Here is a 135,505-nt window from a genome sequence, read left to right as displayed (position 1 = left end):
TTCCATCCCCCTGCACTAACATTCCTCACCCTGATGAGCACAAGCAATCAAACTATAAAAAAGTTTCAAAAATATACCAGAAGTACCATAGTGTGTTCAAGAGATCCATATGACACTTTCTCATTGCAGCAACTGCCCAATAAACTGGGCTTCAACTGTTTGGTGACCTGGCAGATTTGATATGTAATTTTCTGTAATAACATTGAGCAATATTCTAGAACATTCTTCACATGAGATTCAAAATAAAATTTATTCACAAGAAGTCAAATGTAAGACCCAATGAGAAAGTACTGTACAAGTCTTTGCTGGCTAAAGTTGACAGTTCTTTTCAAATAACTAACAGCTATGTAGTCCTTTTTTTAAGAAAGTAATCTTTAAGACAACAGGAAGTGAAAGACCACGAAGATCCTCTCTGCATCCTCGCTGTGTTGAAATCAAGATTCATCGCACCATCTCCTACTGCTATTTATTCTTTCCCAGGATCTCAAAACTGTGGAACTCTTCATCTTCCTTTCATCCTACAATCTACAAGCTTTTGTAACCCAAGCTTGGTGTCACCTAACCACTATTTCTTGACTTATCTTGCCTTCTCGTCTACTCTTTTCAAACTAGGCGGTGTCCTGCACTGTGGGCCTTGGCCCTTCAACTAGGTTTCTCAATAATATAAAAAAATTGCACATTATCTACAAGATTCAATAAATCTACACTGGGACAGTAATGGAAGACAACATTTTGCTATAGCCTCATGATGGTGGAAAAGCATGGAATGCAGTGGTGTCTTTATATTTTCCCCTTAGCACTGGAAAATCACCTTATTAATCAAAAGATAAAGTTGATCCTTTGGCTTGTAACTAAGACCAGTCACAATTTGTAGTTTCACTGTGTCCCAGATTATAGTGGTGGCCTTTGAGATCCAGGCATTGGTTGTCATGACCATTGGTTCATGTTTGCATGAAGCCATTTTGGAGCTGGAGGTAGCCATCACTTCGCCATTCCAACCAAGAAATTGTTAGTTAATAGTCCATCTACAGCTGGTACCTTTCTATCAGATGGGTTGCCAGCTTTTGTCGATGGACTGAATATGTTCCTTGGCTTTCATCCTTAAGGAGGCAATGCTGGAACTTCTCTGGTCTACATCTTCCAAAGGATATTTGTCCACAAACGTTGTTTCACATTGGTAGTGTGGAGGTCCCATGGACTGCATTGTCTGGGCCATCGGTGGTGGAGAATTTAAGAATGTGTGACCCGAGTAGCTGGTCTGTAAGCCTTGAGGTGCCCCCATGAAGCCGGGTATACTGTGAACAGATGTTGCACTAGAGATGGGAGATGTTAGCCAAGGGTCCAATGGCAGGGAATTACTCATGGGTCCAATACTGGAGGGCATTGGCGGTCTGTTGAAGGACAGCATGGGAGAATCATGCAACTTCATTGTGCTGGCTTCTATCTTCTCTTGTCTCCTCCACTTTGCCCTCCTGTTTTGAAACCATACCTGTGATTTTTAAAAGAAAGACATTTTGAAGGGATGAGTTTTGCAGAATATATAATGTACATACTAGCTAACACGACTTTCTAACCCCCACCCCACACAATTTTCTGCACTCCTCCCCTGAAAGAGCTGATTCATGTTGGAGCACAGTTCCATGGGCACTGGCTGCCCTCACAGGACCACACCCAATGGTCAATTTTCATAATGTGGGCATAACAGCTGAGCCTGATCCTGTCCTCCCCTGATACCCTAACACATCTCCTTTAGAAGTCAGAAGATGGTGATTTAGAGTGGAAACATACACTGGCTGATTTTTCAGATGCACTTAGTGGAAAGACACTGAAGGATGTGCATGAACCTTGGGGTTCAAATATATAATTCCCTAAAAGTGCAAGTGCAGGTAAGCAACCCATAAAAAAGGTCAACAGAACTTTGGATTTTATAAATAGGGGCACATGGTATCAGAGTAAAGAAGTAATGATGAATTTGTACAAAACATTAGTTAGGCCACAGTTGAAGGACTGTGTGCAGTTTTGGGTGCCCGATTATAGAAAGGACAATGAAGCCCATACAAAGCGTGCAACATAGACTCACCAGGATGATCCCAGGAATGGGAAACTATAGTTATGAGGGACTTGAGACACTGCAGCAGGGCAGGTTAAGAGGAGATTTAATAGGAGTTTTTAAAATTCTGAAGACTTTTGATGGATTGAATAGAGAAACACCTTTTCCTCTGGTTCAGGACTCAATTGTGCGAGGTCACCAATTTATATTGCCACTAAGAAAGTTGGTGAGAGGTTAGGAGAAATATCTTTATACAGAGGGTTGGAGCATGAAATACTATGCCACAGGAAGTGGATGAGACAGAGATCATTGCATCTTTTAAAGGAACATTGCACAAACAGAGGAAGATACAAGGCTATAGGGAGAGCGTGGACAGTGGGATTAGTTTTGGATTGCTTTATCAAGGAGCTGGCATAAATATGATGAGCAGAATGGCCTCTTTCTGTGATGTAAACTTCTGTGGCTCAGGAGTGCTGAGGCTAATTATCACTCCTCCATTGCTATCCCAGCTGAGATCAGCTAATTCAGCACATACCAGAACTCAAATATGGCAGCCTCTAGTCTGTATGATTTAACAGCACACCATGGGTTACCTCACCCACTGTGCCACTGGGGAAACATACACTGTAGTACAAGACAAACTGTCCAATATGGATTTAATTACCGGGAGCGCACACTTCAGTAGAATGAATATTTTATGGTTTTAGCACCACCCAGCAGCTGGCCTCATATAGGACATGTTCACTGTGACATGACAGGGATTTGTGTTAATGAGTTTGATTCTAATTTCAAATAATATAAACAAAAATTGATGTGTTATTTGAAAATATGGGTGGCCTTCCTGCAACAGGATTGGGGCACATCTTTGAGAATGCAGTCTTGGCCATAGTGTGAGTGCCTGATGTTGACGACAAGTACCTAAAGCAGGAAGGTTGACCATTCTTAACCGTGATGAACAAAAATGATCACCACCCCCAATTGAACAATTTAACAGGGAAAGACGCCTCCTCTCATCTCCACCTGTCTTAGGCCATAGTGTTATTAGGCAGAAGGGCAACCAGATCAGGCTCTAAACAGAGACAAGAGTACTGAAGCCAAAATACTTGGACAACTTAAGTGTGATTAAAAGACGGCAAAAATTTGTTGAAAATAAACACAGGAAATTATTTTTAAAATGTAATTATAAATCCAAAGGGAATCAGAAAGATAATCCACTCCCAATTGAAGAAAGCCATTCATCCTAGCCACTGGTATTCATGAGTTAAGTGTTCCAGGATCACTAGTTCCCCTTCCCTCCTTCTCCTGAAGATGTAGACATTTGCTGGGGTTCAGTTCAATAGTTATCAGCAGCCCTCCAGTAAGTCACCCAAATTGTCATTCTTCAAATGTGAGCCCAGACAGCGGAGTGGGGACTATCTTCTGTGACCCAATCTGTGGTGTAAGTGTGGCGTCCAGGCTTAGTGCTTGGTCAATTGACCCACCACTGACCCCAGTGAACTTTTCGGGGACAGCTATGTGTAAACTTTTTCAGCGGGCTCCGGGCAGGATTTCTGCCGAAACTTGGGAGCTTGTGACTGCGGAATGGGAAATGGCAGCAAATGCAAGTCGGACTCCTTGCATTGGGGACTGGCAATCTGAGAGATTGACAAAAAGTGTCCGAGCTTCATTGGTAAAATCTGCCGATGAAAATCTGCCAATCAATTTTCCTTACATCCATTTGTCAACTGCCTTGGTCCTTTAAATGTTTCCTGCCATTCCACCTCCCTTAGCAACGGGAAAACTCCCCTGCTCTTCTTCAAATAATGCCATGGGATCTTTTACATCCACTTGAGAGGACAGATGAGGCCTCAGTTTAATGTCTCATCTGATGGACGGTACCTCCAACAGTGCAGCGTTCCCTCAGTACTCCACTGCAGTGTCAGCCTAGATTAGGTGCTCAAGTCCTGGAGTGGGGCTCCAACATCTGACTCATAGATGAGAGTGCTACCACTGAGCCAAGGCTGACACCAAAGGCAGAAAATGTGATGCATGATGTCATTTCATCCTTGCCACCCAATTGGAATATGACTGCCCATATTTTGCATCCGACAGAAGTAACAGCTCCCGCACAACTTTTCTCCTAACCTGCCCCATTATCGCCACTACTGTAACTGAAGCAGGACCCTGGCCAATTTTTCCCCTCCCTAAATCAGAGGCGCTGAGTGTAATTCTAGTGCACCTACTGCCACCCTGGCTGAGATCAGGCACTGTTTGCAAATGGAACCTTCCTGTATGACTCAGTGACACACCTGACATTCAGGAGCTGTATCCTCACCAGCCTAATTGTTGTCAAAATGTCTCTAATTTAGTTACATTACACACCTGACATTCAGGAGCTGTATCCTCACCAGCCTAATTGTTGTCAAAATGTCTCTAATTTAGTTACATTGAATTTTAAAGGATAAATATTTTCCAAATTTTAGTATTGTCACATCATGCGGGTGAAGCCACTGATGCTTCTCAGCAGCAATTTATATTCACGATAAGAAATTTCTTATGCTTAATAGGGTTTAGAACTGCTTAACAGTTGGTTATTGTAAGAGTCTATCAGTGCTCAAGGGATGTTTAAACCATGTCCTGTGTATCAATACATGGTGCAGCTAGATTTGAAAACATCAAGTCATTTCAAATGTAGATTGAATCGCAGGACTCAACTATTCCTTAATGTCTCATCAGCTTCTCTCTGTTCCTTTCCATGGAGATTCAGTCTCACCAACTGCATTTTGCCACACCTTTGCACCTCTGCCATTCTTCCTCTCTGTTTCTTTGTTTTCTTCCTGTCCTGATTTTTTCTCTCTGTTTCCTTTTTTTGTTTTCCTCTCTCTTGCATTTTTCTCTCTGTTTTTTCTCCTGGTATTAATTTTTACCCTGAGTTGGTTTTTCTCACTTTTTATCTCTACTTTCTTACCGTTTATCTCTATTTTCTCTCTCTCTGATTTTCTCTCTCTATCCCTGTTTCTCTCGTTTGTTTTTTTCTTTCTGTTTCTCTCCCTAGAAACACAGGGATGGACAAGACTGTAAAATACCATTTCCGTCCTTCTAGCTGGTTCCAGAGTTCAAAAACAAAATACACAATTCACTACCTATATCCCTCAATTGCTTTTCCTGCCAATGCATGACTAACTCCCTCCTAAAATTACTGAGATTATTAGCCTTAAGCACCTCTCTGGGTAGTCCATTCAAACATTGACCACCCTCTGTGTGAAATGGTTATATTTGATCTGTCTATTCGCCATCCCTCTGTTGCCTCTGTTTTTGTTCCCTATGCAATGTTTTATTTTCTGTTTTCTCTCTGTTCTTGCTTTCTCCATCCCTATGATTTGTCTCTTTGGCTCTGTTCTTTCTCTCTGTTTTCTCTCATTCTGTTTTCTATCTCCCTTTCTGACTGTTTTCTATTTCTTTCTCTCTCTCCTGTTTTCCTCCCTTCCTCTGGCTCTGTTTTCTCCATGTTTTCTTTTTCTGTCTATGTTTTCTATCTATTTATGTGTTTTGTTCACTCCGTTTTTTTCTCTTTCTCTCTATATTTGAATTTTTTCTCCTTTCTCTCACAATTTCTCTCTCTCGTTGTTCTCATTTCTGTTTCTCTATAATCTCTCTTGGCTTTCCTCCTTCCGTCTCTATATATTTTGCCTGCCTATACATCTTCTCTCAACCTGTTTTCACTTATTTTCTCACTGGTTTCTCTCCTCTCTCTGTTTTCTCATTCTTTATTACTTATTTCTCTTTTTTCTATCTCTGTTCTATCTTTTCTCTCCCCATTTTTCTCCACCATTTAAAATCACTTTTCTCTTTCATCTCTCCACCTATTTGCTCTTTGACTGCTCCCTATCTCACTGCCTGTCTGTATCTCTCTCACTGCCTGTCTGTATCTCTCTCACTGCCTGTCTGTCTGTCTCTCTCTCACTGCCTGTCTGTCTGTCTCTCTCTCTCTCACTGCCTGTCTGTCTCTGTCTCTCTCTCTCTCTCACTGCCTGTCTGTCTGTCTCTCTCTCTCTCCCTCACTGTCTGTCTGTATCTCACTGTCTATCTCTCACTGTCTATCTCTCTCTCTCTGTCTGTATCTCACTGTCTATCTGTCTGTCTGTCTCTCTCTGTCTGTATCTCACTGTCTATCTGTCTGTCTCTCACTGCTTATCTGCCTCTATCTTCTTGTCTCTGTTTCTCTGCTTCACTCTCCGCCTCTCTGTGTCCTCTCTCTCACCTGTACCCGGACCTCGGGTAGGTTGACCTTCATGGCGAGCTCCTCTCTGCTGTACACATCCGGGTAGTGGGATTTCTCGAAGGCTCTCTCCAGCTCATGGAGCTGGTAGGTGGTGAAGGTAGTTCGGTTTCTTCTGTGTTTCTTCTTGGGCGGCTCCTCGTCCATTTTCTGACCTGGTTTCTCCTCACTCTCTGTACTGCTGGTGAACTCACTGAGGTCCTCAGCACATTTGTTCAAAAACACCCTGGAATCTGAAGAGGAAAAACAAAACATTAAAATAACAGAAAACATCTCCTCCCCAAGTTTAGAGGTAAAACCTTCCTCGGTGAGAAGCTGGGATTTCATTGACTGGGATTGGAGAAAGATTTCTCTCTCAGTTCTGCTGCAAAGGTACAAATTAATAAACAATTATCGGTATTAAAATCTTACTCGTTAACATAAAGCTGCTCCTTAAATTTCCTGTCAGTTTACCAGAAGTTTAAATACTGAACTTTTCTCGGATCTCGCTGTTCGATTTCTGTTCGTTCGGTTTGATTTTAAATTCATCGTTCTGTCGGTTTGTTGGGAATATCCTCACTCTGAGGAATTTTTTTGAATAACATATCTACGCATTGAAGCTGGTTTACATCGAATTGGAATTGTTTGAAAGTAGTTTTAACACAAACTTTGAACTTTCACGTGGGGTTTATTCCCTACACCCATCCCAGTTAATCCGCATTGAATGTTTAGTGATTCAAGTATTTGAGCTGGACTTTGTTGAAGGGGTATTTATGAGTCACAAAGCGGGGGAACTACCGGGTCCCCGAGGTCCCGGCCGCCCTGATACTAAAAAGGGTAGAAAGACCCCGGGCTCCCTATCCCTCCTTCCTTTCTGTTTCTGAATCTGGTTCTTGCATTTCTTCGCCTCTGTATCAGTCGCTTCACGTGGAAGTAACTCAGTGTCCGTGAAGCTGCAGCTTTGGGATGTTTCTGAGAGACGGGTTAAACAAAACGCTGGAGAAGATCGGATTCATCCGATGGAGCAAAACATTAACAAAAAATAAAACCGAGACAACAAAAGAAACAAAAATAAGAAAACAGTTCAGAACAAAAAAAAGAACAAAATATTCCAAAGTGTTTGTTTATAGAATTTGCTGAGATGGTCAGAAAAGGTTAATGCAATTTACTGCATTTGAACTGGAATTAGTTACAGCAAAACTCAAAATAAAAGACAAAGTTTTGATTTGTGCATTTAAGTGGTTGGAGCTCTCTAACTGGCATGTGAGGAGAGTTTTGCATCAATTCACCGATTATTACATTTGTATTATGACCTGTATAAATCAGGACTAGTGTAGCAGGCTCCGGATATAAGGTTCAATTAGATCTCTTTATACTTCCTTCCAAATGTGATCTCCGAGTTAAAAATCCGGATTAACAGTGCGCGCACCAACAAGTGTAAAACAAGCAGGTAATTCACTCAGTTTAAACAGAGCAGAGAAATTAGAAGCCGTTTTAGTAATCGAGCACTGGAGGAGCTACATTCTGGAGAATTAGTCCGCATCCTATTCTGTGCTTATCACGGTATCAGAGTATCACATTTCTGTATTTGTAGCCTTAGGCTGAGTAATTCGGAATGAATTGTCCTGAGCACCGATATCAGAGAATTAGTAACAACGGTATAAACAGGAACGGTATGAGATCAGCAGATTCTCTATCTACATAAACTTCTTCGCTATTTCCAAAGTGGAGAGTCTGATTGGACATTCCAAATAAAATCCAGTCTTATTCCCAGGACAAATGTTTATGCAGCAGGTACCCAGCTGGCCTGTATCAATAGAAAATTAGCACTACATTTGGATTTATTTTAGATTTTATAATCGATATTTGAGATCCCTGAAATGATTGTGATTCAATTTAATGAATTATAATTCAAAGTATTAAGAAGGGACATACTTTCGGTTCAAAGTTCCGCCTGGTTTTATAAAGGTGAGGTGCTGACAGGAATCTGACAAAGTGCTTTTAAATCAATCTATGAAATACGGGGGCACTTTTCCCCTTTAGGAATTAATGTTCAACCCCGCCAGTTTCAAAGAAATGAAGACCAGGCGCCCAATTGACAGAATAATTTGTTTCATTTTGGCTCGAAAATATTACAACAAAATGTCAGATTTTAGTCGTATGCTTTTAAAATATTTTATATAATAACATTTTTAAGCTAAGAATTGAACGGATTAAGTTATGTTAAAATTAATTATAATAGTTATTATATTAAATTATATTCTATTATATTGTATTCTTCGGCCTTTAGTTAAAATAACGTTTATAAGACAAGATTTGATTGCAGGATCTCCCAGTCCATAGGCAGACATTCAATTATAATATGAAGTATGTAGTATCAGAATTAGATAGATACAGAAAGAGGAGAATGAATAAAACAAGATAACTTTCTGGAAATGTATCTGTATATAAATTATCTGTAGCAGTGCGCAATGGGTTACAAAGTTCAGGACTGGTAAAGTTTATTCATTTCTATTTACACCCCCTTGAGTTTTGGTTCTGTTTATTATTTTGCCGATTTATATTTCCCTTAACTTGCAAAGTGTTTTTGTATAACTGATTAAATTTGAATGGTGATAAAGCTTGATGTATTTTTTTGTTTGCGCCGCTTCCACACACAAAAAAAAATCAACTGCCTAAAGTTTAAGGGGAAAGTTTGAAAATTGAAGCTTTGAGAATGTAATCTTACCGTCGAAAGTGTGAGGCCGAGCAGTCACCTCGCGGAGCCCGAGGCCGGGGATGTGGTTGTAGCAGTCAGTCTGGTGGGGCTCCCCCGTCTCTTGAAGGGATTTGGAAGAGAGGGGTGAAGAGAGGGATTGATCCTTTGCAAATCCCAGGATCACGTCGATGCTGTGAACTCGCGAACAGGCGCCTGGGCTCTTAACCATTTCGTGGAAGTTGCTGGGGGACAGGCAGGTCTCGTCCACGCCGTTCATTTCAGGCTCGAACGACGCATCCGGGCTTCAAAAACACAAATCATGACAAACACCTCGCTTACAATTTCGTTACAAACAACTTTCAAAGAAAATCCAATCAGATATTTTTAAGTTGCAGATCGCGACCATCAAAACTTTTAAAGACTTTTTTTGCTTAAAAAATCAAAACTCCAACGAAATTAGAAAAACAAATCAACAGGAACTCTGAATTTAAAGCATTGAACATTCAAAATCGCACCAGTTTGCAGATTTGCAATTTAGCTGGCGTTCCATTTTTTTGATATGTAAAAATCGATAGCACACGGGGCGGGGTCAGACCAGAAACCATCTGTAAATAAAATCTCAAAAAATGGAAAAGAAACAAAAATAGTTACCTCCGATTAAATAAAAGCACGAAAATGGAGAACTCCACGATTCTGTAGAATCTTCATGAAAACGCCCCCTGCACTCAGTTTATTTCGTGATTCCTCCCAGTGGCTCCCCGCACCATTCCCAATAGCGCTCCCTCAATCTTTTAAGCTTTCCAGATGTCGGTATACGGGGGGGAAAAGGAATAAGTCCCCGGGGATTAGCGGAGCTGATTATTAGGAGAAACGTCCTCTTGACAGTGATTGACACGAAGGCTTTATTTCGCTGGAGTAATTGCTGCAAATACCCTTCACTTCAAGTTGCAATTCAGAGAAAGAGGAGGGGTTCTGTTAATAAACTGTCATCTCTGTAGGAAATATTCACTTTGTAAGCTGGTGCCTTGGGTGTGAATCAAATATTTAGACAACACTTTCTTGTTTGGATTTGGAGGCGGAACAGCCTTTCCCCTCTCGCACATCTCCATGTCAGTCTCAAGTTAGTTTCATAAACAGAATAATCTAGAAGTGGGACCCCTTCTAATTAAATTACTGCAATACAACTTAAGCAGGGGAAACCTGAATAAATGATTTTAAATATACATGGGAAACAGCGGCGTTCATTTCCTGTATTTACTTTTTGCTTATGGAAAGGAGTTTTTCAAAGGGGTAAACGGATAAACAAAGACTCTGGTGCTTTAAATCGGACATAAAACCAGAAAATGCTGGAGATACAGAGCAGATCAGTGAGAATCTGTAAAAAATAAAAGGCGGCTTAATCTCAGCTGGTTCAGAATGGAGTTCTAAATACTCCAGAACCCGTTTTCACACACTGTCGACCTACCTGACATAGTTGGACAATATTTCGGTCACTTAATAGTTTTAGAATAACCTTTAAAGTGGTTTTGTATATTTTAAGTAGAGTTTATATAAAATTCCCTGCATTTCCACAGTATACAAGACAGCAGCAGCAATCAGTTTAATAAAGTAACTCGATTCCAATAAACTGCAGGTATTAGCTGTTCCATAAATTGTTTCGTATTCTTTGATTGTGGAAAAATATTAACTTCCCTCTCAGCAACTGCGGATAGTTGGGAAAGTATTGAAACTTATTCCGATACTGCTGGTCTGTGGTCCGTGAACTTTTATTAGCTTTTAGTTTCAGGTACGATTTGATGTGAGGGTTTAGATGTTAAAACGGTGTGGCTTTCCCTTGTGCAGAAACGAATTTGAGAAACTCAGGTGAAGGGCTAAGTCTAATAGCACAGGACAACAGCAAGATCGAAAATAGGAGCGTGTGTTTAAAAACATGTCAATGGCGGCAGGAAGGGAAGACTGAGCAAGGCGAAGAGTTCCTTGTTTTTCACGTAATGAGAAAGAGCTGAATAGGAGGGATGTATGTAAGATACAGCCTCCGCGAAATATTTATTCCATTCTTCAGCTCCAGAAAATCGTGAAAACAAATCACAAATTTCTATCTATAATTCTATTATTTTTTTAAAAATTAATAAGTAAAAATCAGACAAACTAATTCTGCAATTATTCAAAAGCTCTTGCAGTGAAAACTTGGAAGTAGCGCCCAAGGGAAAAGGAACCCTCCTCCCCCGGGCACCGACACACCGGGTAAAATTAACACTCCTCCCCGGGCACCGACACACCGGCTAAAATTAACACTCCTCCCCGGGCACCGACACACCGGCTAAAATGAACCCTCCTCCCCTGTTCACCGACACACCGGGTAAAATTAACACTCCTCCCCGGGCACCGACACACCGGGTAAAATGAATCCTCGGTACCAAAACACAGGGTAAAACGAACCCTTCTCCCATTGGTACCAATACATCAGGTAAAACGAACCCCTCTCCCCCCCCCGGTGCCAACACACTGGATAAAATAAACCCTCTTCCCACCCCCCCACCCCGTGCCAATCCACTGAGTAAAACGAACCTTCCCCCCCAATGCCAACACACCTGGTAAAATGAACCCTTCTCCCCCCAGTGCCAATACACTGGGTAAAATGAACCCTTCTCCCCCCAGTGCCAACACACTGGGTAAAATGAACCCTTCTCCCCCCAGTGCCAATCCACTGGATAAAATAAACCCTTCTCCCCCCAGTGCCAACACACTGGGTAAAATGAACCCTTCTCCCCCCAGTGCCAACACACTGGGTAAAATGAACCCTTCTCCCCCCAGTGCCAACACACTGGGTAAAATGAACCCTCTTCCCCCCAGTGCCAATACACTGAGTAAAACGAACCCTTCTCCCCCCAGTGCCAATACACTGAGTAAAATGAACCCTTCTCCCCCCAGTGCCAATACACTGAGTAAAACGAACCACTCTCCCCCCGGTGCCAATACACTGGATAAAATAAACCCTCTTCCCACCCCCCCACCCCGTGCCAATCCACTGAGTAAAACGAACCTTCCCCCCCCAATGCCAACACACCTGGTAAAATGAACCCTTCTCCCCCCCGGTGCCAACACACTGAGTAAAATGAACCCTTCTCCCCCCAGTGCCAACACACTGAGTAAAACGAACCTTCCCTCCCAATGCCAACACACCTGGTAAAATGAACCCTTCTCCCCCCGGTGCCAATACACTGAGTAAAATGAACCCTTCTCCCCCCAGTGCCAACACACCGGGTAAAATGAACCCTTCTCCCCCCAGTGCCAACACACCGGGTAAAATGAACCCTTCTCCCCCCAGTGCCAACACACTGAGTAAAATGAACCCTTCTCCCCCCGGTGCCAATACACTGAGTAAAATGAACCCTTCTCCCCCCAGTGCCAACACACTGGGTAAAATGAACCCTTCTCCCCCCAGTGCCAATACACTGGCTAAAATGAACCCTCTTCCCTCCAGTGCCAACACACTGGGTAAAATGAACCCTCTTCCCCCCGGTGCCAACACACTGGGTAAAATGAACCCTTCTCCCCCCAGTGCCAATACACTGGGTAAAATGAACCCTCTTCCCCCCAGTGCCAACACACTGGGTAAAATGAACCCTCTTCCCCCCAGTGCCAACACACTGGGTAAAATGAACCCTCTTCCCCCCGGTGCCAACACACTGGGTAAAATGAACCCTTCTCCCCCCAGTGCCATCACACTGGGTAAAATGAACCCTTCTCCCCCCAGTGCCAATACACTGGGTAAAATGAACCCTCTTCCCCCCAGTGCCAACACACTGGGTAAAATGAACCCTTCTCCCCCAGTGCCAACACACCGGGTAAAATGAACCCCCCTCCCCCGGGTAAAATGAACGCTCATCCCCTGGGTGCCGACACACCGGGTAAAATGTGGGATTTTCATCCCAACTTCATTTCATCAAGTTTTCCCTGTGAAACACAAATGATACATTAACCGCTGATAAATTCCGGAAAAGCCATTACCGAGTAGGGTATGGGTTAAGCCGCGCAATAAGATATAAAATTAAAATTGATAATATTTCATACTAAAATGAATCCCCACGCACAGTGATAAGAACGCGCAGCTCTGTGTTATCTATTGCGGTCTGTCTGTCCTCAGCTTCAAACTTTGCAGGGTAAAGTGAATGGGCAAGTGACAAGTGGCGGGGATTACTAGTTAAACTCAGATCAGTGTTTGAAAATATTTTCCAAAAAGAGGTTCTTAAAGAGTTAAAAAGAAATCCAACAAATTAATAGCGCATGTTCTTTTTACAGAAATTAATTTGCTCCTTGCTGATCCAGATTGATATTCCGTATAAATTCCCTTTTCCTACTCTCACCCACATTACAACTCAATCGATCTTTGGACGCAGGTTTATTAAATCAAAGAATAAAAATAATAATTCAAAGTCATCAACCAGCTTAAATGATTTGCTCTGAATATATTATATTGTGTCCTGTTATTATATTATTTTGCTGTATTTAAAGCATCCCAGAAATAATAGTGACTTTATTGTGAGTACATAGTCGGTTTTGCAATTAACTTGAAGGAGAAATTAATAAGCGATTAAATATATAATAAAATATTTCGTTCCAACACGCCGCTCTCTGTTGTGATTGGCCCTTGTTACAGGGCTGGTAATATGTTCGAATTGTGACAATGTGTGGGAAAGTGAGGATCCGTAAAGGAAGTTAAGTGATTGTGAAGTTTTTGAAGGCTGGTAGAATATGATGGAAGGGAGAAAGAACTCTGTGTAAATGTATTGGGGTTTTTATATAAAATAGGTCAAACGGAGGGACGCGGTCTCTTTAAAACAATTGTACGCGGGACAATGGGAGCTGCCGGGGTCTGTGGAGACTTTCCTTCTAATCCCCTCATTACTGAGAACGGGTGGTAGGCGCGCATGCTGTGAATTTGTATCTTTGTTTTTGTTTCAGAGCGGGCTGCAGGCTCCGAACTTCAGTCTCTCTCCACTCTGTAAATTCACATGACAATAATCTCAGGTTTTAAAGGCCGAGACGAGAGGGTTTCCCAGTTAGACTAACTGAATCTTAAACAAAAATAAATCCACCAAACATCACATCTGAATAATGGACGGTATCTGTCTACGTGCAGATTAATGAATATTAATTCAATTTTATATATATATATATATATTTACACATCCTAAGGAAAGAGTAAGCGAACGGATTTGATGTGAATTTGTCTTCTGTGTAGAATTCGATTCATTATTTAAATACAATAGATTACTATCAAACAAACTTTCTGTCCGGTTTAATTGGTACAAACTCATCCCCATTCAACAAAAACTGAAACAATTGGATTCTCTCAATTACAGTTTTTTTTAGGAAAATAAAAATCACTTTTTAAGGGGTTTGCAATCTTTGATTTAGTTCATCTATCGTCTTCCTAGATGCGTTAAAATCGAATTGTATTTTCATGGCGTTTAATGTTTTGAACGAATGTATTATAGTGACCCGGCCAGTAGCAGGGCGAATGGGATTGCATTTCACCAGGAATTGTGTGTGTTTTAACCTGTTTTCACTGTGTTGGCAGATAAGAGGGGTTTGCAGTGTCGGAATGACAGGACAGGTCTGTGTGTCCGGCACTGAATCAGGCAGAAACTGCTGTCCAGTTCACGGAGTAACGGGCCGTGCCCCCTTACCAGGCGGCCGGCTGATTAAGCTCATCTTAACGTCTGAGAACGAGGTCATAAGAAGTCCTTACTGTCTTTAGAAGCCAAAGGAGATCTTTCTGACGCTGAGCCTCGCGTATTTCCCTATCTCAACTGATCTGTCCCTCCGCATTTATAAAAGGTTTCCGCACATACCAACTGTTCAGCTTCCCTGAGTTTAGGGGAGCTCAGAAAAAACGTCAAGATACCGGAGCAGCCAGAAGTTAAAGAGGGGCACAGCCGCACAGCAAAAGAAAAAAACTTGCATTTATATAGCGCCTTTCACGACCTCAGGACGTCCCATTTACAGCCAATGATGTACTTTTGAAGTGTAGTCACTGTTGTAATGTAGGAAACGCAGCAAATAATTTGCACACAGCAAGGTCCCACAAACAGCAGTGAGATAAACAAACAGATAATCTATTTTGGTAATGTTGGTGGAGGGGTAAATGTTGGAGAACTCCTCTGCTTTTCTTCACATAGTGCCATGGGATCTTCTACATTCACTTGAGGGAGCACTCAGGGCCTCTGCTTAACATTTCATCTGAAAGACAGCACCTCGGACAGTGCAGCACTCCCTTCGTACTGCACTGAATGTCAGCCTGGATTATGTGCTCAAGTCTCTGGAGGGGGACTTGAATCTACAACCTTCTAACTCAGAGGCAAGAGTGCTATCACTAAGCCATGGCTGACACACAATACACATACACCTGAGCTATTGAGTATCTGATGTCTGTACCTGCCATTCTAATCTTAAAACAGCTGTTCTACTGACCCACAAACAATGGATACAATCCTTTATGATTTGGATCAGGGTGCAACATGAAGGTTGTTCCATTTATCACTTCACAGTCTGAGCAACAGACCTCTGGTTGGACTAAATGATCACCCTCTGTTGGCAGTTTCTCACCTGCTATAGTCAGACTGAGTTACAGTGTGAAACTCCTGTAACCATACTGGCTCGGTTTCAAAGTGCTGTTAGGTGTAGTTAAACTGAGAAACCCAGGCGCAGGCAGGACTGACTGAGGTTGAAAAGAGCAGAAAAGAAGGTGAGGTAAATCAGGAGGTAGTGATTCGGTGACATGAACCTTGGGTTTTAAAGGCCTGTAGGTTGTATGAGGAAGGGGAGCCCGAGGGAGGGGAGGGGATTCCATGGTTTTGAGGACCAGGGAAAGAACAAGTTAGAATAGGAGGGGGTAAATTTTGACTTTGTGCGATAGAGTTAAATGGGTGATAGTTTTACATTTCTCCCGATTTTTACTTCTGTTGAAGTCAATGTAAATAAAAATGGAGAGAGATGTGAAATGGGCTGTCGATTCATTTTATACTATCGCACAAAGTCAAAGTGACCCTGGTGTGATGAGCCTTGATCTCAACAAAGTAAAGATATAGAAAGGAGGAAGAGTGTGTAGGATGGAGTGTTTGGAGCTTAGGAGGGACGAGGGAGGGAGGTTGTGAGGAGCACTGACCCTAGTAGTATTGATAAAATAAAGATTGTGACAGAGACAGAGGTCAAGGTCAGAGGTGAGTGGGTTCAACTAGCAGATGACACTCTATAATGAAGTTCAACTCAGTTTCCTAAGACTTTAACATGACAAGTAACGACATGTCAGGAAAGCTTAAAGGATTGTGTTTATTGAGAGAGCATAGCTCTGAAACAATAGTTACACAAAGCAAATCAAATCATCTTTTACAAATATAGTAGGCAGTGTTTAATAATTAAATTTAATTTTGTTTCCAATTTTCTCTTATTCATCCCATGGTGCTGACTGGTGCTGAGGTACAGGTTCCACAAATACTTCACCTAAGTGTCCCATTCTTCATGTATGAGCCTGGACAGTGTCAGCAGGCTATTTGACCATGGGGGTATCACAGCTGGGCCTGTTCCTTTCCCAGACTGATGTCTATCCTTACACATTTTCCAGTAGGACTCACTGGATTGAGAAGGGGTGAATTTCTGCAGGGGGGGAGGGGTGTCTTCCATTCGTCCAACGTAATTCAATGGATACTTCGGAAAAACGGCATAAACACTGGGATTCTGCAGCTCTCCCGCTGATGTTAAGGTGGACAAGTGGGAAAACCCCCACGGAAATACACCTCCCCAAGAGTGGGATCCTGGCTGGTTGGTCCTATTCCTAGCCCAGGGATGCTGAGGCCAATTGTAGTCCCCCTCCCCGCCACTGTCTGATTACTGCTGAGATCAGCCAACTCTGGGCAGAATGGAAATCGAATCTGGGACCTTTGTGGTCTGCGTGGTTTCGTGCTTCACAGTTATCTTTATCCAGTGAGCTATTGGTCGGGCAAATAATTTGCTATCATTGCGGTCTGCTCAGAAACTGGCGTTTTCACTGTCTCCAGGCATTTTTCTGCAAAATTGTGATATTCGGGCAGAAAATTGCAATGCACAGGGATCAGTGTAGACATTTGTGGGATGTTGTAAATCACATCCCTTAGCTTTCAGAGATGTTTAGAATCATAGAAACATACAACACAAAAGGAAGCCCTTTGGCCCATCGTGCCTGTACTGGCTCTTTGAAAGAGCTATCCAATTAGTCCCACTCCCCTGCTCTTTCACCCGCGCCCTGCAAATTTTTCCTTTTCAATTATTTATCCAATTCCCCTTTGAAAGTTATTATTGAATCTGCTTCCACCAACCTTTCAGGCAGTGCGATCATTTAATTTAATATTTTAATAATTTAAATATACCTCTGATAGAGGGAGGTAACTGAGAGACAACAGAACACTGACTGACCTCAGCGCCCCTGGGCTAAGGAGGGGAAATTTCAGCCAGTGTCCCCACTTCTTAACCCCATCCAGTAGCCCCTGTTGGAGTGTTGATATGTGTATGTGGATATTGGATGAGAACTGCGATGCCCCCCATGGTTGAATAGCCCGCCAGCACTCACTATCTAGGCTTACGCATGAAGAATAGGCTACTTGGGTGAGGCACTGGAGGGTGACCGGCACTCGTGGATCTGTACCCGAGCACAAATCAGCGCCCTCAGGAGAAAACTAGGAAGGGGAGGGAGGATTTGCCTTTCTGATTGAATCTGGTGTACAGTGAGGCCTGTGTCTTGTTACTGATAATCAGTGCTGGTAAACTGATGTTGTTTTAATAGAAACACTGCAGAAATGGTACCACACAGCCCATGAATGATGTCTAACCTCCTTAACTCAAGCATCCACTTAATAAATTAATATAATTGCATTTTAGTTTTCATCGGGGCGAGTGGTAAATTGATTTGTCCCTGCAGAGGGGATTTAATAGTTTCATCACTTTACTATATTAATACAATACCGCTTTGCTAGTTTCTTAATTACACTAATTGAAGGTAAATTGGTTAAGAAGGAGCAACGTACATGTCAATCCGCTTACTTTTATCAGATGACAACATAAGCTGCAGTGATCCTATTAACTGTAAAATCTGCTAACACTTAAAGGAGCTGCGTCAGCTCACTGTAGCCACGTGAGTGTCCCCTCAGGACTTAATGTTTTTTGGTTCACTTAAAGTCCGATTGAGAGAGGCAGGGCAAGAAATCAGGAATGAAAGAACTGCTGCGGTCCCAGTTATCTGCCCTCCTCTCCCGAGGGCACTGGGGGTACGGTTCTGTGGGTGTAAGCCAAACCAAAGAAGGTGATATTAGGTGTTTTTGGTCAAAGAGGTGCATTTTAAGGAGGGCCTTAAAGGAGGAAAGGGAGGTGGAGAGGCTTAGGGAGGGAACTCCAGAGGGTGAGATGAAGGTGGTTGAAATCAAGGCCACCAATGGGTGGGCAAAGGAAGGCGGCTTTGCACAAGTAACATTCTAATGTAGAGTTTGCAGGGGTGGGGCGGAGTGGTTGGAGGGCTGGAGGAGGTTACAGAGATGGGAGGGTGAGGCCAGGGAGGAATTTAAACACGAGAGTGAAAATTTTAAATTTGAGGCATTGGAGGACCGGGAGCCAATGTAGGTCAACGAGGAGAAGGGGCTTCAGGGTGGTTTTGAAAGCAGAAGGTAAGGTGACAAAAGATGTACATCCCCCGGGAAAGAGCAGCCACCAATATAATTAAAAAATAATGAATCATAATAAATTATAAAAAATTATTATTGTAAATAATAGAGTTCTTCCTGGTTGGTGAGACCACAACGGCAACACATCCAGATAAAAGATGGTTAAAGACCAGATCTCCGACATCACACACACTGCAGAGACACTGTCAGACACGCCACTGACATCACACACACTGCAGAGAGACAGTCAGACACGTCACTGACATCCCACACACTGCAGAGAGACAGTCAGACACGTCACTGACATCCCACACACTGCGGAGAGACAGTCAGACACATCACTGATATCCCACACACTGCAGAGAGACAGTCAGACACATCACTGACATCCTACACACTGCAGTGACACTGACAGACACGTCACTGACATCCCACACACTGCGGAGAGACAGTCAGACACATCACTGATATCCCACACACTGCAGAGAGACAGTCAGACATGTCACTGACATCCTACACGCTGCAGAGAGACAGTCAGACATGTCACTGAACTCCCACACACTGCGGAGAGACAGTCAGACATGTCACTGACCTCCCACACACTGCGGAGAGACAGTCAGACACGTCACTGACATCCCACACACTGCGGAGAGACAGTCAGACACATCTCTGAAATCCCACACACTGCAGAGAGACTGTTAATCACATCTCTGACATCCCCCAGACTGCGGAGAGTCAGTCAGACACATCTCTGACATCCCATACACTTTAGATAGATAGTGAGACATGTCTCTAACATTCCATATACTGCGGAGAGACAGTCAGACACATCTCTGACATCCCACGCACTGTGAATAGACAGTGAGACACATCTCTGACATCCCACACACTGCGGAGAGACAGTCAGATACTTCACTGATGTCCCACACATTGGGGAGAGACAGTGAGTCACATCTCTGACATCCCACACACTTCAGAGAGACAATCAGACACATCTCTGATATCCTGCTCACTGCAGACATTTTTTCCTCCCAGAAATGTGACATTTGGCTTCTTCCCCAAAGATTGGGTCCCAAAAAAAAATCAATCAACTTTTTTTTATAAGTGGATCAAGTTTGGTTAAACTGCTTATCCATCATAAAATGTAATATCTCAGGACACAAACGAAGCCCTAATAATCCTCCCACCAAACGTACCGTGTCAGCAAACTGCACCATTGTCGACTTGCAGTCTGATTATATTTTTTCTTGTATCTGGATTACTGGACGAGGAAAGAAATCCCAGGAAGGATTACAGGAATCAGGAATGAAAGAAGCCAAAAGATAATTTTTAAAGGGGAATTACGCCTTGTCCTGATTGTTCGGTACCACGCTTGGACCTTTTTATTCTCCATATACGGATCATCTTTAAAATTAGACAGTGCCTACTGAGATCTTTTTACTTTGATCAGCTGCGTGCCTGACCTGTGGAAATCCACCCCCATTTTTAAGGATCTCCAAACCAAACTACTGAGAAATAGATAGGTAGAGTTTCAGTTTGCTCACAGTGAGTGCACACTGGGCTAGAAATGAATCTGGGCCCAGACTCATGCTGAGCTACAGCGCGTGCCTGAACAGAGAAGCCTGGGCCGGCCCGAAATTGGGTTTGGGCCTCCATAGGCAACTCAGCCTTGTGCAAGATTGAATTCAGGGCCGCTTTTCTTGCTGGAAATGGCCCTCAGGTAAGTCCCGGGTTGGGGGAGGACAGCAGCCATCGGAAGTACTGCAGAGGCGGGAGGACCACTCCTGCTCCTCCCAGCTCCACATTAAAAGTAAAAATAAATTTTTATTCACCTCTTCATTGGCGGCCGCTGGCGAGGCCGTATCCACGTCCAGAAAACCTGAGCGTAGCAGGCTCAAGGCTGGGCAGTCCAATTACTGGACTGGGTCCTTCAACAGGCGTTAGGCCCCTCATTAACATATTCAAGGGGCCTTATGTCTGCTTTGGACAACCCCTCGGATATAAATACATGACTTAAACTTTGCTCTTGTGGTTTTTGACATCACCAGACCCCCAGCCTCAAATTAAATTCCAGCCCTGTAATCCTATCCAAGATCCCTAATATTCTTTGTGTAATCTTGTTATATTTTATTCGATTTCCCAGACTCTGTAGCATGTAGGAATATTTCTGATCCAAAATGTAAAATCTAACAGGATTACAAGAGAAATATTTTTACAGCTCAGTGCTTCTAATTCTGACTCTCAAAAGCCGGTTACGAAGTGACAGAAAATTCAAGTTTTAAATATTTGTTGGATGATAAATATAATTGTATATCTAATAAAATAACCAGATTAACCCTTAGACTGCTGGGCGGGCCCGGTTTGCTTATTTTCAGCTCACGCGCTGTGACACTGAAACAAACATTAATATTACAGTAATAAATCTCCTCCAGAAATAGATTTATTAACAACTCACTTTTAAAATAAACATAATTTTACTTAAAAATAAAAATGTAAACATGATATGTGTCCTCATTCTGTTATCCCCATTGCCCTCACTCCATCTGTCCTTTTTTTAACCTTATCCTTGTTTCTAGCAAAGTCATCATTTCTAACTCTTTCTTCACTAATCTTTTACTTCCCTTATTTCAATATTTGAGATCCTGGCTCCCAATGTCCATTTTGGAGGTAAGGGCAACTTAAATAGAATTGAGTTTTCATTGATTGAAATCCAGTCAATGGCAAGCCCAGAATGCAGAGATTGATGCGGTCAAGACATGTCTAACGTGGAAGGATTTTTTGCCGACAAGTAAACTTATCCACACTACTGTAAAAGTTAAATGGTTTTTATTTAATGTACTCACCTCTCATCAGAAGCTTCAGCTGCAAATCCCTCCAGACAGGCCGGGCTGCCTTACACAGTAAAGAGGACTATCATATCCATCAAAGTCCTGCAGGCAGCCTACAAAACGAGAGCCAGTGAGTGAGAACACCACCTCCTCAGGATGGCTGCAAACAAAATGGGGACAATGTGAGCTGGCATGCTTCATGGTTGAGAGTGGTGATGGGGAGTGGGTGGTGGGGGGGGTGGTGGTTAATGTTCTCAAAGATAATCAGTCAGTCTGATAGGAAGAGCTGTGAGTGGGTGAGAAACAGGGGCTCCTTTCCTACTATGTGGGTCATTAGGGTTTGAAGTGATTTTAATGGATGAACTTCTCAAGGAATGAATGGCAAACTTTGGATTTAATTTCTTAAAGCAGCAAAAGGTGGGCTTTTCCCTCCCACCCTGAATATCTCATCTTGTGTGAGTATGCGTCAGCATTGCCAGTAATCCCAATTTCAGCAATGATTTTCTACTATTCACAAAGATAAGCAGAGATGAGGGGGCTCATGGCCCATCTAGCTCACCCCCCTCCCCCACCGAGCAGCATTATCTGCCTCTTAATGACTCCAGAATTCTTGCTTCCCAACCTGACCCAGAAACCATCCGGCTTTTTGCAATAAGACATGCTTCCTGCCATCAATTCTACTGTTTTAAAGGCTGCAGTTCACAGGGATAGAAGGGAAAGAGAGGAACATTCTCTCCGGGTCAGTCAAACACAAGATCAGAAAATAGTTAAAGAAACAAGTGTTGGTAACCCTTGTGTGGGTAAGGAACAACTTGTACTGCCTCACTCACTGGGGCAGGTTGCTACTCATACAATCATTGTGTTACCAAGTGAAGAACAGTGAGTTTGATGGAAAATAAAAAGTGTATAAAATACAAATTGTAGTCACCATGGCTGCCTCCATTGAAAGGAAGGGCAGGGGGTTCAGTCAGTTAGATACCGACCTTCTATCTCTGGGACCTGTGTTCAAATCCTGGCCAGATTGGTCAGATCAAAGTCTCTTCTGTTTAGCGTCTATACAGGTCCTAAGTGAAAGGAGCTGGGGAATCTCAGCCCAATTCCTAGTGGGTACAAATGCACTGTATTATGATTCAATTTAATATAAATTGGGATGAAATTGGCAATCTCACTTAGATTAGGTCAGGGGACAGCAGATGTAGGAAATGAAAACCTGATGCACGAGGGGCACTCCTCTGGGGTTGAGGCTGAGAGGCATTGATGGGATAGTGTAGAGGGACCCTTACTCTGAATCTAACCCGTGTTGTACCTGTACTGGGAGTGTTTGATGGGACACTATAGAGGGAGCCCTTTCTCTGAATCTAACCCGTGTTGTACCTGTACTGGGAGTGTTTGATGGGATAGTGTAGAGGGAGCCCTCTCTCTGAATCTAACCCGTGTTGTACCTGTACTGGGAGGGTTTGATGGGACACTATAGAGGGAGCCCTTTCTCTGAATCTAACCCGTGTTGTACCTGTACTGGGAGGGTTTGATGGGACACTGTAGAGGGAGCCCTTTCTCTGAATCTAACCCGTGTTGTACCTGTACTGGGAGGGTTTGATGGGACACTGTAGAGGGAGCCCTTTCTCTGTATCTAACCCGTGCTGTACCTGTCCTGGGAGTGTTTGATGGGATAGTGTGGAGGGAGTTTTACTCTGTATCTAACCCGTACTACACCTGTCCTGGAAGTGTTTGATGGGACATTGTAGAGGGAACTTTACTCTGTACTTAAACTGTGCTATATGTATCCTGGGAGTGTTTGATGAGACCATACAGAGGGAGCTTTACTCTGTATTTAACCTGTACTGTACCTGCCCTGGGTGTGTTTGATGGGACAATGTAGAGTGAGCTTTACTCTGTATCTATCCCGTGCTGAACCTGACCTGGGAGTGTTAGAAGGGGCAGTGTGGAGAAACCATTGCTCCGTATCTAACCCGTGCTGTTGGAATGATTGATGGTGACAGTGATTGTATCAAATTGATGAGTATAAATAAAAATACAACAAAACAGAATAGTCAGAGCTGAATTAACATTGTCTATTTATTCTATATTCACAAAAGAAAGTAGCGAACAATTCAAAGTGAAACCAAAAATCAAATGTGCAAAATTGCTGAATGCAGGTAATCTGGTACAAAGCAATTTCTGTTATACCACAGGATACAGATCCTCAATTGTTTCCAGTGCAAACGTTTTTCAGAATCACACCTGAGTTCAGTGTGTGAAGTTTAACAGTGAAAACTCTGTTCATTAATCACTTTGCCAGAACCTTCACCAATATCTACACTTTATTTCCTCTTTTTGTGACCAAGGGAAGGGATGATGATGCTGGAGAATTTCACACACCAAGAGCTGGATATCCTTCCAGGCGGGTTTGCTACCAATTCAGGGTCAGGGAGGGATTTCAGACCACTGCCTCAAACCCCCTGCCCGAATCCCACTGCTCCGCTCCCATTGTCTCGACCCCACTGCTCCGCTCAGACTGTCCCAACCCCAACCCTGTATAACACAGTTTTGTGTTGTGATCCCGTGCTGTACTGAGGGAGCTCAAACTCATTCCAAATAGAACACACGCAGCAGACAGGAGACCTTCAATCTTTGGGTCTGGGCTGGAATTGAACCCAGATTGTAGACGTGGAAGAGCGGTGACCGTCCCACTAGACTCCCCCATACCCCTGTAAAGATTCCCCCTTTACTGAGAAAAGGAAGATCTCTGAATCCTATGACTCCAAAAGAGGATAGAACCACAGTGTTTAATTAATGGTTAAAAAAACAGTAAATTGGATTCATGCACTGAGGGCCTAATATTATAGTAAAGGGACATGAATAACAGAACACAAAATTTCATTTTCAAAACAAACCTGCTTCCTCATTTTTAATCCTTTTTAATGTGTATTGCTGTATTATTTTGGTGCGATGTAGAGAAGGACTTAAACTCAAAGCCCAGATGTGTGAGTTTTATTGAGAAACCCAGGTGAAGGGCCAAGACCTACAGTGCAGGACACGACCAAGGTTGAGATGGTGAGGTGAATCAGGCAGTAATGGTTAGGTGACACCAAGTTTGGGTTTTAAAAGCCCGTGAATTGTAAAAGGAAGGGAAGAGTGAGGGAAGTGTGGAGTTCCACAGTTTCGAGGTCCTTAGAAAGAATGAGTGCGAGTAGGAGACGGTGTGATGAGTCTCCATTTCAACACTGTGAGGATGCAAGGAGGAGATAATGTGATCAAAGCTATAGAACTGAACTGAACAGGTGAGAAGGTCCCAGGTTGCACTTTGTGTCTTTGTTGAGTTAGGAGCAGCAGCAATTAGCTGCACTACAATTATCCTCAGCACTCATGGGCTAGAGAGGGGTTAAAAATAATCAGCCAGGATACCCGCTCCTGATCATAATCCAGGAAAGTGTGTGAACACTGGCCGGGAACAGGATCAGGCTCGGCTTGTTGCCCCTCCCACCTCGTGGTCGACAATCACTGAATAGGCCGCTACAGGAAAATGGCCACGTGGGTGAGATACCGGAAAATGATCTTACATCCGGCCCTCCAGTAAAAACTGTGCTAACCTATCATCTTCAGTGTTGTCACTAGCATATCACTCGTGTGTAATGGTGCGTGTGTAAAATTTTCACACTGCATCCAGGGTTCTGTGAAAAACACCCAGCTGTACAATTCTAGATTCTGGCCTTCCAAATCTGAGCTGTGTATGGAGAGAGTGCTTCTAGTAACACTACTGGAAGTTACAGGTGCAGGTAGTTTGAGGGGATCAATGAAGGGTTTTATTTTGGTCAGGTGGGTGTGTGACACACACACACACACAGAAACCCATTACTATGGTTAAGGGTCTCCAAACCAAACTAATAAGCAATACACACAGGCAGCGTTTCTGCTTGCCTGATAACTCTCCAGGACCCACTCTACTTATCTAACTTCAGGGAGGTTAGATGCAGATTGGCTTAGAGACCCCCACCCAAACATATGGAGGGGATTTCTGGAGGATAAGCAACTAAAACCAGCAGAGTGTATCACACAATGTTAACGTGTTTCTCTATTGGTTCCAATACCTCAAATAGACCTTGTAACATCAATCGTAATAATGGGGAAATCTCATCCAGCTGAGCTTCAGTACGTTACAGATTTAACCAACGTTACATCACAGAACATTTCTCCTCAGCCGTCTGTTTAATGTCGGTGAATGTTTCCTGCGCCTTGGTCTTGATGGTGTCAAAGTCCATGTTTTGAATGGTCCCCAGAAATGAATTATTGGCTTCTTCCTCCTCTTCATCCTCTTGCACCATCTTCGCTAGGTCATCGGGCAGATCCACATCGCCCCCTGCCACCTGTATCTGACTCTCATCCTTCTCACTCTGAATAGCGCAGGAAGAAAAAGAAGACTCGTTAACCCATTATGTCCTTTCCTGCATTCCACCCCTCGACTCACTGAAGATCGGAAGATTAGTGGATGGAAAGTCATGTGCCTGTGAACTAAGCATATGCCCGTATTCCTGATATGTGCTCCCAACGTGAGGGGCTCTGTGCCAGACACACGAGGCAAAAACTTAAGCGCTGATTTTTTTTTCTGTGTTTTTTGTTTCCAATGATCTCTCCTCCTCTCCTGACTCTCACTGCAGTACATATTCCAGAGGCACTAGCCACCCTCTGATACCTTACCCAAGTGGTCATTCTTCACATTAGTCCAGACAATGAGTGTCCGCAGCCTGCTCAACTGTGGAGGGCGTCAGAGCTGAGCCCTATCCTGTGTTCCCCTAACACCCACAGCAGTACTCTTCAGCAGGGGTCACTGGATAGTGATCACAAGCAGGAACCTTGGTTGATTTTCCTGGCCCTAGCCAAGGGGCACCGAGGCCAATTGTAGCAGCCCTACTGCTGTCCTGCCTAACTCCGCATAGACTAGGTAACAAAGCTGGGACTTCCTGGCCCAGATATCCCTTTGCCATACAGGGCACTGCATTTACCTACTGAGCCATCAGAGGACCAAGAGTTTCTACAGTCAGTATGTTTCCTGTACTGTACCTGTTTCAATCGGTATCTTTTCTGTACTGTGCCTGTGACAGTTGATAGATTGCCTGTACTGCACCTATTACAGTTGATTCTTGCCTGTATTGTACCTGTTTCAGTTGGTATATTTCCTATATTGTACTAGTTAGTTGGCACATTGTGTGTACTATACCTGTGTACGTTTCCTGAATCATACCTGTTTCAGTCAATAAAGTTCCTGTACTATACTTGTGGCAGTCGATATATTGCCTGTACTGTACCTGTGACAGTTAGTACATTTCCTGTACTGTACCTGTGAAACGTCAGTACATTTCCTGTACTGTAGCTGTGGCAGTCGATATATTGCCTGTACTGTACCTGTGACAGTTAGTACATTTCCTGTACTGTACCTGTGAAACATCGGTACATTTCCTGTACTGTAGCTGTGGCAATCGATATATTGCCTGTACTGTACCTGTGACAGTTAGTACATTTTCTGTACTGTACCTGTGAAACGTCGGTACATTTCCTGTACTGTACCTGTGAAACGTCGGTACATTTCCTGTACTGTAGCTGTGACCATTGGTACATTTTTTGAAGAGGTGATTAAAGCAGTGGTCAGGGGAACGTCTATGGATGTTGTTCACAATTTACATTAATGATTTGGACTCTGGAATCGGAAGTACAATTTCAAAATTTGCAGATGACATCAAATTGGGGGGTGTAGTTAATACAAAGGAAGAATGCGTCAAAATGCAAGAAGACATTAATAAACTGGCAGAATGGGCGTGTAATTGGTAAAGAATTTCAATATAGTTAAGTGTAAGGTGGTGCATTTTGGTAGGAAGAATAAGGAGGCCACATACTGCTTGGATAATAAGAGTCTAAACGGGATAGAGGAGCAAAGTGACCTCAGGGTACAGATATACAAATCACTAAAAGTAGCAACACAGGTTAATAAAGCCATAAAAAAGGCAAACCAAGCACTGGGGTTCATTTCTAGAGGGATAGAATTGAAAAGCAGAGAAGTTATGTTAAACTTGTATAGAACCCTGCTTAGACCACACTGGAGTACTGTGCACAGTTCTGGTCTCCATATTATAAAAAGGATATAGAGGCATTAGAGAAGGTGCAAAAAAGATTCCCATGGATGATACCAGAACTGAAAGGATATACATATCAGGAAAGGCTAAACAGGCAGGAGCTCTTTTCTCTAGAAAGGAGAAGGCTGAGGGGTGACCAGACATAGATCTTTAAGATAATGAAAGGGTTTGATTGGGTAGATGTGGAGAAAATGTTTCCACTTGTCGGGAATCCAAAACTAGAGGTCATAAATATAAGATAGTCACTAATAAATCAAATAGAGTATTCAGGAGAAACTTCTTTACCCAAAGAGTGGTAAGTATGTGGAGTAGATAAGGTAAATAGCATAGATGCATTTACAGGGAAGCTAGATAAGCACTCGAGGGAGAAAGGAATAGAAGGGTATGCCGATAGGGTGAGATGAAGCAGGGAGGGAGGAGGTTCGTGTGGTGCAATGGTCTGTTTCTGTGCTGTAGACTTGATGTAACTCGATGATAGCTGTGTCACTGGATTTATTTCCAGGAATCACTGGGTTTACAGGTATCACTAGGTTTATTTCCTGTACCTTACCTGTGTCACTGGGTTTATTTCCTGTACCTTACCTGTGTCACTGGGTTTATTTCCTGTACCGTACCTGTTTATTTCCTGTACCTTACCTGTCGTAGCCGGTATTTCTCTCTCATGTGCACTCGCACAGTTGCCCTTTCCGCTTTCTTTTGGGTGAACATGTTGTCTCGTTCAATTCTAGGATGGGAAGGAAATGACATTTTAAATGCAGAATCTAAGGCTTGATTGGGTTCTACATTCCCTGCTCCGACTTTGGTTTGATTTGGTTTAATCTGCAATGAAAAAGATTCAGATAGGGTATGATTCTGCTTATTGTCAGAAATATTTGTCAGATTTGCCTGGGTGTTGCAGTGGGTTAGACATTGCACTTTCACCTTTGGAGCCAGAGTCCAAATCCAGCTTAGTTGGATCTTATAAGTTTACAGAATTGCTCCTAATTTGCCACTGATCTGGCAATTACACTCAGAGGTCTTAGATCACTGAGGTACAGATCAACCATGATCTAATTCAATGGCAGAACAGGCTCGAGGGGCTGACTGGCCTACTCTTGTTCCTATGAGTAGCAATTGGGATGCTACAATTGGCCACAATGTCCCTGAGAGGGGATAGTGTGCTGTGTGGTTCGGACGCACGTAGTCGAATGGCCTGCTGACACTTTGCTAGTGTGGCTCAGTTCACATCTGCAAAATGGCCACTTGGCTGAGGTACTAGAGGGTGGGGGTGCTCGTGGAACTGTACCCAGCAAGTGTCAATGACTAGCAAGGTGAGATTTTACTGTAGTCCTTTCTAAATGTGAATGGGAACGCTGGGTTTATTTCCTGTACCTTACCTGTGTCACTGGGTGATGAATAAAGAGTATCACGTATTATTATATTGAATATATAAGTCCTGCACTTCCCCTCCTGCTGTTAGTTGTAGAGTTCCCTGGGGATCAGTCCTGGGTCCCGCCCTGCTGAAGAACTCCCCTGAATCGTGCCATAGGTCCACTTAAGAGGGCAGACAGGGCCTGTTAAACAACTCATCTGAAAAATGGTATTGCCGAGAGCGCAATACATCTTCACTGACGTGTCAGCCTAGATTAGGTGCTCAAGTCTCTGCAGTATGAGGACCCCATGACCTCCTAACTCAGGTGAGAGTGCTATCATTGAGCCATGGCTGACACCGTAGGTGGGTAAATTGTAAATTAGAACGCCAAGATCTGTTAGTATCAGTAACTTGAGATATGTAAATTAGTGGCTTTAAAGTTTATACGTGACCCCAGTGGCTTCACGGGATGCACCTGTGCAGCCCACAACACCAATAATTTGCATTTATATAGCGCTCTGAACATAGTAAAACATCTCAAGGCACTTTAGAGGAGCGTAATCAAACAAAATTTGACACCGAGCCACATAAGGAGATATTAAGGCAGGTGACTTGGTCACAGAGGTAGGTTTTAAGGAGCATCTTAAAGGAGGAGGAGAGAGGTAGGGAGACGGTGAGGTTTAGGGAGGGAATTCCAGAGCTTAGGGCCTAGGCAGCTGAAGGCACGGTCATCAGTGGCGGAGCGATTAAAATCGGGGATGTGCAAGAGGCCAAAATTGGAGGATCGCAGGGATCTCGGAGGGCTGTAGGGCTGGAGGAGGTCACTGAGATAGGGAGGGGCTGAGGCCATGGAGGGATTTGAACACAAGGATGAGAAGTTTAAAATCCAAAGCAAAAGATTGGACACCCCTGCACCACAGCACTGCCTGTTGACACTGAAGTTAAAATAAAAATCGTTGTTCTTTGCAGGCGTAACCTGGGCAGCTCATTTGTGTGAGGTCCCTGCTTTATCTGTTGTCTCTCTCTCTCTGCTCGTGCAGAGGCTGGTTACTTGCTCCGTGTAAATCCTGCTAAAGCTCTTTCACCCTAAGCCGCTGCTGTCAAAGTTTAGCCTCAAATCCTGGATTGCACTAGTTACCTGGCTTCGTAAAATAGAAGGTTACTTAGCCCAGTTTGTTGGCACTATAAGTACCGTATTTCCTCAAATATAGATGTTTCAACAACAAAAAATTGACCGATGTGGGTGAATCCTTTACAGGAATTGGTAACCGTTTTTCTCGTTGGGTTGGCTTGAACTTTATGCAGGGGAATTATATTATGTTATATTAGCTAACACTTACAGTGTAACAGTAATGCCTGCTTTCATTACTTTTAAAGGCAACTGTACCTCCTGCTATTCAGTCCTCCCACCACTGTGGCATCATGTTGGGCTAGCACTGTAAGTTAATGGGATTTTCCCAAATAGTGCACCCAACTGAAAGGAACAGCTCACTCATTTACCTAATCATTTAGTGACAGCCCCAATATTCGAGCCTGGCCCTCCTCTCTCAAAGGCACTGACTCTTGAAGGAGTAATAGTTCCACAGGTGCCGGCTCCTTTCTGGTACCTCGTCCATTCCTCGCTGGCTGGACAGTGATTGTCGGCAGGCTGTTGGACCGCAGGGGGCATCGCAGCCAAGCTCAATTCTGTCTTCATCAGATGTTTACATACATGCAGCTGTAAGCAAGGGTCACTACGTCATGATCAGTAGTGGGAGCCCTGCTTGATTCTTCCCTTCCTTAGCCACTGAGCATAATTGTAATGACCATGTTGCTACTCTGCGCCCTGACTGAGAGCTAACATGGCAAATGATGGCGATCAAACTGGGCCCTTCCTGGTCTGTGTGGCTCAGTACCACACTGGGTGGTGCATTTTACCACTGAGACAATAAGGCCGTTACCTGAATAAGATTTAGGCTGCATATAGTGACACCACTAAATAGACCTTGTTTGTTGTAAAATAGACTGTTTGCTGTGAGTCCTGCCGTAAGTCCCGGCCTGCCTCCAACTCAATGGCTGACACAGTGGTGTCAATAGACAGTCTGTTGCCTCGGCCGTCTCTGGGCTGATTTCAGCCGTTCTTGATCCTGGCCACTAGGGGGAGCATCTCGGATCAGCAGTGTGCTCCATGTTATGAAGTGGACAGAAGTGTAGCTGATGTCGAACGGCACTGACTGTGTGAAAGGAAAAGCCCACTGCTCACACATACACACACACCAGGGTCCCAGGACATCAGACCAGGAAAGGCCCCACTGCCTCCAGGCAGTCCAGCAGTACTCAACATAGACCATGGTGATGTGAACTTGCCAAGAGAGGCTCTATCGATGTTTGAGCTGAGTACTTGCCGGCATGTGTGGACACTATCTGGGCAAGCCCCAGGCAGCATTAACCCAGCTTATATACCAGGACAATATTCCCATAATGCAGAGTGCATGCTTCACAGATGTGATCTGGACTGTTTTGATCTGTGGGGATGATTTACCAGTCGTATCTCCATCACAGTTACCTCACAGTCCAATAAAGGTGTTGGTACAGTGACCGGACAGGCCTCAGTGCTAGATATGCTCTTGGTCCCTACTCTACAATCCACAGAGTGTTGGGTTCAAAACAAATTTCTTGACTGCTTCCCTCTGGGAGAGCTCTGCCACCACCCTCCTGACTGACGGAGAACAAACTGGAGGCAGGATATTTAAGTAATAAAGCAAGAGGAAAAATGGCAAACTTTGAACAGATGAGCTCAGCACCCCCTGTTGTGGGCCTCACCCACACGGACCACCAAGGTCCCAGGTTTGATCTCTGCTCTGCGATGGTGGAGGAGGCAGTACAACCGGACTCATCACCCCAGACCAGTGAGGGTAAGGATTCAGCCAGGATTCCCACTCCTGATCGCTATAAAGAAAGAACTTGCATTTATATAGCGCCTTTCACGACTTCAGGATGTCCTAAAGTGCTTCACAGCCAATTAAGTACTTTTGAAGTGTAGTCACTGTTGTAATGTAGGAAACGCAGCAGCCAATTTGTGCATAGCAAGGCCTCACAAACAGCAATGTGATAATGCCTAGATAATTTTTTTAGTGATGTTGGTTGAGGGATAAATATTGGCCCGAACACCGGGGAGAACTCCCCTGCTCTTCTTTGAAATAATGTCATGGGGTCATTTACATCCACCTGAGAGGATAGACCAGGCCTTGGTTTAACGTCTCATCTGAAAGATGGCACCTCCAATGGTGCATTCCCTCACTACTGCACTGGAGTGTCAGCCTAGATTTTGTGTTCTGGTCTCTGGAGTGGGACTTGAATCCACAACTATCCAGTGACTCCTGCTTGTGATTTTAAAATAAAATTGTTGGACTATAACCTGGTGTTGTAAGATTCCTTACATTTGTCCTGCTAACAGGTGTCTCCTGTGAGCGGATGTTGATTGAAGACGAGGCTGTGGCATCACCCGTAAACAAATATTCTGCCCTGGGCAAAATTATCCCTTGAATGTAAACACACATCTCAGTTAACTGAAAATAAGGGAGAGCCAGCATGACCTGACATAAACTATGTCACAACTCAGACTGCATCAAATGCAGTGTATCCCCTCACAGCAGCCAGTCACTTCAGGTAATTCAAATGTACAAAGGCCTAGACACTGGGTAATTGTGCACCTGTTAAGGTGAACAGAGCTGTCAGGCACTTGGTTTTCAGCACAGCTTTTTATTGAACAACCCCAGGTGAAGGACCAAGGCAAGACACACCGAGGGTGCAAAGGGGAGGAGAGAAGGTGAGACTTAAAAGCTTGTAAACTATCGGAGGAAGGGAAGGGAATGTAAGACGGAGTTCTGCAGTTTTAAGGGAAATAATGAGTTAGAATAGGAGACACAGTGAAGAGGATGGAGGAGTGTGTAGGTGAGCTATTGGAGCTTAGGAGGAATAATAGAAGAAAGTTCAGAGGATCACTGACCATAGTAGTATCAATAAAATAGAGAGATAAGTGAAAGAGGGGGAAAAACAAAGAAGAAATAGTTTATCAGAATGTTTTCAATGTAAAGCTGAAATACAGAAAGAATTTCTAAGAAAAAGGGCCTAATTTAATATTTTACGTTTGATAGTATAATTACTAATAAGAAAATTAATATATCAAAAGTGAGTATTTTTAGCAAAAATTATGCAGAGTCAAAGATTTTTACAAATTAATTTACACTTACTGACACTAACACAGAGTTATTACCCTGAATGATTTCCCCCTCACTCTGCTCCAGTATTTTCTCCTCCCCCCCCCACCCCGAAAAGTGCGGACTCTTACTGACGTATGGGTTCCCAAGGTGCCAATTGCCCTCCAGTACCTCACCCAAGTGACCGTGTATGGTCCTAGACAGTGGGTGGCAGCAGGCTATTTGACTGTGGGAGGTATTGTGGCTGAGCCTGACCAAGTCTCACCTGACGTCCACGGAAGTAAATTTTCCAGCAGGGATTAATGGACAGCAATCAGAAGCAGGAACTCTGGCTGATTATTTCCCTTCCCTAGCCCAGGGGCACTGAGGCCAATTGTAGCATCAGCTGAGTACAGATTGGGGATCGAACCTGACACCATCCTGGTGTGTATGGTTTAGTGCATTTAACACTTTGTATTATTTCATTCCTTGAGATGGGTGCACTAATACATGAAAAGGTGAGTGTTTGACTGGTTTTCAAACAGCCAGGGCCAATCTGCACTCAGTAAGTACTGCTGTGTACATTGAGCTGGGGCTGTGTTACCTATAACTGACTGGACTATTTTTGTACAGATCATTATTGAAGCCACTGTTTGTAAATTCTAATCCAACTCTAAGCAAACGACGTTCTTTCCAGTTAACAATATCGATGGGAGTGATTCAGACAATGCTATGTGCTTATTTCCAAACTACATTTCTCTTGTTACGAATATTTAATGACAGTGTATGCTGACTGTACCTTAGAGTGAAAGGATGTTTGTGAATTAACGGAAAGTTTAGAATTTCACTAAAATATACACGGTGTTAAATTTTGAAACTGCATTGTTTTGTGTGCTCATATTTAATTTTAAAAAATTAATCCTAACTTGTGTTTATCTTTAAAACTGCCCTTTCGGTTCCCACAGTCTTACACTTTCCCTTTCAATCCCTTTACTCTCCGTTGTAGCACTCACTTTTCTTCCACCAGCTGCCGTTGGTATTCCTCAAACTCTTCCCTGGTCATTCCCGTGTTTTTTGGGGTCGGCTTTCCATCCCCTTCCTCCGTCTTCTCCTCTTCGCCTCCTCCTCCTCCTCCTCCTCCCAGATTTTTCATTTTTTCGCTGATCATGGTTTTGAGGAAGAATGCCATCTTGGCAGAAACTGGTCTAATTACAGGGAGGGAAGGCAGGCTGGTGTTGGCTGAAGCAGAGTGTGCCTGAAGGACAGATAAGCCTTGGGTGTAATTGGTAGACATCGAGCTAAACGGCTTAAATCATTATAAGATGTCACAGTAAACTATTGGGCTCCTTCTCCACTCAGATCTGATGGCCCATTATCCCCGGTTTAAGGCCTCCATCAATTGTGTTTGAAAAATGTATCACGCAAGTGGTGAGATTTTGCTTTTATGTGTGAAAGAGTTGTCCCATTAACATTTGTGACATTTAAACAAAGAAAATGCTGCTTCTTTGAAACAATCCCGCCTCCCCCAGCCCAGAAAACTTTTCTCCCTTCCTCTCCTGATGGTGCCAGCTCATTCTGGGTTTAGTTCCACAGGGAAGGGACACCCTTCTGTACTTCTCCCGAGTGGCCACTCTTCATGTGTGAGCTTAGAAGTGTGTGTTAGCAGGCTATTTGACCCTGGAAGCATCACTACCATGCCTGCTCCCTTTCTTCTCAGGATGTAGGTATTTATTGCCCACCCCTAGTTGCCCTGAGAAGGTGGTGGTGGGCAGCCTTCTTGAACCACAAGCAGTTTCATGCAACTGTGTGGTTTACTAGGCCACTTCAGAGGGCACTTTGGTTTGGGACTGGAGACACATATAGACCAGACCAGGTAAGGACAGGAGAACATTAATGAACTAGTTGGGTTTTAATGACATTCTGACACCTCCGTGGTCACTTTTCCTGTTACCAGCTTTTTATTTTCAGATTTAAGGAGAGATTGCTTCCACTGGCAGGAGGGTCGGTAACCAGAGGACACAGATTTAAGATAATTGGCAAAAGAACCCGAGGGGAGATGAGGAGAATATCTTTTTCCGCAGCGAGTTGTTACGATCTGGAATGCACTTCCTGAAAGAGTGATGGAAGCAGATTCAATAATAATTATCAAAAGGGAATTGGATATATACTTGAAAAATAAAAATTTGCAGGGCTATGGGGAAATAGCAGGGGAAAGGGACTAATTGGATAGCTCTTTCAAAGAGCTGACAGAGGCACGATGGACTGAATGGCCTCCTTCTGTGCTGTAAGATTCTATGATTCATGTCCTCAGGATGTCACAACCAAATTAATTGCTTTTTGAAGTGTAAGATTCGATGACTTTTTTTAACTGAATTCATAGCTGCATAAACTAGGCTTGTATTCCTTTGAGTATAGAGAAGTAAGGGGTGATCTAATTAATGTATTTAAAATGATTAAAGGATTTGATAGGGTAGATAGAGAGAAACGATTTCATCTGGTGGGAGAGTCCAGAACAAGGGGCATAACCTTAACATTAGAGCTAGGCCATTAGCGGTGATGTCAGGAAGCATTTCTTCACACAAAAGGTAGTGGAAATCTGGAACTCTCTCCCCCAAAAAACTGTTGAGGCTGGGGGTCAATTCAAAATGTCAAAACTGAGATTAATAGATTTTTGTTAGGCAAGGGTATTAAAGGTTACGGAACCAAGACGGGTAGATGGAGTTAAGATACAGATCAGCCATGATCTAATTGAATTGCGGAACAGGCTTGAGGGGCTGAATGGCCGACTCCTGTTCCTATGAAAAAGCAAAATACTGTGGATGCTGGAAATCTAAAATAAAAACAGAAAATGCTGGATACACTCAGAAGCATCTGTGGAGAGAGAAATAAAATTAACATTTCCGGTCGATGACCTTTCATCAGAACTGGAAGAAGTTAGAGATTTAATAGTTTATAAGTAAGTACAGAGCCAGAAAAAAAGGTGGGGGCGGAGGAAAGAAGATAGGGTGGAGGGCAAGAGTGAATCCATGAGAAAAGTGATGATTTTTTTTTTATTCGTTCATGGGATGTGGGTGTCGCTGGCAAGGCCAGCATTTATTGCCCATCCCTAATTCCCCTTGAGAAGGTGGTGGTGAGCCGCCTTCTTGAACCGCTGCAGTCCGTGTGGTGAAGGTTCTCCCACAGTGCTGTTAGGAAGGGAGTACCAGGATTTTGACCCAGCAACGATGAAGGAACTGCGATATATTTCCAAGTCGGGATGGTGTGTGACTTGGAGGGGAACGTGCAGGTGGTGTTGTTCCTATGTGACTGCTGCCCTTGTCCTTCTAGGTGGTAGAGGTCGCGGGTTTGAGAGGTGCTGTCGAAGAAGCCTTGGTGAGTTGCTGTAGTGCATCCTGTGGATGGTACACACTGCAGCCATAGTGCGCCGGTGGTGAAGGAAGTGAATGTTTAAGGTGGTGGATGGAGTGCCAAACAAGTGGGCTGCTTTGTCCTGGATGGTGTCGAGCTTCTTGAGTGTTGTTGGAGCTGCACTCATCCAGGCAAGTGGAGAGTATTCCATCACACTCCTGACTTGTGCCTTGTAGATGGTGGAAAGGCTTTGAGGAGTCAGGAGGTGAGTTACTCGCTGCAGAATACCCAGCCTCTGGCCTGCCCTTGTAGCCACTGTATTTATGTGGCTGGTCCAGTTAAGTTTCTGGTCAATGGCGACCCCCAGGATGTTGGTGGTGGGGGATTCGGTGATGGCAATGCCGTTGAATGTCAAGGGGAGGTGGTTAGACTCTCTCTTGTTGGAGATGGTCATTGCCTGGCACTTGTCTGGCGCGAATGTTACTTGCCACTTATCAGCCCAAGCCTGGATGTTGTCCAGGTCTTGCTGCATGTGGGCACGGACTGCTTCATTATCCGAGGGATTGTGAATGGAACTGAACACTGTGCAATCATCAGCGAACATCCCCATTTCTGACCTTATGATGGAGGGAAGGTCAGTGATGAAGCAGCTGAAGATGGTTGGGCCTTATCACTGCCCTGAGGAACTCCTGTAGCAATGTCCTGGGGCTGAGATGATTGGCCTCCAACAACCACTACCATCTTCCTTTGTGCTGGGTATGACTCCAGCCACTGGAGAGTTTTCCCCTGATTCCCATTGACTTCAATTTTACTAGGGCTCCTTGGTGCCACACTCGGTCAAATGCTGCCTTGATGTCAAGGTCAGTCACTCTCACCTCACCTCTTGAATTCAGCTCTTTTGTCCATGTTTGGACCAAGGCTGTAATGAGGTCTGGAGCGGAGTGGTCCTGGTGGAACCCAAACTGAGCATCGGTGAGCAGGTTATTGGTGAGTAAGTGCCGCTTGATAGCACTGTCGACGATACCTTCCTTCACTTTGCTGATGATTGAGAGTAGACTGATAGGGTGGTAATCGGCCGGATTGGATTTGTCCTGCTTTTTGTGGACAGGACATACCTGGGCAATTTTTCACATTGTTGGGTAGGTGCCAGTGTTGTAGCTGTACTGGAACAGTTTGGCTAGAGGCGCGGCTAGTTCTGCAGCACAAGTCTTCAACACTAAAGCCAGGATGTTGTTGGGGCCCATAGCCTTTGCTGTATCCAGTGCACTCAGCCGTTTCTTGATATCACGTGGAGTGAATCAAATTGGCTGAAGACTAGCTTCTGTGATGGAGGGGATATCCAGGCTTGGGCTGATAAGTGGCAAGTAACATTCGTGCCAGACAAGTGCCAGGCAATGACCATCTCCAACAAGAGAGAGTGTAACCACCTCCCCTTGACATTCAATGGCATTACCATCGCCGAATCCACCACCATTAACATCCTGGGGGTTACCATTGACCAGAAATATAACTGAGGAGGCCAAAATGGATTTTTTAATATATTCGTTCATGGGATGTGGGCGTCGCTGGCGAGGCCAACATTATTGCCCATCCCTAATTGCCCTTGAGAAGGTGGTGGTGAGCCGCCTTCTTGAACTGCTGCAGTCCGTTTGGTGAAGATTCTCCCACAGTGCTGTTAGGTAGGGAGTTCCAGGATTTTGACCCAGCGACGATGAAGGAATGGCGATATATTTCCAAGTCGGGATGGTGTGTGACCTGGAGGGGAACGTGCAGCTGGTGGTGTTCCCATGTGCCTGCTGCCCTTGTCCTTCTAGGTGGTAGAGGTCGCAGGTTTGGGAGGCGCTGTCGAAGAAGCCTTGGTGAGTTGCTGCAGTGCATCCTGTGGATGATGCACACTGCAGCCACGGCGCGCCGGTGGTGAATGGAGTGAATGTATAGGGTGGTGGATAGGGTGGTTTGTCCTGGATGATGTCGAGCTTCTTGAGCGTTGTTGGAGCTGCACTCATCCAGGCAAGTGGAGACTATTCTATCACACTCCTGACTTGTGCCTTGTAGATGGTGGAAAGGCTTTGGGGAGTCAGGAGATGAATCACTCGCTGCAGAATACCCAGCCTCTGACCTGCTATTGTAGCCACAGTATTTATGTGGCTGGTCCAGTTATATTTCTGGTCAATGGTAACCCCCAGGATGTTAATGGTGGTGGATTCGGCGATGGTAATGCCGTTGAATGTCAAGGGGAGGTGGTTACACTCTCTCTTGTTGGAGATGGTCATTGCCTGGCACTTGTCTGGCACGAATGTTACTTGCTACTTATCAGCCCAAGCCTGGATGTTGCTCAGGTCTTGCTGCATGTGGGCACGGACTGCTTCATTATCTGAGGGGTTGCGAATGGAACTGTACACTGTGCAATCATCGGCGAACGTCCCCATTTCTGACCTTATGATGGAGGGAAGGTCATTGATGAAGCAGCTGAAGATGGTTGGGCCTAGGCATTGCCCTGAGCAACTCCTGCAGCAATGTCCACTCGGCACTTCTGGCCGAAGATGGTTGCAATCGCTTCAGCCTTGTCTTTTGCACCCACGTGCTGGACTCCGCCATCATTGAGGATGGAGATATTTACAGAGCCTCCTCCTCCCGTTAGTTGTTTAATTGTCCACCACCATTCATGACTGGATGTGGCAGGACTGCAGAGCTTTGATCTGATCTGTTGGTTGTGGAATCGCTTAGCTCTGTCTATAGCATGTTGCTTCCACTGTTTAGCACACACGTAGTCCTGAGTTGTAGCTTCACCAGTTTGGCACCTCATTTTTAGGTACGCCTTATGCTGCTCCTGGCATGCTTTTCTATACTCCTCATTGAACCAGGGTTGATCCCCTGGCTTGTTGGTAAAGGTAGAGTGAGGAATATGCCGGGTCATGTGGCTGCAGATTGTGCTGGAATACAGTTCTGCTGCTGCTGATGGCCCACAGCGCCTCATGGATCCCCAGTTTTGAGCTGCTCGATCTGTTCTGAATCTATCCCATTTAGCACGGTGATAGTGCCACACAACACGTTGGATGGTGTCCTCAGTGCGAAGACGGGACTTCGTCTCCACGAGGACTGTGCGGTGGTCACTCCTACCAATACTGTCGTGGACAGATGGATCTGCGACAGGTAGATCGGTGAGGACGAAGTCAAGTAGGTTTTTCCCGCGTGTTGGTTTGCTCACCACCTGCCACCTGTCACAGGCCCAGTCTGGCAGCTATGTCCTTCAGGACTCGGCCAGCTCGGTCAGTCGTGGTGCCACCGAGCCACTCCTGGTGATGGACAAGTGATGATGCTGCAAGGCAAAAGGGGGGTGGTAATGGGACAGATATAGAAACAAAAGAGGGGTCCAGAGGAGATGTAAATGGTTACAGCAGAATAGCAGATGGAGAGGGAAAAATGGAAAATCTGGCAAAGCGGAGAGGGTTGCCTTGGCCTGGGAATGTGATGGGCGAAAGGCAGGTTGACCCAGGGGTGTGGACCACCCCTGCCTGTACCTGTTCTTTACATGGTTGTCCATTCTAACAGGGGCACTAAATGCCAATCAGGAGTGGCTGTTTTGTTCCCCCTTCCTACACACCAGCACCCCTTAACCTTCTCAGTTCCAGTGAAAAAAGCCCTAACATCGCAAGTCTCTCTTTATAATTGTAACCCCATATCCCCAGTAACATCCTAGTGAATCTATGCTGCATCTTTTCCATTACTTTTATATCTCCTCGACTATTCCAATCCTCTCCTGGCCGGTTTCCACCCTCCATAAACTTAAGTTCATCTAAAATTCTGCTGCCAGTATTGTAACCTGCACCAAGTCCAGCTCACCCATCGTCCCTGTGCTTGCTGACCTACGTTGGCTCCCGGTCCCTGAACGCCTCCATTTTAAAATTCTCATCATCAAATCCTTTCATGGCCTCACCCTTCCCTATCTCTGTAACCTCCTCCAGCCCTACAATCCTCTGAGATCTCTGCTTTCTTCCAATTCTGGCTTCTTGTACATCCCCCACTTCCTTCACCCCACCATTGGCGGATGTGCCTTCAGCTGTCTAGCCTCTCGGCTCTGGAGTTCCCTCCCTAAACCTCTCCATCTCTCTCTCCTCCTTTAAGACCCTCCTTGAAGCCTACCTCTTTGACCAAGCTTTTGGTCATCTGTCCTAATATCTCCTAATTTGGCTCAGTGTTAAATTTTGTTTGATAACGCTCCTGAGAAGCGTCTTGGGGCGTTTTATTACGTTAAAGGCGCTATATAAATGCAAGTTGTTGTTGTAATAAATTGGCACAACTAAGGGATCAAACTTGGGACCTCCCTGCTCTGTATGGTCCAGTAATTCAGTAAACAGTGCATCTTCTGACCAACTCATCTGAGGACCTCCCAGATATACCAGTTGAGGTAAGACATTCTGATGCCACGGATTTGCTGGCATGAATCCCGTGTGAGGGCTGAAAGAGCTACAGTGGGAAAGCAGCCATTGTCATGTGGAGCTTTGACTGGATATTGTGAAAAACCACAGCCAGGTTCAGGTCACGGAACTGCTGATCAGGGTAAGCAGTCAAGAATGCCTGTGATATTTATTAACACTTAACAGTGAAGGTGGGACGGCCTGCATTGTTGCAAAATTCAGCACTGTGCTGGTTGCTTCTGGCTGGGGCAGAGATCATCTCGTACAAGAGGTAGGTACCTGGTAACGTTTATCAGAGCCAGAGTGATCTTCTGGATTAGTTTCGATCGCCTGGGGTGAGGGGGGGGGGGGGTCGGAGACGAATTTTCAAGATTTTTTTCCCCCTAATTGACCTGGGTTTTTATCTGGTTTTTCGCCTCTACTAGGAGATTACACAGCTCTGGGTGTGGTGGGGTGCGAAGTGTATGTATTGTGAGGCATAAGGCCTCACAATTGTGTGGGACAGGCTGCATGGATCAAAGGTCTTTTCCTGTCCATTATTTTTCACACTGATATGTGTCACACCGCTAGATACTGCACTCCACAGTGTGGCACTGAGCCACGCAGACCAGGAAAGCCCCCGTTCGATCCCTGGCCTGTGCTGTGTTAGCTGATGTCAGCTGGCCTGGCGACTGGACACTGCGATTAGCCCCTGGTAGGCAGCAGAACAATCAGCAAGGGATCCTGTTCCAGATCACTATCCAGTAACTCCTGCTGGTAAGGGGCAGTGTACCTGTACACATGAAGCAATTTGGATACTGGGCGAGTACTCGGATGTTGTGCCTTCCATGGTTGAATTGCCTCCCACCGCTTACTATCCATGTCCCACTTCAGAGACTTGAGCACATAATCCAGGCTGGCACTCCAGTGCAGTACTGAGGGAATGCTGCACTACTGAAGGTGCCGTCTTTTGGATGAGACGTTAAACCGAGGCCCTGTCAGCCCTTTCAGATAAACGTAAAACATCCCATGACGCTATTTTGAAGAAGAGCAGGGAAGTTCTCCCTGATGGACTGGCCAATATTTATCTCTCAGCCAACATCACTAAAAACAGATGATTTGGTCATTATCACATTGCTGTTTGTGGGACCTTGCTGCCGCATTTCCTACAGTACAACAATGATTACACTTCAAAAGTCCTTCATTGGCTGTAAAGGGCTTTGGGACATCCTGAGGTCATGAAAGGCGCTATATAAATGCAAGTCTTTCTTTCTTTCTTGCTCGTGAATAAAAAATGGCCACTGTGGCGAGGTAATTGAATGGGGGAGTGCTCATCCCTTGTCTCATTTGTAAAGATAAGGGTCACAATTGCTACTTTCAATCCATGAGAATAATTCCTGATTACAAAGAGCTGTGATATGCACATTGCCTGGCCACAGATTGATGGCGACCAAGTCAGCTCAAGCCCTCATTGAGCTGCCACTGTCTGGCTGGGGTCACTGGATAGTGATTGGGAGCAGGCCAGGGTTGCTGAGGCCAATTGTAGCAACCAAGCGGCTTCCCTGACTGAAATCAGCTAACTCAGCATGAACTGAGGTTGACTCCTAGGACCTTTCTGATCTGTATAGCTGAGTACCACACCTGGTGGTGCATTTATGAGCTGAGTAATACCTGTGCAGTTGATTGGTTTTTGTCTTACTATTCTGAGCATAATCCTTTTACACACTGTGTTAATGGACTGTTGTGATTTAAAGGGATTTGAAGGTAATGTGCTCTGGGTTCTCTTCATATTGAGGTCAGTGGATTTTGAGCTGAACCTACATCTTATGACTGTAAAACGTGACGTAGTTTCATTCACTAACGCACTCTCATCAAATCCACAGATGCGTATCTTTGTATTAAAGATAGGTGTCAGCTGTGGTTCAGTGTTAGCATCACTCGTCTCTGAGTCAGTAGGTCACAGGTTCATGTCCCGCATCAGAGACTTGAGCACATAATCTAGGCTGACACTCCAGTGCAGTATTGAGGGAGTGCTGCGATGTCGGAGGTGCAATCTTTCGGATGAGACGTTAAACTGAGGCCCCATCTGCCCTCTCAGATGGAAGTAAAAAAATACCCTTGGCACCACTTTGAAGAAGAGCAGGGAAGTTCTCCCCGGTGTCCTGGCCAGTATTTATCCCTCAACTAACACAGATGATGTGGTCATTACCTTATTTGACCAGTTTGTGGGATCTAGCTGTGCGCAAATTGGCTGGCATATTTCCTATATTACAACAGTGACTACACTTCAAAAGTACTTCATTGGCTGTAAAGCACTTTGGGATGTTCTGAGGTCATGAAAGACGCTATATAAATGCAAGTTCTTTCTTCACATCTGCTAAATTGTAACTTATTACAGTGAACCTCATGGCGTCCCAAACAAGGAGGGAGGGCTCAACAACAAGATTGATGGCGCAGGTGAACAGTGTACCAGTAACAGGAAATCCCTGGACAGCGAGCACATGGTAGTAAATCAGAAATACGAGGATTGAAGCCGGAATGCAAAAATCTCTCCCCAATTCTCTGAGGTACAACAGCTGATGACAACAGGAACTTTGGGAAGCTTATTGAAAAAAATCAAGAACTGGAATGGAACCCCGGACTGGACCAAATAGACTTGGCCCACTTTAAAACTGCGGACTCCTGCAATAATTATCTCCAAGTTTTTTAAAAAAATCAATATTTTGTAATTGAAGGAAGTGGCTTCACAGGTTGTCAGCAAATGGGATTACACATCATTTGCTTTCTTTCCATTTTTGGTTTTGCCCCAGTTTTCTCCCCTACTTTCCTGAAAGTGTAGACCCTCTCTGAGGTACAGGCTCCAGATAGCTGCTGCCCTCTGCTACCTCAGCCATGTGGCTATCCAGCCTGTCCCACACAATTTGTGACACCTTGTGCATCACAATACATACATTCCCTACCCCACCCGAAACTATGTGATCTCCTGGGAGAGTGGGAAACCAGATAAAACACCCAGGCTATTTGGGAAAATAAATCTGGGAAATTTCTCTCCGACCCTCTTATGCGATCAAAACTTGTCTCGGAGATCACTCCGGTCCTGAATTCTATGCATTACATTACCTAACTTTTGTATGAGATGATCTCCACCCCAGCCAGAAACAGGTCCAGCTCTTGCTTGAAGGAATTCAGCAAATCAGCGTCCACCGCACGAGTCAGCAGCATGTTCCAGAGGTCCACTATTCTCTGGGAAAAGAACCACCTCCTGACATCTAACCCAGTTCTGGCCTCGTACAACTTAAAATTGTGACCCCTGGTCCTCCCTAACCTGGATCAAATTGTCAACTCGAACACAATCTATTCCCTTCATCATCTTATAAACCTTGATCAGATCACCCCTAAGTCTATGCTTCTCTAAAGTGTAGAGTCCCAGCTCTTTTGGCCCATCTTGATAACTAAATTGCTTCAAACTGGGAATTAATCTAGTGGCCCTCCTCCGTATCCTTTCCAAAGCTTCATGCGAGGAGACCAAAACTGGACACAATATTCTAACTGAGGTGTGAAAGGTCTTATACAAGGAAAAAATACAGTTCTTTGTCTTATAGTCAATTGTCCTAATAATGCATCCCGAGACCCTATTCGCTCTAGCTATAACTTCACAGCATTGCTCACGAAGCTTTAGAGATTTATGCATTAAAATGCCCAGTTTCCTTTCCTTTTCTGCCTGCTTTAATGCTTTTCCCTGAAGCGTGTATGTATGTTCAGCATTCACCCTGCCCACATGCATAAAACTGCACTTTTCCAAGTTAAACATCATTTGCCAGTAATGAGCCCAATCCCCCAACACATTAAAATTCGCCTGAAGCAGTCGAGCATCGTCTACAGTCCTGACACTCACACAAATCTTAGACTCCAGATCTATTCATGAAAACCTGGCTTTTCTGTAGTATCTGCAGACAGGATAAATAAAGGTTTTGATACCTCTAGGTGAATTCACAATCACTATACCTTATTGTGTAAATATTAATACTTTTTTTACTTCTTTTGTAATTTTTCCCTGTTCCCACTCTCCATGTCTGTGCTATCCTAATTGATTCCATGAAAAAATAAATATGAAATAAAATAAACATTGAGGCTGAACAATAATTCACTTTGGTTTTGAAAGCACAAGGTTATATTAACCCCTTGGTGCAGTGGGATTGCCAGTGTAGACACTGGCCAACAGGAGGGCTTCCAGCTTTGGATGCATTCTCATATAGTCAACCTTGTCCAATCACTTATGATCACAGCCATGTTAATCTACAGAAACCAGGCTTTTGGTTGGCTGGGATACTGGCATTGAAAACTGTTTTCAGCCAATGAAATAGTCCTTTTACAAACAACCTTGCTCCCAGTTCCAAAGTACAAGGTGGGGGTGGGAGGGGGGCAGAATTTTTTAATAAGTTGTATTTTAAATGTTTATTTTAATAGTTCGGGGTTAATATTCCAGTGATGAATCTATTCCTGGTATTTGAGTAGATTTATTACTGTAATATTAGTGTTTATTTCTTGTCACAGTGGGTGAGCTGAAAACTAACAAAGTCAGTTGTCTCAGGGAAACAGGAGATTCCCTGAACCTGGCTGCACTCTAAGGGTTAAATTTATGTTAAAACAAAGGAGTGGATTTCCTCTGTTTCTATTTGCAGAGACATTGTAACTGTGTTCTTTATATACTTTGTCTATCTCTCTACTAAATGCTCGATCCCTCGCTCCTGAATCCCCAGTGTCTGGTTCCCCTCTCTCCCCTAAATCCCCACCCGCTCACTCCGTCTCTCTCCTAAATTCTCTCTTATTCACTCCATTTCTCTCCTAAATCCTCTCTCGCTCAGTCCATCACTCTTCTAAACCCCAATGCTTGGTTTCCCCTCTCTCTCCTAAACCCCATCTGCTCAGTCCATCTCTCTCTTAAACCCTCAGTGCTTGGTTCCCCTCATTTCCATAAATCCTCTCTCGCTCAGTCCATCTCTTTCCTAAACCCCCAGGGCTTGGTTCCCTCTCTCCCCTAAACATCCTCCCGTTCACTCCATCTCTTTCCTAAATCCCCAGTGCCCGTTTCTTCCCTCTAAAACCCAGTTTCCTCTCTCTACCAATTCCTCTACTGCTCAGTCGGCCTCTCTCTCCTTTGTGAAGCATTTGCGACAGTTTATTACATTAAACATATTATATAAATTTATGTTCTTGAATAATTGGGACCAAATACATATTAGACTTTTCACTGACTTAATATATGCCTCAATCTGTACAAAAAGAACAAATGGAAGTTATGTTAATACAAGGGAATTGTACACCTGGATCAGACTGTGTGTTAGCTGAAGTCAAGCAGAATTACAGGAATTGTTGGGATTGGAGGCCTGGGTGGAAATAGTGTAAGAGGAGAGGAGTAATACAGGGATTAGACACAAACTCAATCATCATTCGAATGTCTGAGATGAATATGAGTGCTGATTGGAATCTAAGCTCTTGCTGCACTAATCCTTGTACATAAAGAATACAAGATTGTTTTCAATGAAAGGACAAGATGTGCTTATTTGACCAGCTATATTATTTTTACCATTGAACTAGATGGTAAGATAGGAGTAAGGAATTTCTGATATTGCTCCCATTATAGGGCTCTAATCCCAGTCATCTTTCAAGAAAATAAAACAGTATTTTTATTTAGTCGTTGGACCCACAGCTCCCCCTGGGGCAAGGGGAGAGGGATCGTTAGATCAGGATAATTGTGCAGAATGTCAAATGCCAACCCTTTAAAAGTGTGGCAATTTATGGCCCAGTTATGCTGCAGTTTCTGCATTGATTTCAGGTCGCTATGTGGCTGATTCTGCAGTGTAACTGTGCTCTCCAGTTATTGATTTGAGGGGACATTGAATTGTGGCTGACAGCATGCGAGCTCCTCGATGCTCCCGCCTCACACCCGTTCCTCTCAGTGCCAGCTGGAATATAACTCCTGGACCGGTTTTCTGCCCCTCCTCTTCTGAAGGCCCCTGACTCTCGCTGAGATACAGGATCCACAGCGCCCTCTGGTGCCTCCCCCAAGCACCCATTCTTCAGGTGAGTCGAGAAAGTCTGTGGACTTTATGACAATGTTGGCACCAAAGCCTCTAAACTTCAAACATAAAGTTTGCACTAGTATGGTAATTAACTCTGTCTGGTTTTTACCCTTGTGCGAAACAAGAGTTAATGCTTTGGTAGAGTAAACGAAAATCTGTTTGCAAAGCTTTCTGTAACATTAAAGTTTATAAATAATCTTCTTTGCCTGTTCAGCAGAAAAGCAAAGATTCTCTCGTCTGTATTAATCGATCTGGCAAGAGTTACATTTTGTTGCTAGATTTATCCTATTTGAGCTGGCCAATGGCCTAGTGAGTTTAATTGGTGAGTAGCTGAGCCACACAGAAGAGTAAAGTCCCAGGGCCGATACCTGGCCTAGGCTGAGTTTGTTGATGCTAGTTGCGGTGATAGGAGTTCTACAATTGGGCTGAGGTGAGGGGGCGGGGGGTGGTGTGGAGATCGGATAGGGTTCTACCTCCTGATTGGTCTCTGGCGACTCCTGCTGGAACTGAGAGTCCATTGATATCAAGTAAGGACTGGATTGGGCTCGGCTGTAATGCACTCTATAGTTGAATAGCCTTTGGATACTCATTGTCGAGGCTTATATGTGAAGAATGGCCATTTAGACAAGGAACTGGAGGGCGGCTGGTGGCTACACCCCAACTGGGAGTCAATGCCTTTGGGAGAGGTGAGGGTGGGAACATTGTGGTGAGGGGAAAAAGAAGTTTCTTATTTGAAGACTGAAGGTGGTGAGGTGTTCATCAGATGAGAGATCAGGGAAAGAATGAGAGTAGGAAATGGTGTAATGAATCTTAATTTCAAAGTAAGGATGCAGGGCGGAGGAAGTGTGTGTAGGATGGGAAAGCTGGAGTTTAGAAGGAACAAGAGAGAGAAGTTCAGAGGAGCATAAACCTCAGTAGTAATGATAAAATGGAGACAAGAAAGGTCATGATGGAGAGAAGTTGGAGGTTAAAGGTGAGAGCAGCTTTAACCTGGGTCCTGACCAGGAGTGGGAGAGAAGTGTTGGCAGATACAAGAGCAGCTTTCAACTCTCAGATGGACCTGGGCTTTAAAAAGAAAGACTTGCATTTATACAGTGCCTTTCATGACCTCAGAACATCCCAAAACACTTTACAGCCAATGAAAGACTTTTTGAAGTGTACTCATTGTTATAATGTAGGAAACGCAGCAGCCAATTTGCACACAGCAAGGTCCCACAAACTGCAATGTAATAATGACCAGATAATCTGTTTCACTGATGTTAGTTGAGGGATAAATATTTAGAGACAGTTAAGAGCTGCTGAGGAGAAAAGAAATTGAGCTACTTGGAGATAGTTTCAGCAACGGAGGAGATGAGGGAGTTCAACATGAGGTCAGAGGAGCGAGTAAGCTAATGAAGCAGGACTCAGGCGGAGGTACAGAAGCTAAGAACATAAGAAATAGGAGCAGGAGTAGGCCGTACAGCCCCTTGAGCCTGCTCCGCCATTCAATAAGATCATGGCTGATCTTTTACCTCAACTCCACTTTCCTGCCCCATCCCCATATCCCTTGATTCCTTTAATGTCCAAAAATCTATCGATCTGGAAGAGCACGTTTATTTGCAAACCCGACTGCGGTGGGAAAAGGGAGTGTCCCTGGTTTGCAGATGGCATCATAAATGGAGCATAAAACGTATAAGATTGTAAATGTGATCAAACGCACACCCCTGATCCAAATCTAAAATCTTCCCGCTAACATGTTTACTTCACATGTTCAATTTCTGGGGTCGTGGTGAATAAACTGTGGAGTCTTTTAAGGTCCTTTGTGTCTTTCATTCATTGTTGTCAAATCATTTTTATTTCTAGGTATTTTCATCTTTCTTCCTCCAGATTTGCTCTTGGTGCTTCTCTCCATTTCTGTTTCTGCTTCTATCTGTCTTTCTCTCTCTCAGTTGCTATCTATTTGGGGAGCAGAGGCAGCGAGGCTAGGGGTCAGTGATAGTGGGGACAGCTAGGTTGGGGGTCCACGAGCATGGAGGCAACAAGGCTTGGGGTCAGAGAGTTTGAGGGTTGAGGGAGAGTCACATCTGCAATGTTGGGAGTCAGAGAGAGTGGGAATAGTGAGGCTGGGGTCAGGGACAGTGAGGCTGGGGTCAGGGAGAGCAGGGACAGTGAGGCTGGGGTCAGGGACAGTGAGGCTGGGGTCAGGGAGAGCAGGGACAGTGAGGCTGGGGTCAGGGACAGCAGGGACAGTGAGGCTGGGGTCAGGGAGAGCAGGGACAGTGAGGTTGGGGTCAGGGACAGTGAGGGCAATAAACCCCAGGGACCAAGGAGAGCTGCAAATTAATAACTAAGATTGTTTAAAAGAATTGATGTCACTTCCATGCACAAACAAATTGGTGAGCAGGGCTGGGAGTGTAAGCCAGTGTCACTGGCTCCACGAATCGCAGGGCTCTGCATTAAATCAGGTGGCGACGGGCTGGAGCATGCTCAGAAGGCATATATCAACCTTTTGGTAATAATGCTAGATTGCAAAAGGTCAATGAGAAACAGAGACCAATTTACATAACAGGTGCGATTACACAGCACAAGTAATTGAACTCTGTCCCATTCCATCCCTGTTCATCCTGGTCCTCTGCTTCTGAAAAATGGACCTAACTCCAAAAATGAAATTCCCAATGAATGGAAATGACCAGCCGTATCTAGGCAGGGACGAGATGTTTGCTAGACTCAGACTTCAGTCTTGTCCTCTGTTCATCCTGCCTGTGTTTAATATGATACGACAGTCCATTCACATATCCATTATTGCTTAATTAGATAAATGGCTAAATCGCAAACAATAATAGATCATATCAGATCAAATGAGTCTCTGAGTCAGATTTAAAGAGATAGGATTACCTTAGATGCAATTCATTATGATCAAATGGCTTATAGTGGTTACAGTGGTTAACAAAATTACATGGAAACTGAAATGGTTTAAATTTTAAACAATACAGCAACCCTGATCCACACTCTGGTGTTGTATGGAACCATTCAGAGCAGGACGGTCCCAGATTTGATCCCCACTCTGTGCTGAGTTAGCTGATCACAGCTAGGGTGATTATAGAAGCACTATGCTAGGAAGAGAACAAATTCAGCCAGGATTCCTGCTCTAAACCGATTTTCTGTGGTCCCTGCTGGGAACATCAGGTGAGAGAGGATTGGGTCCCCCATAATCAAATATCCTGTCCAGATGTGGGCATTTGGGTAAGGTATGAGAAAGTAGCGTCTGTGCCCCTCAAACTGTTACCCAAGGAGAGTCAGCACCCAGGGAACTGTACCCCAGTGAGAGTCAGTGCCCATGGAATTGTAGCCCAGCGCATGTCAGCACAGTAGAACTGTACCCCAGCGAGAGTCAGCGTCTGTAGAACTGTATCCCAGCGAGAGTCAGCGTCTGTAGAACTGTATCCCAGCGAGAGTCAGCGTCTGTAGAACTGTATCCCAGCGAGAGTCAGCGTCTGTAGAACTGTACCCCAGCGAGAGTCAGCGTCTGTAGAACTGTACCCCAGCGAGAGTCAGCGTCTGTAGAACTGTACCCCAGCGAGAGTCAGCGTCTGTAGAACTGTACCCCAGCGAGAGTCAGCATCTGTAGAACTGTACCCCAGTGAGAGTCAGCGTCTGTAGAACTGTACCCCAGTGAAAGTCAGCATCTGTACACTATACCCCAGTGAGAGTCAGCACCTAGAGTCAGCGTCTGTAGAACTGTACCCCAGCGAGAGTCAGCGTCTGTAGAACTGTACCCCAGCGAGAGTCAGCGTCTGTAGAACTGTACCCCAGTGAAAGTCAGCATCTGTAGAACTGTACCCCAGTGAGAGTCAGAGTCTGTAGAACTGTATCCCAGCGAGAGTCAGCATCTGTAGAACTGTATCCCAGCGAGAGTCAGCGTCTGTAGAACTGTATCCCAGCGAGAGTCAGCGTCTGTAGAACTGTACCCCAGCGAGAGTCAGAGTCTGTAGAACTGTACCCCAGTGAGAGTCAGAGTCTGTAGAACTGTATCCCAGCGAGAGTCAGCATCTGTAGAACTGTATCCCAGCGAGAGTCAGCGTCTGTAGAACTGTACCCCAGCAAGTCAGCATCTGTACACTATACCCCAGTGAGAGTCAGCACCTAGAGTCAGTGTCTGTAGAACTGTACCCCAGTGAGAGTCAGCACCAGGGAAACTGTATGCCAGTAAGAGTCAGCATCTGTAGAACTGTACCCAAGCGAGAGTCAGCATCTGTAGAACTGTACCCCAGTGAGAGTCAGCACCAGGGAAACTGTATGCCAGTAAGAGTCAGCATCTGTAGAACTGTACCCGAGCGAGAGTCAGCATCTGTAGAACTGTACCCCAGTGAGAGTCAGCACCAGGGAAACTACCCCAGTGAGAGTCAGCGTCTGTAGAACTGTACCCCAGTAAGAGTCAGCGTCTGTTGAACTGTACCCTAGTGAGAGTCAGCGTCTGTTGAACTGTACCCTAGTGAGAGTCAGCGTCTGTTGAACTGTACCCCAGTAAGAGTCAGCGTCTGTTGAACTGTACCCCAGTGAGAGTCTGCGTCTGTAGGACTGTACCCCAGTGAGAGTCTGCGTCTGTAGAACTGTACCCCAGCGAGAGTCAGCGTCTGTAGAACTGTATCCCAGTGAGAGTCAGCATCTGTAGGACTGTACCCCAGTGAGAGTCAGTATCCATGAATCGTACAATAGAGTCAGTGCATCTTGTGTTGGATTGATGCCAGGCTGACTTGAATTTTTAATGTGCCATCCCCTCCAGTACAGGGTCTGCCAGTCTTGGTGAAGGCTCTGAGCCGAAACATTTATCTGGATTTTCACTTTCAGATGCTGGCTGTCGTGCTGGATATTTCTAGCACTTCTGTTTTTAAGCAACCTCACAGTTATTGAAGCTTCACTATGCCCTCTGCTATCACATCTTTAAACTGTTGACATGTATTGTAGGGATTTAGTGCAGTGCGATGTACTCTTACAGATTTACATGGGGCTGTGAGGCAGAAGTAATGTAATCTCAAAAGATTTCCTCTTCATTTTTCAACTATCAGGGATTATACCTTGTGAGAATCTTTGAAAACAGGCCAACAGGAGGATTCTTATCGTGAGGCCACAAGACAGCAAAACCTTGTTTATCACCATTTGTTTTCTCTCTCCTTGCCTGAAGTTGCTGAATGGTGATGTGTTGCAATATTGCAGCCTTCAGCAGCCTTCAATACCTCGTCCAAGTGGCCATTTTTCATGAGTGAGCCTGAGCAGTAAGTGCTGATGGGCTATTCAACTGAGGAGGGCAGCACAGTCAGTATCATTCCACATACATGCATTTTCCAGCAGGGGGGGACCGAAGAGTGTTAAGAAGTGGGCACCTAGCTGAGTTCCCCCCCCCCCCCCCCCAGCTCCTGTCTAGCCCAGGAGGCTCTTTATAAAACCCATCTCACTGCCATGGTCAGTGTAGACTGATGATTGAATCTCGGACCCTGCCAGTTTGTATGGTTCAGTTTCACTCTGCGTGTTGCGTTTGGGTTTTTTTTGCAACAGTTTCAATTAGTGTCGGGTTGGCAGAGGCCGTCAGTGCAGAGGCACAAGCGCTTGTGGGATTGGTGTCACACCCATGGTGGGATTGGGAGTCACACCCAATGTGGGACTGGGGGTCACACCCAACGTGAGACTGGGGGGTCACACCCAACGTGGGACTGGGGGGGTCACACCCAACATGGGACTGGGGGGTCACACCCAACGTGGGACTAGGGGGGTCACACCCAACGTGGGATCGGGGTCACACCCACTGTGGGATTGGGGGTCACACCCAACGTGGGATCGGGGTCACACCCACGGTGGGATTGGGGGTCACACCCAACGTGGGATCGGGGTCACACCCACGGTGGGATTGGGGGTCACACCCAACGTGGGATTGGGGGTCACACCCAACGTGGGATTGGGGGTCACACCCACGGTGGGATTGGGGGTCACACCCAACGTGGGATCGGGGGTCACACCCACGGTGTGACACAAACAGGATTAGTGACAGTGACATCAGTACCGAAGGTTCAACAAGAAATCAGTTGCAGGATGTTCCCTGGATTTGCCGCTTCTGGTGTGCATTATATAATCTGTTAATGAATTTAAGAGCTGGTAATTACAAACAGATGTAGCTATCCTAAAGCAAGTCAACATGGATCAGCTCCAGGCAATGCATTTTCTACCTCTGTCGTTCAATCAATCTTGAGAAGATGTACCAGTTGGGGACAGCCCGGTTCTGCCCCATTTCAATTCCAGCACTGCCCCTGGAACCAGCAACGATATAGAAACAAACTGGCTTTCCAAAGGGCTGCCTGAAGTAAATAAAATGGCTGCCACCTCCGGCAATGCCGGTTGCTGCCATCCGCCATCTTTTCTGGCCTAAGGCGAGGTGAGGCCCCGCCCCTGAGACCCTTGTGGTTCTGACAGTGCCAGGCTGTACGAAGGTCCCCTATCAGAGAAAATGCCAGGCATTTAAGATCCCAGACGGAAAGTTTGGACAGATGCACCGACACAATCTTGCACTTGCTTCAAAGCTACTGTGCTGAATTGGCCTTGTGGAGAAAATCAGGCAGCGGCAACAATTGGCCAAATTGCCTAACCCCCGAGAGGGCAGGTGCAAGGCATCTGTGGCGGAGAGCTGACTGGCTACAACTCCATTTATCGTAATGACATTCCAAGAGGTCTCACATTCGGGACTCCTTTAAAAACACAAGTTAAATTTAAAACTCATTACAATTTCTCGTCCCCCCACCCCCACCCCCACCCCTCTTCTTCTGCAGGTGCTGACTCATAGGTTCCATAGATGGCAGCTGCCCTCTGGTACCTCAGTCCTGTGAGAGCCTGGACAGTAGTCTTGACACTTTAACCATGGGGGTCATCACAGCCAGGACCAGTTAACAAGTGGACCTTCCCCACACGGAGAGAAATTGAATGACAGGCCCGATAGATGTATTTTAGTCGGGCCCCTGCACTCAATGTGTGGGAACTGGGAAAGCCCCACCTTCTAAAAGCTTCCCCTTTACCTTCTTTTGCTGGAGGGGTGGCAGCCCTGAGGCTGAGGCCCGATTTGATCTACATTCCACAGCCTTGAGTACAGGCCCCAGAGGCAGATGAAGCAGGCAGTTTGCTAAGGCGATGGGCAGGTAAACAGCTGGGGTTGCCACCTCTGGTTGGACGTATGCCTGGAGGTTTAATCACATGACCTCCCATCTCCAATCACCTCGCCCAGTCAAACCGCCTTTTTAAAATCTTTCGCCAATATTTTTAGAACTAATAAACGAAAATGAAAAATACACACAATTTTTTTTAAGGCCTCTGTGACTTTTCTTCCTGGCTTTTGCTTGCAGCAGTGTGCTAGAGATGAATCTTTAATTGCTGGAAACTCTAGGCCTATCGGGGAGGGTTGGCGACCCTATAAACAGCCCAAGGGGGCCATACCACGAGTACCACTGGGCTAGATACACAATAAGCTCCCTCTACAATATGCGCTAACCAAGTCCAAATATCTCAGTTAAAAAAAAGTCTTAATTTATTGTAAACACAGGGATGCACAATCACATCAACATTTAATAAGATATTGAGCAGGTTTGTGTGCAGCAGGCGTTTGTGTCCATTGAGGTACAAATCTGCCCCACTGATCAGTAGGAGCTACGAAGCGTAGAGACTTTGTAACAAGTAAATAAAGAACATAAAAAAAAGGACTTGCATTTCTATAGCGCCTTTCATGACCTCAGGACATCCCAATGCGCCTTACAGCCAATTTAAGAGCTTTTGAAGTGTAGTCACTGTTGTAATGTAGGAAAAACAAAGCATGGAATGAGAGAAGGCCATTCAGTCCATCAGTCCCTATGCGATGAGAACTGGCTGGTGGGGTGCTGATGGGGACGGGCTGGTGGGGTGCTGATGGGGACGGGCTGGTGGGGTGCTGATGGGGACGGGCTGGTGGGGTGCTGATGGGGACGGGCTGGTGGGGTGCTGATGGGGACGGGCTGGTGGGGTGCTGATGGGGACGGGCTGGTGGGGTGCTGATGGGGACGGGCTGGTGGGGTGCTGATGGGGACGGGCTGGTGGGGTGCTGATGGGGACGGGCTGGTGGGGTGCTGATGGGGACGGGCTGGTGGGGTGCTGATGGGGACGGGCTGGTGGGGTGCTGATGGGGACGGGCTGGTGGGGTGCTGATGGGGACGGGCTGGTGGGGTGCTGATGGGGACGGGCTGGTGGGGTGCTGATGGGGACGGGCTGGTGGGGTGCTGATGGGGACGGGCTGGTGGGGTGCTGATGGGGACGGGCTGGTGGGGTGCTGATGGGGACGGGCTGGTGGGGTGCTGATGGGGACGGGCTGGTGGGGTGCTGATGGGGACGGGCTGGTGGGGTGCTGATGGGGACGGGCTGGTGGGGTGCTGATGGGGACGGGCTGGTGGGGTGCTGATGGGGACGGGCTGGTGGGGTGCTGATGGGAACGGGCTGGTGGGGTGCTGATGGGAACGGGCTGGTGGGGTGCTGATGGGAACGGGCTGGTGGGGTGCTGATGGGAACAGGCTGGTGGGGTGCTGATGGGAACAGGCTGGTGGGGTGCTGATGGGGACGGGCTGGTGGGGTGCTGATGGGAACGGGCTGGTGGGGTGCTGATGGGAACGGGCTGGTGTGGTTGTGTCCCCTGTGTCTTTGGTGAAATTACTTCACCAGGAGTGAAAGCTGATGTTGATCTGACCCGGTATAAATCCCCTCCCCACGATTCCGCCAAACGGGCGCGTCAATGTCTAATCTCTTATGTGAGTTAACACAACCTACAGAGGCCAGCTCAGTTGGGCTGTGAAGGGACACTGAAAAGAAGGGGGTGAGTTAAATATGGACCATCAGACTGTGAATAGCAGAATCCAGCAGGAAACTGAGGGGGTCTTCCTTTCATCTCTTTATATATAATCAGTACTTCTTCACCCAATACTGCTTTTAACTTCAACCACAAGATCCTAGAAATGATCCACCTCAGAACGTTAGTTCAATAAGTGACTTTGAGGCTATTTGAACCTGATCCTGAGCTGCTTTTCAAACTGTCTTTGCTTCAAACATAATCAGATTTCCGTCCTTCTTTTTCCAGTTTGTCCTTGAGTTTTTTAAAGGTGGGACGTTTGCCGGGATCGTGCTCCCAGCACGATTTCATCATGTCGTACACCGAGGCGGGACACTTATCCGGAGATTCCATCCGATACCCCTTCTCCACTCTGTCAGCCATGTCTGTCAGTGACTGCAAGGAAACAGAAAGAGCGATAATTACTGGCAATTCAGGGGCAGCCTGGAACCCAGTTTTGTATCCACAAAACAGGCTTTAAAGTCAGGATCAGCACAGGAGTTCGACGCTGCCGCGGGATACAATGATCAGAAGTGAATTAAGAACATACAAATATTTTGGGGCAGGAAAAGGCCATTAGGCCCAAAAAGCCTGTCCCATTTTTGCAAAGCTGAATTAAGAATTCTTGGGGTCTGGGCACCAAAATCATTTGGGGCTTCTCCTCACAACCCCTCCCCCCCCCCACCTCCCCGATCCATTAAAACACAAATTGTGTAGCAAAATGCTTGAAGAAATAAACCTGTAGAAAGTTTACACACTGCAATAATAATAAAGCCAATCACATCGCAATATGCACTTAAATGAAACTGCTTAATTTTATCACACACACACACAAATCACCAGCTGACTGTAAATTCTGTAAGTTTAATACCCAGGCTCTATTATATCGCAGTAATGATCTACTATCAGCATCTAGTTCTAATTAAGGATACAAAATACCAAACCAGTGAACATTTCAATCGCAGCATTTTCTCAGTAAGAACGATCAAAGAAATATCTGCTACATGCACCATCTCCTGAAGATAATCGAATTTGCCTGCTATCAGATACTCATTTCAACTCCTTTAATTTAACAGGGAAAGATTTTTTGGAGGAAGGAGCCAACCAGAATGTCCTTAGTTATACATTAATGTACACATTAGGGCGGAAGGAGCCAATGAGAAATGCCCTCAATTTAAAGATTACAAGAAATAAATGTTCTGTGGCAGCAGTCAGGCGGGAAAGCCTCCTGAAAGCTCTGTCATTCCAGCGTGACCAGATCTGCGTAATGTGTTAAACTCTAGTTGTGACTCTGGAAGGAGCTGTTCCAATCTAGCAAGTAATTAAGTGTCACATGAGGATAAAGAGAGGGGGATAATGGAGGATTACGGGCAGGAAGTTTTATTTCCACGGCAACAGCGCTGCCAAGGGCATCTTGAGACAAGAGCAGGCGGTAAACGAGCCAGAAAAGGTCAAGCACGTTCAGAGCAGGTTTTTAACCCTTTAATGGCTCAGGGGTCATCAGCAACCAGTTATAATTTCGACACAGAGTACATGGCCTGAAATAGGGGTGGGAGGGAATGCTGTGTAAACTTCTTTTTTTTGGTTAAATGCTTTTTGTCTGCCTGACTCTTCTGGTAGAGATGAAAAGCGCAAATGATACAAATCTGAAATGAAAACAGAAAATGCTGCAAACGCACAGCAGGTCTGTCAGCATCTGAAAGAGAAAAGCGAGGTCAAAGTTTTGTGTGGAGACCCTTCATCAAAGGGGTACACTCGAAACATCAACTCCCCTTCGATCATTGCAGTGTCCAGTATATTTTTGGTAGGGGCGGAGTTCAGGAAGGAATGCACTCCTGTAAAAAAAGCAATAGTGAAATCTAATGTCACCCCCTCTTGTATAAGACAGTTCGGCTATATAAAGAGGTTTACAGTTTCATTGCACACAGAGTAAATCTCCCCCAAAATATACTTCTGGAGAAAGAGGGGATTTAACGGGTATCCTGAGAATTTCTAAAATGTAAACTGACACTTTAAGCCCCGATTTTAACCTGACCCACTTGGCAGGAACTGGGCGAGTTTGTGTCGAATACCCCGTTTAAACCCTGCCCGATTTTATGCTCCATTGAAGTCAATGCAGTGTAAAACCGGGTATTTGACTTGAACTGGCCTTGTTCCTGCCAGGCGGTTAGGTTAAATTCGGGGCTTCCAACCTGGGGTTTTTTGAATATTGGCCCATTTTTCCAATTTGCTCCCGTGCCTCGTGATGAGAAGCCATTTGTTATTTAAACTTTAATTGAATTTTCACCAGCTGCTAAACAAGCCCCAAACCTCATGTCTCATCTTACCTCCTGCCCCTTCCCGTCCCACCCCCTGCCCTGCTCCGTCCTATCCATGCCTGCCCTGCTCCTACACCAGCCCCTCCCCTTATTCCACTCCCACATGCCCTGCCCCTGTACCACCCCTGCTTGCCCCACCCCTTTCCAACCCAGCCCTGCCCTGGTTCTGGACTTGGCAGAAGTTGGAGACCCTCATGTGACTACAGGACCTAGTCTGACCACTCAAAAATAATCATTGTGCCAATGGATTTCCTTAATAAGGAGGGATAGTCTGGGTGTTTGTTTTTGATCAAAGTACCCTCAGGTTGTTTGCAGTGTTGTTGATGGGTTGGGCCCTGTGTTTCTCAGAGCAGTTTCATCGATTAAAATGACGGCCATGACTTTGGAACCGTTGGAAGCCAAACTGGAGTCACGTGACCCGGGGCCCTCTACAGTGAGAGTATTAGACACTGAAAATCTCTGCCATTTAAAAGAAAATGGGTTTTCACTGGTATGTAAAGATTCTAGAATGGGATTCGAGAATGAGGTTTTGCTGTCAGATTTACTCGTGGGTGTAAACGACCTAATCTGCGCTGAGTTGCTGATCTCAGTCCACAAGTGCTCCTGGATTATGGAGCCGTGGGGGTGGGATGGATAAAATTAGCCGGGATTCCCATTCCTGCTCAATATCTAGGGCATCTGGTGAGGCGTGGCTGTGATGCCCACCACAGTTGACTAGCCAGCCACCTCACTACTACTCACTGTCTAGGCCCACACATGAAGAATTCCACTTGGGCAGGAATCTGTTATGACGAAGGGTCTCTACCTGAATCACTGGCCCAGTCTTTCTCTTTCGCAGTCATCTGCTGATGGGCTGGCTGTGGATTTTTTTTTGATTTATGATTGGACTTTGTACAGATTTGATTTTTGAATTAACGAAAATTCTGTTTAGTGCTGCCTAATTCTAGGCAAGAAGTAGAGAGGGATATACAGTAACTAGCGGAAAACTCAGAGCCCACTGTTTGTCCTATCACGGACGGCCTGTCGATGACTTGACGGTGGTTTTGATACTATGACCTGTGCAACACTTAATGAAATCTGAGCAGTGATTGGCAGGTCAGAACCACTCACCAGCTTAGGATAGGGAGCCCGGCCGTATGAAAACAGCTCCCACAGGAGAATTCCATAACTCCAGACATCCGATTTGGTGGAGAATTTCTGTTGGAAGGAATCAGGAAACTTGTTAGACACTCCCCCTCCCATGACAATTACGAGTGTAATAATCTTAACTCTTTGCAGAAAATAAACCAGTTGGTCCTCCATTCTTTCTCTCCCTCTCTCTCCCTCAATGAGTTGGCGACAGGCTGCCATTTAAGTAGCAGGGCCTGCGGGGTTTAAGTGGCCAATTCAATCAGAGGAAGAGATTGAGTTACCAAGGTCCCTGGCAGCTGTCGGACCAATTGCTCTGTGTCGGCCCAAGCCAATCCCATCCACACACAATAGTTAAGTGGAGTGCATTTCGGAAAGAATAGGAGAGGTACAGAGGAAGAGTTAGAATACCTCGTGTTTGACTGTAATTTAGAGGAAATCCTAGACTAAGGCAGCTGAAAGGATTCTGGCAGGTTTGAAGAGATTGAGGTATAATGATTGTAAATTGAAGTGTCAGTATTGTGCCCCCCAGCTGCTGTGCTACAGGAGGAATTTTCTCGGTGACTATTGCCAAGGTTTTTTTTAGCCTCTAAACAAGTTTATCCACTTAGGAGTAAGGTGCAGCTCGGTGATGTGTACGAGACTGGAATGGGGTGCCTAACAATTTTCTTTGCCTCTCTCCTGAAGGCACTGAAATGCACTGGGGTGTGGTTCCATGGGCACTGCCTGCCCTGCTGTATCTCACCCAGGAGTCCTGGAGAGTGTGCGCGTGATTGTGTTTGTGCGCGTGCATGGGGATGTGTGTGTGTGTGTGTGTGTGCGCGTGGGTGTATGCGTGTATATGCATGTGCGTGTGTATGTATGTGTGTGTATATGTGCACATGTGTGTGTGCATATGTATGTACGTGTGTATGGATGTCAGGTGAGAACAGGATGGGGCTTGGCAGTAATGCTCCCTTATGGCCCAATATTCTGCCAACACTCAGATGTGAAGGATGGTTAGTGGGGTAAGGTACCAGAGGGTGGTCAATGCCCAGGAGAGGGGACATAAGTGGACGGGAAAAAATGTCCAAAATAGAAGCTACTCCTTTACTGACAAGATCATGGCTGATTATCACAAAGTCTTCCTATAACCATGTGTAACGGGGAAGCCCCATGAAGCCCACAGTTCAATCTGCATCCTTCAAATAAGAACTGGCTCTCCTGCCCTTACATGCTGTCTCAGTGCCTCTGGTGCTGTCCACTTCACTGGCAGCTTTGCTCGGTCCTGAGTGCTGGATGCCCCTTTGGCCAGTCCGAAGTCGCTCACTTTGGCGATATTTTCATCCGAAATCAGAATGTTCCGGGCTGCCAAGTCTCGGTGAACAAGCTTTTTCGATTCCAGATACTCCATCCCCTCGCAGACATCACTGGAAACAGGGAGGACGGGGAGAGTCACAAAAAAAGAAAACACACATTTCAATTACTGAAGGCAGCTTCCAGCGAGGCGAGAGGAGAAGCAGAACTGGGGCTTGTGAGGCTGTACAAGAGGGTTAGAGGCCAATCTGTGACACTACCTGATAGTTCTGTTGGTTAAAAGGACCGTTTGGTGCGGTTCTGAACTATACAAACCAGGAGGTCCAGGTTGGATTCCTGGTCTGTGCTGATTTGGTTGACTACAGCCAGAGCTGAGTCAGGGGTGCTACAATTGGCCTCAGTGCCCATGAGTTAAGGAAGGAGGCGGAGGGGGGGATATCAATCAGGTCTCTTGTTCCTAGACTGCTATCCATTAACTCCTGCTGGAACGGGTGCGTATATGAATGATGAGGTGTGGGAGGCAGGAAAGAGACAGGATCAGCACAGGCTGTGATCACCCCGTGGTTAAATAACCTGCTGACTGTCTGGGCTCCCACATGATGAATGGATACTTGGTGAGTTACGGAAGGAGGGAGGCAGAGCCCCATTGACCCTTTCTCGAGTGATGTTCTCTGCCTTCTAGAGAGGGGACGAGGAGGAAATTGAGGGAGGGGTTCATAAGAAAATTACAATTTGTCACTGCGCCGTGCCACCAGAGCCAGCTGAGTAAACGGCCACCTCCGTGGGCTGACCCTTGACCTCCGTAGGCTGTCCTTCGACCTCTGTAGGCTGACCCTCGACCTCTGCGAGCTGACCCTCAGCCTCCCCTTACAGGCCTACTCTGGGGAAATGTGAAGCAGACTAAGATGGGTTTGGAGTGCATGTGCGTCAATGCACGGAGCGTGGTAAATAAGGTTGGTGAGCTGCAGGCACAAATTTCCACATGGGACTATGGTATAATAAGAACATAAGAACATAAGAAATAGGAGCAGGAGTAGGCCAATCGGCCCCTCGAGCCTGCTCCGCCATTCAATAAGATCATGGCTGATCTGATCCTAACCTCAAATCTAAATTCATGTCCAATTTCCTGCCCGCTCCCCGTAACTCCTAATTCCCTTTACTTCTAGGAAACTGTCTATTTCTGTTTTAAATTTATTTAATGATGTAGCTTCCACAGCTTCCTGGGGCAGCAAATTCCACAGACCTACTACCCTCTGAGTGAAGAAGTTTCTCCTCATCTCAGTTTTGAAAGAGCAGAGACCTAGCTCAAAGAAGGGGAGGATTGGGCACTTAATATTCCCGGCTACAAGGTATTCAGGAAAGATAGGAAGGAAAGAAAGGTGGGTGGCAGTGGCAGGGTGGCAGTATTGATCAAAGAAACTATTAAAGCAGTAGAAAGGCATGATGCAATTGAAGAGTCAAAGACAGAATCTATTTGGTTAGAATTAAGGAACAATAGAGGAGCTGTTACGCTACTGGGTGTATACTATAGGCCACCAAATAGTGGGAAGGAAATAGAGGAGCAAATTTGCAGACAAATTACAGAAAGATGCAAGAACATTAGAGTAGTGATAATGGGGGACAGTATAGACTGGGACAGTAGCAGTGTAAAGGGCAAAGAGGGGGAGGAATTCCTGAAATGTGTATAATAGAACTTTCTTGGACAGTGTGTTTCCAGCCCAACGAGGAAGGAAGCAGTGCTGGATCGAGTTCTGGGAAATGAAGTGGGGCAAGTATGTTTCAGTGGGGGAGCATTTGGGGAACGGTGATCATACTATCATTAGGTTTAGAATAGTTATGGAAAAGGACAAGGAACAATCAAATTTGAAAGTGCTTAACTGGAGGAGGGCAAATTTCAGTGAGTTAAAAAGGGATCTTGCTCAAATGGATTGGAATCAAAGCTTGGTAGACAAAACAGTAATCGAACAATGGGAGGCCTTCAAGGAGGAGATGGTTCGGGTACAGAGTAGACACATTCCCATGAGGGGGAAAAGAAAGGCATCCAAAATTAGAGCTCTCTGGATGACTAAAATATAGAGATTAAATTGAAACAGAGAAAGGAGCCTTATGACAAATGTCAAGTTCATAATTCAGTAGAGAACCAAGCTGAATACAAAAAGTACAGAGGAGAACTGAAAAAGGAAATAAGAGCAAAGGGAGTGTATGAGAATAGATTAGCGGGTAACAAAAAGGGAACCCAAAAGTCTTTTTATAAAAATATAAATAGTAAAACAGTAGTCAAAGGAAGGGTGGGACCAATTAGAGACCAAAAAGAAGATCTTCTTGTGGAGGCAGAGCTTGTGGCCGAGTTACTAAATAAGTACTTTGCATCTGTCTTCCCTAAAGAAGAGGATTTGCTAATGTCACAGCAAAAAATCCTCCATTTTCGAGGATTTCATTTCCACATCGTTCACCTGAGGAAGGAGGTAGCCTCCGAAAGCTTGTGAATTTAAAATAAAATTGCTGGACTATAACTTGGTGTTGTAAAATTGTTTACAATTGTCAACCCCAGTCCATCACCGGCATCTCCACATCACAGCAAAGAAGAAGGAAGAAGAGAAATTGGATAGGATAAAAATAGATAAAGTGGATGTACTTAAAAGATTGGCAGCGCTCATCCCATCTCAGTCCGGATGTGATCCATCCTGGGTTGCTGAGGGAAGTAAGGGTGGAAATTGCGGAGGCTCTGGCCACAATCTTCCAATCCTCCTTAGATATGGGAGCAGTGCCGGAGGACTGGAGGATTACAAATGTTACACCCCTGTTCAAAAAAGGGGCAAGCGATAAACCCGGCAACTACAGGCCAGTCAGCCTAATGTTGGTGGTGGGGAAACTTTGGAGACAATAATCTGGGACAAAATTAGTTGGCACTTGGAAAAATATGGGTTAATAAATGCTCTTTTTGATATATATTAATGACCTGGACTAGGGTATACAGGGTATAATTTCAAAGTTTGCAGATGACACGAAACTCGGAAATGTAGTAAACAGTGAGGAGGATAGTAACAGACTTCAGGAGGACATGAACAGACTGGTGAAATGGGCAGACACATGGAAGATGAAATTTAATGCAGAGAAGTGTGAAATGGTTCATTTTGGTAGGATGAATGAGGAGAGGCAATATAAACTAAATTGTACAATTTTAAAGGGAATGTAGAACTGTGAGACCTGTGGGTGTATGTGCACACACCTTTGAAGGTAGTAGGACAAGTTGAGAAGGCTGCTAAAAAGGCATATGGGACCCTTGGCTTTATAAATAGAGGCACAGAGTACAAAAGCAAGGAAGTTATGCTAAACCTTTGTACAACACTGGTTTGGCCCCAGCTGGAGTATTCTGGCCAATTCTGGGCACCACACTTTAGGAAGGATGTCAAGGCCTTAGAGAGGGTGCAGAAGAGATTTACTAGAATGGTGCCAGAGATGAGGGACTTCAGTTATATGGAGAAGCTGAGGTTGTTCTCCTTAGAACAGAGAAGGTTAAGGGGAGATTTGATAGAGGTGTTCAAAATCATGAACGGTTTTGACAGAGTAAATAAGGAGAAACTGTTTCTGTGGCAGAAGGGTCAGTAACCAGAGGACACAGATTTAAGGTGATCGGAAAAAGAACCAGAGGCAACATGAGGAAAAAAATGTATGCATCGAGTTGTTATGATCTGGAATACACTGCCTGAAAGGGTGGTGAAAGCAGATTCAATAATAACTTTCAAAGGGGAATTGGATAAATACTTGAGGGGGAAAATTTTGCAGGCCCAGGAGGAAAGAGCAGGGGAGTGGGACTAATTGGATAGTTTCTTCAAAGAAACTGCACAGTCATGATGGGCCGAATGGCCTCCTGTATCATTCTATGATTCTATGCTGCCTGACTTCTCTGTTTCTCTTTGGGACTGGTGCTGTGGGATAGACCCTGCGATATAAACTGCACATGCATTAGGGGAAGAATGGGTTTTTAGAAACACACTAGAGAAGGCTGGCGAGCATTGGAGTCCGTATCACACCTTTCACTAAATTGTAACTTTACTCTTCAAATACCAAGTCCTAATTCCCAAAGTGGATTGCAATAAAGCAATCATTAATCGGTCATTAGTGATAATTAGCTGGAATAAGCAGACGGCAGTGTTAACCAAATAACATTTGACAACTGCCTGACTTGCAGATTGCAGTCCATTCACCTCACTATTTAGACAAATTAAGAGTCACTAATCCCTAGTTGAGTAGGTAAAGGACCTTCTCCCTGTAGACAAGGAGCTACCTGGATTGAGCATCCCCAGAGGGCTAGGATCATTTGAGGCCAGTACAATGGTTCCTTTTGTCAATACAGTGCAGGTGTCAGCAGTGGCTTAGTTCGTAGAACTCATGCCTCTGAGTCAGAAGGCTGTAGGTTCAAGTCCTACTCCAGGGACTTGAGCACAAAATCTAGGGTGATACTTCAATGCAGTACTGAGGGAGTGCTGCACTGTTGGAGGTGCCATCTTTCGGATGAAATATTAAACCAAGGTTCCGTCTGCCCTCTCAGGTAGGTGTAATAGATTCGCATAGCACTATTCAAAGAAGGTACAGTTCTGCAAGCACCCAACACCTACCGGTCCCTTGCCCAAACCCCACGGAGCAGGAACAGAGGCAGGTCTAAGGCCCACTCCATGTGCTATTGATAAGAGTCTGGCAAGTGGGAGGCAGCAAGCACTAAACTTGGGAATTGGGCAAAATGGTGAAACTCCTGCATGTGGTGTTCTGGCCAATATTTATCCCTCAACCAACATCACTAAATACAGATTATCTGATCATTTATCTTATTGCTGTTTGTGGGTCCTTGCTGTGTGCAAATTGGCTGCTGCATTTGCTACTTTACAACAGTCACTATACCTCAAAAGTGCTTAATTGGTTGTAAAGTGCTTTGGGACGTCCTGAAAGGCACTAAATAAATGCAAGTCTTTTTTCTTTTTAGTGATTCTTCACTGAACTCTTTCCATGGCTCCAATATCCTTGCTATAACGGAAGGCTCCGATCTGTACACACTATCTCCAACTGTCGCCCAACCAATATCTTATGCAAATTCTGTGCATTTGTATTAACAGCCCACATGCAGGAGTTTCACCATTTTGCCCAATTCCCAAGTTTAGTGCTTGCTGCCTCCCACTTGCCAGACTCTTATCAATAGCACATGGAGTGGGCCTTGGACCTGCCTCTGTTCCTGCTCCGTGGGGTTTGGGCGAGGGACCTGTGGGTGGTGGGTGCTCGCGGAACTGGACCTGGCACGAACCATTCCCCTCTGCAGAGGAAGAGAGAACAGTGGGTGAGCAGGGAAAGTGTAACAGAAAAGTATTTGGAACTCACAGCCCGAACTGGATCAGCTGCTTCAATGTGACGACCGATCTTCCTCTCGTTCTCAAATAGTTGACGAGGTTACCCTTGAAAGGACAGAGAACAGGACGTTTACAGATGCTGAAGCAGAATATTTTTTAAAAGGTTAGAGACTAGTAAATGTTGGTATTCAGAGGGGTTTGGGTGTCCCTGTACACGAATCACAGTAAGTTAATATGCAGGTACAACAAGCAATTAGGAAAGCAAATGGTATGTTGCCCTTTATTACAAGGGGATTGGAGTAAAAGAGTAAGGAAGTCTTGCTGCAATTATACAGGGCTTTGTTGAGACCACACCTGGAGTACTGTGTACAGTTTTGGTCTCTTTACCTAAGGAAGGATATACTTGCCTTAGAAGGGGTGCAACGAAGGTTCACTAGATTAATTCATGGGATGAGAGGGTTGTCATATGAGGAGAGATTGAGTAGAATGGGCCTTTACTCTCTGGAGTTTAAAAGAATGAGAGGTGATCTCATTGAAATGTATAAAATTCTTAGAGGGCTTGACAGGGTAGATGCTGAGAGGCTGTTTCCCCTGGCAGGAGAGTCCAGAACTAGGGGTCATAGTCTCAGGATAAGGGGTTGGCCATTTAGGACTGAGATGAGGAAAAATTTATTTACTCAGAGGGTTGTCAACCTTTGGAATTCTCTACCCCAGAGGGCTGTGAATGCTCAGTCGTTGAGTATATTCAAGACTGAGATCGATGGATATTTGGACACTAAGGGAATCAAAGGATATGGGGATAGGGCGGGAAATGGAGTTGAGGTAAAAGATCAGCCATGATCTTATTGAATGGCGGAGCAGGATCGAGGGGCCAAATGGCCTACTCCTGCTCGAGGCTACCACTGCAATAATAAATCCATTCCTGATGTTTCAGTAGATATATTACTGTAATAGTTTCTGTGTCAGTGTGTGACGAAAGCATGGTAAAAGGCTGCAATGTTACAATGAGTTGAATACATGGCCCAGTATCTATGTCATAAATCTATTGGCTGATGGGGGACCTTGGGGGTGATGGATAGAGAAATGCAGAGAAAGTGAGGGTTTAAAACAGCGTCGTACCTTGCCCATGAACTCAGTCACGATATAGAGTCCATTGTCCACTATAACTCCCAACAATTTCACAAGGTTACTGTGCTGCAGTTTCCTGTTTAAAAAAAAGGAGTGAAATTAGAGAGTAAAATTCATCTGTTCTTTGGCAGTTTTTTTTTAACCCACCAGTTTACTCTCCTCCTCCTCCTCCTCCCCCCCTCCCCAGCCGGCTTTTGCTGGAGTTTTGCTGCGTGGGCACCAGGCTCTCTCCAGTGCCTCACCCAGGTGCCCATTCTCCCTGTCTGAGCTGAAACAGAGTCTGCAGGAGGTTTGATTGTGTTGGGTCACCATAGCTGAGCCTGGTCCTGTCCTGACCCGACTGTTGGACTGGATAATGATTAGATGAGGAGACCGCGACTGATTTTTTCCCCTCCCTCTCTCCATCGCCGCGACTCTGAGTATTTAATAAAACGATCTCTCATTTCACGTGTGTGGTGGGGAGGGGGGAGCAGGGGGGGGGCGCCACACAGAAGCAGAACCTCCAACTGGCCAGGCATGAAGAGGCATTAATGGTAACCATGACGAGTGTACCCTTGGCATCCTAACTAAAACAGCAAGTGCAGAGGCAAGACGACAGGATCTAGCACCTGAAAGGGGAAAGTAAAGCATTGAAAATATGAGGAAGAGGAAAATTGTTTTGCTCTAATTTTCCCCATGCACGTGCTTTTAAATTTGGACCTCACGAACATTTTTGTCTTGTGTAAGCTTTCCACAGCCTGGAAGTGGGTAGCACACACACACACAGAAAGGCTGAATATACACACCCACCCAGTGGGGTACTGAGCCATTCCGACTAGGAACGTGCGATCCCTAGTCTATGCTGAGTTAGCTGATCTTTGGAGGGCAGCATTTAGGGCACTACAGTTGGTCTCAGTGGTGTGTCAGGGTGGAGGAAGGAAATCAGCCACGGTTCCCGCTCCTGATCATTATTCAGTGACTCCTGTTGGAAAGTCCACTTGTGTGTGCGTAGCAGGTGATGCGACAGAAGAATTGCAATATTGCATTTGTGGTTTCCTTACTGTGTTTCTTAGTTTAAAATAGTTTTTTTAAAAATGCCACACATCTATTTAAAACCCAGCATGTTGGTTTTGAGATCAGAGGCTCTGAAGTTCTTGGGGCTTGGGAGGATAGTTTTGCACTGCACTGGCAGTGTGGGGGGCCAGACCCAGACCCACCGGGGTTCCGTCCCTGTCAGAAATCTCGTCGCTCTGGAAACGAATGCATAATACTCCCGCCACACATGGACGGTGTACTGTAATGGCATGTAAATGAGGAAAGTACATCATATGACCTTAGCAACACTGGGCGCCTCCTCCCGCCCACTGCCATGGTGTGAGGCCTAATAGAACTGCTATGTGCTATCAAGTAGCAATAAAAGGGTTCATTGTCCACCTGGGGCACACTATCCCAAATTACCACGTGCACAAAGTCACGTTTCGCTGATTAGGAAGCAGCAGCTCGCATGTGGAGGTGGACATGTTGCTTTGGGCATCAGACAAAGACATCTGGGAGTGGGCTTGAGTTGTAATAATTGTGCGAGGGCAGGGCCGGGCTTGATTGTGATACTCCCAGAATAGTCTGGGAACACTCACTGTCTAGGCTCACACAGGTAGAATGGCCCCTTGGGCAAGATATCCAGAAAACTGAGCCCCAGCATGAGCCAAGTTTGAACTGGTACCGTTCTGGTCAGTCTGTTTCAGTTCCAGACTGGGCAGTGTGTTCACTCACTGAGCTACTGAGGGAGGCAGAGCAACCTCTGTCTAGTGAGTACATAACGATGGGCTATTAGTGCTGACAAGTGTGGGAAATTGGATAAATACAAAGACTATTGGCCCACCTAGTGGCCACATTACAAAACTGCAAACCACACAGTGACTTCCCAAGTACAGTGCTTTACAAATGAACTTCACAAAAAAGCAGCGCAGATTTGATCATTTTTTCATTTAATCTTTTAATTTCAAAAAATTCTTCAAACTTGAGAACACTTCCACACTATTAAATTACTGCCAGTTTGGCTCATTTAGCAGCTCTCTTGTCACTCAGTCAGAAGGTTGTGGGTTCAAGTCCCACACCGAGAGTTGAGCACCATAATCTAGGCTGACACTTCAGTTTAGTACTGAAGGAGTGATGCAGTGACAGAGGTGCCGTCTTTTGGGTGAGCTGTTAAACTGAGGCGCCATCTGGCTGTTCTGCTAGTTCAGCTGGATGTTAAAAATCCCATCGCACTATTTGAAGACTAGGGAGTTCTACCAGTGTTCTGGCCAACATTCCTCCTTCAATCAGTACCTCCTAAAACATATTATTAGCTGGTCATTCATCTCACTGCAGTTTGTGGGGTCTTGCTGTGTGCAAAATAATTCCTGCATTATCCTACACAATTTAATCTCCTTCCACAGCCCATGTACAATCTACCCTATCATAGACTGTACCCTATCCATTTATTCTCCTGCATAAAAGTTCTGTATAAAAACTCCCTGATCCCCAAATTAATCTCCATTATTCAACTCTGGCCTCCTCCCACCAAAACGGGATAGGACCAGTCCCATTCCCTTACTGAAACATTAACACTTAAATACTAAAATAAACTATACAGAATTACATAGAATGTACAGCACAGAAACAGGCCATTCGGCCCAACAGGTCCATGCCGGTGTTTATGCTCCACACGAGCCTCCTCCCTCCCTACTTCATCTAATCTTATAGCATTTCCTTTTATTCCTTTCTCCCTCATGTGTTTATCTAGCTTCCCTTTAAATGCATCTATGCTATTCACCTCAACTACTCCTTGTGGTAGCGAGTTCCACATTCTGGGTAAAGAGAGTGGGTAAAGAAACTACCCTTAAAAAATATATATAAAACAGAGCAGTACCTGCAGAACCAGACTCACCCTCGCTCAACTAGATCTGCCTCCACTCAACTGGACCCACTCTACATGCAGTCTGATCCATCCTACATTCAATCCAACGCACTCTATATTCAACTAGACCCACTCTGCAGTCAACCAGACTTATGTTCACTGAACTGGACCCACATTCACTGAAGCAAACCCATGCCTGCTCAACCAGCCCCACGCCCACTCGACTTGACCCATGCCCACTCAACTAGACTTCACATACACTCAACATCTAACCAGATTCGACTCGCTCAACCAGTACTCAATATGTTAAAAATATCACCATCAGTATTTGAAAAAACATGTTATTTTTTGAGTCAGCTGGCATGGCATGAATGTTATTCTTGGTAAGGCGTGGGTACTAGTGTACCCATCTGCAGGAATTCCTTTCACAGACTCACTGGAGTAGGGTGGAGGATCTTTCTCCATTAACCTTTAGGAAACTGCACTGTACATAGTTTCTCTTTAACAACAACAACTTGGATTTATATAGCACCTTTAACGTAGTAAAACGTCCCCAGGCGCTTTACAGGAGTGTTATCAAACAAAATTTGACACCTTGCCACATAAGGAGGTATTAGGACAGCTGACCAAAAGCTTGGTCAAAAAGGTAGGTTTTAAGGAGGGTCTTAAAGGAGGAGAGAGAGGTAGAGAGGCAGAGAGGTTTAGGGAAGGAATTTCAGAGCTTAGGGCCTAGGCAGTTGAAGGTACGGCTGCCAGTGGTGGAGCGATGAAAATTGGGGATGCGCAAGAGGCCAGAATTGGAGGAGTACAGAGATTTTGGAGGGTTTAGGGCTGGAGGAGGTTACAGAGATAGGGAGAGGCGAGGCCATGGAGGGATTTGAAAACAAGGATGAGAATTTTAAAATCGGGGTGTTGCCGGACCAGGAGCCAATGTAGGTCAGTGAGCACAGTGGGTGATGGGTGAACGGGACTTGGTTCGAGTTAGGATACGGGCAGCAGAGATTTGGAAGGGCTCAAGTTTACGGAGGGGTGCAAGGCAGGAGGCTGGTCAGGAGAGCATTGGAATAGTCCAGTCTGGAGGATTAACGTGTAATTTAGTGTTAAAATATAATATTACTGGAAAAAACTAAAATGTCTCGTGGTGGCTCAGTTGTTGCATCACCTGTACTGAGCCCTACAGATCAGGAAGTTGGATCCCTGGTCTGTGCTGAGTTAGCTGGTCTTAGCCAGGGCATCTGTTGCGCCGATACAATTGACATTAGGGCCCCTGGGATAGGGTGAGAATTATCAGCCAGGGTTTTCGCTCCTGATTACTATCCAGTGATAAATTACTACCCATCACTGGAAAGTGCATGGATGTAGATGTTGAGTGCGGAGAAGATCAGGCTTGATTTAATAACATGCTGACGCTCACACGTGAATAATGGCACCCGTAGAACTGTAGCACAGCAAGAGTCAGCAGCTTCAGGAAAGGAAGGATGAAAGCATTGAAAAAAAATCACACTTACGTCATGACAGAGGTTTCCTCTAAGAAGGACTGAGCCGTGACATCACATTTGATGTTCTTTACAGCCACTTTCTGCCCCATGTAATCAGCGAGATAAACAGCTACAGGAACATGAAGTGACGGTTAGACTGAGCTCCTCTGAAGTGCTTTGCAGCCACATTTAGGAGTTACCACATTAAATCAAAGGTGTATTTTTAATAACGAGCTAACATCTCGCAAGGAAATTAAGAGAAACAGCATAGTGTAAACAGGGCACAGTGTTGCGATCCTATCAGAATGCAGTACAACAATAACTCGCATTTATATAGCGCCTTTAATGCAGAAGAATGTCCCAATGTGCCTCACAGAGGCATGAGGAAAAACAGATGCTGAGCTAAAGTCTAGGAGAGATGACCAAATGATTGGTCAACATGTTGAGTACTAAGGAGGAGAGAGATGTGGACAGGCTGAGACGTTTAGGGAAGGAATTTCATTGAATGATGTCGAGGAAGTTGAAGGCACAGCTGCCAAAGGTGGGACAAAGGGATGCACAAGAGATCAGAGTCAGAGGAACAGAGAGTTCAGGAGGAGCGTTGTAGGGCTAGTCAATAGATACAGAGATAGGGAGGGCAAGGCCATGGATGGATTTAAAGACAAAGACCAAATTTCAAATTTGAGGCATGGGTGTACTGGGAGCCAGTATACGCCAGTGAGGACTGGGGTGATGGGCAAACGAGACTTGGTGTGAGAGAAAATACGGGCAGCAGAGTTTTGAATGAACTGGAATTTGTGGAAGGTGAGAGGACAGCTAGGCGAGCATTGGAGTAATTGAGCCTGAAGGTGATGAAAGCAAGTATAAGGGTTTCAGTGGCAGGTGGGCTGAGGTCGGAGCGGAGGCAGGCAATATTATGGAGGTGGAAGGAGGTGGTCATTGTGATGGAGAGAGGATCAGAAACTCAGGACAGGGTTAAACAGGACGCCTAGGTTTTGAACAGACTGGTTCAGCCTGAGACAATGGCCAGGGAGGGGGATGGAGTCACTGGCAAGGATATAAGGTTTGTGGCAGGGGCCAGTGATTATGGCTTTGATCTTCCCAATATTAAGCTGGAAGAATTTAAGACTCATTCAAGACTGGATATTGGACAAGCAATCTGACAGCACAGAGGTATCAGAGAGGACAAGAGAGTGGTGGAGATGTACAGCTGGGTGTCAACATTGTACATGTGGAAGCTGACTCCATGTCTGCAGATGATATTGCCAAGTGGCAGCGTGTAGATGAGGAAGCGAAGTGAGCTAAGGATAGATCTATGGAGGACTCCAGGGGTGATGGTGTGGGGGTGGGAATAGTAGCCATTGCTGGAGATGCTCTGGCTTCGATCACAGGCAGAACTGGGGTTACCACTTTTTGTCCAGTCCAAAACCAAGGGTCGGGCAAGCTTAGACAAGGAGCCTGCTGCACTTAAAAGAAATCCTGAAACAGGAATAGAACGTGAAAGTGAGGTGACTCGTGCAAGAATCTTAAGCTATGATTGGAATTTTTCCAAAAGATAAGGCAAAGAATTCTATTGTTAATAAATGATTGACGTTATTTTGGGGTGTGGAACTAGGTGGTGAAGTGGGTTCCACACTGACCTTTCATCTCTGCAACCTGGACTCAGAATCAACCTGGCCTGCCTTACTGAAAGTATTCTCTGTGTGGGGAGGTTTCTAGTGGGTACAAAACGACCCTCAGTTTATCACTAATTCCCGATTTAATATCAATCACTGACAGAGGTCTAAGGACAGCTGGTGTAGGAAATGGAAAAATGTCAAAATGGTGCACTCTTGAGGCTGGGGCTGAGAATGTTGAAGGGACAGTATAGAGGGAGCTTTACTGTGTCCAACTCGTATTGTATCTGATCTGGGAGTGTTTGATGGGACAGTGTGCAGGGAGCTTTACTCTGTGTCTAACCCATATTCTATCTGACCTGGGAGTGTTTGATTCTGGCATTGGATGCCTGAATGGGAAAGTGTACACCATTCCTCAAAATAAGAACCCTCACCTTGATGAGCACAGAAAGCAACTCCTAAAATAAAATTAATTTCTTTTGAAAAGCGTTAACAAAAAGAGGTGGGAAGCCCTATCAAGGAACGAAGCTGTTAGAGGAGAGTTGCCTTGCAATAACATTCTTGAACTTTCCTTTTTCTTTGATCACTTTGGTACTTAACAGGCACAATCTGACCTGATAATTCTGTAAATAAGAGGTGTGTATGTGGCAATGAGACACTGGAGTAAATCCTGACTTTGTGCGATAGTGTAAAATGGATGATAGCGAGTCAGCAGCACCTTTTACATCTTTCCTCATTTTTATCTCCAATGGAAATAAAAATGCCTCACTGAAAATCATGAGTATTGGCCCTCTCTCTGAGTCAGAAGATCATAGATTTAGACCCCTCTGCAAGACTTTAGCACATAACCTACGCTGATAGTTCAGTGCAGTACTGAGGGGGTGCTGCATTGTTGGAGGTGCCGGATTTCAGGCGAGACATTGAACTGAAGCTCTGTCTGGTGGATGTAAAAGATCCCATGGTATTATTCAAACAGCAAGGAGTTTTCCTGGTGCTCTGGCCAACATCCCTCCCATAACCAACACCATCAAAAGTCAGATTAGCTGGTCATTCATCTCCTTGCTATTTGTGGGATCTTGCTGTGCACAAAAAATAGCAGCTGCATTTGACATGACCAGTAATCAATTGTATGTGAAATGCTTTGAGATGTTTCTGAGAGATGTGATTCAATAGAATAGATACAAAGAAACTATTTCCTCTGGTGGGGGAAATCCAGAGTAAGGGGACACAATCTTAAAATTAGAAATAGGGCATTTGGGAGTGAAATCACACAAAGGGTAGAGGAAATCTGGAACTCTTTCCCCCAAAAGGCTGTGGATGCTGGGTCAATTAAAATTTTCAAGACAGAGATTGACAGATTTTAGGTAGATAAGGGTATCATGGGATATGGAGCAAAGGCGGGTAAATGGAGTTGAGGTACAGATCTGTGGCTGGTGGAACAGGCTCGAGGGGCTGAATGGCCCCTACTCCTGTTCCTATGTGGTAATCTGCTGTGTCATTTTTCCATTCAGTTTTACACCCATGGTCCCAAGCAAAGTTCTGAAACTTTAAAGATTAAAACTATCACAATGACCTTTTCACATTATTAACTTTAATATAAAGTAGAAAAGCTTGTCTGTGCTTTACAAAGATTAAAGATTTCACCATCAACTTTTGGGAGCGTTGTGCTGATGCCTCAGTGTGTACATGCAAAGCTTGGCTTCTCCCGAGTGCGGAGCTGGCTGCGTGACCCATCAGCACTGACTTACACTGCAACAGGTCCAGGTGTCAAACCAGTCCCTGCGATACAGAGGCAACATCAAACACCCTTTTACTGCCTCACTGAGATCTGCTGTCTGCGACTGTAAGGCAGATTCTGTGTCGGTGTGACACTAAGACGAGGGGAGGGGGAGATCTAAAATATGAAATGGTATAGACAACTCAGCACTGTTGTCAGAAATTTAAATTAGTGAAAAGTAAATTTAAAACAAATATTCAGAAATATTTTGTGAGTCAAAGAGTGATAAATGTTTGCAATGTTTAGCTGGATGGAGCATTGGAGGAAAAGTGTTCGGGACATTCAGCTCGATGGGGCAGTGTAGATGGAGCTTTATCCTGCATCTAACCTGTGACTGGGAGTGCTCGATGGGGCAGTGTAGAGGGAGATTTTCCATGCATCTAACCTGTGACTGGGAGTGCTCGATGGGGCAGTGTAGAGGGAGATTTTCCATGCATCTAACCTGTGACTGGGAGTGCTCGATGGGGCAGTGTAGAGGGAGATTTTCCATGCATCTAACCTGTGACTGGGAGTGCTCGATGGGGCAGTGTAGAGGGAGCTTTACTCTGCATAGAACCCACAATGTACCTGAGCTAGGAGTACTCTGACATTGGTTGTCTGAAATTAGAAAATGTACCATTTCCCAGCACTAACATCCCTCGTCTGGGTGAGTGCAAAACTCATCCACAAACAAACAATTAAAAAAGATTAGCAAATCACTGAACACTCACCTCCAAATTCCCCTTCCCCTATCTTATCTCCTAATGTTAGTTGCTGCATATTCAGTAACCAGCCAGCTGAAAGAAAACAATGGAACACGGTCAACAACTGAGAATATTTACTCAATCCAGTGTGATAATAAAGCCGAAACTGGAACAAAGTCTCACGGCTTTGTGATAATGAATCATATCGACCAGGTGATTCCCAGGTTTGATCTCGATCGTTGCTCTTAGCAGCAGTAGAGGTACTTTAATTCACCTCAGGACCCCAGGCTTTAGAATGAAAACAAAAGGAAAACAACTCCTCACAGGAGCTCTTAAAACAATTCCTAATCACTATTCGGTGACTCCTGCTGAAAAGTGCTTGTCTGCGATTACAGGCTTTCAGAGGGCAGCTGGTATCTGTGGAAGTGTACCCCAGCCAGAGTTAATGCAAGTGGAACTGTATCCCAGTTACAGTCAGTGCCTGTGGAACTGTACCCCAGCCAGAGTCAGTGCCTGTGGAACTGTACCCCAGCCAGAGTTAATGCAAGTGGAACTGTATCCCAGTTACAGTCAGTGCCTGTGGAACTGTACCCCAGCCAGAGTCAGTGCCTGTGGAACTGTACCCCAGTTACAGTCAGTGCCTGTGGAACTGTACCCCAGCCAGAGTCAGTACCTATGGAACTGTACCCCAGTTAGAGTCAGTGCCTGTGGAACTGTACCCCAGTTGGAGTCAGTACCTATGGAACTGTACCCCAGTTGGAGTCAGTGCCTGTGGAACCGTACCCCAGTTAGAGTCAGTGCCTGTGGAACTGTACCCCAGTTAGAGTCAGTGCCTGTGGAACTGTACCCCAGTTAGAGTCAGTGCCTGTGGAACTGTAGCCCGGTTAGAGTCAGTGCCTGTGGAACTGTACCCCAGTTAGAATCAGTGCCTGTGGAACTGTACCCCGGTTAGAGTCAGTGCCTGTGGAACTGTACCCCAGTGAGGGACAGCATCAGTGGAACCTGTAGCCCAACAAGGATCAGTGCCTTCAGGAGAGAAGGCAGAAAGTAATACTTTCCCTAGAAATGTTACAGCAATGTCATTATAATAAAAAGGGAGAGGGAGAGGGACCCTCTTGCCTAGGGGGGTGAGGAGAAGCAGCAGAAGAAAGGGAAAGAGAAAGAGTCTGTTGAACAGGGGACAAGAAGAGACTGAAAGAGATACACAGTTGTGGGGACAAAAAGAGAAGACCTGATGAGGGAGGTGGGGAACAAGTAAGAGGGAAGAGACAGAGATTGTTGAGGTGGGAATACCCTGAGGGGGAAAAGAGACCCTACTGGGTAGGAGAGCATCCTGTTGAGGTAGGATAAGAGAGAAAGAACAAAACCCTGTTGTGGGAGGGACTTTTCCTAAAATTTTAATGTTCACGAGCAAACGAACACCCATATCCTGCTTAATACAAACCTGAGGTGAGCAGAGACTCACTCGTTCTGTAGCTCTCTTGATGAGCCAAAGAGTTGGCTACACCTTTATGAATATGGAATGGAACAAAAAGTTCTGTAAACACGAAGGCCTCACCAACAGGCACTACTATATTTAGAACAGCTTGTTTGCTTTGAGCTATTTACCTTTCGAGAACTCCTCCGCAGCTGACTTTGTGCCCTCCTTAAGTTTGGGTTTTGTTAATCTAGTGATGAGTCCACATGCATCTTTCATATAATGCTAAATAAAATAAAAGGGACAAAAAAGAATAGGTTCAAACTTTTGGTCCTTTATGTATCTGTGTCCCAGCCATTTTGTTGAAATATTCAGCACCTGGAAGAGCAGTCACTGTGATTAGAACCACCCAGTGCACCCTGGAACCATGCTCAGGAACCAGCACCACTACATGCATGGAGAGCAGTGGCACACCAGTATGCTGGACATTGCATTATTTTGTTCCTTGCAAGCAAGAAGAGATGATGCGCATTCATTTGTGCTTTAAAAATTAGAGGTCAGCAGAACCGAAGTACAGAATGAGAGGACATTCAGGCCCATGTACAATCTGCCTTATCATGAACCCATTTAATCTCCTTGCACAATCTACTCTATCATGCTTTAGAGGAGTAACATGGGGCATTAAGTCTCTGTTCCTTGTGTGTTGTCAGAAAGAATGTAGTCGTGTTCCCCAGCAGCCTAGTGACAAGTAAGGACCTGTGTCATTCATTTCCTGGTCGTCTGCCATGACTTCAGCGGAAGACTCGTGGAAACCCCGGAGATAAGGCATCAATATCATTTCGCTGTGGTTTCTGTGAATCTTCCACGGAAGTTACAGTGGACAATCGGGAGAACTCGCATGGAAATCCCGGCGGGCTCGGAAGGCCAGCTCGATGGCTCTTGTCGTTGGAATCAACCTTTGGCTTTGCTCATGCCTAAAGGTTTGAGCCTGTGCAAGTCCAGTGTGTTGTACGTAGTACGTGGAATGAATGTGTTTAATGGGCTTTTCACCCCCTGTGCTTTGTTATCCTCTTGTGAACTTTAGTCCCTGTACTCTGTGGCATCGCTGTTTTAGCAAGCAGGTGGGCCTTGTTATAATCTGGCACCAGATGAACCTGTTCAAATGCACATCACAGATTTAATCTGCCTCAAGAGCGGATAAAGGAAAAGATTGATTGATAAAAATTCAGTGACGTGAAGGCAATATAAACTAAATGGTATAGGAAGTTATGCTAAACCTTTATAAAACACTGGTTAGGCCCCAGCTGGAGTAATGTGTTCAATTCTGGGCACCACACTTTAGAAAGGATGTCAAGGCCTTAGAGAGGGTGCAGAAGAGATTTACTAGAATGGTACCATGGATGCGAGACTTCAGTTATGTGAAGAGGCTGGAGAAGCTGGGATTGTTCTCTATAGAACAGAGAAGGTTAAGGGGAGATTTGATAGAGGTGTTCAAAATCATGAACGTTTTTGAGAGAGTAAATAAGGAGAAACTGTTTCCAGTGACAAAAGGGTCGATAACCAGAGGACACAGATTTAAGATGATCAGCAAAAGAGCCAGAGGCGACATGAGGAAATATTTTTTTTTACGCAGTGAGTTGTAATGATCTGGAATGCACTGCCTGAAAGGGTGGTGGAAGCAGATTCAATAGCAACTTTCAAAAAGGAATAAATACTTAAAGGGAAAAAAATTACAGGGCTATGGAGAAAGAGCAGGGGAATGGGACTAATCGGATAGCTCTTTCAAAGAGCTGGCACAGGCACAATGGGCTGAATGGCCTCCTCCTGTGCTGATACTATGACTGGCATCTTTCTCTTGTAGGTCAAGAGCAAAAGCACATTCTCTGCAGCCAGACTCTCAATCATAATTTTTCCTGAGGTCAATGAACCATGTGGCCTACAATTTTGCCTCATAAAGCTTTCCAGGGAACACGCTTCAAAGATTTAGTAAAACCCTCAAGTGCTGAATGGTCTCCTAGCTTAATTATTGTTTCACTAAGATCCCCTGCTTGGCTGAAGGTGCTGACTCACGTTGGCCTAGGCTTCCAGGGGCATTAGGAGCCCTTTGTTACCTCACCCAAGTGTCCGTTCTTCACGTGTGATCCTGGACACTAAGCTTTAGTGGAGGATTCCAACATTGAGATGGTATCCCAGCCAAGCACAATCCTGGCATTATCTAACATCTACAAACATACAATGTCCAGCAGAGGCTGCTGGATAGCGACTGGGACCAGGAATCCTGGATGTTTTCTCCCTTTCCCTAGCCCAATGGTACTGGGGCCAAGTATAGTACCTCTACTGCTGCCCTCACTTGTAACAGTCAACTTTACACAGAGCAGTGATCTAACTTGGGTCCTTCCTATCTGTATGGTGCAACGCCACGCAGGGTGGTGTATCTATCAACTGAGCTATCACAGGGGCTCTTCAAAATACATCTATGAGAACATAGATAGAACAACGGGTTAATCAAAATACCCCCTTCTCACGAACAATGTACTCTCCCAACAAACCCATTGAACTGATGTTGAAAGAGTTACGTTTTAGCAAATTACATGAACTATTTTATACTGAATATAAATGTGTTTTCTATTTAATAAACGTTGTAGTCTAATAACCAGTCACATTAAACCAGTTACCTAGAGTATGAGATGCAAGTCTGTATCAGTAACATGCCTGTAAGGATGTGTTTTTCTTACTAGTTTCTCAGTCAACCATTAATTCTTTGCCTCCGTGGTTAACTCTATCTGCACACTGTTGCTTCATACTGTCCTTTAATCTGGGCTCTATCGAGCAGGGTTGGTAGCTGTAGCTACACAATTCTACATAAGGTTTAACCAATTTTGCGAGTTGTGAGCACTGTCAGTAGGGTGAAATCTTTTCGTCAGCTCACAGCTCTAAGTTGTCAAACCCTGATTTCTGTGGGTATCACCGTTATTCCCTGTTGAGTTGTCCATCTAAAATTGCCACCATGAACTGCCTGGCTGAAATAGGACATCTTTGCCTTGGTGATTCTTCCCATCAACTCCATCTTCACTCCCTCCCCAAAAAGCTGTTGAGGCTAGGTCAATTGAAAATTTCAAAACTGAGATTGATAGATTTTTGTTAAGTAAGGGTATTAAGGGTTATGGAACCAAGGCGGGTAGATGGAGTTAAGATACAGATCAGCCATGATCTAACTGAATGGTGGAACAGGCTCGAGGGGCTGAATGGCCTACTCCTATTCCTATGTTCATATGTTCACTTCCCTCCCAACTTTTGCATCCTGTAGTCACTCTATCATGGTTCCAAGAATCCCAGGTTAAGGGTGGTAGACCTTCTTGGGTGGCCTGGGGTACCACCCCTATCAGATACTTCTGAGGCCTCCAGTGACCTGAGGTCCTGAACTATTTTTCATTCTTTTCCTTCCCTCCCATCTTTCCTTTCTGTCTTGCAGTCAAACCAAATGTGGCGTAATCTACTCACGATATCTTGATTTATCTTGGGGTAGATTTTCAGCTTGCCAGCTGAGTATAAAAGTGGCGTCGGAAATGAAAACCAGGCAGTTTCTAGAATGGGTGGCTGATCCACAATGTCAGTTTTACACCCGGGTGCCAAGTTGAAAATTTACCCCATTGTCTTCTCTCCTCTTTTCAACCTTGAATGGTGTTCAGCACAATGGGCCCAATCCTACAGTTGGGTTGTTCAATTAAAACAAGAAAGCATACGTCACACATGAGCACATGTGCCAAATGTTTATCTAAAAGAAAGAATTTAATTTACAAAGCACCTTATCATGTCTCTCAGTCCCAAAGCGTTTCACATGAGTTACTGTGAAGTGCAGTTATGATTGTTGTATAGTCCAGATTGGTTTGGCTTGGCCTGGATTACACATCCCGGTAAATATTTCCAAAATGGTGGGGCCGAAAATTCGTGCCCCTAGCAGTGCACTCTCGGCATAATTCTAGATACAGCAGGTCTTCAGATTCTGCTTGTAGTTTACTTGGGGAGTGGGACCTATTTAGGGAAGGACCTCCATCTTCCCAAACATGGCCCTCTGAACTTAGAGGGAGCAGGGCCTGAGGAGGGAATCCCCAGGCTCCCCAGCCTGAGTTAAGCTGAGCAGCAGGTTTGTCCGGCACAATGAGGCACGCCAGCCCTTGGCATGGTGAATGTGCCTTGGACTCTCAAAGAAAATCCCGGTTTCAGGAGGAAATTGGCCCCTTATAAAAGGAGGCTGGTCAGCCTTTGGAAAAAGTTGCCTGCAGCACTGAGGCCACAGGCTAAAGAACGGCCAGCTCTGCGATACCCACCTCCCCCGACTCACCACTTCGGTGGGTGCCTGAGATGCGGCCATTGTGGTGTAGGCACCCAGCAATATTTAAATGAGGGACTCTCATCCTGCCCCAGATACTCCAGTGGAGTCAGTGGCAGAGGTTCCAGCCAGGCACATCCTGGCATGTAATACTGGGAGCAAAAGCCTGTGGATTTTTGGGCCCTATGTATTTACTCACCACAGGCACCTACAACCATATATTACTGGCACCTATACCATATATTACAGGTACCAATACCATATATTACAGGCACCTGTACCATACACTGCAGGCACCTATACCATACACTGCAGGCACCTATATCATATCTTACAGGCACCCATACCAGACCTGTACTATATATTACAGGCATCTATATCATACATTACAGGCAACTATACCATATATTGCAGGCATCTATGCCATATAATATAGGCATCTATACCATACAGTGCAGGCACCTATACCATATATTGCAGGCATCTGTACCATGTATTTCATTTGTCTGGTGCAATCTTTTATTGCTGAGTTTGTTGATAATATGGTTGGGCAGGCTGTCACGGCCCCCACGGAGGAATAGTTAACGGACAATCATTATCCAAGCACATACATGAAGAATGAGCACTTGGTTGATCTAGTGAAGGATGGCCCATATGCCAGCAAGAGTTAGCGCCTTAAGAACAGGAAGAGAATAAATTGGAAAGAAACAGAGATAATTGGGTTTCGGCAATTCACTTGCTACACACCATCAGATGTTACACAGGATGTGTGGTGACTTGAGATTTCAAATTAAGTCTCTGAATTGACTGAACTGCCACCAGAAAATTTCCTGCTCACACACCCAACTGACCCTTCAGTTCGAGAGTGAGCAGTAACGTGTATCACCATCTCTATATAGTGAGCATGTAGTGTCCTGCAAAATGCACAACACAGTGCTTTCTGCTCAAAAGGGAGCCCCCCTAACCAGGTAGGTTACACCAGAGGGATGTTAGCGTCAAAGGCCACAATATAATGCCTTTAATAAGGGCATAGACACAGAGAAGTCAGGTGACGACAGGATCGGGCTCAGTGATGCACCCCCTAGTAGAATATGCTGCCGACACATAGTGCCTGGGCTCACATGTGAAGAATGGCCATGGAACTGTACCCTAGGAAGTACTGGGGCCTTCATAAAGGAGGACAGAAAATTGTTTAAACAATAAAACATCAACTTCCAGTCTAACTTTAAACCTAGGCAACATCAGTGCTCACTGAGAACCAAATAAAAGCCTATTTGTAAATATAGCAACCACAGATGAAATTAATATATTTTTAACATTTCTCCCAAACACAAACTTTTTTGTTCCACTACATCAGCTGTAAAAAGTCTGTTAAGAAACAATTTAATTTATTTTTTTCTCCCACAGTTTTGGGCTATTTTTGAACTTCCTCTGTGTTGCTTGGTTTAATGATGTTTGCAGAAACACTTCCCATCATTTACACTCTGAGACCAATAAAGTTTCCATTGCACTCTCATTGACAAAACTAGGGTTTCCAAATTTAGGCCTGGGGGGTTTGTTTGTGCGCTTAATAAATCCCACAGCAATCTTTAGTTTGCCGTTTGGTGAAGCAAAGATTGGAAATATGCGAGGAAGGACAAAGGAGTGTTAATTGTATGATTTATATCAACTGGTGTTAATTGTATTCAGGTGGTGGGTATCAATTGGGGGCTCTCTTTTATCCTTTTTATAGGAGAGTTTAGCTGGGGTGTGGTGTTTGTAAGGGGAATTTCTGTAAAGAAAAGCTTGGAAATAATGAAAGACCTATCCTTCTATGATAGGTCTTTAGTTATTCCAAGATTCTATCCTTCACCACATGGCTATCCAATTTTTACAGGAGATGACACCCTTCCTGACACTGAGATCTACAAATCAGGAAGGTCCTAGGTTTGATCCCTAGTACCGAGTTGGCTGATCTCAGCTGCGGTGGAGTAGGGGCTACTACATCTGGCCTCATCATCCCAGGATTAGGGAAGAGAAAATCAGACAGGGATCCTATTCCTAATTGTCAAACAAAGACCCCTGCTGGAAAATTCACACATGAGGTGATGACTGGATCAGGCTTGGCTCTGATGCCTTCCTTTGTTGATTAGTTTGCCAAAAGTCACTGTTTAGACTCTTGCATAAAGAAGTGCTAGTTGGGCAAAGTTCTGGACAGTGCTCGTGGAATCGTACCCAGCACGAGTCAGCGAGAGGAGGGGAGAAAATGTTACTTATTTCACACTTCGATCTCAGTTAACCTGCTCTCCATAATCTTTCATTGTGTAATGCAAAGAGGTCGTATGAACAGAAACTGGGTAGCTCACCTCAATGAGTTCAATGAGATTGTAAAAATAGTTTTCTTCATCAATCGTTAGTTTATTGTCTTTGTAAATGACGCGATAATGACTGATTTCCTCTTTCGAGCTGACACACAGCACATAGTCACCAGGATGTCGAATGGACTCTCGCACCAGGAAGAGGCCATCTTCTGTGGGCTGGAGCACCCTCACTGCAGCTTCACCACTGATCTTCCCATGGAACCACCTCACGAAGAGTGAAGAACAGACAAATGTTAGCAAGGCAGTCCCAAGCCATCCACTCTTCTCAGGCAACAATTTTACCCCCTTTAAGTGAATAATTTTTCAAAACCACAAATTCTTCTCCCACCCTCGTTGCTGTGTATTAATCTTTTTGCCTATTTTCTCCCCCCTTCTCCTAAAGGCGCTGATTTAGGCTGAAGAAAAGTTCCACAGGTGCCAGTCGCTCTTGCATACCTCACCCAAGTGACCATTCTTCATGTGTGAGCCCAGACGGTGAGTGCTGACAGACTATTCAACTGAGTGGGGCATGACAGATGAGCCCCCAGACACCTGGGGGTAGATCTTGACTTTGTGTAAATCGGGTAATAGCGAGTCGGCAGCCCGTTTTACATCTTTCCTGATTTTTATTTCCATTGACTTATTTACACTCTCACACAAAGTCAAGATCTACCCCATGCACTTTCCAGCAGGAGTCACTGGAAAACAATAAGGAGCAGGTCCAATGGATGCATTTTGCACTGTAGCCATGGATCACCGATGCTAATTGTTGTGCCCGAAGCTATTGACTCAACTGAGATCAGTGAACTCAGGCTCAGGACCCATCCTGGGATCTTCCAAGTCTGTAGGGCTGAGTACCCCATTGGGCAGGGCCACTGAACCACTATAATTTAAGGCATCATGTTATGCGGCAACTTGGAGAGCTGAACTTGTTTTGATTGGAGATTAGAAGATTGAGAGGGGACATGTTCCAGGTTTTAGATACCAAGGGGCAGAGGTTGAGGGGGCGACATAAATGTGAGCACAGAACTAGAGGACAGGAGGATGAAGTGAATGAGCAAGACTAGAGATTATAGTCATGTTTCTTTCTCCCACAGAGTAGTGGATACGTGGGATAGATTACCAGCAGTCAATGCTGGGTTGAATGAAATCTTTTTTTAAAAAGAGCTAAAATATCTGGCTAGGAATGAGACTGAGGGTAATGGGACAGGAACAGACAGATGATTATTTCCTGTGAGAAACATGATAACCCCTGAGCTGTTGGATGCATTGAGATTCCATTATAAGGATGTATAATGTAGGATGTGAGGTTGGATGGGTGTTATAGAATCATACAGCACAGAAGGTTGCCATTCAGCCCATTGTGCCTGTGCTGGCTCTTTGAACGAGCTATCCAATTAGTCCTATTCCCCTGCTCTTTCCCCATAGCCCTGCAAATTTTTCCTTTTTAAGTATTTATCCAATTTCCTTTTGAAAGTTATTATTGAATCTGCTTCCACCACCCTTTCAGGCAGTGCATTCCAGATCATAACTACTCGCTGCATGAAACATTTTCTCCTCATCCCCCCCACCCTGGCTTTTTTGCCAATTATCTTAAATCTGTGTCCTCTGGTTATTTCATTCACCATTAGGGAGGAGGCAGCCTCACGTGTAATATTTCTTACAGCTTCTCAGCTCTAGATCACTGAGGAGAAGTCTTTCCTCAAGGAACGAAGATGAACCTTCCTTAAATAACCCATCTGAGATCTAGGGAGATTGATACCAGCGGATCCTTTGTGAAAAACTCGGTAATCTAACAACTGAGCCAGGCGGGTCTGCTGTACTCCCATGCTCCAGCCAGCGTGGCTCATTATTGGGAACCTGGAGGTGTTTACCTGTCACAGGCGACTGGGACTCTTTCCACTCAGTTCAAAATAATCTTATTTGGTCAATGTCCTAGCAGGATGGGTGACCCTGGCTGCATAAGCAGTGGAAAGTCTATCAGCGTGCTGTGCTAGTAAAAAGAATGTTTTTAGGTGGTTAAACGCCAGCAGTGCCTCTATGCATACTAACCCTTGGTTTTGCCAGACCTTCATGTAAGTTCTTTGCATTTAGGTTTAAGTGGAGTGTATCCCAACATTGGACAAGAGTGGAGGTGATTTTCATTTCCAGTGTGCATCGGGGAGGGAGGGGGTGTGTTTCATCTACTCACCCAATGCAGTCGGCGGGAAGCCCAATCAATCTTTGAGGTCGGGCCTCATTTATGTTGAATAGGCAAGCTGCCAGTGCTATTCATGGAAGTCAACCTTGGCTCAGTAGTAACAGTCTTGCCTATGAGTCAGAAGGTCATGGCTTCAAGACTTGAGCATATAACTTAGGCTGACACTTCAGCACTGAGGGAATATTAGACTGGTCTTTCAGATGAGATGTTAAACTAAGGCACTGTCTGCCATTCCATGGCATTATTGGAAGATCAGGAGAGTTCGCCTGGTGTCCTGGCCAACATTTATCACTCTAAATCCAGGCTAATAACTGGAAAAGGTACTTACGGCATCAGACTGATGTTGGGGTCAACCCGAATGGCCTCACGCTCACGTACGTTGCTTCTAGATATCAGGCCTTCCACCTCAGTCTTGTTATTTTTCGCTCTGTACCAACCTTTGTTCTGGTTACAATAGAAAGGACACAGCTAGGTAACTAATGAACCGAGATTTTATAGTTATGATAGTTCTCTGACCTCTGTTCTCCAACATCTCTCTCTCTCCCATTGCTATTTTTTCAGTCACTTTTTCTTATTGATACTACTTTGGTCAGTGCTAAACTTTTCTCTCTTCTTCCTCCTAACCTCCCAATACCCCATCCTACATACACTCCCTCCTCCCTGCATCCTTGCAATTTTGAAATCAACTTGTAGTATCTATTACTCCAGTTCATTATTTCCCAGGCACTCCTCACCTTCCTCAGTTTTCCCATCTTCTTGCAATCCACGCGCATTTTAAAATCTAAATGTGGTCTCACTTAACCAACACTTCCTAACCAGGGTTGGGGTCTGCTACTTTGTTCAATCTCTAATTTTACCAAATATTTATTTGTTTTTCATCTTTAGATTTGAGGCATGGAATTAAAATCGTTCTCTGGCACTGTAATTTGTGCAGATTTGTTCTATTTTGAGTTAAGATTTAAAGATGGCAACCCCTACACAGCTGAGCATTAAGAGTCCCGAGTAGGAAGCCTTAGCTTCAAATCCCAAATTTAACTGAGATCTGGGCCTGGGTTTCTCCTGGGGGGTTGTGATTAAACCGACAGTGTGCGACTGTGGAAGAAATAGGTTTGAAAGGACACATGACCTCTTCTCATTTTGCGCTTAAGCTTCTTCACCAGTCTGACATACCAGCTCTGACAGATGTTTCCCACCTGAAATGTTAACCTATCATTTCTTTCAGATACTGATGGGCCTGCTGTGTATTCCCAGCACATTCTGTTCTTATTTCAGACTTCCAGAATTTGCAGTTTTTACTTTTTAATCTAACCTGGGACTGGTGGTTTCTTTAGACTGCTTGGGATTACATAGCATTACATATTACATAAAATGTGCAGCACAGAAACAGGCCCTTCAGCCCAACAGGTTCATGCCAGTGTTTATGCTCCACACGAGCCTCCTACCATCCACCTCGCCCCTCTTCATCTAACCTTACCAGCATAACCCTCTATTCCTTTCTCCCTCATGTGTTTATCTAGCTTCCCCTTAAATGCATCTATATTATTCGCCTCAACTACACCTTGTGGTAGTGAGTTCCACAGTCTAACCATTCTCTGGGTAAAGAAGTTTCTACTAAATTCCCTATTGGATTTATTAGTGACTATCTTATATTTATGGCCCCTAGTTTCGGTCTCCCCCACAAGTGGAAACATCTTCTCTACATATTAAGGGATATGGGTCAAAGGCAGGTATATGGAGTTAGATCACAGATCAGCCATGATCTTATCAAATGGCGGAGCAGGCACGACGGGATGAATGGCCTACTCCTGTTCCTATGTTCCTATCAAACCCTTTCATAATCTAAAGACCTCTATCAGGTCACCCCTCAGCCAACTCCAAATGTGGACTAACCATGGTTTGCTATAAGGTTAACATAACTTCTCTGCTTTTCAATTCTATCCTTCTAGAAATGAACCCCAGTGCTTTGTTTACTTTTTGTATGGCCTTATTAACATGTGTTGCTACTTTTAGTGATTTGTGATGTGTGGATGGGAGGGTTGATTTGGGATGTTTGGGATGGGAGAACTGTTTGGGATGTGTGGATGCTGTTTGGGATGTGTGGATAGGAGAACTCTTTGGGATGTGTACTGTATGGAGGAGGAGGAGGAAGAGGAGGAGGGGGGGAGAAGAAATTACAAACCAAAGGTCTACATGAGCCACTTTCCTCAGTTGGTAGATTTTTATGGAGCAGTGACAGCCGTTCAAAAGGACAAAGTGTAAAAGTGATACCTTCCATTCACACGGTGCGCCAGACAGCAAGGTGACACCTTTCACTCTTCATATCACAAATTATGAAAGAAACACCCTCCCCCAAACAGGAATCAAGATGTAAGGGGATAATACAAACACTTTCTAGCTGTTTTATACTCACGTTGACAACCTCAATAATAGTCAAGATGTCTCCTTTGTGAAATAATAGCTCATCTTTCTTTGACGTTTTGTGGTCACACTTAGCTATACATTGTGTCCCAGGAACCCAGCCTTTCTGCAGAAATAAAATAAAAATGTAATTTTAAACAATAGCATTACTAAATATAATTAAAGGAGCAGTGAACAACAATAGCTCGTTTATACTGCGATAGTTGGGAATCAAACAGCCTCTCACCAAACTATTAATCAGAGGCCAGCACTTCCCATTTGAAAGCTTTACTACCAGGTACAGAGCAATCAATGAGTTGGAGGTCAACAGTTGACTGATCCCAGCCAGAGTGGCAGCCAGGGCTCCACAATTGGCCTCGGCAACCCTCGCATTGAAAATCAGCCTGGGTTCCTGCTTCTGATTGTTATCCAATGACTCCTGTTACAAAATGTGTGTGTGTGCGGATATCGACCATGATGCACCCTGCTGTTGAATAGCTTGCAAAGACTCACCATCAAGGCTGACACATAAAGAATGGCTGAACTACCACAGGCACCTCTGAAACCATAACCCAAATAAGGAGTCAATGACTTCATGGGGAGGAGTGAAAATTAGGGGAGAGAAATTGGTGAATTATGAATTTGTTATTCCAGTCTGGTTGCCAGCCTGTCTTTCTCTTTTTCCTTTCTTCATCGTTCCACCTCAGCACCCTGTCTCTCAAAGTGGCATCTGCCTTGGCGACCACTCAGCAGCAAGCTGCTCCCAGCATTCTATACTGATCTCGCCCAGGGTACGGTAGCATAGTGGTAATGATACTAGACTAGTAATCCAGAGGGTGTGATTTAAAATCCCACCATTGCAGTTTGAGAATTTGAATTCTTGTTTAAAAAATCTGGAAATAAAAAGCTGGAATCAGTAAAGGTGTCCATGATGCTGTCGGACTGTCGTAAAAACCCAACTGGTCCACTAATCTCCTTACCCGGTTCGGCCCATGTGTTACTCCAGTCTCACACCAATATGGTTGACTTTTAACTGTCCTCTGAAGTGGCTGAGCAAGCCACTCAGTTGTACAAAACTGCTATATGCAGTGGTTCAAGAAGGCCCACTACATCTTCTCAGGGCAACTAGGGATAGGTAATACATGCAATGCCCACATTCTGAGAATTAATAAAAAAAAGTCTTTTGGTTTCTTATCCACATGAACTTAAACATTCAAACCACCCTCCATGGGAATGTAAGACAATCATGTCGTTAGACATCTTCAAGACTTGCCCAAACCATCTTAGTTGGGTCTCGATCAGCACTGGCTCAATCCCTAGCAGGCTGGCATGAACCAGTAACTCAGTGTTTGGGATCTTGCCTTACCATCTCATGGTGATAATACTGAGGTTGCAGAGGTGGAAGTTTTCACAGCCTTTAATGTGATATTGGTCTGGTCCCACACTCTGGTTAAATGCCTCCAATTTTAAAAGCCACCCTCGTTCAATTCCATGGAGGTGCATTGTCACGAGGAATTGACGTGTGGATTTATAAATTCAATGCACTGGTACACTTGTTCTTTCCCACTCTTCTCCCAACCTCCCCTTGCTGGAGTACAGTTTAATGGGTGTCTGCAGCACTCCAGAACCTTGTCCAAAAGGCCATTCTTGAAGTTTGAGCCTGGGCAGTGAGTGTCAGTAGAGTATTTGACTGTGGGACTGGGAAGGGGGGAGGGAACAATCACAGCCAAGCCCAGCTCCGTCCTCACCCAATTTACACAACACTTTCCAGCAGGAGTCACTGGACAGTGGATGCTAGCTGTTTTTCTCCCCCCGCTCCCTAGCCAAGTAGCACTGAGGCTGTCTGTAGCCGCCCACCACTTCCCTGGTTGAGATGAGCAAACTCAGCATAGACAGAGGAACAAACCGGGAGCCTTGCTGGTCTGCATGTCTCAGTGCCATGTGGGCAGGACATTTACTGAGTCACCAAGGGATCTCTTCTTCAAATATGAATATAGGAACAGCAGGCCATTCAGCCCCTTGAGCCCATTCCATCATTCAATTAGATCATGGCTGCTCTATATCTTAATTCCATCTACCTGTTATGGTTCTGTAACCCTTAATACCCTTGCCTAACAAAAATCTATAAATCTCAGTTTTAAATTTTCAATTGACCCCCTAGCCTCAACAGCTTTTTGGGGGAGAGAGTTCCAGATTTCCACTACCCTTTGTGTGAAGGAGTGCTTCCTGACATCACCCCTGAACGTCCTGGCTCTAATTTTAAGGTTACGCCCCCTTGTTCTGGACTCCCCCACCAGAGGAAATAGTTTCTCTATCAATCCAAACTATCTCCATATTACTGGGAGGCCCAAAGGAGCAGTGCCCCAAGGGCACAAAACAGGCTCAGTCTCTGATCACTGTGTAAATGGAAATGAATCCCAGGGCTAACATCTCACATCGATAAGCAACTTACGCAAATAGCTGAATTCAATTAACATTTCCATGATAGTTCATTGGTGAGAAGTCAATGAAACATTGCACAAGTGTGTGGGGGGAGGGCATATTACAGCAGAGCCCAGTCCTGTTCTCACTCAACCTTCACATATGCGTACTTCCAAAAACATTCCAAATGATCCTGTTCTGTTCCTGTTCATGGGTTCGCTGAGTCAATCAGCACTGAGGATGTTACAGAATCCTTAACTGCAACTCACCGATGCCATCTCAAGTCGCCTGCCTCCTCATGGACCAGCTCAAAGCGCTGAAGAATTATTTTCCTGAGGGAACAAATGAAAAGGTAATGAGGAAGAGGGGAGTGTTAGTCTCGATACATGTTACAACAGGATCCTCTTTCACTTCTATTTTGATTTGTAATGTGGCACTGTACATTTACACAAAAAAAACAGCTGACTAGGAGTGGGCTGCAAGGCTGTTCAGATGACAGCACAAACCATGCAAGCTAAGATTGAATGGCTTATAGATATCACCCAAGCCACCCCGATGGCTCAGTTGAAAAATGTCCTGCTTGGTGTGGTACTCAGTCATTCGGGCGAGGAAGTTTGAATCCTGCAATAGCTGATCTCACCCAGGACTGCAATAGGGTTTCCAAAAGGTTGCCCTAAACTAGCTGGTGTCTCCCCAGTTGCAGGCAGCTCTAAATAGCACTCTTTCTGATGGCATTTGTGCCAGAGGTGTTTGAGCCATGTTTGTTGTGGGGAGATAGGACTCCAGCCAGGCATGGACACTGCACCTTCCTGCGGCTAGCAGATAAAGAACAGATGCATTCATATAGCACCTTATATCTCAAAAACATCAGCAAGGTGAGTAATGTGGAATTATTTTGAAGCACAGTGAACTGCTGTTATGTGGGCAAACATAGCAACCGTTTTATGCACAGCAAACTTCCATAAACAACAGTGGAATAAATTATCATGGTTTTTCCTGTGATGTTGGATGAGGATGGAATGTTGGCCAAGACACCAGGAGAACTCCCAGCTCTTCTTTGAATAGTGCCATGTGATCTTTTACATCCACATGAGCCACTGGAACAAGCAGATGGGCCACAGTTTAATGCCTTATCTGAAGGATAGCATCTCTGGTCAGTACTACACTGGTGTGTCTATCTAGATTATGTCCTCAAGTCCTGGAGTGGGGCTTGAACCCACCAACTTCTTGACCTAGAGGTGAGAGTGCTACCAACTGAGCCAAGCTGATACAGATCTGTGCTAGCCTGCCTGATATGGTGAAAGACTTCTTTTCAATAAAGTGGCACGTTGGTAAATCAGACTTACAATATAGTGATAGAAAATGAGTTCTCTCCAACAAAACATGTGACTTTTGGTGGTGTGTCATTCCTGTATTTTACCAAATGCTGACATTTAGTTTGTGTAACTGATGTCGCTGTGCAGAGTTCTGTAACTTATACTTTTGTTTACATAGAATTACATAGAAACGACAGTATGTTTGGCCCAACTGGTGTATGCCGGTGTTTGTGCTCCACACGAGCCTTCTCCCACCCGTCTTCATCCCACCCTATCAGTAAGTCAACTTTATTTAAGGTGAAGGGCTAAGATGCACAGTACATGACATCACCAATGGTGGAAAGCGTAAGAGAGAAGTAGTCAATCAAGAAGAAGTGGTCGGGTGACACCAAATTGGGATTTAAAATTTTGTCGATAGTAGGAGGAAGGGAAGCCTGAGGGAGGCAAAGAGGTTTAGAGGCCCTACGAAAGAATGAATTAGAGCAGGAAGCCACATAATGAGTCTTAATTTTCACACAATGAGAAATAAGTGTGTGTAGCATGGGGGCATTTAGAGCTTAGAAGAAACAAGAAAAGGAAATTCAGAGGAAGTCTGACCTCAGTAGCACTGAGAGATCAGAACGACTGTGAGAGAGAGAGTGCAACTTAGTTATTCAATCAGTCCAGCAACAAAAGTGACTTCAAAGAAATCGGAAATAGTAATTGAAAAAAAGCTTCTAAGTAATCCATGGGTGGGCAAAGAAGGTTAAAATAACAAATCTAATCGCTTCCCTTATTGCTGTGTAACAAGGTTTTTATGTTTCCTGCACTCTGTGAAAATGACTTGCTTGTACATTGGGAGAGATCCACGCCGCCCAGCCTGGAATGTGGCTCCAATGGGCGATGTTATCTCGGCCCAGCAGTCAGAACACGTGCACGGAGGCTCGTAGCAAACACTGCCTTGGGAACACAATTTACCTCCAGCATCAGAACCTGGCGTCAGCTCTCGTAAGATTCAAAGATTTGCCACACAATGCCAGAATATCACAGTGATGGCTTCAGAAGATGACTTAAAATACGTCTGCAGTGAGATACAAAAAAAGTACAAATGTTGGACTTCTGAAATTAAACACAGAAAATGCACAGCAGAAAGAAGGAAAAATAAAGGTGAATGTTTTGAATGGGCCTCACTGTTCAAAGTGTTAACCTGTCTTTTTTTTCCCCAGTTGCTGGCCTAGCCGACTGAGTATTCCCAGCTTTTTCTGTTTGCATTTCTTTCTTAAAATGAGTTGCTGTAAAAAATTTAATTAAAGTGGATGTTTCCAGGTCGTCCAGTAGCAAGTTAATTTAGATGCTGCCTACATGCTCCCGAGATAGTGGAGGGACAAGTCTGATAAAACCATAGCTATATTTCAGTGATATATTTCTAGGAAGGCATGGAGAGAATTTGATTTTACTGTCTTGTCCCTCCTAAACTCCAAGTACCACATCCTACATCCTTTTCCTGCACCCACCCCCCCACACTATTGCATCCTTACGTGTTGAAAATAAGATTCATCGAACCATCTCCTACTCTAACTCACGCTTTCCTAGGACCTCAAAACTGGGGCAATCCTCGTCTCCCTCAGTCTATCATTTCTCCTACAATCTACAGGCTCTTAAAACACAATTGTGAAATCACGTAACCACAACTTCCTGATTTAACTCATCCAACTACATACTAATCCAGGAAAATAGCAGAAGTTGATCAATCATTTCAAAAGAGCTGGCATTTCAAAACAGCCTTGAACATAGGCTTACAACATGTGAAAACAAGAATGGGTAAATATGCTGAAAGTCCAGTGGGACGTGGGCTTGTAACCCAGGTGGGCTATCACTTATATCACAAAGAAAAACAATTAGAAAGAATTTGCGTTTATGTAGCACCTTTCCAAAGTGCTCCACAGCCATTGAAGTACTTTTGAAATGTAGTCATTTTGCACATAGCAAGGTCCCACAAACAGCAAATTAGATAAATAACCAGATTTAGTGATGCTGGTTGAGGGATAAACGTTGACCGGAGGACACCTCCCATGTTCTTCTTCAAATAGTGCCATAGAATCTTTTACATCCACCTGAGAAGGCAGATGGAGGCTCCAACAATACTGCATTGGAGTGTTAGCCTAGATTTTGTGCTCAGGTCTCTGGAATAGGTGAACCCACAACCTTCTGATTTAAGAGGCGAGAGTGCTACCAAGGCTGACACCTTAAAATACAAAGTATAGCAGTAGTAGATTTAGAAATTTCTGAAGGGAACACAAGTACTGTTGGCATTTACATTTACTTTTCTTGGGGCGTCTGGGAGCATTTCCCCTCCCCCCCAAGAGAAAAGTTTTTTCGGCACTTTATTTGATGTACTTTCCAGGATTATGGAATCCACTGTATTCTGTCAAAGAAAATCTGACTTGATCCACAAATGCTCCCCAACAGGGCGATAAATGCACGTCATTTCCAAAAATTAGATCTACTTGGAAAACTCAATTTTAATACTTCTTTTAAAAAACTATTTCAATACGCGGAGCAGTAAGCAGAATCTTTTGCAGCAATAAAGTGAGTTAAAAGGAACAAGGCCAGCAGAATCAATAGTGTGCGTGCAAAAATCTTACATCTCCACTAACACTTTACACCAAAGCGTCTCGGAATTAAATCCTCAGAACAGATGCAGGTGAGCAGAGAGTCCGGTAGCAAGCAAAGTGAATCGAGCTTTCTCCTGCTCCCCAGTCTCTTCACCGTGAACCCTATCCGGTGGCTGCAGAAACTATATTCTATGGCAACGCGTCCAACACACAACTTGAACTGGGGGAGGCGGCCGAGGAAAGTGCTGCGGAGGAAGCAGGAATCATTCCTTCCTGCCTGCACTGATTTTCATCCCCACGGTTGGGGTCTAAATGGTGATCATCCACCTCTCCATCCGTCCATCTGCGAAGCACACTTGGCTTGTTCTTTACGGTTCCTTATAGATACAAGTTGTCGCTGCTGTTAAACACGGTTGTAAACAATTTTACAACACCAAGTTATAGTCCAGCAATTTTATTTTAAATTCACAAGCTTTCGGAGGCTTCCTCCTTCCTCAGGTGAACGATGTGGAAAATCGTTCCCACATCGTTCACCTGAGGAAGGAGGTAGCCTCCGAAAGCTTGTGAATTTAAAATAAAATTGCTGGACTATAACTTGGTGTCGTTAAACACGGTGAGTTTGCAGATCACATCCCAAACTCACAAGTTTGTCCTGTCAGCGGAGCCGGGATGCGATTTTTATTATTTGCTTTTACTGTTTCGTTGGGAAAATAACAAGACACTGACACAGAAACTGTTTAATCTTCACAGCTCCATGATCGGCAGGAATTTCCCTCGGGCTGTTCCCCTAATCGGCTGCTGTAACTTCGGCGGAAGGTCAGCGGAAACCCCGTTTAGCTGGTTTTGTCTGGGGTTTCCGCTGACCTTCCGCCAAGGTTATCGCAGGAGAAATGCCCGGAGATGATCCCAAACTCTAACACCTCGCCTGCAGTTGAGTAAAAATAATTGACCTAAAAGGAAGAAAAAAAATGCTTACAATTTAAAGAAGCTGCCTTTGATTCACAGCCAGTGAATTACTTCTGAAGTGTTGTTATGTAGGCAAACGCAAGTTTGTACACAGCAAGGTCCCAGGAGCAGCAAGTGCGGTGAGAGACCAGTTTTGGTGGCGTTGGTTGAGGGTTGAATGTTGACCAATTCACCGGGAGAACTCAGCACAAACTCCTGATTTAAGACAAATGAAATTTTTTGAATCGTAATCTCTCTTGGAACATTTTAAAAATGAAGCAGAGCTTCAATGTGATATTCCACCACACCCAGGATGTTTGAAATGGTCACAGTCCAGTTCAGTGACCTGCTCATTTCCCGTCAGGACTCTGCAGCTGCAGGTGTGAGATGTGCATTTACCCTTAAGTAACATGTAATGAAATGTAATGTACCTGTAAAGAATCTGTAATCAATAAGCTGTATTGATTGGCACCCTAGAGTGTCATGAACTGTAATTATGTACGATGTATTGTTGGAATTAAATTTGAACTGTACTTTATGTATCTTGCAAATTGTATTGTGAATGTTTGAAATGTGATATGACAATTGTAGTGTATGTATTGTTACAAATTTTATGAATAAAGTATATTTTTTGAAAAAGAACCCTTATTAATGAAGGATAACACGAGGAGAGGAGACGGAAGGAAGGGAGGGACAAAGGACAGGGCTTGGCTGTGAAATGCGGCTTTGAATGAAGTGGTCAGAGACCACAGGTCAAACTGTTTCAATTGATACACTGACCTTTGGAACTGGGAGGCAGAAAAGCTTTGTTGAGATGCATTCTGGCAAGTTTAAACCCCGCGCGATTTTTTTTGCTCACAATTGAACGTGAACTGGGTGACATTGACTGTCAGCATGAAAGCATGTCGCCTCTGCTTCCCCTTTCTAAACTTAGTGTCCTGCACTGCAGGCCTGCAATTGTAGGGGGAGGGAAGACTGAGAGAGGCAAGGAGTTCCACAGCTTAATAAGAAAACACGACCAAAGGAAATGGTTATTGCCACAAATTTATACTGGCAGTCACTTCCGATTGGATTAGTCACTCCTTTATGCTGATCACGGGGAAGACCAAAGTGGAAAAATGTCACTGACTCATTCAGGAGCTTATAATCCACCAAAATAAATCATTAAAAAAGCGATACCAAATCAACAGATGAAGTTTAAATATAACTTATTACTGAAGACATTTATAGAAAACTCAAATGACTGAAGGTTATAGGAACTTAAATAGCTGAATTACATGAAGTTCCTCAGGTAGCAAGATGATTCCTTCTCCAAATTTTCATTTCTTATTTATATCATCCTGCCGTACCCGGCAGGAAAATCTCTGATAGCCTGGCGCTACTCAGGGATACGATCGCCTACGTACAGGACAGGGGGGTGAACACCTGCCTGATCAGCCTGGACCAGGAGAAGGCCTTTGACAGAATATCCCACACGTACATGATGGACGTGCTCTCCAAAATGGGGTTTGGGGAGGGAATCCGCAATTGGATCCAACTGCTCTACACAGACATCAGTAGCGCAGTTTCAATCAACTGGGTGGGAATCAGAAAGCTTTCCGATCAAATCTGGAGTCAGGCAGGGCTGTCCTCTCTCCTCCGTCTTGTTCGTGTGTTGCATTTAGCGCTTTGCCGAGTCCATCAGGAGGGATGCGGGCATAAGAGGGGTGACGATCCCAGGCAGCGGAGGCACTCAGGTCAAGGCCTCCCTGTACATGGACGACGCGCCGTCTTTTGCTCGGATCAGCTGTTGGTCCGCAGATTGATGAGCATCTGCGACCAGTTCGAACTGGCCTCGGGGGCCAGGGTAAATCGTAGCAAGAGCGAGGCCATGTTCTTTGGGAACTGGACCGACCGATCCTTTGTCCCGTTCACCGTCAGGTCGGATTACCTGAAGGTGCTGGGGATCTGGTTCGGGGGGGCCGGGGCGTGCACCAAAAACTGGGAGGAGCGGATTGCCAAGGTTAAGCAGAAACTGGGACTGTGGGATCGGCGATCCCTCTCGATCGTGGGAAAGAGCCTGGTCACCAGGTGCGAGGTGCTCTTGGTGTTTGCTGTACATGGCGCAGGTCTGGTCCATACCTCGCTCCTGCTCAGCGACAGTCATTCGAGCCATTTTCCACTTTATCTGGAGATCAAAAATGGACCGTGTCCGCAGGGACACGATGTAGAAATCTCCAGAGAAAGGGGGGAAAAACATGCCCAACGTCACCCTCATCCCGATGGCCACCTTTGTGTGCGGCTGCATCAAGCTGTGTACCCTCGGTACACTAACACAAAGTGTCACTACGTGCTGAAGTTCTATCTGTCCCCGGTGTTGCGAAGGATGGGCCTGGCACGGAATGCTCCATCCAGTTGAACCGTTCCGCCCCACCTGTCCTTCGTAGAAAAGTTTGTGCAGAAAAACACCTTTGACCAGAAGCCGATCAGCAAGTGGTCCACACGTAACATCCTTGAGACCCTGCGGGAAAAGGAGATGGTGGATCCTGTCGGTTGGTTCCCTGAGCAGACTGTCAAAGTCATTTGGCAGAACGCCTCATCGCCAGAGCTTTCAAACAAGCACCAAGACGTAGCTTGGTTGGTGGTGAGAAGGGCCCTTCCCGTCAGATCCTTCAGGCACTCTCGGAGTTTCAGTGCCACCGCACTGAGAAGATCTGGAGAGAGACGCAGTGGTATCTGTCTCGGTTTGTCCCGAGCGGCTCCATAACACAGGACTCTGTGCTCTATGGGCTGTTCCCAGGTATGCACCCAGAGACAGACATCAGCTGCTGCTGAAAGACTATCAACTTGGTGAAAGATGCCCTTTGGTCTGCCCGAAACTTGCTGGTCTTCCAGTGCAAGAAGCTATCCTCGACCGAGTGTTGCAGACTGGCACATTCCAAGGTCCAGGACTACGTGCTGAGGGATGCACTGAAGCTGGGTGCGACCGTCGCAAAGGCTCTGTGGGGAAAGGCCACCGTTTAGAGCCCTCCCGCTCGAAACAGGGGCTCGAAACAGGGTAAAACCCCTCAGGCAGAATATAAAATGAAAAATGAATGTAATGAAACATAATGCACCTGTAATGTACCTGTAGTCAATAAGCTGTATTGATTGTAATGTAGTGAAGCACCCTAGAGTGTCATGAACTATAATTATCATGTACGATGTGTAACTGTATTGTTTGAATCATATTTGAACTGTACTTTATGTATTTTGCAAATTGTATAATCTGTATTGTCTATGTTTGAAATGTGATATGGAAACTGCATTGTATGTATTGTTACAAATTTTCTGAATAAAGTATATTTTTGAAATTAAAAAAAAATCTGTCCCAGTTCATCCCAAACAATTCAGTAACACAGGACGCTGTGCTCTACGGCCTGTTCCCCGGGACGCACACTGAGACAGATATCACCTGCAGTTGGAAGACCATCAACTCGGTGAAGGAAGCCCTTTGTTCCGCCCAAAACATGCTAGTCTTCCAGCTGAAGGAGCTGTCCACGACCGAGTGCTGCCGACTGGCACACTCCAAGATGCAGGAGTACGTGCTGCAGAACACACTGAGGTGAGGTGCAACCTACGCAAAGGCTCTATGGGGAAAGGCCAGCGTGTAAGGCCACCCCACCTTGTACTGTACACCATGAACTGTATGTACAATGTATGGTGCATAACTGTATTGATTGCACCGGGACCGTTGAATTGTACTGTATGTACCGTTGCAAATTGTATGACCTGTATTGTATTGTTTGAAGCATGACTTGAATTGCATTGTATGTACCTTTACAAATTTTATGAATAAAGTATATTTTGAAATTTAAAAAAAGTTCTTGCACCTCCCTGCATCCTAACATTGTTGAAATCAAGACTCGTCACGCTGTCTCCTTTTCTAACTCATTGTTTCTCAGGATATTAAAAGTTGTGGAACTCCTCACCTCCCTCAGTCTTCCCTTCTACAATTGCAGGCTTTTAAAAATTCAGCATTAACTTTTCCTAATCACTACTTCCTGACTTGGCTGCTCTTTCACTGTGTAGTGGTGTCCTCCACCTTAGGCCTTGGCCTCTCGCCCATGGATTCATAACAAGAACTTGTTACTTGAGGCAGATAAAGAAAATGATGTTGAAGCGAGCTCGGTAGATGGATTGTACCAGGTTACTGAGGAAAAGGACAACATATAAAATGAAAAAGAACTGAGGGATAACTTGTATAGGAAAAAGTAACCTTTAGAGAAAATGAACCAACATGACCAGAGAACATGAGCAGTCTCAGCCAAGGGACTTGCAAAGAGGGAGAGATTCTTCCAATGGGATGGATATGGATCCCTTCCAGTTAGGTGGGCACTGATCCCCTGGGACTAGGCTGAACAGGATTAGATTTCTAGGGTTTACAATAAACACACAAGTTATTTCACTATATTGGAAGCCTTTACCATTCAGTCATGCAGCTGTAATTTGGGTGTTGCAGTACTTGTCCTGGAAATGGAACAAATGTTCCTGTAAGTACCAATGAGAGAAATGAGAAAGAAGTGGTTGAATCCAGACTGAACAAGTCAAGTTAGTCTCCAAGATGGCATTTGTAAGTTGGCAGTGAATCGTTGGATATAAAGTTGCCTAATACCACCATAAATCTGGTTGTTACTTCTTCTCTTTTTACTGTCAGATTATTTAAATCCCAAGGGTGTCAGTTGTGGCTCAGTTGGTAGCACTTTCACCTCTGAGTCAGAAGGTTGTGGGTTCATGTCCGACTCCAGAGACTTGAGCACAAAATCTAGGCCGGTACTCCCAGTGCAGTGCTGTGGGAGTGCTGCATTGTCAGAGGTGCATTCTTTCAGAGGAGATGTTAAACTGAGGCTGCTGTGTCAGGTGGATGTTAAAGATCCCACAGCACCAATTTGAAGAAGAGCAGGGGAGTTCTCCCTGGTGTCCTCAACCAACATCACTAAAAAACAGATGATTTGGTCATTATCTCATTGCTGAGTGTGACTTTGATTTGTGCAAATTAGCTGATGTGTTTCCTACATTACAACTGCGAATAAATACACTTCAAAAGTACTTCATTGGTTGTGAAAAACTTTGGGACGTCCTAAATGCAAGTCTTTATTTCTTCCTTCAAGAACGACATATCATAACACGTGGGTGTGGTAACAGAGGATGGCCGGGGGCGATAAAAGGAGGAGCGAGAGAGAGCGGGAGAGAGGTGAAGAAACACCTAAAGCAACGTCAGCACAAGGGAAGGAGCTGGTTGGTGAGTAGCTGGTGAGTGTTCTTTTTCTGGTGAGTGTTTTTTTTCTGGTGAGTGTTTTTTTTTAAAGTTAAAAGTTTATTTTTGTTAAGTTTAGTTAATAATATAATAAATCGAGGCATGGCAGGGCACCTCACTTCCGTGGAATGCACATCCTGTGCCATGTGGGAACTCCAGGACGCTTCCCATGTCCTGGACAACCATAGGTGCAGGAGGTGTCTTCAGCTGGAGGAGCTCGAGCTCTGGGTTTCGGAGCTTGAGCAGCAGCTGGCATCACTGCAGTGCATCCGCGAGGCTGAGAGTTTGATGGATAGCACATTTCAGGAGTTGGTCACCCCACAGCTTAAGAGAGTACGAGCAGAAAGGGACTGGGTGACCGCCAGACAGACAAGGGGGACCAGCCAGGTAGTGCAGGAGTCCCCTGAGGGCATCTCGCTCTCTAACCAGTATTCAGGTCTAAATACTGATGGGGAAGAGGGTTCCTCTGGGGAGAGCAGCCAGAGCCAAGACGACAGCACCATTGGTGGCTCAGCTGTACAGGGGGGGAGGAGAAAGGTCAGGCGAGCAATAGTGATAGGGGATTCTATAGTTAGGGGAACATAAAGACGTTTCTGCGGCTGCAGACGAGATTCCAGAATGGTATGTTGCCTCACTGGTGCCAGGGTCAAGGATGTCACCGAGCAGCTGCAGAACATTCTGGAAGGGGAGGGTGAACAGCCAGAGGTCGTGGTGCATATCGGTACCAACGACATAGGTAGAAAGAGGGGTGAGATCCTCCAGGCAGATTTTAAGGAGTTAGGAAAGAGATTAATAAGCAGGACCTCAAAGGTAGTAATCTCCGGATTACTCCCGGTGCCTCACGTTAGCGATTATAGAAATAGGAGGATAGAGAAGATGAATGCTGGAGAAATGATGCAGGAGGGAGGGCTTTAGATTCCTGGGGCATTGGGATCGGTTCTGGGGAGGTGGGACCTGTACAAGCCGGACGGGTTGCACCTCAACAGGGCTGGGACCAATATGCTCATGGGGAGGTTTGCTAGTGCTGTGGGGGAGGGTTTAAACTAGCTTGGCAGGGGGATGGGAACCTGAGCATAGATTCAAAATGGAGAGAAGCAGAGATGGAAAGGAAGGCAGAAAATTAGTAAATAAGTTTGGAAGGCAGAGGAAACAAAGGTTAGAAACTAGACAACAAAGGAGTTTGGCAGTGCTTAATGGTATATACATCAATGCAAGGAGTATAGTGAATAAGGCAGATGAGCTAAGGGCACAGATAGACATGTGGAAGTACGATATCTTAGCTATTACAGAAACATGGCTTAAACCTGGGCAGGAATGGCACCTCAACGTTCTTGGTTACATGGTTTTCAGACGAGAGAGGGGGATAAAAAAGGAGGGGTGGGGGGGTGGCAATATTGGTTAAAGAAACAATTACGGCTGTGAGGAGGGATGACATGTTAGAAGGATCATCAAATGAGGCATATGGGTTGAGCTAAAGCACAAAAAAGGGGCAGTCACACTGCTTGGACCCCCAAACAGTCAGAGGAAGATAGAAGAGCAAAATGTAGGCAAATTTCGGAGAAGTGCAAAAACAATAGGTCAGTAATAATATAGGATTTCAACTACCCTAATATTAACTGGGATACAATCAGTGCAAAAGGTGTAGGGAGCGCAGAATTCTTAAATTGCATTCAGGAGAACTTTTTTAGCCAGTAAGTAGTAAGCCCAACAAGAGGGGGGGCAGTTCTCGATTTAGTTTTAGGAAATGAAGCTGGGCAGGTGGAAGGAGTATCAGTGGGAGAGCATTTTGGTGGTAATGATCATAATTCAGTTAAATTTAGCATAGTTATGGAAAAGGACAAAGATAGAACAGGATTAAAAGTTCTAAATTGGGGAAAGGCCAATTTTACTAAGCTGAGAAGTAATTTAGAAAAAGTGGACTGGAAACAGCTACTTGAAGGTAAATCAGTGTCAGAACAGTAAGAGGCATTCAAGGGGGAGATTCAAGGGGTGCAGAGTAAATATGTTACCACAAAGAAAAAGGGTGGGACTGCCAAATCTAGAGCCCCCTGGATGACAAGGAGCATACAGGGTAAGATAAAGCAAAAAAGAGACGCTTATGTCAGACGCCAAGAGTTCAATACTGCAGAAAGCCTGGAGGAGTATAGAAAGTGCAGGGGTGAAATTAAAAAGGAAATTAGGAAAGCAAAGAGAGGGCATGAAAATATACTGGCAAGTAAAATTAAGGAAAACCCAAAAATGTTTTATAAATACATAAAGAGCAAGAGGAAAGAGTGGGGCTTATTAGACAACAAAAAGGTAACCTATTTGCGGAGGCGGAAGATGTGGGTATGGTTCCTAATGAATACTTTGCGTCTATCTTCACAAAAGAGGGGGACGATGCAGACATTGTAGTTAAGGAGGAGGAGTGTGAAATATTGGATGGGATAAACATAGTGAGAGAGGAAGTATTAAGGGGATTAGCATCTTTGAAAGTAGATAAATCGCCAGGACCAGATGAAATGTATTCCAGTTGTTAAGAGAAACAAGGGAGGAAATAGTGGAGGCTCTGACTATCATTTTCCAATCTTCCCTGGCTACAGGTGTGGTGCTGGAGGACTGGAGGACTGCTAACATTGTACCGTTGCTTAAAAAGGGAGAAAGAGATAGACCGAGTAATTATAGGCCAGTCAGTCTGACCTTGGTGGTGGGCAAATTATTGGAGTCAATTCTGATGGACAGTATAAATCGTCATTTAGAAAGGTACGGGTTAATCAAGGACAGTCAGCATGGATTTGTTAAGGGAAGTTCGTGTCTGACCAACTTGATTGAATTTTTTGAGCAGGTAACAAGGAGGGTCGATGAGGGTAATGCTTTTAATGTGGTGTACATGGATTTTAGTAAGGCTTTTGACAAGTTCCCACATAGTAGACTGGTCAAAAAAGTAAAAGCCCATGGGATCCAAGGGAAAGTGGCTAGTTGGATCCAAAATTGGCTCAGTGGCAGGAAGCAAAAGGTAATGGTTGACGGGTGTTTTTGCGACTGGAAGGCTGTTTCCAGTGGGGTCCCACAAGGCTCAGTACTAGGTCCCTTGCTTTTTGTGGTATATATCAATGATTTGGACTTGAATACAGGGGGCTTGATCAAGAAGTTTGCAGATGATACAAAAATTGGCCGTGTGGTTGATAGTGAGGAGGAAAGCTGTAGACTGCAGGAAGATTTCAATGGATGATCAGGTGGGCAGAAAAGTAGCAAATGGAATTCAATCCAGAGAAGTGTGAAGTAATGCATTTGGGGAGGGCCAACAAGGCAAGGAAGTACACAATAAATGGGAGGTGTAGAGGAACAAAGGGACCTTGGAGTACATGTCCATAGATCCCTGAAGGTAGCAGGACAGGTAGATAAGGTGGTTAAAAAGGCATACGGGATACTTTCCTTAATTAGCCAAGGCATAGAATAAAAAAGCAGGGAGGTTTTGCTAGAATTGTATAAAACATTGGTTAGGCCATAGCTTGAGTACTGCGTACAGTTCTGGTCACCACATTACAGGAAAGATGTGATTGCACTAGAGAGGATACAAAAGGAGATTTATGAGGATGTTGCCTGGGCTGGAAAATTTTAGCTATGAGAAAAGATTGGATCGGCTGGGGTTGTTTTCTTTGGAACAAAGGAGGCTGAGGGGAGATTTAATTGAGGTATATAAAATTATGATGGAACTAAATAGAGTGGATAGGGAGGACCTAATTCCCTTAACGGGGGGTGAGGGGGTTGGTCAGTGATCAGGGGGCACAGATTTAAAGTAAATGGTAGAAGGATTAGAGGGGAGCTGAGGAGAATTTTTTTCACCCAGAGGGTGGTGGGGGTCTGGAACTCACTTCCTGAAAGGGTGGTAGAAGCAGAAACCCTCAACTCATTTAAAAAGTACTTCGATGAGCACTTGAAGCTACGGAGTAAGTGCTGGAAAGTGGGATTAAGCTGGACAGCTCTTTTTCGGCGGGCATGGACACGATGGGCCGAAAGGCCTCCATCTTTGCTGTAACTTTCTATGATTCATACCCCAGTAAGAGTAAAAGGGGGAAAAAGTCAGAAGAATTGGACTGTAACTACAGACTGACGCTGCATGGGGTCAGATCACTAATCTGGTTTTAAATTCTTTGACTTTAAAGAATGCTTGAATTTGCAGAAGGAAGCGACTGTAAAAACAGCTGCAGTGAAACTCTCTTACGGATACGCTTGTGGTTTTGAATGCAAAATCTGACAGCCTTTACTGAGCTTTACATACTATTCTTTACCTACTTTTGTCTGTCAGACGATGAAAATAGAAAACAGCACTTACAGTCTCCAAGAACGTAACGGCTGGAGGGTTTTGCAGCTGTGCACCGATGTGCCCACTTCCCCACATTCCACTCCAGCACCCACGGGCTCTGCTGCTAGTCCGTCTCAGCTTGACTCACACACCAAGCCAATAGTGAGGCCAGCAACAAAGCAGGAAGTACTCACAAGTGAGCGGAATGGACACATGACAACAACACCGCACACAAACATTACCATCAGACCTTAGTTTCTGTATAGCCTCATGTACATAACATGCACAGGCTTCATTCCACAGACTCAAGGCATTCTCTCCTTCCCTCCCTCACAAGCAGATCATCCAGAATTCCTGATCCAGGGATGTTCTCTATTGTCTTCAGCTTTGTTTAAGGTTCTTTTCCTAATGGATGCTCCAAGTTTCCAAATCACAAGGTAGATATGGATAAGGAAGGCCATTAAGCCCATTTTAGTTTGTCCATCCAGAAAGAGGCTACCGTCTCCCCAGTAGCATCCAATCATCTCTTAAATGCTTCCAATACTCTACTCAGAAGTCCATTCTGTGTGTTGATCATTCTTTATGTGGAGAACATTACTCCTAGATTCGCCTTTTGACCTAGGAGACTTAGTAGACTTGACATTCAACATATCCAACCAATGCAGAGCAGCAATCAACAAAGCCGATAGGATGATGAACTACTGTAAGATTCTCAAAATTCACAGATCCCCCAAAACTCGGAGAAAAACCCTAAAGAAAAGGACTCTTTTCTAACCATTTCAGGGTGACTCACACACGCGCCACACCAGGAAGCATCAACCAGGGAAAAGTACTTTTCGAGGTATCCACGTCCTTTAAGGGACTCGCTCCCTCATAGTGGCGACTGTAAGAATTCTAGGAATTCACCTTTTCCCCCGAGTATGGAAAAACTTTAGCCACTGACTGAAATCCTAAGATGGAAGGATAGGTGAGAGGTCACCAGACGAATCCACAACACACACATGGAATGTGGGAGAATTACTGCTTCAGACATGTCTCTGTTTTAATGCAAAACCTACAGCCGGTGGTTGACACTCAGCACTAATTCGAAAGGCAATCGGCCATTGAAAGAGGCAACTGCTCCAGACATGCTGGGGCCATGCCTTTGTTTTAAAGCAAAACCCATCAACACCTAGGACGTTGGATACAAAAGGAAACCTTGTGTGACAAGCTCTAAAAATCGGAATTAACAATGACCCATCAGGAGAAACAATTGCAACATGATGAGGGACCATCAAAAAGCCATCAAAGATTCTTAAGGACTTTGTAAGAACTGTTTAAACAGACATGAAGTGTTTTTTTTAAAAAAAGTGTCGAAGACCATTGTAAGAGAGGGTTATTAGAAGTGGAAACTCGAAACCCCCCTCTCTCTCTCTCTCTCTCTGGTTCTTGCTGGCACTTGTGTGCTGCTTGTCTTGTTCTGCCTGTCTCTGGAAGGAAGGCAGCTTTCGGCAAAACCCACGAACGCTACGTGAGAGAACCGGTCAGCAGACCTCCAAGGGCAAAGGACTGTTCAACAGCTCGGGAGGCGACAGTTCAACAAGGCGAGGGGCCAACAGGGAGAAGGTCAGCAGCTCTAGAAGCAGGCCGACACACAAGAAGAAATCAGAGCAACAGCCCCAGTGACCATCAGACACCTCGCGGCAACAAGGGACTTATGAAACAACCAACCAAATATTGCCACCAATCAACCGGGTAATATTGGGCCACCGCGACCAAAGAAAACCAACTCGGGAGAAAACCGAAGATCCGCAAAGTTTCCACTCTACAATCTATCTCTGACTTACCTCTGGGTGAATTACTGTCAAGGATTTGTTTGGTGAGCATTATCTCTGGTCCTTTAGAGTCCAACTTAGCCAGTATAGTGGGATTGGGACGGGTGAGATATCTTTCTACTGTAATTTTCCTCGTGTGTACTGAAGTGTTCCCCATTTTATTAGAGTGTTAAGATTGTTGTGTTGTATTTTCTCTCTTGAATAAAGGTCTAAGTTTCTTGCACCAAAACCAGTTGTCTGTTGCACTTTGTCACAACCGCCAAATAAGTCCAAGGTCTAGAACCCAGGGAGTAGGAGCAATTCGGACCGCTCAGAAGTCAGAGGTGAAGCGGACACACACCACCACCCCCCTACACGACAGAGCCAAAACAGTAGAATACATGTCAGAGGAAATCATGATGAAACTGTACAGTGCTCTGGTCAGACCACGCCTTTAGTACCAATTCTGGTTACCAAGGTACAAGGAGCCATTTAAGCATTGAAGGCAGTGCAAAGAAGAGCCATAAGACTTGATCACTAGTATCAAATGTCTGAGTTATTAGGGAAGACTGGAGAGACTTGGGTTTTTCAGCCTTAAAATGAGGCATCTGAGAGGTGACCTTATGGAGCTTATATAAGATACTATACAAGATGAAAAAGGTACATCCGGAAAATTACCTTAAGTTAAATGTTAAGAGCCGAACAAGGGGCCACAAGTTCAAACTAGTGACCAGCAAATTTAGGAGTGATATCAAGAAGTTCTCTACACTCTGGGGCTAATTTTGGCTTCGGACGATGGTGTAAAACATGTGATATCGGCTTGGCCACTCATTGGACAGCTGTCCTGATTATCATTGACTTCACTGGAAATGAATATCAGGAGAGAAGTTGAACGAGTGGCCGAGCCGATATCGTCCATTTTACACTATCGTCCAAAGTCAAAATTACCCCAAAGTGTGGTCAGCACATGGAACAGAATCTAAGATACAACAGTAGAGACAAAACTCCTGGAATCATTTAAGAATGATTTGGATGCCGCTGCAGGGGGTCTTTAGGGTCATTCTGGATAGATGAACAAAGATGGACCGAATTGCTTCCCTCATCTGTAATTATCTTGGGGTCTTGTGAAAAAGAACAACTTACGTTCAAGTTGCTTTTACACCATGCAGGTGCTGTTGGCTCGGAATGTGTGGGTCTTCCCGGCCACCAGCCTTACCGAACCCGGCAACTTTACATTGGCATTGTTGCCGGCTGCACATCCAATCGGTTAACATTGAGAGACAGCGGCACTGGCAGGGCACATAACCCAAAGTAGATGCAGCTAAATATGGTGTTCATGAGGTAAAAGGGTGCCTTAGAGCACATTAAAAGGGGAGAGGTAGAAGCTGACAGGAAAAGAAGGAATTTAATGGGGAAGAGTGGATGGGGAGAGGACTGAAGTGGTTTTAGAAAAGAATTCCAGTGAGCAGCAAAGATCAAAAAGGGAAAGGAGTGCTATTTGGAGGCAGAGGTATTCCAGCTCCCATACATACTATTGGGTCTGTTGTCTTATTCCTTTTCTGTGGTGAAGAGTCTGGGGTCCATTTGGCAACTGTCCATATCGGCATGACTGGAATCAGGAGCTCACTGTGTGAGGCAGTGTTAGGCACAGAGCCCTGTCTATCTGTCCAGGACAGTATTCCTGAGAGTGGCCCTTGACAACTAATTAATGGAGCTGTAAGGACCACAGGTGCAGCAGTACTTACTGGTAACTAATTGTTTTCTTGTATGTAATAGATGACATGCTGGTGGATGGGGATCAGGCCAGCTGATAACAAGGACCCAGGAAATGAGTAGACACTGACACAGCCAAGGCTCCTTATCCTGTGAAAGGACTGGCTCGATAGAGATATCATTACACTGTAGGAATGCTGTTCTACTGGGTCCCGGGGATCAGCTTTCCTCCGTGTCACTGTGGGAAGTTATTTAAAGCAAACCCAACTCTCTAGGAGCCTAGGGTAGAAAAACAAAGTTATTACGAGTTATCACCAGTTATTTCCTCAGGGTCTCTCCCGCTCCAAGGCCGTAACTTGGGCGGAAGTCCCAGTTACGCGCGTAAACGGGGTTTCCGTTGAAGTTATGGTGGTGGAGCAGGAGAAAATCCCCAAAGAAATTCCTGGGGAATCGATTTTACCACAAAGCAGGACCAGAAACAAATGGAAGCCCCACTCCTCTTGGCTCCTGATTGGTGCTGTGCTGAACAGGAAGGCACTAATCAAAGTCTACAGCATCTCCTACCTGAGGAGAGGGGGGTGGCAACCAGAGAAGAGAGTCACACCTGGGTCATCCCTGGTGCCTCCTGGGCATTGGTGGCATCCTGGGACCAGGCTGGGCACTTACCCTACCAGTCTAGACATCAGGCCCAATAAGCAAAGGATAGGGGATAAAAATACAGGAAATTATAGGAACAAATGACCTGAATGTCTCCCACCCCATCTCCCTAAAACCTGGTCAACAGATAAAGATGATTCTGGGTATATCGAATTATAGTTCTGAGGAGAGGTTTAGGAGGTTGTATTAGTTTATTTTGGAGCAGGGCAAACTTCGAGGCAACCTAATTGAAGTTTTCAAAATTCTGAAGGGACTTGGCTAAGGTGATTCAGATAAATTATTCCCTGCGGTGAAGGATTCAAAAACCATGGGGTAGAGGTTAAAATGAGAAAGTTAAGATTAGGAAAGGAAGACAGGGAAACTTTTTCATCCAAAGGGGTTGTGCAATAGACCACCAATGAAGATTAATGGCTATGTTACTGCACTAGTAACCCAGAGGCCTGGACGAATAATCCGGAGTCATGAGTTCAAATCCCTCCACGGCAGCTGGGGAATTTAAATTCAATTAATTAATTAAATTCAATTAATTAAATAAAATCTGGAATTAAAATACTAGTATCAGTAATGGTGGCCATGAAACTACCAGATTGTCGTAAAAACCTATCTGGTTCACTAATGTCCTTTAGGGAAGGAAACCTGCCGTCCTTACCCGGTCTGGCCTATATGTGACTCCAGACCCACAGCAATATGGTTGATTCTTAATTGCCCTCTGAAATGGCCTAGCAAGCCACTCAGTTGTAAAACCGCGCTAAAAAAAGTCACAATAAGAATAAAACCGGACGGACCACCCGGCATCGGACCACTAGGCACCGGACACGACAAAGGCAAACCAAGCCCAGTCGACCCTGAAAAGTCCTCCTCACTAACATCTGGGGACTTGTGCCAAAATTGGGAGAGCTGTCCAACAGACTAGTCAAGCAACAGCCTGACATAGCCATATTCACAGAATCAAAACTTTCAGCCAATGTCCCAGACTCTTCCATCACCATCCTTGGGTATATCCTGTCCCACCGGCAGGACAGACCCACCAGAGGTGGCGGTACAGTGATATACAGTCAGGAGAGCATGGCCCTGGGAATTCTCGGCATTGACTCTGGACCCCATGAAATCTCATGGCATCAGGTCAAACATGGGCAAGGAAACCTCCTGCTGATTACCACCTACCGCCCTCCCTCAGCTGATGAATCAGTCCTCCTCCATGTTGAACACCACTTGGAGGAAGCACTCAGGGTAGCAAGGGCACAGAATGTACTCTGGGTGGGGGACTTCAATGTCCATCACCAAGAGTGGCTCGGTAGCACCACTACTGACCGAGCTGGCCGAGTCCTAAAGGACACAGCTGCTAGACTGGGCCTGCAGTAGGTGGTGAGCGACCCAACATGAGGGAAAAACTTACTTGACCTCGTCCTCACCAATCTAACTGTCGCAAATGCATCTGTCCATGACAGTTTTGGTAGGAGTAACCACCGCACAGTCCTCGTGGAGACGAAGCCCTGTCTTCGCACTGAGGACACCATCCAACGTGTTGTGTGGCACTACCACCGTGCTAAATGGGATAGATTTAGAACAGATCTAGCAGCTCAAAACTGGGCATCCATGAGACTCTGTGGGCCATCAGCAGCAGCAGAACTGTATTCCAGCACAATCTGTAACCTCATGGCCTGGCATATTCCTCACTCTACCATTACCAACAAGCCAGGGGATCAATGAGGAGTGTAGAAGAGCATGCCAGGAGCAGCACGATGCGTACCTAAAAATGAGGTGCCAACCTGGTGAAGCTACAACTCAAGACTACATGCATGCTAAACAGCAGAAGCAACATGCTATAGACAGAGCTAAGCGATTCCACAACCAACGGATCAGATCAAAGCTCTGCAGTCGTGAATGGTGGTGGACAATTAAACAACTAACGGGAGGAGGAGGCTCTGTAAACATCCCCATCCTCAACGATGGCGGAGTCCAGCACGTGAGTGCAAAAGACAAGGCTGAAGCGTTTGCAACCATCTTCAGCCAGAAGTGCCGAGTGGACGATCCATCTCGGCCGCCTCCTGATATCCCCACCATCACAGAAGCCAGTCTTCAGCCAATTCGATTCACTCCACGTGATATCAAGAAACAGCTGAGTGCACTGGATACAGCAAAGGTTATGGGCCCCGACAACATCCTGGTTGTAGTGCTGAAGACATGTGCTCCAGAACTAGCTGCGCCTCTAGCCAAGCTGTTCCAGTACAGCTACAACACTGGCACCTACCCGACAATGTGGAAAATTGCCCAGGTATGTCCTGTCCACAAAAAGCAGGACAAATCCAATCCGGCCAATTACCACCCCAGCAGTCTACTCTCAATCATCAGCAAAGTGATGGAAGGTGTCGTCGACAGTGCTATCAAGCGGCACTTACTCACCAATAACCAACTCACCGATGCTCAGTTTGGGTTCTGCCAGGACCACTCGGCTCCAGACCTCATTACAGCCTTGGTCCAAACATGGACAAAAGAGCTGAATTCAAGAGGTGAGGTGAGAGTGACTGCCCTTGACATCAAGACAGCATTTGACCGAGTGTGGCACCAAGGAGCCCGAGTGAAACTGAAATCAATGGGAATAAGGGGGAAAACTCTCCAGTGGCTGGAGTCATACCCAGCACAAAGGAAGATGGTAGTGGTTGTTGGAGGCCAATCATCTCAGCCCCAGGGCATTGCTGCAGGAGTTCCTCAGGGCAGTGTCCAAGGCCCAACCATCTTCAGCTGCTTCATCAATGACCTTCCCTCCATCATAAGGTCAGAAATGGGGATGTTCGCTGATGATTGCACAGTGTTCAGTTGCATTCGCAACCCCGCATGCAGCAAGACCTGGACAACATCCAGGCTTGGGCTCATAAATGGAAAGTAACATTTGTGCCAGACAAGTGCCAGGCAATGACCATCTCCAACAAGAGAGTGTCTAACCACCTCCCCTTGACATTCAATGGTATTAGCATCGCCGAATCACCCACCATCAACATCCTGGGGGTCACCATTGACCAGAAACTTAACTGGACCAGCCATATAGATACTGTGGCTACAAGAGCAGGTCAGAGGCTGGGTATTCTGTGGCGAGTGACTCACCTCCTGACTCCCCAAAGCCTTTCCACCATCTACAAGGCACAAGTCAGGAGTGTGATGGAATACTCTCCACTTGCCTGGATGGGTGCAGCTCCAACAACACTCAAGTAGCTTGACACCATCCAGGACAGAGCAGCCCGCTTGATTGGCACCCCATCCACCACCCTAAACATTCACTCCCTTCACCACCGGCGCACTGTGGCTGCAGTGTGTACCATCCACAGGATGCACTGCAAAACTCGCCAAGGCTTCTTCGACAGCACCTCCCAAATCTGCGACCTCTACCACCTAGAAGGCCAAGAGCAGCAGGTACATGGGAACAACACCACCTGCACGTTCCCCTCCAAGTCACACACCATCCTGACTTGGAATTATATTGCCGTTCCTTCATCGTCGCTGGATCAAAATCCTGGAACTCCCTTTCTAACAGCACTGTGGGAGAACCTTCACCAGACGGACTGTAGCGGTTCAAGAAGGCAGCTCATCACCACCTCCTCAAGGGCAATTTGGGATGGGCAATACATGACGGCCTTGCCAGCAACGCCCACATCCCATGAACGAATTTTTAAAAATGAGATACAATACATTTACCCACCTCAGTCATTCTTTGAACACAGTAGGAACTTGTTCAATCTTGACCACAATTGTTTTTTGTGCTGACATTATCAGGACCATTGCCCTCCCTCTCCTCCCGGTGTGACCCCCTGCTCCTGTCCCATGTAAAGGCCATGAAATTGCATGATCCTTACACTATCCTGAACTTCAGAACTCTCCAACCTTAAAACAACAGCAAGGCCTGATGGGATGGTCGGAGGCAGGGGTTCATTTTGTGTGTGGGATGCTGCCATTCAGAGAATGCCTAAGACCTTACGAGGTAGGCTATCTTACCTTGTTCATCACTCAGGCGTTCCTGACACACTGTAGAAGGCGTACCAATTTAGGAGGAGGGAGGCCTTAAGTGGGATGCACCAACCCCCTACTTCCAAAACAGATCTGCTGAAAACATTGCCAAATTTAGTCAGTAATGTCTAGTAAATGTGTGAGGGATACTCCACATAGGGCTGCCTTACAGGCACTGTTAATAGAAACTGGACTATGAGGTGCCCAGGAAGCAGCTGTGGAATGGCCTTTAACTGGACCTCTGGGACTCTTGCCTGCCAAATGGTAACAATGGAGAATACAATCCACCAGCCATTTTGCTCTAAGCTGTTTTGTCACCGGGTTACCCAACATCTTCTTTTCATTGAACTGCGAGGACTTCCTAAAGTCCTTAGTTGGGTGATTATAAAGCAAAAGCACTGTGCGTACGTCTACACCGTGAAACCTGTGGTCCTCAACATATTGATGGGCGGTGGATAAAAAGCGGATACAACAATCTGCTGACCCAAATGAAACTGCGAGACCACCTTAATGAGAACCCTGGCGGCCTCCGCTCCCTTCAGTACTGCGGCCTCCGCTCCCTTCAGTACTGCGGCCTCCGCTCCCTTCAGTACTGCGGCCATACATGCTCCACCTAGAATGCCCGCATATCACCCCTAGAATACCCGTACACCCTCCCCGAGAGTACCCGTACACCCTCCCCGAGAGTACCCGTACACCCTCCCCTAGAGTACCCGTACACCCTCCCCTAGAGTACCCGTACACCCTCCCCTAGAGTACCCGTACACCCTCCCCTAGAGTACCCGTACACCCTCCCCTAGAATACCCGTACATCCTCCCCTAGAGTACCCGCACACCCTCCCCTAGAGTACCCGCACACCCTCCCCTAGAGTACCCGTACACCCTCCCCTAGAATACCCGTACACCCTCCCCTAGAGTACCCGTACACCCTCCCCTAGAGTACCCGTACACCCTCCCCTAGAGTACCCGTACATCCTCCCCTAGAGTACCCGTACACCCTCCCCTAGAGTACCCGTACACCCTCTCCTAGAGTACCCGTACACCCTCCCCTAGAGTACCCGTACACCCTCCCCTAGAGTACCCGTACACCCTCCCCTAGAGTACCTGTACACCCTCCCCGAGAGTACCCGTACACCCTCCCCTAGAGTACCCGTACATCCTCCCCTAGAGTACCCGTACACCCTCCCCTAGAGTACCCGTACATCCTCCCCTAGAGTACCCGTACACCCTCCCCTAGAGTACCCGTACATCCTCCCCTAGAGTACCCGTACACCCTCCCCTAGAGTACCCGTACACCCTCCCCTAGAGTACCCGTACATCCTCCCCTAGAGTACCCGTACACCCTCCCCTAGAGTACCCGTACACCCTCCCCTAGAGTACCCGTACACCCTCCCCTAGAGTACCCGTACACCCTCCCCTAGAGTACCCGTACACCCTCCCCTAGAGTACCCGTACACCCTCCCCTAGAGTACCCGTACACCCTCCCCTAGAGTACCCGTACACCCTCCCCTAGAGTACCCGTACACCCTCCCCTAGAGTACCCGTACACCCTCCCCTAGAGTACCCATACACCCTCCCCTAGAGTACCCGTACATCCTCCCCTAGAGTACCCGTACACCCTCCCCTAGAGTACCCATACATCCTCCCCTAGAATACCCGTACGCCCTCCCCTAGAATACCCGTACACCCTCCCCTAGAATACCCGTACACCCTCCCCTAGAGTACCCGTACACCCTCCCCTAGAATACCCGTACGCCCTCCCCTAGAATACCCGTACACCCTCCCCTAGAATACCCATACATCCTCCCCTAGAGTACCCGTACACCCTCCCCTAGAATACCCGTACACCCTCCCCTAGAGTACCCGTACACCCTCCCCTAGAATACCCGTACACCCTCCCCTAGAGTACCCATACACCCTCCCCTAGAGTACCCGTACATGAGGGATGTTAATGCTGGGGAACGGAACATTTCCCGTTTTAGTGTCAGCATTAATTTCCCTCAGGAAACAGGAACAGCATGGGTTAGTTACAAAGAAAAGCTCCTTCTATTACACTCCCCCCATTAAGCACTCCCAGGTCAAGTACAACAGGGGTTAGATGCAAAGCAAAGCTCCCTCTATACTGTCCCTTCAAACACTCCCAGGTCAGGTATAGCATAGGATAGATGTAGAGAATAAAGCTCCCTCTACTACATTGCCCCTTTAACCACTCCCAGGTCAGATATAGCAGGGGTTAGATGGAAAGTAAAGCTGCTTCTATTACACTGCCCCATCCAGCACCCCCAGGTCACATATAGTACAGGTTATATGCAGAGCAAAGCTCCATCTACACTGCCCCATCATGCACTCCCAGGTCAGGTACAGCACAGGTTAGATACTAGCCATCCTGTGGCCCCTCAGTGAGATTGCTACTTAGGGTCAGATTTGTGCTCTGGGGCTACACAAACTAGGAGCTTTGTTCCCACTGCCCAAACTCATTTCAAATGGAACCCTTACAGCCAGAAGACAGAGCAAACTTCATTCTCCTCTGTTGGGGCTGGATTTGAGCCCAAAGCCAAGGTGAAAAGTCTTTGTATTAACCCACTGCATCACCCAGTCCCCCTCAGCATGTACAAACTTGTTGCAGAGAAATCCATTCCGCCCCTTGATAAATAGATTGCTGAGCATTAAAGCCGCACACAGCGAGTGATTGTCACGAAACTGGAAGCCAGGCTGCACCTTTTTTTAAAAAACCAGCAACCTATGGCACGTTGATCAGCTTCCAACTGAAACTCCTTGTGCCAAATAAGCTTTAATAACCAAGGGACCCTAAGTCGGCAGGTGTAACCACATACCTTTGTTCTTCAAATGTTCTCATTGAGCTCAGTAATCCCACACTTGTTCTAAATATGAACAAAACAGTTATTTCACGCGAATGTAATACTTCCCCTTTCATAGTCCAACACCAATCTTTTTTTTTAACCTTGATGCTACTCAGCTATAACCTGTGGTGGTCCATACGTGATCTTATTTTCAATCGCTTACCCCAACTGTGCTCCTCTACTGGAAAACATTGGGGTGGAAATCAGTCTTCGATCGGCCGCCCGTTGCACTCCCCGCCGGATATTCAGTTCCTTTGCTGTCAATCCGCTCCGATACCGCCCGTTTTGCGCTACCACATCCAAGACGAATTTCTGCCCAGTTATCTGGCACTGGGGATTTGTCCCTCTGCAGCGTCGCCTCCCACCCAGTACCTCAGCAAAGTTCTTCAACGGTGAGTTCAGACAGTGAGGGCCCCCCCCAAAAAAAGCACAGAACCATCCCGCAGCCGAAAGTGGGTGGAGGGGCTGCTGCCAAAGTATCCAGGGTCAGGGGGAGGTCACCTCAGTAGCATCTAATTGGTGGGTGCCCGTGCTGTTATGGATGAGGCCTGGGTTGCCTGCCCCGGGTAGGGGTGCAGGAAATGCAAGGCTGGCCAGACGTTATTGGAGCTGCTGTTGCCATGGGCACGGGGAGGACGTCCTTTGAGGCCCCACCAGCCAGCGCTGCATTTATTTAACTGTTTTGGAGTGGGGTTTGGTGGCGGTTGCGTGGTCCAGGCCAGATTCCAGGAATTATCTCAGCAGTAAGGAGGCTAGGGCCAGGGAAATTCACGGCATGGGAATTCCCTCCCTTGAACTCTACCCTCCCCGTTGTCTTGGGCTTTATTTTTTTTGGGGGGTGGGGGGAGGTGGTGATGGGGCAGAGATTCCACCCCAAGCATAAGCCAGGTCCTGCTTTATCTGGGTCCTGGCTGATTTATTTTTATTCGTTCATGGGATGTGGGCGTCGCTGGCAAGGCCAGCATTTATTACCCATCCCTAATTGCCCTCGAGAAGGTGGTGGTGAGCCGCCTTCTTGAACCGCTGCAATCCGTGTGGTGAAGGTACTCCTACAATGTTGTTAGATAGGGAGTTCCAGGATTTTGACCCAGCGACGATGAAGGAACGGCGATATATTTCCAAGTCTGGATGGTGTGTGACTTGGAGGGGAATGTGCAGCTGGTGGTGTTCCCATGTGCCTGCTGCTCTTGTCCTTCTAGGTGGTAGAGTTCGCAGATTTGGGAGGTGCTGTCGAAGAAGCCTTGGCGAGTTGCTGCAGTGCATCTTGTAGATGGTACACACTGCAGCCACGGTGCGCCGGTGGTGGAGGGAGTGAATGTTTAAGGTGGTGAATGGGGTGCCAATCAAGCGGGCTGCTCTGTTCTGGTTGGTGTCGAACTTCTTGTGTTGTTGGAGCTGCACTCATCCAGGCAAATGGAGAGTATTCCATCACACTCCTGATTTGCAGATGGTGGAAAGGCTTTAGGAAGTCAGGAGGTGAGTCACTCGCTGCAGAAGACTGCTCTGGTATCCACAGTATTTATGTGGCTGCTGCTGCACTCCTGGCAGTTTTACACCAGGAGTGGGCCCCATGGAAACTTGTGGCTTAACAGGAAAGCAAGTTGGGGCATCACAGATGAGCTCATTCCTCTCTTTGCCCATTGACCACATACTTTTCAGCAGAAGTCGCTGCATAGTGATCAGGAGTAGGAACCCTGTCTGATTTTTCTTCTCCCTAGCCCAGGGGTACTGAGGCCATTGCTGAGATTAACTAACTCAGCACATACCAGGGATCAAACCTTTCTGATCTTTAAGCACTGGGTAGTTCACATACTAACTGAGCCATCAGGAGAGCTAATTCAAATTTATTTCTGCATGAATGTGGTTAACTAAGATTAACCTTTCCATTTTAATCAAACACATGGCTCCCCCAATGGCTTTTGGGTAAATTCAAAACCAATACAAAGAACTTTTATAGTTATATTAGGAAAAAGAGGGTGGTCAGGAGCAGTGTTGACCCCTTAAAAACTGAAAGTGGGGATATTGTCATTGACAATGGGGAAATGGCGGACATATCGAACAATTACTTTGCGTCAGTATTTACAGTCGAAAAAAAGGATAGCATGCCGGAAATCCCAAGAAAACTTATATTGAATCGGGGACGGGGACTCGATAAAATTAACATAAATAAAGCAACAGTAATGAAGAAAATAATAGCACTAAAGAGTGACAAATCCCCAGGACCCGATGGTTTCCATCCCAGGGTTTGAAAGGAAGTAGGTGAGCACATTGCGGATGCTGTAACTATAATCTTTCAAAGTTCTCTAGATTCAGGAACTGTCCCTCTAGATTGGAAAATTGCACATGTCACTCTGCTTTTTAAGAAAGGAGAGAGAGGGAAACCAGGGAATTATAGACCAGATAGCCTAACATCTGTTGTGGGGAAAATGCTGGAGTCTATAATTAAGGATAGGGTGACTGAACACCTCGAGAATTTTCAGTTAATCAGAGAGAGCCAGCATGGATTTGTGAAAGGTAGGTCGTGCCTGACAAACCTGATTGAATTTTTTGAAGAGGTGACTAAAGTAGTGGACAGGGGAACGTCAATGGATGTTATTTATATGGACTTCCAGAGGCATTTGATAAGGTCCCACATAAGAGACTGTTAGCTAAGATAGAAGCCCATGGAATCGAGGGAAAAGTACGGACTTGGTTAGGAAGTTGGCTGAGCGAAAGGCGACAGAGAGTAGGGATAATGGGTAGGTACTCACATTGGCAGGATGTGACTAGTGGTGTCCCACAGGGATCTGTCTTGGGGCCTCAATTATTCACTATTTATTAACGACTTAGATGAAGGCATAGAAAGTCTCATATGTAAGTTTGCCGATGACACAAAGATTGGTGGCATTGTAAGCAGTGTAGATGAAAACATAAAATTACAAAGTGATATTGATAGATTAGGTGAATGGGCAAAACTGTGGCAAATGGAATTCAATGTAGACAAATGTGAGGTCATCCACTTTGGATCAAAAAAGGATAGAACAGGGTACTTTCTAAATGGTAAAAAGTTAAAAACAGTGGATGTCCAAAGGGACTTAGGGGTTCAGGTACATAGATCATTGAAGTGTCATGAACAGGTGCAGAAAATAATCAAGAAGGCAAATGGAATGCTGGCCTTGATATCGAGAGGACTGGAGTACAAGGGGGCACTGTGAGGAGGGCAAGCAAGTTGACAACAAGGAGAATCGAGCTACTGCAGCTGCTGGAAGCACGAAGTCACAGCCAACAGGTAAGTGATTGGCTGGTGACTGGTAAGTAGTTTTTTCTTTCCTTTTTTTCTTGTCATTGTAGTTGTTGTTAAGCTAACTTAAGGGTTAAGTCATGGCAGGAGATCCCAGACCCATGTCATGTTCCTCTTGTGGGATGTGGGAATTCAGGGATCCTTCCTGTGTCCCTGGTTCCTTCACCTGCGGGAAGTGTGTCCAGCTGCAGCTACTGTTTGACCGCTTGACGGCTCTGGAGCTGCGGATGGACTCACTTTGGGGCATCCGCGATGCTGAGGAAGTCGTGGATAGCACGTTCAGTGAGTTGGTCACCCCACAGATAAAAATTACTGAGGGAGATAGTGAATGGGTGACCAACAGACAGAGGAAGAGTAGGAAGGCAGTGCAGGGGTCCCCTGCAGTCATCTCCCTCCAAAACAGGTATACCGTTTTGGATACTGTTGGGGGAGATGGCTCACCAGGGGAAGGTGACAGCGGCCAGGTTCATGGCACCGTGGCTGGCTCTGCTGCACAGGAGGGCAGGAAAAAGAGTGGCAGAGCTATAGTGATAGGGGACTCGATTGTAAGGGGAATAGACAGGCGTTTCTGCGGACGCAACCGAGACTCCAGGATGGTATGTTGCCTCCCTGGTGCAAGGGTCAGGGATGTCTCGGAGCGGCTGCAGGACATTCTGGAGGGGGAGGGTGAACAGCCAGTTGTCGTGGTGCATATAGGTACCAACGATATAGGTAAAAAACGGGATGAGGTCCTACAAGCTGAATTTAGGGAGTTAGGAGTTAAACTAAAAAGTAGGACCTCAAAGGTAGTAATCTCAGGATTGCTACCAGTGCCACGGGCTAGTCAGAGTAGGAATGACAGGCTAGCTAGGAAGAATACGTGGCTTGAGAGATGGTGCAAGAGGGAGGGATTCAAATTCCTGGGCCATTGGAACCGGTTCTGGGGGAGGTGGGACCAGTACAAACTGGACGGTCTGCATCTGGGCAGGACTGGAACCAATGTCCTAGGGGGGAGTGTTTGCTAGTGCTGTTGGGGAGGGTTTAAACTAATGTGGCAGGGGGATGGGAACCGATGCAGGAAGTCAGTGGAAAGTAAAGTGGTGACAGAAACAAAAGGCAGTAAGGGAGAGTGTACAAAACATGACCGGACAGATGGTCTGAGAAAGCAGGGCAAAGACCAAGGGAAGTCTAGATTAAACTGCATTTATTTCAATGCAAGAAGTCTGATGGGCAAGGCAGATGAACTCAGGGCATGGATGGGCACATGGGACTGGGATGTTATAGCTATTACTGAAACATGGCTAAGGGAGGGGCAGGACTGGCAGCTCAATGTTCCAGGGTACAGATGCTATAGGAAAGATAGAGCAGGAGGTAAGAGAGGAGGGGGAGTTGCGTTCTTGATTAGGGAGAACATCACGGCAGTAGTGAGAGGGGATATATCCGAGGGTTCGCCCACTGAGTCTATATGGGTAGAACTGAAAAATAAGAAGGGAGAGATCACTTTAATAGGATTGTACTACAGACCCCCAAATAGTCAACGGGAAATTGAGGAGCAAATATGTAAGGAGACAAGCTGCAAGAAAAATAGGGTGGTAATAGTAGGGGACTTTAACTTTCCCAACATTGACTGGGACAGCCATAGCATTAGGGGCTTGGATGGGGAGAAATTTGTTGAGTGTATTCAGGAGGAATTTCTCATTCAGTATGTGGATGGCCCGACTAGAGAGGGGGCAAAACTTGACCTCCTCTTGGGAAATAAGGAAGGGCAGGTGACAGAAGTGTTAGTGAGGGATCACTTTGGGACCAGTGATCATAATTCCATTAGTTTTAAGATAGCTATGGAGAAGGATAGGTCTGGCCCAAAAGTTAAAATTCTAAATTGGGGAAAGGCCAATTTTGATGGTATTAGACAGGAACTTTCAGAAGTTGATTGGGAGAGTCTGTTGGCAGGCAAAGGGACGTCTGGTAAGTGGGAGGCTTTCAAAAGTGTGTTAACCAGGGTTCAGGGTAAGCACATTCCTTATAAAGTGAAGGGCAAGGCTGGTAGAAGTAGGGAACCTTGGATGACGCGGGAGATTGAGGCCCGAGTCAAAAATAAGAAGGAGGCATATGACATGCATAGACAGCTGGGATCAAGTAGATCCCTTGAAGAGTATAGAGATTGCCGGAGTAGAGTTAAGAGAGAAATCAGGAGGGCAAAAAGGGGACATGAGATTGCTTTGGCAGATAAGGCAAAGGAGAATCCAAAGAGCTTCTACAAATACATAAAGAGCAAAAGAGTAACTAGGGAGAGAGTAGGGCCTCTTAAGGATCAATAAGGTCATCTATGTGCGGAACCACAAGAGATGGGTGAGATCCTAAATGAATATTTCGCATCGGTATTTATGGTTGAGAAAGGCATGGATGTTAGGGAACTTGGGGAAATAAATAGTGATGTCTTGAGGAGTATTACAGAGAGGGAGGTGCTGGAAGTCTTAACGCGCATCAAGGTAGATAAATCTCCGGGACCTGATGAAATGTATCCCAGGACGTTATGGGAGGTTAGGGAGGAAATTGCGGGTCCCCTAGCAGAGATATTTGAATCATCGACAGCTACAGGTGAGGTGCCTGAAGATTGGAGGGTAGCAAATGTTGTGCCTTTGTTTAAGAAGGGCGGTAGGGAAAAGCCTGGGAACTACAGACCGGTGAGCCTGACATCTGTAGTGGGTAAGTTGTTAGAGGGTATTCTGAGAGACAGGATCTACAGGCATTTGGAGAGGCAGGGACTGATTCGGAACAGTCAGCATGGTTTTGTGAGAGGAAAATCATGTCTCACGAATTTGATTGAGTTTTTTGAAGGGGTAACCAAGAAGATAGATGAGGGCTGTGCAGTAGACGTGGTCTACATGGACTTTAGCAAAGCCTTTGACAAGGTACCGCATGGTAGGTTGTTACATAAGGTTAAATCTCATGGGATCCAAGGTGAGGTAGCCAATTGGATACAAAATTGGATTGACGACAGAAGACAGAGGGTGGTTGTAGAGGGTTGTTTTTCAAACTGGAGGCCTGTGACCAGCGGTGTGCCTCAGGGATCGGTGCTGGGTCCGCTGTTATTTGTTATTTATATTAATGATTTGGATGAGAATTTAGGAGGCATGGTTAGTAAGTTTGCAGATGACACCAAGATTGGTGGCATTGTGGACAGTGAAGAAGGTTATCTAGGATTGCAACGGGATCTTGATAAATTGGGCCAGTGGGCCGATGAATGGCAGATGGAGTTTAATTTAGATAAATGTGAGGTGATGCATTTTGGTAGATCGAATCGGGCCAGGACCTACTCCGTTAATGGTAGGGTGTTGGGGAGAGTTATAGAACAAAGAGATCTAGGAGTACAGGTTCATAGCTCCTTGAAAGTGGAGTCACAGGTGGATAGGGTGGTGAAGAAGGCATTCAGCATGCTTGGTTTCATTGGTCAGAACATTGAATACAGGAGTTGGGATGTCTTGTTGAAGTTGTACAAGACATTAGTAAGGCCACACTTGGAATACTGTGTACAGTTCTGGTCACCCTATTATAGAAAGAATATTATTAAACTGGAAAGAGTGCAGAAAAGATTTACTAGGATGCTACCGGGACTTGATGGTTTGACTTATAGGGAGAGGTTAGATAGACTGGGACTTTTTTCCCTGGAGAGTAGGAGGTTTAGGGGTGATCTTATAGAAGTCTATAAAATAATGAGGGGCATAGATAAGGTAGATAGTCAAAATCTTTTCCCAAAGGTAGGGGAGTCTATAACGAGGGGACATAGATTTAAGGTGAGAGGGGAGAGATACAAAAGGGTCCAGAGGGGCAATTTTTTCACTCAAAGGGTGGTGAGTGTCTGGAACGAGCTGCCAGAGGCAGTCTTAGAGGCGGGTACAATTTTGTCTTTTAAAAAGCATTTGGACAGTTACATGGGTAAGATGGGTATAGAGGGATATGGGCCAAGTGCAGGCAATTGGGATTAGCTTAGTGGTATAAACTGGGCGACATGGACATGTTGGGCCGAAGGGCCTGTTTCCATGTTGTGAACTTCTATGATTCTATGATTCTAAGTTATGCTGCAGCTATACAAAACCCTGGTTAGACCGCACCTGGAGTACTGTGAGCAGTTCTGGGCACCGCACCTTCGGATGGACATATTGGCCTTGGAGGGAGTGCAGCGTAGGTTTACTAGAATGATACCCAGACTTCAAGGGTTAAGTTACGAGGAGAGATTACACAAATTGGGGTTGTATTCTCTAGAGTTTCGAAGGTTAAGGGTGATCTGATCGAAGTTTATAAGATATTAAGGGGAACAGATAGGGTGGATAGAGAGAAACTATTTCCGCTGGTTGGGGATTTTAGGAGCAGGGGGCACAGTCTAAAAATTAGAGCCAGACCTTTCAGGAGTGAGATTAGAAAACATTTCTACACACAAAGGGTTGTAGAAGTTTGGAACTCTCTTCCGCAAACAGCAATTGATACTAGCTCAATTGCTAAATTTAAATGTGAGATAGATAGTTTTTTGGCAACCAAAGGTATTAAGTGATATGGGCCAAAGGCAGGTATATGGAGTTAGATCACAGATCAGCCATGATCTTATCAAATGGCGGAGCAAGCACGAGGGGCTGAATGGCCTACTCCTGTTCCTATGTTCCTATGTTCAGTGCCCATGTGGTACTGACCCATACAGATTAGAAGGTCCCAGGTTTGACCTCAGTTTGCACTGAGTTAGTGATCTTAACTGGGGCAGGAGTCGATCCAGTGACTCCTACTGGAACGTGCATTGGATGGGCGCTTTGCTGAGGACAATATCAGACTCGGCCATCGTGCCCCAAAGGCCGAATACCCTGACGACACTCATTTTCTAGGATCACACGTAAAGAATGGAACGGTACTGGCGGGTGCTTGAAGAACTGTACACCAGTAAGACTCAGCGCCTTCAGGAGAGGAGGGTTAAGTTGTAATCTTTGCTGGATTATAACAGGCTGTATTTTATATGAGAAGTAAGTGCCAGCATCTGAAGTGACATTGCTAGAAGAGAAACATTCAATATTCGGGGTCGGCTGGAGGGCACCCTTTCGAAGCTTAAGAGCCGGAAAAAGAAATTTGTAACTGACAGAGTTAGGCCCTTTTCCATTACAGCTTTAGAGAGATGCCAAGAGTTACCCCCACAGAGGCATCAGTTTTACAGAGGTCGGTTCATTTGTGCTCAGAAGTGTCATCGAAAGCATCGCATGGCATCCCATAGAAAAGAGACAGCGCAGAAGGGGGCCATTCGGCCCATCGTGTCGCGCCGGCTCGAAGAACAACCAGGTGCCCATTCTAATCCCACCTTCCAGCACCCGGTCCGTAGCCCTGCAGCTTACAGTACTTTAGGTGCAGGTCCAGGTACTTTTTAAGAGTTGAGGGTCCCTGCCTCTACCACCAATTCGGGCAGCAAATTCCATACACCCACCACCCTCTGGGTAAAGAAGTTTTTCCTCATGTCCCCTCTAATCCTTCTGCCAATCAGCTTAAATCTATGTCCTCTAGTTCTTGAATCCCCTGTGAGATTTCTGCCCATTTTTTCTCCTTTTCTTCCCTTGCATCTGTTACAAGGAGAACTCACTTTTACATCATACTGAGCAGATTTACTTCACTCCCCTCTCTCCAAAAAGGAATCCAATTAAATATGGCAGAAAGTTTCAGGATTCGGATTATTGAGCTTGAATCCCCACAATCATTATTGGCAATTAGTAATAATTTCAAAGTTGAATCTTGATGTTAATTCATAGCACAGACACCAGGTTTCGCTGACCAATTTTCTCACTTCTCTTCCCTCAGCACTGCCTGGTGGTCAATAAATGCCGATCCCACCTTTAAAGTCATGGTTTCACTTCAGTCCTGCTCCTGCTCTTGCTCCCTGTCAAATCTCACTTCCCTGAAAATGCTGCTTCTACAGAAAATGGTGCTTCCCACTTCCCATGTACAGCACCCAGGATTGCTGCAGCCATCCAAGCAGAGAGCCAATCTACTGTCAATCATATCCAAAGCGCCACAAGTTGGTCACCTTTGTCATATGAGTTAGATACCACTTTTCACAAATAACCGCGCACATTATTGTAATGAAGGACACAACTTGTAAATTCTGTATTAATATTCCTCAAGAGTCTGAAATTTCTAGGCTGCCATTATCTGGCTGGCAAGATTATAAAACTCCAAAGAGCGTTGCACGAAGCAGCACAGTTAGTTCAGGTGATTTCCAAGCTAAATTTACCAACTTCCTCCGAAACATAGAAACGTTCATTTTTGTTTTATTTTAAATACACAAGTTTTAAAAAATGCAGATCCCTTTAAGTGATGTGAAATGACCATTGAGACAAGGACGTCAGCCCTTCAGATACTGACCAGCAGTGAGCTGAATACAGTAACCAGTTTTAGAATTTTGAGTAAACCGATTTAAGAGAGGTTACTCCAGAGAGAGACAAATTGCATCGTCTCCTACCGTCATCTTTCCCGGGACTTCAAAACTGTGGAACTACCTCCTTAAGTCTTCCCTTCCTCGCTTAATCTACAGACTTTTTACACCCAAGCTTGGCATTTCTTAGTAACTACTACTTCGTTTACCTCGTCTTCAGTTTAACATTTTTGCAGCCATGGTGCACGATAGAACTTTGTCCTGGTGTTCCTCAATAACATTTATTTCAAATAGCTATGTCCTCCTCCCCCATATGCCAATTGAGATCAAACAATGAGAAGAGAAGGCAACATCCTCATTAGAGCAGCTTCAGTAAAGGGCGAGCTTGCAAAACTTCGGTGGTCATTGTTAATCTCAAAACAACCTTCTTTTAATCAACTAACCAAACGGCATAAAATTACAGTCACCGAGCAGAGGTGAGAGCTGTTACTTACCACACAAGGCTTTGTAGGGGAATCGGCGATTACAGTTTCAGGGCTGCCTGAATTCGGGGGAAGCCCACATCTAATTGCTTGTATTGTGGTAATATCGAGCAATTGCCAGCAAGACAGAAACTGCAGATTTTCTATCGTTCCATTTCACTTTGATATAAAAAGAAGAGGATGCAGAGAATTCTCGTCAACGATTTGACAGGCACACAGCTAATTAGTATTTCAACCTTACATTTACCCAAGCAGGGCTCTTCCTGTTGGTTGCTGCTCAGCTGAATCATTTCCTCTTCTGATCCGAGCTCCAGCATTGGAGAATTTTGTTGACACTTTTCACAGGAATCCTGGTTTATTTTGGTAATAAATCTTCGCCAACAAGGTAAAGGAATAACTTCTGCCACTAGCACTGATTTAGAGGGAGCGACCTAAGATCATTGCATTTGTCTAGCTCAGGGCAGGCTTGGTGACAGGACTTGTTGGCTAACGTTTCCAGTTAATGCAGCGGGATTAAGTTCCCTGTGTTCTCAGGAAGCTGGCAGTCTATCACTGTGCGGTGTGAGAAATTTGAGTCTACCAGCAACTCTCTCATTGTGCATGAACCTCAGTCCCGTGCCCCCCAGTGGTTTCCACAAGTCAGTATCTCCTCTCTGTCCACTGTGAAATTCAGCCATACAGGTCAGGAAGATCCCACGTGCAGTTTTCAACACTGCTCCCTGTTGAAAGAGCAGATCTTAGCCAGAATTGTGGTAGGGGTTGTACAATTGGCCTCAGTGCCCTAGGCTAGGAAGGGAAGGGGGGAGTAAAAATCAGCCAGTATTCCTGCTCCTGATCATTATCCAGTGATCCCTGGAGGAAAGTGCACGCGTGGTATTTGGATAGGACATGGTCAGGGTTAGCTGTGATGTTCATTATCCCGTTGACACTGAGTGCCTAGGTTCACACACGATCAACGGGCCACAGGAGGGAGGTACAAGAAGGCAGCTGTGGAACCGCAGTCCAGCAAGAGTCAGCACCTTCAGGAGAGGAGGGGAGAAAAATCGAGTGGAAAAATCCACACAAGGATCTTATTGATAAGTACTTGAAAGGAAAAATTTGCAGGGCTACTGAGATAGGATGGGGGAGTGGGACTAGCTGGATTGCTCTTGCATAGAGCCGGTGCGGACTCGATGGTCTGAATGGCCTCCTTCCGTGATGTAATTTTTCTTTGATTCTATTGCCCATAAAAAAAATTGGGGTCAAGATTTCCTGATTTGTTTAGTGATGTACTAGCAAAAGAACACACTAGAAACCTACTGTATCTGTCAAACCTTCAGTGTGTGGTGCTAATAAAGGATCACGACAATCAGTTATAGGACTCCACTGAAAAGGCAGCCAGAAAGAAAGTATTTGCATTGATATAGCACCATATCACATGCTCAGGATATGTCAAATTGCTTCACAGGCATGAACTACTTTTGAAGTGCAGTAATGTTGTTATGTAGGCAAATGCAGCAACCAATTTGAATAATGGAATCAAAGAATTTTACAGCACAGAAGGAGGCATTTTGGTTCATTGAGCTTGTGCTGGCTCTCTGAAAGAGCTACCCAATTATTCCAATTCCACTACCCTTTCCACAAACTCGTTTAAATATTTGAAAAAGAAAAATGTATCGACTTCCTTTTTAAAATCTATTATTGATTCAGCTTCCACCATTGTTTCTGGTAGGACATTCCAAGTCCTAAGAACTTCTACCTAAAGAAAAAATATTCTCCTTCCATTATTTTGATGTTCTTAATTTTATGCCCTCTAGTTGCTGACTTACCTTCCAGTGGGAATTGTTTTCCTTATTTACCTTATCAAACAGCCTTATAATTGTGAACACAGCGAAGTCCCACAAACAGGAATTGGTGGTGTTTTTGAGGGAGGAATATTGGCCAGGACATTGGGAGGACTCCCTGCTTCTTTGAATAATGCATTTAAATAGCACCTTTAACATAGAAAATGGCAAGTTGTTCTTGTTGTTGCCACAGGATCCTTTATGTCCACCAGAACAGGCGGGCAGAGCCTTGGCTTAACATCTCATCTCCTCTCACAACGCAGCATTCCCTCAGTATGCACTGAAGTCTGAATCTAGAAATGGGGGTGTATTCGTTTTTCACATTTTACAGGGCATAGGCATTTTGTTGCATTCTTTGGCAGGAAACCACAAAGGCTTCTGTTCCAAAGGATACACAGACCATTAAACGAATGTCAGAGTCAAAAATAACTGTCCTATCTATCCATGTGACAATTTAAACACTGAGGTTTTGTTTTCCATTTTCCTCTGTGTCGGCCAGCTGCTCAACCGTAGAGGGTTTCATGACTGACCTGGGTCCTGAGAGTGCGCTCATGCATATAGAGGTTGGAATTAAGGCTTCAGGGGAAGGAGAAGATAAGATAAAGGAATTGAATAAGATCCCAAGTTAAGAGTAAGGGTGCAATGGTGAGGGTGGGGCAGAAATAATAAGAAATTTCAAGATTGGACTGTAAATCATTGGTTGGGGCTGTGCAGTTTAGTGATATTCACTCCTGGCATGTGCTGGAAGCGCAGAAGGGGATTTTTTCCCAAAGGGCCTTTACCTGAATGCTGAAAGCTCCAGGAATAAATACTGGACTTGGAACAAACATAGCAGAAGGAACATTTGATGGTATAGGGACTGTGCAAACATTGTTTGTCCCAGAAGATGGGAGTGAATTCAATACTCAGGGATATAAGTTGTTCAGGAAAGATAGAAATGATAGGGGAGGAGAGGTAGCTTTATGTGCACATGGATGTCAAGGAAATTGAAGCAATAGTTCGGGGAAAGGTAAAAAAATAGAACAGTCTGGACACAGTTACAATGGGTTAACAATTAGAATCTTCTACAGCCCTCCAGGGTAGAATGATCTGTACAGGTAACAATATAAGAACAATGGATGACTTGAACCAACCCAATATTAATTGGATATACCCTAATGGGAATGTGACAATGGAATCTGTACTGGTAATCATTTCAAAAAATTTGTTCATGCGATTTAGGCAACGGTAGCAAGGCTGCATTTATTGCCCATCCCTGGTGATGGTGGGCCTTCTTTTTGAACTGTCACAGCCTTTGTAGTGATAGTGCTCCCACGATGGCATTAGTTAGGGAATTCCAGGAGTTTGACACAGTGACAAAGAAGAAACAGTGGTATATGCCCAAGTCAGGACGGTAACTTGGAGGTAATGATGTTCTATGCTTTTGTTGCTCTTGTGCTTCTCGGTGGTAGAGGTCGCAGAGCTGGGAGGTGCTGCCTGAGGAATGCAGCCTCATTAACATATTATGATGACTGACCCGCCTCTCCAGAGTGGGTAACTCGGCTACCCCCAACCCATGGTAGGTTGGGGAAGTAGGCGCGTTTGCGGCGGGTTGGGGTTCAGTTTCACATTTTTAATAATGTAACACCCTCCCCCACCGACCCTCTCCCGCCAGTCGCGGCAGGGTTAAAATTCCCCCCTTCATGTTTGTAGGACAGTCAATACTTATCAGGAGCAGAAATGCTTGCTGTTGTTTTTTCCTCTAAGAGGCACTGAGGTTAGTTGTTAGTGCCTGACTACTGCCCTGGCCGAGATCAGCTAAGTCAACACAGATTGGAGATCAAACCTGGGACCTTCCTGGTCTTTATACTCCGGGCAGTGCATTTAACTACTAAGCCAATGGGGGAAGGGGAGAGAATGAGGAAGAACCCACATGGAGAGGCTAGGATCAGCTATTCTTTTCTAGTTTTAAGCTGAGCATTCAGAGCTAAGAGGAACAAATTTCAGTTATTCTTACACACTATTCACCAGTGACTTAAGTTATCCAACCACTTTCTACAAAGCTAATTTCTGTAGCAGAAATTCCAGTATGTTTGGCTACCTGGAGCCTTGGTATTATCTGTGGTAATTGCACTGTTGTGCAGTGATGAAAGCAGCCTGTCACAGCTGCTGTGAATTGCAATGACACTTGTTGCATTGCAAGCACACAATCTAGAGGATAAGGGAAGACAACAGACTTTTAAGTCCATTGAGTTTGAACGTGGCAGATGCCCAAATGATCTTTCCTTAAAACAATATTGAAAGCAGGTTATGGTCTGATGTGCGATCCCTCCCTTCTGATTTTTGCACCTTTCTCATCTCATCAATACTAATGGGGCAGTGCTCCTCTGAACTTTCTTCTCACTCTTCTTAAGCTTCAAATAATTGTCCTACATTCTTCCTCCTGAATCTTCGCTATGCTGAAGATAAGACTCACACACCGACTCCTACTCTTAAGTAGTTGATACCCTGGGAAGAATGAGTTGTTTGTGTTATGTTCTTCTAGACATTGAGTATTGGCAAGCCTTTTCCTTGGGGAGCTTCATAGCTGAGTCAAAACTGGTCTCATTTGACAACTATGTTTTTACCTTCCAGCAGGATAGCTTCAGGAATGGGAATGCTGCCTAATTTTCCCCTCTTTCAAGCCCAGGGCTATGGAGACCAATTGTAGGACCCTTACTGCCACTCTACCTGTGATCAGCTAACCCAGCATAAATGAAGAATCAAAACTTATGGTCTACTTTAACACAACTTCGTAACAGGCTCTGCCCAGGTGTCAGCTTGGCTCAGTGATAGCACTCTTACCTGAGTCGGACCTTGAACACATAATCCATGCTGATGCTTCAATGCAATGCTGAGGGAGTGCTGCACTGTTGGAGGTGCTGTCTTTCAGATGAGATGATAAACCCAAGTCCTTGTCTGTTCAGGTGGACGTGAAAGATGCCATAGCACTTTTTCCCGAACACAAGCAGGGAATTTTCCTGTTGGCCTGACTGCTCTTAATCCCACCAAACAGATTAACTGATCATTTATCTCATTGTTGTTTGTGGGACCTTAGTAATGCAAATTGGCTGCCACTTTGCCTATACAACAGTGTGTACATTTCAGAAACAGTAATTCATTGGCTGTGAAGCATTTTGGGATGCACGGAGGATGTGAAAGCACTATATAATTGCAAGTTCTTCTTTTTCTTACTTTATTTAGGATGATTTATAAATAGAAGAATTGAGTTAAAACAACACTACAAACTTTGAAACTGATACTTGGGTTATTTGTAACAGATTTCAGCAAGTAATAAATACACTGAAATAAACAGAAGATGCTGAATATGCACAGCAGGTCCATTCCGCACCTGGAAAGGGAAAAAACAAGTGGGGATTCTCCTGAATTGGATGATAAGTCCTTTTTTGGGCTAAATGAAACAGAGGGGAGTGAAGCACAGGCAATGGTCACAAGTCAGATGTATCAGCTCCTATTACAGAGCAGTTCTTCTCCCAACCCTGTTTTGTTCAGTTCCCTGACAGTGGGTCCTCACCCAAAACACTAGCCTGTCTTTTCTCTTTTCAGATGTTGACAGACTTGCTGTCTATTTCCAGCAATTTCTATTTCAGATTTTATGGTATTTGCATTTTTTGTTCTGTTTTCAACATATCTTTTTTTGCCACCTCTTTATATTCAGAGCAGTGAACACTGGACAAGTCGCTGCAAGGATGACAAAGTCTCTATGCTTTTCTCACCATCTCATTTTCACTGCATTTCTCTTACTTCACTGCTCTCCTGATTGTGGGATTTTCACTTTCCCATTTACATTTTCAGTTTGTCATACCTACCAAAGTATGCTTTTCACATGTGAAATTGCAACCTTCCTGCTCGAGAAACATGATCTCCCATCAATATGGAGTGGGCATGACGTGGAGATGCCGGTGATGGACTGGGGTGTACAAATGTAAGGAATCTTACAACACCAGGTTATAGTCCAACAGTTTTATTTGAAAATCACAAGCTTTCGGAGGCTTTCTCCTTCGTCAGGTGAGTGTGGGATTCCATAAAGGTACAGCATTTTTAGTCAGAGAACAATGCCTGGTGATTACAGATAATCTTTCCAACTGCCCGTTATCAAGGCAATCAAAGGAGTTGAATAGTGTTCAGACAGAGAAACATTACATGCAAGACTACTGAACACACAAACGGTCAGAACACAGAGAGAGAAACATCCGAAAGGCAGAGAGAGAGAATGACCAGTTGTATTAAAAAGATAACTTTTTTTCGCTGGTGGGGTTACATGTAGAGTGACATGAACCCAAGATCCCGGTTGAGGCCGTCCTCTTGGGTGCGGAACTTGGCTATCAATTTCTGCTCGACGATTTTGCGTTGTCGTGTGTCTCGAAGGCCGCCTTGGAGAACGCTTACCCGAAGATCGGAGGCTGAATGTCCTTGACTGCTGAAGTGTTCCCCGACTGGGAGGGAACCCTCCTGTCTGGCGATTGTTGCGCGGTGTCCGTTCATCCGTTGTCGCATTGTCGTATCAGGCAACGGAATCCTGTGAGAACCTCTCTGGATACGTCGAAGGCATCCTGAAACCCATCGTACAGGGAACCCCCAGCTTCTGTCGCGACACTACAGACTTCCAACAAAAACTCAGCAACCACGGACCAGTTGAACCAGGAACATTTCTCGCCACGTTGGACGTCTCGGCATTCTACCCCAGTATCCCCCATGATGACGGCATCGCTGCAACAGTCTCAGTACTCAACACCAACAGCAGCCAATCTCCAGACGCCATCCTACAACTCATCCGCTTCATCCTGGATCACAATATCTTCACCTTTGATAACCAGTTCTTTACCCAAACACACGGAACAGCCATAGGGACCAAATTCGCACCCCAATACGCCAACAGTTTCATGCACAAGTTCGAGCAGGACTTCTTCACCGCACAGGTCGTCCAACCAACGCTATACACCAGATACATAGACGACATTTTCTTTCTATGGACCCACGGTGAAGAATCACTGAAGAGACTACACGATAACATCAACAAGTTCCATCCCACCATCAAACTCACCATGGACTACTCCTCAGAATCGGTTTCATTCTTGGACACACGAATCTCCATCAAAGACAGGCACCTCAGCACCTCACTCCACCGCAAGCCCACAACCTCACGATGCTCCACTTTTCCAGCTTCCACCCTAACCACGTCAAAGAGGCCATCCCCTATGGACAGGCCCTGTGAATACACAGGATTTGCTCAGACGAGGATGAACGCGATGGACACCTAGAGACGCTGAAAGACGCCCTTGTAAGAACAGGATATGACGCTCGACTCGTCGATCGACAGTTCCGACGGGCCACAGTGAAAAATTGCATAGACCTCCTCAGAAGACAAACGTGGGACACAACCAACAGAGTACCCTTCGCCTTCCAGTACTTCCCCGGAGCGGAGAAACTATGCCATGTTCTCTGCAGCCTTCAACATCATCGATGACGACGAACACCTCGCTAAGGCCATCCCCACGCCTCCACTACTCGCCTTCAAACAGCCACCTAACCTCAAACAGACCATCGGTCGCAGCAAATTACCCAGCTTTCAGGAGAACAGCGTCCACGACACCACACAACCCTGCCACAGCAACCTTTGCAAGACATGCCAGATCATCGACACAGATACCACCATCACATGAGAGGACATCACCCACCGGGTGCATGGTTCATACTCCTGCGACTCGGCCAACGTTGTCTACCTCATACATTGCAGGAAAGGATGCTCTGGAGCATGGTACATCGGCAAGACCTTGCAGACACTGCGACAACGGATGAACAGACACCGCGCAACAATCGCCAGACAGGAGGGTTCCCTCCCAGTCGGGGAACACTTCAGCAGTCAAGGACATTCAGCCTCCGATCTTCGGGTAAGCGTTCTCCAAGGCGGCCTTCGAGACACACAACGCAAAATCGTCGAGCAGAAATTGATAGAATCATAGAATCATAGAAGTTTACAACATGGAAACAGGCCCTTCGGCCCAACATGTCCATGTCGCCCAGTTTATACCACTAAGCTAGTCCCAATTGCCTATAGAATCATAGAAGTTCCGCACCCATGAGGACGGCCTCAACCGGGATCTTGGGTTCATGTAACCCCACCAGCGAAAAAAAGTTATCTGTTTTTAATACAACTGGTCATTCTCTCTCTCTGCCTTTCGGATGTTTCTCTCTCTCTCTCTGTCTTTGTGTTCTGACCGTTTGTGTATTCAGTAGTCTTGTATGTAATGTTTCTCTGTCTGAACACTATTCAACTCCTTTGATTGCCTTGATAACGGGCAGTTGGAAAGATTATCTGTAATCACCAGGCATTGTTCTCTGACTTTTTATGCTGTACCTTTATGGAATCCCACTCACCTGACGAAGGAGGAAGCCTCCGAAAGCTTGTGATTTTAAATAAAGCTGTTGGACTATAACCTGGTGTTGTAAGACTCCTTACATTTGCTCTAGTATTTACCTGCTTTTGGTGACCAGAAAAGTTAAATATGTATCTATCCAGCCGACATATCTACTGTACAAGTTGTGACATCCACTTGTTTGCAGCATGTCTTCGATTAAAATGCACATGTACAAATGTGTTTAAGAAACACACTTTTCATGCATAAAATGTGTTTATTTGCTTAAAAAAGGTGCATGGGTGTGGATATTGGGGTCAGATGTTGGGGAAGAGAATTAGATCCAGCTCAGCTGTGACGTCCAGCAGTTAAACATTCATTAGATGTCAATGTGTCTCCTTGGCTTATTGGTTTCACTCTTCCGTATGAGGTTATTAAAGCTCCACTGCTGGGCTTGAGCACGTAATCTAGGCTGATGCTTCAGTGCAGTACTGAGGGAGTCAGAGACAAGATATCAAACTCAAGGCTCTGTCTGCCTGTTCAGGTGACTGTAAAAGATCCCATGAAACTATCTGAAGAGCAGGGAGTTCCTCCTCATGTCCTGGTTAACATTTCTCCCTGAACGAACACTGCCACAGAGATTAACTGGTTGTGAGGACCTTGCTGTGCTCAAATTGGCTGTCAACAACTTGCGTTTATGTAGTGCCTTCAATGTAGTAAAACATCCGACCACGCTGTTTGCCGACATTACAGTAACTGCACTTGTGTGAAGCAATTTGGACATCCTGAGGACTTGATAAAGAATTATATAATTGCAAGTTCTTTCTTTCTCACAAATGAAGAATGAACATTTGGACAAGTATCAGTGGTACAGTACCCTACCAAGAGTCAGCCCCTTGGGGAAAGGGGAGGAGAGAAAAATGGGCAACAGAGGCAAGGAAAAACTGCAGAGAAGACACTCTGGGGCCTCAGTGAATTTGTTCCTTAAAGTCAGTCAGTAAAAATCTTCCTCAGGATTAGTTGAGTCAGTAAACAGGAGAAATCACAAGACAGGGTTTGCAAGGCACACATGACACAAATTCCTACAGAATAAGCCTCAAGTCCTCCAGCTGC

The 135,505-nt window shown here is 45.3% G+C and overlaps 3 protein-coding genes across 9 annotated transcripts; all 3 read right to left on the bottom strand.

Moving 5' to 3' along the window:
- Positions 1-1,045: 1,045 nt before the first annotated feature.
- rx1 (retinal homeobox gene 1) lies at positions 1,046-9,262 on the bottom strand. The gene is made up of 4 exons (XM_067968679.1): positions 9,016-9,262; positions 6,969-6,982; positions 6,291-6,581; positions 1,046-1,489 (listed from the first exon to the last, which is right to left on the bottom strand). Exons 1-4 carry the CDS (start codon positions 9,260-9,262, stop codon positions 1,046-1,048), a joined length of 996 nt encoding a protein of 331 aa, XP_067824780.1.
- Positions 9,263-25,677: 16,415 nt separating this feature from the next.
- Positions 25,678-34,348, bottom strand: LOC137299738 (complexin-4-like). Its single transcript, XM_067968678.1, has 3 exons — positions 34,173-34,348; positions 28,267-28,354; positions 25,678-25,896 (listed from the first exon to the last, which is right to left on the bottom strand). Exons 1-3 carry the CDS (start codon positions 34,346-34,348, stop codon positions 25,678-25,680), a joined length of 483 nt encoding a protein of 160 aa, XP_067824779.1.
- A 20,160-nt stretch (positions 34,349-54,508) lies between these two features.
- Positions 54,509-126,596, bottom strand: matk (megakaryocyte-associated tyrosine kinase). Of its 7 annotated transcripts, none has more exons than XM_067968144.1 (15): positions 126,187-126,596; positions 95,482-95,666; positions 92,869-92,971; positions 90,865-90,927; positions 88,188-88,301; positions 86,106-86,221; positions 83,584-83,803; positions 77,100-77,193; positions 75,519-75,584; positions 71,446-71,545; positions 67,051-67,135; positions 65,963-66,036; positions 60,510-60,705; positions 59,279-59,365; positions 54,509-56,246 (listed from the first exon to the last, which is right to left on the bottom strand). In XM_067968144.1, the coding sequence occupies exons 4-15, from the start codon at positions 90,871-90,873 to the stop codon at positions 56,064-56,066; spliced, it is 1,344 nt and encodes a 447-aa protein (XP_067824245.1). In that variant the 5' UTR covers positions 90,874-90,927; positions 92,869-92,971; positions 95,482-95,666; positions 126,187-126,596; the 3' UTR covers positions 54,509-56,063. The 7 variants fall into 7 exon arrangements, with proteins under 7 accessions (XP_067824245.1, XP_067824246.1, XP_067824244.1 ...); XM_067968145.1 differs by lacking the exon at positions 126,187-126,596 and adding an exon at positions 105,041-105,153; XM_067968143.1 differs by lacking the exon at positions 95,482-95,666.
- Between the last annotated feature and the right edge of the window lie 8,909 nt (positions 126,597-135,505).

This window comes from Heptranchias perlo, chromosome 29, assembly GCF_035084215.1.
Source record: "Heptranchias perlo isolate sHepPer1 chromosome 29, sHepPer1.hap1, whole genome shotgun sequence".
Classification (NCBI taxonomy): Eukaryota; Metazoa; Chordata; class Chondrichthyes; order Hexanchiformes; family Hexanchidae; genus Heptranchias; species Heptranchias perlo.
Note: the sequence above shows the minus strand (reverse complement) of the source record. Positions and strands in the feature narration are given on the sequence as shown.

What these genes read in the sequence shown, in the direction of transcription:
- rx1 (XM_067968679.1), bottom strand. Translation starts at nt 9,262, where the DNA reads ATGAACGGCGTGGACGAGACCTGCCTGTCCCCCAGCAACTTCCACGAA. An exon ending in TACCCGAGGTCCGGGTACAG is followed by an intron (nt 1,490 to 6,290) that starts GTGAGAGAGAGG and finishes TAAAAATCACAG; the next exon opens with GTATGGTTTCAAAACAGGAG.
- LOC137299738 (XM_067968678.1), bottom strand. Translation starts at nt 34,348, where the DNA reads ATGGCATTCTTCCTCAAAACCATGATCAGCGAAAAAATGAAAAATCTG. An exon ending in CGGCAGCTGGTGGAAGAAAA is followed by an intron (nt 28,355 to 34,172) that starts GTGAGTGCTACA and finishes TTCCCATCCTAG; the next exon opens with AATTGAACGAGACAACATGT. An exon ending in AGAAATACCGGCTACGACAG is followed by an intron (nt 25,897 to 28,266) that starts GTAAGGTACAGG and finishes TGCGCTATTCAG; the next exon opens with AGTGAGAAGGATGAGAGTCA.
- matk (XM_067968142.1), bottom strand. Translation starts at nt 90,807, where the DNA reads ATGAACAGGAACAGAACAGGATCATTTGGAATGTTTTTGGAA. An exon ending in CTATTATTGAGGTTGTCAAC is followed by an intron (nt 86,222 to 88,187) that starts GTGAGTATAAAA and finishes TATTGTAACCAG; the next exon opens with AACAAAGGTTGGTACAGAGC. An exon ending in CAGAGGCACTGAGACAGCAT is followed by an intron (nt 59,366 to 60,509) that starts GTAAGGGCAGGA and finishes TCCTTCCAACAG; the next exon opens with AAATTCTCCACCAAATCGGA.